Below are 140,000 nucleotides of genomic sequence, written 5' to 3'. Positions count from 1 at the left end.
CTTGACGTTGCAATACTTGTTATATATTAATAAACAAAGACGAAAAGATATTTAGGAAAATGTGATCGTGAATTATATTATAAAGATATATACGCTTGGAATACGCTTAGATTTGTGCTCTCTTAGATAAAGGAAAAAATTTATATTTATGGACTTTTCTTTTTATTATTATTTTTTATTTTATTTTACTTTATATATAATCAATATTAAAAATATCGCTTGATTTAATTCAATTCAATTCTATTATTTCAAGACATGCAAAGTCCTCGATTAGTATATTAATTTTAATTTTCATTACGATACGCTCTCTATTATCTATTTAATCGGACGTTTATAACAATTATCGCACGCGTGATAATATTATTAAAGTAATCATTCCTGGAAACGTTTGATATTCAAAGTGGACAACACTTAGTTCTTCTTCTTTTTTTTTTTTTTTTTTTTTTTTTTTTTTATTTTTTATTTGCAAATAAAACAGTTCTTGAAATGATTCGAATGCGAAGAAGTTTAATATGATATAAAGAAAGATACGCTTTCTTTCGCAGTGTGCTAATTCCGTTCCTATTTACCGAAACTATGACTCTACTTCACGGTTGAGTTTATCGGTATCTTGAGAAATAAATTCCTAATTAATGGTCGTTAGTTCCATATCAGAAAGAATAAAATACTGGTAGATTACGTTCCTGTCGACTCGGGTAAAAAAATACCGTGTCAATTGTTTTATATTTTTTCTTTATGTAAAAACAGACCAGAGAAGCCTGATGAAGTTTAAAGCAAAATTAATGACATAAACGCGCGGAAGATACATATATATATATATATATATATATATATATATATATATATATATATATATATGAATACATATATATATGGATCTATATATATATATATAAATATACACATATATATACACATATATATACAAATACACACACACACACACACACATATTACATACACGTCCAGTACACATTGTATTTAGGAACAGAAATGAAAAAAAGAGAGAAAAAATATCGTTGCTTGTCCAACACTTGTCATAATAATTAGTTATTATCGTTGTTGTCATTTTTGCTCTCATTTTAATGAGAGCAACGAAATTACATATAAGTATTAATATCTATTTGTGTCAAATAGCTTATAATATTATACCGTTACAATGTATGTGTTAGAACTGGGATTGTAACGAACGGATTGACATTGGATATGCCATTTACATCGATCAAAAAACTTTTAAATCTGTCTCTTCGAGCAATAAGAATGGACGAAATAATTAATTAATAAATTAATTCCGTATCACAATCCCAGTCACTCTGAAATATTTGATTACATACCTACAATGTAAACTTTATTGTATCTATATGTATATATATATACGTATGTATGTATTTATATATATATATATACATATACATATACATATGTATAACTATACATAGTTATAATTTTGTACAGCCAATCCAAAGGATAATCGTATGCACGACGATATTACGCGTATTACATTAGATTCGAACATCTGAGAGTAAATCGAAAATCAATGATTTTCTTGCCCTACATCAAAATTAATAAATTAATTTCATTTATCTTCGCGTGCTCGCACATGTTCGAATCTTTGTAGCGCGTGTCGACGCACGGTACAAATTCAGACCTTATGCCTCTAATTAAAATAGTAATGCCACACCGTAAAAATACTCGAAGACATTCTCGCTACTTAATATGCGTAGAATGCCACTCGAAGGAATTATTGTCGTTTCATAAGCATAATAAAGTTTATGAGAACTTTGTAGATTTTTCATTATCATGTTAAACAATATTGTTTTATTATTTGTCTGTCGTCTGTTTTTTCTATGTAAAATTAATGAGAAAAAAAAAAGAAGAAAAAAAAAAAAGAAAAGGACACGATTATAGAGATCATTGTTGGCTAAATATGAAAGAAAAATTATGAAAAGATGTACAAAAGATACGAATAAGAAATCGAGTGGCACTGAATGTATACTATGAAACTGACACTACCTCACCAGACACCTAATATATCTCAACCACAAGACTGATTTTGAATAGTATTCCTATAAAATAAGAGATAAAGAAATAATAATAAAAAAAAAAAAAAAAGAAAAAAAAAAGAAAAAAAAGAAGGAAGCATAAGAAGCGAGAAGTGGAATTATAAATGAAATTTTATTCGTACAAATATGATATAGACAGTTTTTCTAAATAATTTAAGTATCGAAGGTATCGATTATATAATATTAATATTGTCACTGCGTCGCTGCCAAAAAAAAAAAGCAACAACAATAACAACAACAACAACAAAAACAGGAACGAATAACCCATTCCTATTGTGAATATACAGTTCGAAGGAAAAAGATAAAAGAACATCCTTTGTATTATAAATCGTTTATTCGTGATTTATCGCCCTGATTTCCACACATGTAATTAAGTTAGTAAATGTTTCATCGAGTTGACTGGTCTGTCGAACTATTTTTATTATTAAAACTCACTGTTTAATCGTTTCAGAAGCCTAATCATTTCAAGACGCCTTAACCTTAAACGATAGTTATTTTTTTTTTTTTTTATTCTTTTATTTCTTTTTCCTTTTTTTTTCTTTTTTTTCATAATAATTTACAAATTATACTATGTAAATATATTATTAAAAAAATAACGACGATATTCGATCGATGAATCGATTTTATTTTTTTTTCTTTTTTTTTCTTTTTTTTTTTTTTTTTTTTTTTTTTTCAAAAATCATCAATAAGACCATTGTGAGTTTATTATTCCCTGAAGGACCAAAAGAGAAGGAGAATAACGAAAAAAGTCTCGTGGATGACAAAAAGTTTTGATATTTTCACGACTCATCCCAAGTTGCATCTTGCGTCGCTACAGTGCCGCAGGAAAACGAGAAAGGAGACTATCGAAGAATATAAGAGGGGTGGATAGAACGAGAGAGAGAGAGAGAGAGGAAAGACCAGCAGCATAGTTGGATACTGAAAAACCACCCATTCCCTCCCTACTTTTTCTCTCTTCTTCTCTCTCTCTCTCTCTCTCTCTCCCCCTTCCTTCCTCCCTTTCTCTCTCATGTAGGACTAACATACGACTTGCATTCAGCCGCACCACCATTCAATTCATCGAATTTCCAAAATCTAGGATTTCTACGGGCACGCTCGTGCTCGTATAGGTGAAGAGGCTGCTGCAAGCATCACTACATCGTTGAAGAGAGAAATAGGGGAAGAGAAAATGAGAGAGAAAGAGAGAGAGAGAGAGAGAGAGAGAGAGAGAGAGAGCTGACACAGTGACACATTATGCCGTAATGTGGGGGCACGTGGCAGATGTAGCGAGTCGAACCTAACTGGATGCATCGATGTCTCTGAAAGTGCCAATGTAAAACCGGTTCTTTCCTCGGTATAATTTCATTGCATAAATTTCCATTTTTCCGAATATCGGAAAAGATGTTAACGTGAGAATTATCGATAAAACGTTTTCAGAGATATTGTCGATCAAAGCGTTCAACAAAGGGTAAGTCGTAATATATTCAAAAGTAAAAAAGGTACCTTTAAATTCAGCATATCTTCTTTAAGGACGTATATTATTTTCTTAAAAATTGATCATAGGTAAAGAAGTATTTCGCAATTCAATATATTTCTAACGGAAGGAAAGAAAGGGGGGAGGAAAAAAAAAAGTAGGCGGATTTTGGATACGGTATAAGCGATCCGAAGGGATCCACCACTTTTTGTTTGTTACATAGCGGTGCAGGCATATAAGTTTACTCCCACCGCATTGCTTCCTTTGTCAAGAACTGTGCCAACATGTCAAGAATGTCTAGCTGCACGCGGCGAAGGGGACACAATCGTGCGTTTTTCTTTTGGATGCATGCAGGGCAAGAACCGTTTTTGGGGTCAGAATCCATAAAACTCGAGGGTTTTTAGACCACGCACGCAACTACCTGAAGTAGTAGCGACGAAAATGGGTAAATATTTACGAATTCGATCGTGATTACATTTTAATATATGGCTTTTAATAATCGTAGCTGTAAACTATGTCAATAATAATTAATAAACTTCAATGGTAATACATTAAACAGAGATATTTTTTTAATTATTAAATAATGACGAATTTCAATTATCAATATATTTATGTATGTATCTATATAAATATATCTTTAATTTTTCGTTTGTCACAAAAGCTTTAAAAAAAAAATGAATATATACCTACACTTTAGAAATTCTATTTTGAAAACTTCGATAGATTTTAAAGTATCTTTGCGAAAGCAAATAACAATAAAATTAGAAACAGGTGTTCCGTTGAAGTACTCGAAAGGATATACATGCATACATACATACATACATACATATATCTAAGTACTCCCCAGAGATCGAAGGGAGATCTTTAAGTGGCTATAACGAGAGAGAGAAAGAAGAACAGTTTCCACGATGGTAACGAATTTTGGAAAATCCACCGCAACGAGTCCCCCGTAAATTTCTTTCCTCGCGGTGTCCAAAAGAGAAGAAGAAAAATAATGGCGTCGTGTGCACGCCACGCGTCTCTAAAAGCGAAAGGAGAAAAGAAGAGGGAAAGAGGGAGTACCGAGAGGGGTGTAAACTTCCCCTTTTCCGCTTTCGCTTTGGCGTTCCTTGTTTTTTGTCTTTCCAGTAAAAAAAAAAAAAAAAAAAAAAAAAAAGAAAAAAAACTCCTTTATAGAGGGCAAAGCGCGCGTGCTGCCCCGAAGGAAGAAGGATGAAAGGGATCCTGACTGGCACCCTTGATCCTTAGGTGGCCTACCATTGACAATGCGCCAATCCAACGTCGTAAGAAACGCGATACCATTTACGGGTGAAACCCAAAATTACGTGAAATCCTGAAACGTACGATGCGTTTTTGTCCAGGGGAGTTTCTTGCACACTGAACGTAAGCACATTTTTAGAGGAATCTGGTCTCCTTAAGAATCAATTGATCCATCGATCAAACGGTGCGTATGTATGTATGTATATCGTAATAAAAATTCAATATTCGTCTTTGTTAGCTCATTTCATATACGAAATTTTATTGAAACGCATAGACATTATCTTCAAATTATCCATTCGATAGATCGCATGAGCGTAGGATATACAATTCAAGGATTGACAATTTGTATTTATAGAGATAGGTGTTGTGTTATGAAATGGAGACGTTAAAGTTAATGCATTTTAAAGTGCTTTGATACTAAATGAGAGAACATTAAGATACCTGTCGAGCTAACGTAAATTTTCCTTTACCGGCACGTCGTACGAAACGACCGATTCCATTATCGCTTGGCACTACTCTAGTCGGCTTTCTTTTCCACATCTCTAATTTTCGAAAAGGACTATATTTAAATGACTTCCCGTTTTACGGAAGTCGGCTATTCTCGACATATGGTGTGGGGACAAAAAAAAAATTGTCGACGCCCTCTCGAATCAAGCGTGAACGAACCAAGTTTCTCTTTAAAAAAAAAAAAACAAAAAAACAAAAAAAAGTATCTCAATGTTATCGAATTTCATAGAAATAGACCAGTTTGACCGAGTCGTTGAAATTTTTTTTTCCCTGATAATCCGTAATAAGACGAGTGCCTTTTTTTCTTTCTCTTATCTTTTTTTGTTCTTTTTCTTGTTTTTTTTTTTTTTTATCTCATTCTGTTTTAATCCCATTTCTAAGTTTGTTTAAAGTGTATGAAACTCTTCTTTGTAGCGATCGTACATTAATCATAACGATCTTTCGTCGTGACAATAATTGAAAGAAATTTGTGAGGAATGAAAAAAGTCTACTTTTGAAAAGAGAATGAATTTTGACCGATCGCAGGGCCACACATAATATATTTTCAAAACTCGTTTTCCAACTAGAAGCTAAGAAAGAAAAAGGCCCACTAAGGGCCTTCGGTAAGGCCAGCTTCGGAGTCCTAATTATACAGCACACGCCAAATAAATGGGCATCGTTCCTCGAAGCACCGTTGCCTCTCGGAAATCGACGCTCGATTTTGGTGGCGAGAGACCAACCGGAGGACCATATGGCGAATCCTTTTGCCTCTAGTAAAAATTAGTTATAGATAAACTCTCTGTGTCCTTCAAAAATTCTCTTCTTCTACGACAGGTGGTTTTGGGACATTGGATATATCTAACGATTGGTCAAATTAAAAAAAAAAAAAGCGACTGTTTGAAAAAAATTTAAATCGATATCGTTAGATTTGTTTACCAAAAAGTTTTTATCTGTTGCTTATATCAAATTCAATATCAACGTAGATGCTACGCTACTACTTATCGACATCATAATGTAAGATAGACATTAGATACAACCGTATCGCGTTAGACGTTAAGATAGCAGAAGGAACGCATAACAGGACAAAAACATCATTGATATTATCGTGTGGAAGAGAGCTCGTGCCTTCACACGGATCTTTATACTTTTCACCTGCTTTTTTTCTATCTATATAAGAAGAAGACCGCGAGAACTTAGATATATCGAACGAACATCTTACAGCGTGAGCTAATGCTCACGAAAAGTCCACCTTTATGGGTGACAGGTGCCGCGTGCTAGTTAGTATCCTTTCAAGATCCGCCGAAATAGAGCTGCCGAGCGTTAAATTGATTTATCTTCGAGGTGTACCGTATGGGCGACTTCCGTTGCACGACTGCATTCTGATGGGCACGAATTTGTTCATGCCAAAGGAACAATGAAAGCAGATGCGAGACCAAACGACAACGGCAACTAAGAGACGAAGACGACCGAAAGTTAATCTTTTATATGAAAGGATGTTATATATCTCTTGGTGCATTAAGGCATAATCTAATGGTAAGTAATAAAGCAATAATGATATTCTTATCATTTAAAGATCATACGATAAGAATAAATTTCGTTGGAACTCTTTCCAATTCAATATGCCTGACTATTAATTATTAAGTTTTAATAATAACGATATAATGATAAGCATGATCGAAAATAAATTCGGCTACTATGTAATCTATTTTTAACAAGTGCGTTTTATTCATCCTCCCGTTAAACACACTTCTTTGTGTTATCCGTAAGGATCCATCGATTAAACTACATAGCGTCTTGGAAACGGAGATTTTCAAGACTATAGAAATCGAAGAAAGGTCGCACGTAGTTCGCAGGCCTTACCTTAGAGTGTATTATACAAGCGACGACGTAGTTTCGGTAAGCAGTCACGTATCTGCGGAAAGTGCCGTGGGCTTCCGCGGGTCTTGGCGTAAAAGTAAGCCGAGGGCTCGTAAAAAGGAGGATTCGAACACGAAACGAGCCAAGGGGTTCGGTGCTTAGGTGACACTATCGAGCCAAGGGCTTGTCAAACCCCTCGAGGACCACCCCCGTAAAAAAGGAAAGAACTAACTCCTGCACGTTTGCAACACCACGCGCATCGATGTTCTTAAGCCGACTTTCTTCGAAATGTCGTCTCTATTTTCTATCTTTTTCTCTCGATCTATTTCTCTCTTTCTCTGTCAATTCGAAAAATCATATTGGATCAATCGATGAGTATAGATATCGTATATTTTGACTTACGTTATTTTCATACGAAACGGATTAATAAAATATATAAATAATTTGGGCATCGAGAGAAATATCTATTGATTAGTTTCTAAATAAATATATCTTTAATACGGTTGATATATTTATCTTGAAATTAACAATCGAATCTCGTCTGAAATTTGATGAATTTTTTACTAAATAAAATAATCAGGATAATAAAAATATTATTTTCGTATTATAATTTAATCAAATAATTATATATTTTTGTAACCTAAATTTTTCTAAATAATTTATAATAAAATTCTTACGAAAGATTTTACAATGTTTATTGTTATGACAATTTATTCTTCTCGAATTAGATTCTTTGGACCATGAATCTGCAAGCTCGTAGTCTCTTTCATAGGCAAGGGGCCGATACGTCGAGCATTAAACAGATTCCAGGGTACGAGGAGTCGTAAAAAGGGTGTTATTAGGCTGGAAGGAACTGGTCAAAGAGAATGCAAAAGAACTATAAGAACTAAGTAGCTTCAGTCAGAATGTATTTTGAGACAAAGCGTAGTTCAGTTTAAAATATGCAATAACGTATTGCCAGAATGATATTCCACGTAAACCGATCACCCTCGCGAGGATATATTGTATGAAAGTAGTATCGGAGCTTCATATTTCCTGATTTGGGGTGAACATAACTCGACTCGATATCAGTTCCACTTTATCGAAATGGTGTATACATGGATATCTATGTGTGTACCGAAAATATATATATACTTGTTTTTACAATAGATTAAACTAACTAAATAGAATATTATTACATTGATATTATCAATTATAATTTGACGAATATTTTTTTGTTTTTTTATTTTTCTCTTTTTTTTTTTTTTTCTTTCTCATGAACATTTTCTATTATTACAAACGAATAATCTTCTTTCTTATGGAGATATTTAATTCCTCTTGGTTTTATACGTTATCCTTGAAAAAATTGCCAAGAATCGGAATGACGAGATAGAGCCTTGGAAGAAAGGATTCGGACCAGCGGACGGACCAAAGCAGGAACGAACTCACGAACGAACGAACTCACGAACGGACGGGGTAGAGAGTTGCTATAGAAACACTAATTCCGTCTCTGTCGTACTCGCGCTGCGCCGCGGCGATCCCTGCAACTGGGGGAAGAAAAAATAGCGAGGGTGAAAAACCTGGGGGTGACTCAAATAAAAAAACGGATCAATATTAACTCTTTTTTCAGGGGCGGATGGCCCACTGAGTGGGGATACCTCGACCATCCCTCCGCAACCCGCCGTCGTCGTGCTCTTCTTCCTAAACTTTCACGCTGCTGTTTCTCTCTCTCTCTCTCTCTCTCTCTCTCTCTTTCTCTCTCTCTTTTTGTCTCACTTTTACTCTTTCTTTCCTTCCGTCGTTCTCCTTTTATCTTACGGTCCTGTTTAGGGATTCTTTCTTTTTCACCCTTCTCTCGCTCTTACATCCACCCTAGTTCACCTCTTTTTACTTTTCTTTCGAATTCGTAAGCGACGAGCTCCTAGGACGAATATGAAATTAGCTTCAGGAATATTGTCAGCAAGAATAAACGTTCTTTTCTTTTTCATATGTGAAGAATTATTTTTATTCCTGATTTGGACACCTGTTGGAGATGGAATTTGAAGAAAGCATTTGTCCTGAGGGTTTATATGATTATACGATCATATACCTTGGCCTGGTTCCCAATGATACGAAATAGAATATTTTATCATTTTCCTGTCTAAAAATAAAAATAAGACAATGCAAAGGATATGTAGAAAATAGGGGCAATTTAAAGATTCAAACCGATTGGAGATCCCTTCCTATACATTCCAAAGCATGGAACGTGGAATTATCGATGATCGTCGTTGGCCGAGTTTCTCGAAGTCAGCGAGTGCGTCCTTGACTTCCGGCCCTTTTACAACCCTTCTTTGCATTCAGTGGCCTCGAAAGCCTACCCTTTTAACCCTCCGCGTCCTCGCCTCTGTGACCAAAAGAACCCCAAACAAACAGGCATTTCCATGGTTACGCGCAATTACTAGGGTTGACCAACGACTAACTACCCGCCTTTGAGTTTCCACCTTGATCACCGAGGCAATGCAAGAGCGAAAAGATTCAGAGGGTCTTCAAATTGAACAAGAAAAAAAAAACACGAGAAGCGTAGCACGTAACTCGGCCCTTCCTTTTGATCAGAACGAGAGAGAGCCAGCCAATATGCAGTAAATTCGCACGATGCCTGGATTTTGATCTGCATTCGATCCTATGTTCGAGAAAAGCATCCTTTTTATGGTTTATATTTATGAAGATGCTACGATGACACTTGTTAACCATAATCGCCCCCGATATCGCGAGAAAACATGATCTTTTTTTATTTTCCTTGTATAAACACACTGAAATTATTCGATATGCAATAATAACGAGGCGTTTATCAAAAAAGAATTTTCTTATCATTTGCACTCGATATTCAAATCAAATTTTTTTCTGTAAATTCATTTTATTCACTTATAAATAAGTATTCAAAATATATTTGATTGAATTTATGAAATAATATTTTATAAAAGTAAAGATAAAATTAAAGGCAATATATTCGCATTTTTTATTCACAATATACATATTTTAGACATTTTATATATATGAAATATTAAGATTATATGCCACGTGTTATAAGACACATATATACGTATATCTCATTCACGATAGCGGTTGACAATGGGAGTTTGGAAGAAAAAAAATCAATGATATCGATTCTATTGGTACTCAAAGCATTTAAAGGCCGAACTATGCAAGTTCAAGGTCAATCATCACGCTGGATTCAATGGCACCACCGGTTTGGACCATATGTGCCTTTCGAAATTATATTTCATCTGTATTATTTTTTTCGTTTTTCATTTCTTTTTTTCCAATTAACAAATAATTATATTTAATGATATGAATATATTATATATTTGTTGAAAAAATATAATAATTATAAAAGTCAAGATTCGATGAGAGGCACAAGAAAATATGGCCGTACGATAAAATTTCAAATTTCTTTCGACATTGAAGTAACTCGATCATCTCGAAGTAACATTCTCAACGTCAATTTATACTTTACTTCCTTCAAAAGTCTTCAGACTCGTCTCATCCAATTAATATTATCTGACAAAGTTCGAAAAGCTTGTTACCGATCTTCCTACTCAAATTTTATAGTATACGATCTTGGGCAAAACCATTTCTTCACGATTCTCAACTGAACATTGCCGATATTATTTGCAAACGATCGCTATGTCAGGACACACCCTACCCTTGCCTTGCCTCTTTTACGAGGTTTCAAGCTTGGGACTCGAGAAGCGAGAGCAACTCACAATGGAGGAAGGCCTGTACGGAAGATATTTTATCGTTCATGGGTGGAGTACCATGGCGTACCGCACGACCGATTTGCATAATAGTAGCGAATATACTCTGGTGATATACCGACTTGGATGATCGTATAGGTGTACGTAGAATAACAGGCCGGTGTTCGCGCGCGAAAACTCAGAGTGATTTATGCAAGGACTCCGACATCTCGCAGAATCGCAGACAAGACTACGCAAACGAACTTCGGTAAGGCGACACTTTCGTTAGTTGTCTCTCCTTTTCTCTTTTATACGACTAACAATGAGAGAGAGAGAGAGAGAGAGAGAGAGAGAGAGAGAAAAAGAAAGATGGAGAGAAAAAGAGAGTGTTCCTTTCAAGAGTGGACGTTGTTCGAGCATTAGAAATACGATTAATCAAGGATAAGTAAAAGGCATCGAAGGACCGACAAATCGATCATTCTCCTGGCATAATTAACGATATGCAAACGAGTTAAACGAATCACAGTGTACTAACATAATTGGATTCGTTCGTTTGCTGACTCTGGCAATAAGATTAAATCAAGAATCGTGATCGAGCATCTAATAATATTATATTAAATCCTTTCATTTAAATATTTTCATTAACTTTACACGAATTTAATATCTCTTATTATGATTTAATGACTTTGTTATTATACATGAAGTATCTATTTTAACAATCGGAAAGAGTACCATTTTAACAATATCTATTTCTTTTGGAAAAACGCTTGAGCATAACGGAAACTCGTTTCTTTCTCCTTTCGCTATCTTACCGAGTCTCTAGAGCGGAGATAATGAAAAAAGTACGCGAATACGCGTATCTCGCGACTGTAATTGCCGTTCCTGAATTAAATAAAAAAGAAAAAAAAAAGAATCGAGTTGAATAGGCAAAGAAAGAGAGAGAGAGAGAGAGAGAGAGAGAGAGAGAGAGAAAAGGAGAAAAAGAAAGAGAGAGAGAGAAAGAGAGAAAAGAATATAAGAAAAATAAGAAAGAAGAATAAGAAAAAGAGGAGGAGGCCGGTGAAAGGAGCGATTCCAGCGAGACTGCCCCTAGTTCTCTTCTTCTTCCCTTACGGAGGGCATGACGGAGGGTCGAAGTCGTCTCTGCGACGACCACCCGGCATATCATTACCCTCGCTCCCCTCCCTCCAACCCTCTTACCCTTCCACTCAGTGCTTCTCCCTCCGTCTTCGGCTTGGCGGCCTCCTTCTCTCGCACTTTCACCCTTCCATCTTCTCCGGTAGCGACCCTCCGTGCTTCGATTCGCGCTGGCTATATCCTCCCTCGTCGACGTCCACCCCGTCTCACTCCCCCTCCTCATCCTGCCTTTTCACCCTTATCACCACCCCCTGTAAGAATGCTCTACGGTGGGGGCAATATGGCCGCCACCTTGCACGCTGGATACATTACGATCACGTTGCTTAATTACGCAAGATACTTCCAAGGGGATGATATCCTTCCCATTCGTAAGTACGGCGAATCGCGAACTTTCCTCCCTACGGAATGCGATAAAGGACACGTGGAGGAAAGTCTCAGAGAAAATTCTCTGACCTTCGTCCTTTCCGAAAGAAATCCTTTCTTTCCTTCTTTCAACTCTTCTCTCTCTCTCTCTCTCTCTCTTTCTCTCTCTCTCTCTCTCTTTCTCTCTCTCTCTCTCTTTCTCTCTCTCTCTCTCTCTCTTTCTCATTCTCTCTATTCTTTTACATTACTTTTTTTTTTTTTTATTTTAGATACCTAATCTACTTCACGCTTCAATTCGTGAACGAACGTGGATAAAAGAAGATCTCGAAGGGCGTGTCGAAGAGCAGAAACTTTCGTATAAATTTGTGTTAACGATCGACAAAGTTACAAGGGCGTATCGTTTAACGGGAAAGATAAATTATTTATGTACATTGATTACAATTAATTTCATTCGTTTCATTGATAACGCTTAATCGTACTTTATTAAGTCGTTGATTTATTTAATGTCGTTCCAAAAAATTTTTCATATCTATCGTTATATTTTTTCGAAGATAATATGACCAAACAGATTGTATAATAATATTCCGTACTATACTCTCTTTCATCGGTAACAAGCTTTTATGCAGTGAATAATCAATCAACCCTTTAACGACAACCACCGTTATAACGGCAGACTTCTTTTTCTCTCTTCCTCTCTATCCCCCTTTTCGTACCTAGCACCACTCCGACTCAGCTATATAATGTATCTATACTTTTATAGACCAAGTACCCCACGTTGCCAAGTTCGCGCATACGACCTGCATTAATCAACCGCCCACCGAAAAAAAAATCCATATCTCATCAACTATTTAAGCGTCCTCCTCTTCCATCGCCATCAAGCGCTACTGTACTTCGAGAGAAAAAATTAAAAATTAAAATCACAATTTCCCGTCCGTTAGCTACTTCTCTGTTTCTCTACCTCCTTTCTTACTTTCTCTCACTCTCTCACTCTCTCTCTCTCTCTCTCTCTCTCTCTCTCTCTCTCTCTCGCTTGTATCACGAGCCTATCGAAGAAGAATATCACAGTGGAAAATGGAAGGTAGGAGGTAAAGAAAACAAGATGGTAAGAATGGTAAAATAGAAAGAAGAAAAAAAAATAAAGGACGAGGACTGGTCGATGACAAGCTAGGACGAAGAGATACAAAGAGATAGAAAGAGAGAAAGGTGAAAAAAAAAGGAGATAAAAGAAAAGATGCTCAACGTAAATCATAAAAGAAAATGCGCGCATAAAAGAAGTCAAGGTTTGGTCTTCTCGAAACTGAAAAAAGGATATAGCTAGGTAAAACGAAGAAATCCACATTATATAAACAAAGTATAGGCAATAAAGTGAAAATCGTATTATAAGGTAAAATGTATAAGGTCGAGGTAAAACCGGACGTTACAAAATATGACAGGTTTAGTATACTTTTTACTCCAATTATATATAGATGTTGTTCTTAGTTCAAAAACTTTTTCTCCAAGTGTCTAAAGGCCCACTATTTCATTTCAAGGTTTTTTCATGGACATATTTGTAGAACATCTTTTAAAACGTTTACACAATGTTACATTAAAATGAAAGTTAAATAATCAAAAAAAAAGATTCCATAAAAAAAAGAATAAATAACGAAAATTGGCATGGGCAACCTTGAAAAAAATTAATTTTTATGAATGAGAAACGATTTCGTGTTTTCTCACTTTATCTACATAAGTTAACATTCGTTCGAGTTACCTTGCAACCCTCGACGTATTCACGTCGGAATGCAGTGTGGTGCAGTTTAACCTACATACGCGTCTTTAACGAGATTCTTCCAGCGTCATGCACTTTGCCCTGGACATGAGCAGAAACGAGGTATAGAGGAGCGTGCGATCACTGGAAGAGAAAGAATTTCAAATTCGGGTCGATGAACCCTTTTCGGTGAAGGCTTCAAAGTAGAAGGAGCGAGGAACGTAGGGCGAAAGGATTCGTCCCTTCCATCCGCGCGAACCCACACGGATCTGTGCCACGGAGGGGTTGAAAAAAATGTATTGAGTGATCGTGGGTGAGTCACTACTATCGGCTGGGGTGATAGCGCCTGGGGTGAGGCAAGCGGACTTTTTATCTACAGGGATTTGCAGCGAGCCTAGGTCCGGTTGCACCCTCATACCTAACTCTGCCAGCCGTACCATCGACCCAGGAGAAAGGATGGTACAAGAGACAGAACGAAAGAAAGAGAGAGAGAGGGAGAGGGAGAGAAAAAAAGAAATTATTCATGAGATGCGCGCAACTTCTGTCCATAGGCCTTTGCTACTTGTGCTTCGATCACCACTACCGCTACCACTACCATCCATTTGGGAAGGGTTGTTCGAGAGATTTGTTACGGGGATTTCTAAGGTTCATCGATAATTCCACTACCGTACCGGAATCTGCTTGTAAAGGAAATATCCGTAACAATTCTGAAGAAAAGAAAGAGAGAGAGAGAGAGAGAGAGAAAAAGGGAGAAAGAGAGAAAGAAAGAGAGAAAGAGAGAGAGAGAGAAAATTAGTATGCATAATATCAAGTAGAGCAAACCCTGTCCCGTGAGAAAAAGAGGATGATCTATTACGGGTAAAAGAAAATCGTGAGATAATATTAAGCACTCGTGATTATAACAATAGATGAAATTATCAAAAGAATCGAAGAAAGAAGTTTCTATAAAGAAAAGGGAAGAGAAAAATGGAGGATGAAGAAAGGGATGAAGAGTCTACGAAATTTCTGCTGAAACGGTCGGTTCTTAGCGTGCCGACTTTTTTTTTCTACGGAGGCCAATTGCCAGAACGAATAAAATTTGGATGAGTAATGAGGCCGACGATGCCATTTAACATTTTGTAATCAGAGATTCAACGCGGAGGGTGTTCGCGCGACGAAGAAGGGTACGCTGTACGTTCCTTAGGATTGTACTCTCAGCATAAAAAGTGCACCCCCACGGTATTTCATTCGCAACCACTACCACTACCACCACCATCACCAGCACCACCATCATCAACATTATTCTGGTTCTAGGCAGTGTCCTTAATGTCGTACGAGGCAGCCGGTGCGCGCGCGTAAACCCGGTTCGTGCCGGCAGCAGCGCCAAGTAATTTCGCTTAAAAACGTAATTAGTGTGCCTCGAGATGGGGTTGAGGAAAAAAATCGTTAGGGGTAGCCAAGTTTTTTTCATCGCGTGGGGTGCGGACCGAGGTATGGCGATGGGCAAGTAAGGGTGCCTTCGCCCGAAGACTGGGGTCCCACCCTTTGCCTCGCGCGTCGCTTTGCCCGCGTATCTTTCTTTCCTGATCAAATCTTTGGGGTGGACTTCTCGAGTGCGCCAGAGCAACTCGCCCGTAGGATATCGAGCCGTACGTCTTCGATACTGTAAGGAACTTGAAAGGGTAGAGAAAAGGGAGTAAAGAAGAGAGTGCAAAGGGAAAGAGGAAAGAAGGTGGATAGGAAAAGGAAGATGGTAGAGCATGGAGGGTAGAAAGAGAGTTACATGACTAGATTGATAGGCAGAAAAGAAAAGGGAAAAACTTCGCGTGGAGAAAGCAAGGTTCACACTCGTATTCTTGATCATATCGTATATATTCCTATTTTTCTATATTCTTCTCAATTTACGTAGGCCAGATACACGGATAGTACATTCAATAAAATTGCATCGAAGAAAATACCAATATAGTAATATTTGATCTATTCTACCGTAATCAAATTGGAAATGTACGAGTTCCATGTTAAAAAGAGAATTGATAAAAGCAATTAAATTATATTGCAGGGGAAAAAAAATAAGCTGAATAAAATGACAATCATAGGGTATTAAAATTTCTTCCTTCTCGTGAAACTATAGATCCAAAAATAATTTTCACGTGATATGCGTATGATGACGTCGGTCTAACGAAATCTATGAATGAAAAGTGACACCCCTCGATATTGGTTGTGCAACGCCCAAAGCGTTATGCATCACCTTTGTAACGCCCTCGCTGGATCGAGTGCAGATCGATTTGACACAAAAAGCACGATATCCTGTGAAAGCCCCTACATACTTTTTAAAGACCTATACGATGGACCCTTGCGTCATTTTTATACCACTTTGTCTCCGCAACGCGTGTCTACGCTATTAATCGTCGAGACTTTGTACAATTTCGATAAGCCTTTTTCCTTTCGAGTAGGCACTTCGATGATCAAAAGAACGAATCGATTCGATGAAATCAAATTGGACGGGGACACGAGACGATGTCCTGTTAGACGTTTAAATTTACTAAAAAGAAGAAAAGGAAAAAAAAAACAGAAGAAAAAAAAGATAAAGGTAATTTCATATCATTTTCTCACTACTATCTATCTCTTTTTTACTCTACGTTCTCTTTTCTTTCGTACAAAGAAAACGAACGTAAAGAAAAATAAATGTTGGTAAAAGAGAAGTGCCAGAGGCTGCCGCATAAACACCCTGTCAAGTATACGGCACCTGAGGCCACGAATTATAGGTTCATACTCTTACAGTGGATTTACGCAGGTACGAATTTGCGTTACCACCCTCACGCCTTTTCCCTTAGTACCAATATCAACGCAAAAATGTACTTCGGTTCGAACACTAAAATCTGATATTAATGATAACTGAAAAATCTTGACGGTGAATATCGGACCAATATTTTTTTAAAGAATACATTTATATCTATGAAGTATAACTCCGTTCACAAATTTTATAATTATTTTCACATAGAGCAAGCATCAGTTATTTTTTAAAATTCTTCAGAATATAAATTTTTAATGGTTTATAAAGAACTATAAAAAGAGAGAGAGAAAGAGAGAAACTATCACGTAAAGTAAAAATTCCGAATGTTATAAAATGGTTCACCATTAGATGAGAAATGAAGATAAGTGCATACGTGAGCTTTTTCCCTCTGTCTTTTCTTTTTTTCCTTTTACATTTTGATTCGCAAAAGAGAGTAAGCGAAGAAAGAAGAAAAACGAAGAACACGAAACTCTTCTGTTAACGGACGTGGATAGTAAAAGAAAAAACAAAAAAAAAAGAAAAATGAAGAGGAAAATAAAGAAGTAGAAGAAGATAAAGAGTAAAAGAAATAAGAACAACGTGGCGCGAAAGTCTGATTACAAATTTATCAAGAAATAGTTCTTGGAACGTTGGTCTTCTTAGCAAAGGGTCGAACCTTTAAATTCACCTTCGACCTCCGTCGTCGCGGGGAATGCCCATCTTCGAAAGGGCGCGAGTTAGGTGAGAAGGAGGATGGAAAAAGTGATGGTGAGGAAAGAAGAGAGTAAGAGGAAGAGAAAAGAAGCGGTAGGAAAAAAGTAGAGAGTAAGTTTACTTCTGGACTCATTGGCAAGGGCTGATGGAGAAAGGGCCGATGTTGGAAGGACAAGGGAAGGGCCGATTGAAGCAGACAGGATGTTTAATTCAAAGAAACTGGAGACACGCCCCGCTAACTACGGAACGAGCTCGAAGACGTCGACCTTCGAAAGAGAAAAATTCGAAGAAGATACAGCCGCGATTCTCTTTGCCCTCGCAAATCTTGGGTTCTGCTCAGTAATTGGTTTCTCTCTTTCTCTCTCTCTCTCTCTTTCTCTCTCTCTCTCTCTCTCTCTCTCTCTCTCTTTTAAAAGCAGTATATTCATTGAAAAAGAAAAAGAAAGAAAAAGAGAGGATTATCGTACTCTTTTTGCTGAAAAAAATCATTCCGATTAGTTCTCATCGTTTCTTTTATTGTTACTTTCCTTCTCTTTTTTTTTTTTTTTTTTTTTTTATTGTTTTAAGCGAAACGAATCCTTCGTCAAAAAGGAAGCCACGTACATATAATATATCTTTATGTGTTACTTAAAAACATAAACGTTTTTATCGAGATTAGATTACGTTTATACGAGCAAATTTCACTTGACATGGTAGAAGCATAAAATATCGCCATCGCAGAACGTCTACCATTTTGTCTCGAATGCAGCAATTACTGAGGTTGCATTGCATGGTTCGCATGCAGTGCGCATGCCTCGCGAATGAAAGGGTTAAAGGGCTTCCCACCCCTTTGGCCAAGGCGAGGCTTAGAATCGTATGACTTCCATTTCACACGCCTCTTTCTTTCCCTTCACTTCTAATATCTATGTCTTAAGTTTAAGAGAAAGAAAAAGTTTCTTGGAAAAAAAATTTTAGATATCTTCGTTTAATTTCGATCGAAATTTTTAACAATCTTTTCATTTTATATTTTATACGAATTAAATATGTTTAAGAATTTCTTCTTTCTATATTCAAATATCGTTACAATACATTTTCTTTTATATTTACATTTTTATTTTATCATTATACATTTTTTATTTTATAAATTAATTTGATCGCATACAAACTCAAAAGAGAAAAACTTTAATAAGATTCATAAAAGGCGTAACGCATTATGTCGATTTGCGACCGCCGTCTCGAGGCTCTCTCTTTTTATTAGAACAGAAAGTTTTTTTCTTTCGTTTTTTGTTGTTCCTTCGAAACCCTTCCAACCCACGTCACGAGCACGTATACACGCGCGTCCACGTGGCAACCCTTTTTTTCAAACGTAGTTTAGAAGGTAAAAAGTAACCCGGTACGAAACTGTAAGGCACGTGGATCGAAACGCGTCGTTTAGTTTTGTGCACGACGATCGAAACACGTTGGAGAAAAAAAGTAATCGAAAAAATTCGTCGAGACAATAGACCTAGCGCAGCTGGTTAAACGCGGAAGGGTTGCCGATTAGCATAAAAGGGCACGATTACACGATTACGCGACTCAGACGTATGGGTGCCAAAGCGTTTTTTTTCCTTTGGGTGAGGGAGGGGGTGGTAGGGGGTCTACCACTCCGCCTCAAACGAAAAAACATACACGTCTAAAAGCCTATTGCGATTGCGGCTTTTTATACGCTTATATACAAACTCACAACCTCCCACTTTGGTAATGGGACACTGCTTATTTGTATAAGATATCGTGACTGTTTTCTTTCTTAATTTGCATAGGAAAAAAAAAATCTTGTGGAGGCTAATAATAATCGGAGCTAGTGTTAAAGTAGATCCGAGTATTTATAATGCGATAGAAGTCAAGGCAAAAAAGTACTTGCAAAATATTTGTTTTTCTATATGGTAAATAAAAAAAAAAAAAATATTTAGAGCGTTCTTATAGATATTTCTTTTTCTTTTTTTTTTTTTTTGCGATACAAATTAATAGTTAACGCCCATAAAAATATCACAAGTTCGAAAAGCTCGCTTTTTGTGATAAAAAGATAAATCATAGAGGCAGCGTAGCAGAAAGAACGACGTAAATCGAAAAACCGAAAGAGGGTAACCAAAAATTGTCGATAGAGTTATAAAGGTGGGCTCTACCGCCTCCCTGCTGGCCACCCCTCGTACATACATACAACACGTATGTATCCCATGCCGCAAAACAGACACAGGGATGAGCACCCTTGAATCGCAAACAACAATACATTATTTATATCTTACCCTTTACTGTTGGATCAGGCACGCGAATTTCTTTGTGATCGGTACGAATCATCACTTTTTTCTTCAAACAATTTGTAATCACTTCATTCTATGAATTACCTCATGATACTTTTATTAAGTTCGATCATTTATCTAAATAAAAATATATCGTTGAGTTATCGAAAAATTCTATTCGCTAAAGTATCGCGATTGAATTGTTTAAATTATAGTTAGAAAAAAGGTCATGGATTGGCTCAACGAATTTTTCGCACGATCACGACCAACGTCTGACTTTCTAACGCCCTAAATTTTTACGAAAGTAGTAAAGAAAAGTTGACAAAGAAAAAAGAAATATAAGGTCCTCAAAATTACAGACTACAGGGTACTATTCTAATTTTTTAACGGTTACATTGCACCGTCGGCTTCCACGTAGAAAACGAATCGATGATTTTGTTACTCGTTTACTTTCTTTTGCATCATTTCTCTCTCGTATAATTCTTTTTTTCGTTTTTTTTTTTTTTTTTTAATTTTTTTTTTCCTTCTTGATTCGTTTTATATGGTATCCTCCTTGTACCTTCGAAAAAAGTTCCTGATCGACCTAGACGGAAAACGAAAGTGAGAGGTAAAGTGTATGGAATAGGAAGAGAGGAAAAAAAAAACAAAGAAAAAAGAAAAGAAAAGCGAGGACGCGATTCTCCTGTTCGCACACATTCTCAATCCGCGGTAACGCCAGAAAGAAATACGCTCGTTAAATTACAACAGTTACCGAACATGGAGTCTCCCAAATAAAAGCGGGGCAGTAGAGCGAGCAAAGACTCGATGGAAAGAGGGTGAACTTTATATGCATACGAGAGAACATTCAAACGTCAATCAAGTATCGACGCATTTCGAGAGCTCTGTCTCCCGGAATCGAACGTTTTTCCCGAAAAAATTTACGTACTCATTCACGCCACTCGTCGCTGGACGCGCGATGTTAACACCGAATATATATATATATATATATATGTGTGTGTGTGTGTGTGTGTGTGTGTGTGTGTGTGTGCATGTATAGTTGAAAAGTAGAGAGGGAGGAAACACGGGCAGGAAGTCTGTTTGCTTTTTCATCTCTCTTGACTTTATATTCGAGAGCATATTTTTTGCACCAACCGTCACGCATTGTTAACATCAACTTACCATTTTTTTCTTTTCTTCTTAGTAACGTGCACTCGTTTCCTCGTCAATAATGGTAAAAAAGTGAAGCTGAGAATAAGAGAGAGAGAGAGAAAGAGAAAGAGAGAGACATTGGCTGCTCGAGTTTTTCAACTTTTTTCGCATGAAAAATTTTAAGAAAAACGTCTAATCTCGTAAGAGACTAGCAAAGTATGATTCACGGTAAAATAAAATATATCATTCATTTAATAATCTCATTTTTATAAAATAGATTTGCTTACACGATTTTATATATATAAAGGGTTAAAAAAAATTATTCATTATTCGCGATTAGATATACATGCATTTTAAATGCATACGCGCAATTATTTCCATAAGTATTAAAAATGCAACACAAAAAAAAAAAAGAAAAGAATGTTTCAGACGAGAGGGATGATAATTGTTTGACTTTGCGATGACCTTGAAGAATCCTGATGAAGATCGGACTAAGGATTCACAACTTTGATTGTTCTATACAATTTGAATAAGAGATATATAAATAATTTATATGACGCGACAATATATCAAATGTTATACTCTGTCAGCGATAAAGTATACGTTCGGTTTACGATTAAGTGCGCACTTGCATTCTGACTGCCCATATAGCAGCAAACGTATTCACGGACGGTGCTGACGTAGCGAAAGGATTAAATATGAGATAGTTTTATCGATAAGAAAAAAAAAAAAAAAAAAGCGGTACAGTGATTGGCAGAAAATCAATATAATCGTGATATGATTCATAGAGAATCAAACGATTTTGTTATTTTTTAAAATGAAATAGGTAGATATATGAAAATATAGCGAAATAATAAACTATTTAACAAAAGTTACTCATTTCGTTCTTTCTAATTAATTAGCTTCATTTTACGTTGAAATATATTAAAATCAATATTACTCTCAATTCTTAAGCTAAGATCTCCTTGTCATAAACGACGTACAAACGTAGTTATATCAACAGACTAAAAAAAGTAAATGCAAAAAAATATTAGATAAAACGTATGAAAGACTTGTGAATTGTATTACACGGAAATAGAACGGAAAAAAGTAGATATTATTATTCGAGAAAAAAAAAGATACAATACTCTTGTAAAATAAAGAGAATAATGTTAATGTTAAAAAAGAATTCTCGATAAATGTTTATATATAACATTAATGAATGTAATATTAGGAACAAAAAATAATAAATGTTATTATCAATAAATCAAATTGCAAATTCATCTCGTTAAATGATATTAAATGCTTTTCAATTTTTTTTTTTTTTCTTAATACCAAAAGTTCGAAATAATAGAAAATCGTTCATGCGAAGTTAAATTGTAAACAATTCCGATTTTGTCATTAAAGAAAACGATGACATAAGCATTTATTATTAAATTGCCAAATAAATACTTTATCAGACACAATACATAAATCAGAAACTGTAGGTTTATCATTAAATGGATTCATGAGGCTATATATGAATTGTATTAATCATTTAAAAAACATTTTCAGTAATTGGGAAAAAAAATTAAAAAAAAAAAAAAAAAAAAAAAAAAGAAAGAAAAAAAAAGAAATTATAACTTCTATTTTAAAAAGAAAAAAAAATAAGATAAATTAAATTAATAAAAATTTCAAATATATGAAGTAACGAGAACGTACTAATCTTTGCATACATATAAATTAATTTTGACAAACGTACGTCTTTAATTAATTTATATTTTATTATATTAATTTATATATTAATATTTATATGTTATTATTATTAATTTATATATTATTATTTATATATATATTATTATTTATTAACAGCATATTTAAAAAAAATGTTCATAATTTATTGTAACGCGAACTATAATGCAATAGAATGACTGTGAAAAATATTGTTAAATATTGTTAATATTTTATGACATATTAATATATTATTTGTTATACTATATGTAATATATAAATATTTTGTATATTTGTATATTTTTTATGTGTATAAATGTCATATGTTTTTTATATATTTATCTTTCATAAACATCCGTATTCTATTGGTAATGTAAACTCTAGTGAATGCTATGTGCAATTTCATATTATTCCGGTGAGTTTTTGGGAGCGCGAACGCATTACTATCGCTCCGTAGACATTTTACAGAAAGTTAGAAAAGCGATGGTGATGGGTTGAGCTCTGCTCGTCCGTTTCACATTTCCAGCGTTCGTTGAATGGAAGAAAACATATATCAGGTCCGCCTCGCCATGGAGTCTGGCGTTATATCACTTTTGCATTTATAAGGCTGTCACTGTCGGCTCGTACCCGACCATTTGTGAAAGGGGTATTATGTTCTAATAATGGGCGACATGCCGCGTCAAATTCATCCGGTAAAATGGAAACAGGTTGACGTTTATTTTGTTCAGGAAGGCTTGCGCACGATTGGGACTCGCCAAAAGATAAAGCTCATGATCGTGGATTAATCGAATTCGATGGTATACAATGGTTACTGTATATATGTATTCAAGTGTTTTCGATAAGGCATATATTTAAAGTAATATTTCCTTTTACAATTTATTATCCAAATATTAATATTAACATGATTATTAAGATATTCGATAACGAGCTTTATAAAATAATACTTGATGACTAAAAATATATATATATATATATATTAAATATATAATTGTATCAAAAAAAAAAGCATTATCAAAACTCCTCAAAATCCATTTAAAATTTCTATGGAAGATTAAATAATTACGTCTATTATTGATGAAATAAATTAAACTGAATATTCATATATTACACATAATATTACATGCAAGTGAAAGTTATTAATGATTTAATACATGTATTTCTTTTTTTACTTATATATAAAAGATACTAAAATAAATGAAAAATATAAATAAAGTTATATTCTTTCAGATAAATTAAATTAATGAATATGAGTGTCTGATACTTAATGCTGCATTTTGCCTTCAGCAAAACTGGCTTCTATAACAAAGCTTAATGTATTTGATTGCATACCAATCTCGTATGCCATACATATTAATGCAGAAGTTATTAAAAAAAAAAAAAATATCAATACTTTCATCAAAAAACTTTTTCGCAATTAAAAAGAAAAAAAACCCTATCATTCATATTTTTTAATATACAGAATTTTTTCTTATCAATAAAATTTTCAATTCATGAAAAATGAAAATAATGTAAGTACATTCTTTGCAACAAGATTACTTAATACTATTTAGTTTAGACATTAAATAATCGTTATATTTTTTTTCTTGAACTTGCTGTAATTTTTGTAACTTCTTCAATTGTCCTTTACTTATCTCTTTACCTTTTGCATCGTGCGTCGGTAATCCCTAAATTGGAATAATATCATATTATTGATTAAACAGAGAAATACACGATTGTAAATAATTACAACTAATTAACACACTTTTTCGTCAAATTGAGAATACTTGTCCTTCTCTAACTTAAACATCTCCGCCGGTGGAATTCTCCTTTGCGCTTCCTTCAAAACAGCTGCAGCGGCTGCATCAACTTTTCTTTTTTCCCTTTCTAATATTTTGTCCAATTCTGCTTTTTTTTTAGCTTCTCTCTCCTTTAAAAGCTCATCCTTATTTACTAATTTTACTTTGCAATGATCCCCGCTATCATCCTCTAAGCGAACACCGATAGTTGGCAAAATATCGTCTCGTAACTTATCACATTCACGAAGAATACTATCTGCTTTAATAACTTTTGCATGATCCCTTACTTTTTCTCGAAAGTTAGAAAGAATTTCAAGATACGGCATAACGGTTTCTTCCATCTAGATAGAATCATAAATGTAATAAATAATTTTCTCCAATTAATTATAATCACGCGCACGCACATGCACGCATGTGTCACTTACATTTGTGTTTGTTGTCTCATTATCAATTGGAAAACCAATGCTATCATGAAATGAATTTATAGTACCAAAGATAGTGAATATTTTTGTGATGTAAACTGCAACATCTCTAAGTAATAGAGTATTTGGATTTTTATTTTGTTTGATATAAATATTGCAATGAGTTACAATATCTCTGATTGCATCCAAAGCACTTTTTGTATCAATATTATCTATAAACAAACCAAATAAAGTAGTAAATATAGAATAAACAAATCAAAACTTATCTATAATTAATATTATCTACAAACAACCAAATGAAGTAGTAAATATAGCACTTTAGTATTACAAATGTTAGTATCAACATTATTAACAATGTTTTTAAATTATATATAAAACTTACCACACAATGAATTATGAACGGAATCCTTAGAAGCAAAAAATTTCGTATTAAGATCTATTTCCGCGTCAGTCCATTTACTAAAAATATTTGTATTACTTGCATTACCTAAAGATCTGATTCTGCATTTTACATTTAAAAAGAACTCCTACAATACATATAATTATAAATTAACGTTTCTTCGAAAAACATCTTAGAAAATATTATATAAGTTATATTAAATAATTCTTACATTGAGGAACTTCTCATATTGAATAGCCATATTCATAGTATTTTCACTATAGTCTAGAGTATCTTTCCAAGAATGAAGAAGAAATGCAAGTCTTAATTGTCTTGCTGAATATTTTTTTAATGCATCTTGTATAGTAATAAAATTCTTTAAGGATTTGGACATTTTACAACCAGCAATTGTTAAATGACCAGAATGAAGAAAATATTTAACCCAGTGTGAATTATTAAAATGTGCTTCTGACTGAGCAAGTTCATTGTCATGATGAGGAAATTTAAGATCTACACCTCCAGTATGAATATCTAAACTTTCTCCACAAATTTCTGATGCCATGACAGAACACTCTATATGCCAACCTGGTCTACCCTTACCCCAAGGACTATCCCACCAAGGTTCACCTGCCTTTGAACATTTCCAAAGAGCGAAATCAGTTACTGATCTCTTTTCTGACAATTTTTCTATTGACATACTTAAATCCCCTATTAAAAATATAATTAATAATTATGTTATGTTACTTCTTCACAAAAATTTAACATTGTTGTATTACCTTCCCCTTCCTCTAAACTTGATGTATCACCATATGCTTCTGGAACCAGTTTAGCATAATAATGCTTATCATTTTTATCAAAACCTCCCACATCAAAATAAACAGAACCATTGCTTTCATAAGCAAAACCATTATCTATAATTCCTTGAATAAATTTGATAATCTCTGGGACATATTCACTAACTCTTGTTAAAACATTAGGCCTTAATACCTACTTATAGAAATAAAAATAAAATTTAAATACTAACAAAAAAAATATATATATAAATGTTATATTATACATTATCAATAATATCTCACATTTAAAGCATCCATATCTTTATGAAATTCTGATTCCCAGTGTTGTGACAATTTGGTAAATATTGAGTGTTCTTCAACAGTAGCTCCTTTTTGATTATCTAACCAATTGGCTAAAGGATCTCGTGCTTCTTCCAATAATATCTATAAAAATACATATTTCGGTGTATTTGATATGATTGTTTATAAATCTCAAACTCGAAAAAAAAAAGTATAAAAGAAATTATATACCAAATACCTCTTGACATTTCATGATTTCATTTTCATTTTTACTTCTGACAGCTTCTTCCAGATTTTCTATAGCCTTTTCAACTCGATTTAACATATTTTCCAACATACATTTTTTATCAGGATCTGTTGTTATTTTTACTACGTTTTCAAAATTGCACATTACAACTTTTGTATGATCTAATATTTTATCTAAGCTATGATTTTCTTTTATATAATTTTGAAATAAATAATTTTGTCTGGCTCGTTTTATAATTTTGTCATCTATATCAGTTATATTCATTACATACAAGACATCATATCCAAAATAATTTGACAATATTCTTCGTAAAATATCAAATGATATATATGATCTGTAATAATAAAATACAAACACAATTAATATATACATTACTATAATATTACTTTTATAATCTTTTTCATTATATTAAATATTAAATATTTTATTCTATTAATACCTGGCATGACCCATGTGCGAAGCATCATAAACTGTTGGACCACAACTATACCACAAAATTCTATTTCCAAACTGAGGAATAAATTCTTCCTTTTCTCGAGTTAAACTATTATATAGATGTAATTTAGTAGAAGCCTTCCTTTCTGGAGGACTCCAAGATGGTTGTACTCTTTTCGCCATGTATAATCTAGATATAAATTCACAATTATTTTTTCCTATGCAAGTATAAAGGAATAAAATGCAATAATTCAAAATCAGAATAAAACTTATTAATTTCAATATTGTTATATGTTTTTGTAATATAAAAATACCTGTATTATTATATATAATAACTTTTAAAAACACAATTAATGCACTAATAAAATAAAAGTTCAATAAATTTTCGCTTATATTGTCAACGCGTTAAACACGTGCCGTAAAATTTTTTGCAGATGACGTTATACGGGTAGAACTATGCATCATTTCATACCTGTAATAATCGTGAAATAATCTTTAATCTGATAGTAAATTCTTAGTGATTTCTTCATATATTGGTGTTCACGAATAATTTTTTATTATCCAATTCAAAAATTCTCAGGTGCATTTTCAAAATGAAAAAACAAAAGAAAAATTCAAATTAAGCGAGCGCGAATGCAAATAGAATTTATTTATATTTAATATAGTGTATTTGGATCATAGATCCAATGTCCACTTTTATTTTTATATATAAACATACCCATAACTATGATTTTAAATCTTTGATAAATTACTATATTTATATAAATTAAACATAATTCGATAAATATCTAATTAAAAAATATATAATCATATTTATATGAGATATCATTAAAAACTGAAAACAAAACTATATCTTTTATATTAATATATATGTTCTTGGTACAATTTATCTAAATTTTTTATTAGGTTATATTGCATAGTTGGCAATCCTTCATTGAACTATTTGATAAAACTAGAGAAAAAAACTATGAAATGTTAGGAAGAAATATAATAACAAGAAAATTATTCAATCATACTCTGGACAAAATTGTTTTTACTGCTCTTTGGTTAAATTACTGTAGTACAATTATTATAGTTGTAAACTGGTTCAGTAAATTTCGCAAAGGATAACAATACAATGAAATTTATTGCGTTTTTCTAACAATTCACACTTACGCTTGATTATAAATTGACTATAATTTATATCTACAAATTCTGCTCGCAAGACTCTCCAATTACGCTCCAGGCGTTATCTTTTACAAGTACTAGTGATTTTCTGAAAGTCTCTAGGGAATTACCGTACTGCTTAATAAACTACTTTCGATAGCAAAACTATTGGTAATTCTTTATCATTTAATATCAAAACGTGGTCAAATCCGTCAAGATGCAGATTCCACCGATTTTTATGGAATTACCCTTAGATGATCAGGTAAATATGTGATATAAATGAAAATAGGTTCTCCATTTATATGATAAATATTTCATTAGTTACAATTAAATAAACGAAAGATCTTTAATATAACTATTCATAATATTTTAGGTTATAAAGTTTATAATAGGTTATAAAGTTTCTATTTAATATAAATATAAAACATTAAAAAATAATTAAAATAATAGAAATTCATATATATTATATTTTATTGTTATTTTACATCATTAGGCACAGGAATTGCGAGCATATTTTAAAAGTCTTGGAGCTGAGATCAGTGAAGAAAAATCTCCCAAAGGAATAGAGGATGATTTACATAAAATCATTGGAGTTTGTGAAGCTTGTTTTAAAGAAGGAAATGAAAATGAAATTGAAACTGTATTAAATGATATTGTCTCTCTCATGATATTAGTAAGTATTATTAAAATTTATTAAAAAATATTATTCATAATAATTAATAACTTGTATAGTTATATTATATATTTTTAGATACCTACTGAAAGAGCAGAAAATTTAATATTAGCATTTTGTGAGAAGCTTACAAAAGCACCAGGTTATAAATTAGGCTTGGTGTGTTTGAAAGCGTAAGATGTTATAGAATATTTTTTTTATAATTTCATTAGATATTCAAACTTAATTAATTATACATATATATATATATTGTTTTTTTATAGTTTATGGTTATTATTTCAATCTCTTTCCGATGATTCGCCAATGAGATACCATGTCTATTATCATCTAGTTCAAATAGCTCGTAATGTAGACCAAGTGAAAGCAGTTTACGGAGGAATAGATCAATTGAAACAACAATTTGCATCATTTCCACCATCCAATGAACAAATGCAAAAATTATTGCGTTTGTTACATGAAGTACTTCTCAGTTGTAAACAAGGGTAAAAAGATTGTATATAACAATTTTATATATTCTTTTTTTTGATATTTACTTTATCTTTTATTTAAAATTATACAGAGAGCAGGCAGCTGCTGTAATGGTAGAACTTCTTGGAACATATACAGCAGAAAATGCTTCTGCTGCAAGAGAAGATGCCCAACGTTGCATTTTAGCTGCTCTTGCAGATCCAAATACATTTTTACTCGATCCATTATTAGCCTTAAAACCTGTACGGTTTTTAGAAGGAGAACTAATTCATGATTTATTACTTGTATTTGTACAAGAAAAATTACCAGCATATCTACACTTTTATCAACATCATAAAGAATTTGTTGAGCATCAACTTGGTACATACATACATTTTATATTGATATATATGAACAGTATATTTAAATATGAAGTATTTAATAAATTTTCACATAAACATTACATAGGGTTAAATCATGAGCAAAATATGAAAAAAATGAGGTTATTAACATTCATGCAATTGGCAGAAACAAATCCAGAAATGTCATTTGATACCATCCAAGAAGAATTACAAATTAATGAAGATGAAGTAGAAAACTTCATTATTGATGGTAATTATTATATTTAATAAGTAATTATAATTTACTTTTATGTTATTATTTTTCCTGTATAAATATTTTCATTTGAAATTAATCAAATGAATTTTAAATACACAGGGAATATAAAAAGAATTAGTACTGGCTTAGTAAAAATTTATTTTTATTAAGTTATCGAAATATTCTACATGTTTTTTAATCTTTCCTCTTTTTGAACAATCAAATATATTACCAAAAAGATCTATTAATTTATATACTGAAAATATACTTTATACTTTAGTCTTGAAAACGAAACTTGTAAGAGCACGTATGGATCAAGCTGGTCGTAAAGTACTTATTTCAAGTACAATGCATAGAACCTTTGGAAGGCCACAGTGGATGCAATTACGAGACTTACTTGTTGCTTGGAAGGCCAATTTGTCCGCTGTTCAAGATGCTATGAAGTCTGTAGCTGCTGCACAAATGGAACTTGCAACAAAAAAGTAAATTTTCTATTAATTTTTAATAATGGCATTAAATCTAAAAATATTTTTAATATTACAACTGCCATTGTCTCTAGTTAATCACATTAAAATTTATAGAATTGTGCGAAAAATACCATATTAATTATTGTGAAGTATTACTAAGGACACTACTATGTTATTCAGTAAATGTGCACTATACTTTTAAACATGAATTTTCATTATTCATATAAAATTAATGTTTTTATACTTTTTCATTAAAAAATTTTGTATAAAATAATAGTGTAATGATTCATATGAATTTAACATTACATAGTAATATTTTATATGCAATCCATAAATTTCATGTACAACCATAACTATGGTAATAACACTGATTAGTATATTTTTTAATTAAACTTATGAAATGTGTCTAATATCTTCTTTTTCAGTTGCATCATAAAGCGCATTTTTTTATTTTATCGCAATTGCATATTTTATTTATATATTTTAATCATATTTTATTATATTCTAATTAAAAAAGATAATATTGATTTTTTAGGAAAGAGGGCGATGTATAAGTATACTTGGTCTTCACAGTGGTAGTACCTACTATCCTCTACACACATTTTTTGCCATAATTAAGAATTGGCACTTGCCTTATATAGAATAAATGAAAATATTTAAATGAAATATATATTATTATTTTCAGTTATAATTTATTATTACTTTCGGGTTATATATTAAAATTCCAGTTTCTGGTTTTTTTTTTTTTTTTTTTTTTTTCCAGCAGAAAATTGTATACGAAGTATACCACGCCACACTCGTGAGACAATTGAATAAAATAATTTACTAATAATTTGAAAAGAATAAATATTACGTATGTGAAATACAGAGGAAACTATATTATTATTGTGAATATTCGTACTTTTTATTATCACATGGTAATGATACAAAATATCATTTGTACAATTGTATATGCAGCAGATATAATACTTTATTAAAAATTTATAACACAAACAAAAAACCTCAACATATGTAAACTAAATTAATAAAACAATAGATAGCACATACACTCCTTTTAATAGAAAACAAATAATTATTTAACTTATCTAATGTGTGTCATTGCATATTTCAGTACCTTAATAATAAGTGTCTATCTTGTTTCTCTCTGTCACCGTTTAACTGTCATCAATATAAAAGTATTATTTTAACAAAGGTGTATAATTTTTCGAAGGCACTACAGGAGTTTTCATTTTGTATGTAACCATTTACCATTATTGATGCCTTGATATAAATTAAGTTCAGTACAAATGATAGAATGCAGTTCGTCATTGGAATGACTTACATGTGCTTACTTATCATAAAGTTCACTATAAAACATAGCATATAATTTTCATTGCAAGTTATATAACCAAAATATTTTTAAAATTACGAATTTAATAATTTTAATATTTTATGGTATTTAATCTATATAAACTATGTCAATAGTACTAATATTATTATGAGAATGACACATTGCATTGACTTAAATATAAACATTTGATGTTGGTAATAATAAAGATAAAATATGTGTACATATATAAAAATTTGTTTTATATCTTTGAATTCATATGTCCTGCTTACAAACTGCATTTTTCTAATTTATGTCCTATTCCTATTTTAAATTTGTTTTTCTTTTAATAATAATATTAATGCAAAATATTCTTGCAGTTATTATAAATCATATGTTTAATATAAACAAACTATTTATTTAAGATGCACCATGGGTGCACATTCTATTTAGTATTTTCATTGATTAATAAAAATATGTTTATAAAATTTAATGAAAGACATTATATTGAAAAACTTCATAAGAAATAAAGCTTTCTAAATGAGGTGAATGCTTCATATATCATATTATGATAGCAACATTACAATTATTTATCAAATAAATGTAATTGTAAATAATTTTTAACAATGGAACTATGATATCTAATGGTCATACATATATTATTTATTAATTATAATTTTATCAAAGTGAAATTTTTCTATTAGAATGTTTTTATATGTTACAAAAAACATTTTTTCGTAATAAAAAATTCAATTTTAAAGCATAATAAAATTAATAAAAAGATATTGTTTGTAAGAACAGTCTGTATGTATATGTATACATGATATAAGTCTAAAAAGCTGCATTAATTCTTTTTTTACGTAAATTTTATATAGTTCATTATATATGTAAAAAAATCTGCACTATATTTTTACAAAAGTTCAGTCACAAGTTATATATTAATTTACTCACATATAGTATTTAGAATTACTTATTACAATATAGCAATTTCAGTAAAATAATTTATGATTATTTTTTTTTATCTTACACAAGCAATTATTAATTAACATTTATCATTAATTTTATTGAAACATTCTATTCAAATAGTTTGTATTGAATTATGTAATATATGCTGATATCGGTTTTTTTATTCCTTTTTTACTTGTTTTTGTAATATAACATAATGAAAAGAATACTTTATTAAATTTCTATTATTTTAATATTATGATTTCATTTTAAAATAGATTTTTATAATATCGTTATACGAAACATACAGAATGTTTTTGTTAAATAAAAATCTCTTTCTTGAATCGAATATTATGAATAGAAATTATTTCACTTTCATCAATTAATGACAGAAAACTTTGACCATATACTCTTTTTCTTAAACTATTGTAAGAAAAACGTCTACTTTCATCAACATGATTATAACACTCAATAATGCAATCATAATGCAAAAATCTTTAACTTTTCTATATAATATCCTATTAATATTTGTAATATTTATTTTAATGTGGTATCATAAAATCTCAATTCACTTTAAGCCACCTTTTTAATCTCAATGATTTAGTAATCCATTTTACGAATCATCTTAGAAATACGTAACACATATTCAATTTTTTTTTTTTTTTTTATATCCATTAAGTGGAGACACTTTCACAATAATATATTTTCTAAATAATCTAACATATCTTGAAATCCAAGATATTATTGATTTTTTCTTCATAATACATATACGAATATCTAATATCGTTTTATATTTTGAATTTATACACAATTTCTGTATAACATTCATTGAAAAGAAAGCAAAGATTAAGTGAGTACTGTATGACATAATAATCGTCAATTATATATGAATTTTTTTTTTAATTGTATTTGATGATATAATACCACTCCTTTTTTCTTTTTTTTTTTTTCTTTTTGTTTTTTATATTTTTTTTTTCTTTCTTTTTGTTTTCTATTCTTTAATTCTTTGCAAATCAGATCTGAGTAGAAAATCGTGGACGTGGTAAATCTCCAAAGACTGTATCACCATGAACACTCTTAGCTAATGCTTTAATAGAAGCTCGAATATTATGTGGATCAAGTGGATCTCTTGATAGCTAAAAATACATTCAAAATTTTATATAATGATTATATTGTATTTAAAATTTTATATAATGTAAGACAATTTATTAATTGATATATTAAAATTTGAACATAAAATGTTATTTTTTACCTGATCATCATCTTGATCTGGAATTGCTTTTCGAATAAACGCAGGGAAAGTTGGTACGCTAACGGGCAAGGATTTGGCTAATGTGGGATGTCCACCTCTTTGACCTCTATGCATATGGATACCTTCATCTTGGCCCGAATCTGTTAAGGTTTTTACTTATATAATGATATAATAAAAGTCAATAAATAAAATATTTTTAAAAATTGTAATATATAAGAAAGAAAAAAAAATTAATAAAATATTAATAATAGTCACCATCAGTATCTGATTCTTCTTCGGAAGATCGAAGATGATCAGGAGTTAATGTATCTTCCATTCCTTCAAGTGGAAACAAAGCTTCCGTATCAAAACTGTTCGGTTCTTTTACATAGGCATCTCTCTTTTCTATGCTATTATTCTATAAAACATTTATAAAAACTATTTAATGATTTTACACAAATATGAATTACCATATGTATAAGAAATAAATAAATAATTCCTTACAATGTGTACACTAGAAGACATTAAAGTTGGTTCACATTTAATATTAGTTTGAATAACGTATGCTGCATCATTTGTTGTTCTATGTGATTTTATATTTTTTTCATTAGTTCTTGAAGCTGTTATATCTTCTTTAATATCATCAGATGTCTGCTGTGAAGTTTTTGTGTTATTAGTCAATCTTTTTAATTCTTCACCATTGAGTAATAAGCTAAAAATATTAAAATAATGGTTACATGTTACTATTAATAGCTCTGTATGTATGCAATTGAAATATGTAATATTAGTATTTTACCTTGTCAAGAGCCGATATTCATTATGTGCTTTCTCACGAAACTGTTCTAACAATTGATACTGTTCTGCAGTAAAATTACGTATTTTTTCTTCAACATCTGCAGCCTGCCTTTGTACAGCTTCCTCAAGTTGTTGATGAAGACAGCCCAATGCCACTTGTGTAGCACTTAATAATTGTGATACTATATAAATGGAATAGAAATAATGTTTAGCTTTAAAAATATAAATCATTTTGTATAAGCATTAAAATGTAAATTTTAAAGTTTACCAGAAAATTTATTAGGTGGTTGCAAATAATCAAGATCATCAAAAGTACTTCGATCAATTACTATTCTAAAGACATTACTATAATCAATATTAGATTTCATTCGTTTTATTTCTTCTGGTGAGGTCTGTAATAATATAATAAATCATATATATAATAATAATAATTTACGACCATAAGTAAAATAAGAATTATATGTACAAAAGTAATAAATTTATAAAATATAGATTTATATATTTATTCATCATTTTTTCAATCATTTATTGTCGTTATACTTAATTAGGTAAATACAGTTAATAAATTGCATAAGAGATAATATAATATAATAGATAACTCCTCTTATTTCAAAGATAATCTCACTTGATATAATTGTCCTATTTACTTATCAGATACTTCATTTCTAATATTATGTATCATGAAATAATGTGATAAAATACGAAAAAAAATCTATCTATTTATATATATATTTATAGTTTTATTAAAAATAGCGTCAAAAGATAAAAATATTATTTTAATAATTTGTACTATTGCAATCATACAAAAAAAAAAAAAAAAAAAAAAAAAGAAAAAAAATAATAGAATTCAAATACACAGAACATCTTATGAAATATACATGTACTTACAATCATATTAATATTAATGAGAACTAAGGCAGCACCATATTCCCTGTGTACGGCATGAGTATATATTGAACAGTTGAGACAACGATGAATAATCCAAGTTCCAACATTTCTTATTTCCACTAAGCCTTGCTGTTCTTTAGTAATAACTTCTAAATCTTTAATTGTTGCAAGTTCCTGAAATAAAAAAGTATTTGAAGCAAAAGTATATTGAGAAAAGTATATTGAAATAAGTATTTGAAATAAAAGTATATTAAAAAGTATAATATTATATTGATAATACAATAATCAATAATAATTGTCTAATGTTATTAAAAGATTTGTACAATATTACATGTATAAACAAAGGAATAATATAGAAAGCATTATTTAATATTCCATTCGCTTATATATCATTTTTTTTTCTTTTTATTCTTATTAATAAATTTAATGTTAAGAATTAATGTTGAAAAAAAATGGGCAATAGAAATAAATCAAATAATTAATAACGTTACATAAACAATAATATAATACAAATTAAATTATAATAAATCAGAATAATAAAATGCAAACAATGTAAAATCCATGTGGTTGCGATTTAATTGATATCGTAATAACAATATATAAATATGTAAAGGATATAAATTAATTCTACGATAAATCCTACAATGAATCTATGAGAAAATAAAAATGTAATCTCTTACCTCTCGAAAGAAAGCGTCGGCTCTTTCATGATCGGTCAGTTCAATTTCGTCGATTGGAAGTTTTTTTAATTCATTTCCCTTAGATCTTATAGAAATATTCAAGCACTTACAAGTGGCGTGCATCTTATACAAATACCTTTCCGTTTAAAACGGTTAACTTTTCCTTCGGGGAAAAAAAAAAAGGAATTTCCACTGTTTCGATGTATCCCCCTCAAATGCGATGATCAGTGCTAACAAAGAAACTTCTTTACCGAATAAAATATATACTTTTCGTTTATACCTCCTACCGGTTTTCCTTTAATTTTTTACGATTATTCTCATACAATGTCATTCGACGAACGATTCCACTGATTTCTATCGATATTCCGGTATTTGGTTATTGAAAAATTGCCAGTAGTTTACACAGAACAGAGACAGATATATATATATATCTGTATATATATATATATATATATATATATATATATATACGTGTTCGAACAGCGAAACAGTAGGTCAACGCACAGTGTGCGAGTTGCCGGAGCAATGCAAAGCTTTTCACACACGTGCGAGAATACACGATTCGTTCTTCCTCTCTACCCCGCTCTTCCCTAAACTCTTATACATGTGTAGACGACTGACGTATGTACATGTGTGTATAAATGAGTGTCTTCTTTCATGCGTGTTGTTTTCTTAACATTTTCCATACGGGTTTACAGTAAAAGAGCAACGAGAAGAGTGTGGGAGAGAAAGGAGAAAGAGAGAAAGAGTGAGAAAACGGAAAAGAGGGAAGGGAGAGTGAGAGAGGTGGGAGCAAGAGAGAGAGAGAGAGAGAGAGAGAAGGAATTGAGATAGAAAATCAAATGAAGATAAGCTAATTCTATTTCAACAATATTTTCAAATTAAATACAATTTTCATTCTATTTCGAAAGCAACTTTCGTGTTATCCATTTTATTCACCTATCATATCAGTTTTTATGATAGGATTTATTTTAAGAGATATAGTGGCAAGTATATCATAAGATTTGATTTTATCAAAAGTGTTTATCTGTCTGTTTTAGGTAATTCTACTTTGCTTTTATATAAATATCTATTAATCTTTTTCTTCGTTTATTCAAGCATTAATAGTTCTACAAAATGTCTAAAATATAATTAGATTAAGCGATGCAAGAATAATAGGAATACATATCATATGTATTTACAGATCTTTGAAAGAAATACCAAAAGTACTCACTAAAAATATACACTGATTTATGAATACGTATGTACATGCATACATACATACATATGTAGATGCGTACGTGATCGCACTAGCAAAAACATACTCGCTAGTCAATTGATCGATTGTAATACGTGACAGTTTAAATATCCATTAAAAAATAAAATGAGTTATTAAATTTTATTATTTATTCTTAAATATAGTATATTAAATATTGAAACAGTGAGATATATATATATATTTACATATTTATATATTTATATATTTATATATATATATATATATATATATATATATATTTAAAAAATATATATCAACTGTACATATGTCACAATTAAATTATTAAAATTTATTCGAAAAATAATTACCGATATAACCCGCAATTTGAAGCATTATTTAAATTTTACTCGTTTCAGCTTCGCTCAAACTAATTTATCAAATTTTTCACTACTTATACATTTTCACAAATTTCAAACTGTATAATCTATACGATGTGTATTTATAAAAGGAAAATGCACAGATTTTGAAACAACTTTTATTTATATAACAAGACTATACAATATATTGTTGAGACTTTTATATATTTACACATAACATGTATAAGACAACATATATAATATTGTCATGAACAATTTTACGAAATATTATTACTACTTATTTACTTCATACTTATATACAAATTTGTGAATCGAGCAAAAGTTTGGTAACATATGAATTACATGGAATGTTTATATAAATGACATCAGTAGTTGATCCAATTGATTTCTTCTCATCATAAATTAAACATTTCAGTCTTTTTTTTAAAATATTCATCGAATCTTATTGCTGCATATCTGAAAAAGTTGTATGATTAATTATAAAGATTTCTCAAAAAAAAACAAAAAAAAAAAAAAAAAAAAAAAAGTCTATTTGTATCTTGAACAATAAATCTTGCTTCATCTTCTTGACAATTGTAAAAATATTTTCATTCATAGTAAATAAATACAATAGAAATAGTAAATGTTTAGTAATTTCACTTACCCCAAAAAGTCAAAATCAATATATGAATTTTGGCTTTGTATAAGAGCCCAACAACCCCAAAAGAAGTGTGTTAAAAGAACAAATTTATTCACTTGATTATACAATCGGTTAATTTCACTTTCAAGTACATTATTCATGTTATAATATGATTGTAAATATATTTTTATCCATGCTTTTTGTAAACTTTCCTCAGGATATAATGTATAGTCAGGAGAATCAATACCTAGAAATATAAATTAAATTGTTTCTATCTTATTTTTATGTAAATAAATACAAAGTGCATTAAAATATGCTTTAATTACCTGCAAACTCTACAAAATGGTTGGCTATGTCAAAGGCTTGATAGTTATATGCAGTATATTCATAATCAATGAAAGTTACACTATGTTCCTTTTGATTATAAATTACATTTGCCAATAAAAGATCATTATGTGAATATACTACAGAATTACTTAAATTTGACAACTGTTCTTTTAAAAACTGATATTCTTTTTCCAATATGTCATAAGGCTTTATTAATTTTATAAATCTGAATAATGATTTAAATTATCTAACATTATTATATGTATATCAAAAAAAAATATATATATATATATATAAATAATATCATAATATTAATTACCTTAATTGTTTACAAGGATCAGAAAATTTTTTGGGCATAAGCTCCATAAATTTTTCAGTTTTATTCCAAATAATTGGGTCCTTAGATATTTCACAATGATTAGGTTCGAGTAAATGCATCTCTGCCATTCGTTTAGCTACTAGTCTATAAATTTCTGGTTGTCTAACAGTTTCAGTGGTAAGTATATCACCTTCAAGAAATTGATAGGCAAAACCATTATTAAATGTTGCATAAATGGAATGTGTAAAACCAGCTTTATGTAATATCTGTAATATATTATTTATATTTTTATTTTATAAATATAATTATATATAACTAACAAAAACATTTCATAATTGCAAAATTATATTTTTTACCTACTTTAATACTTCTTGTTTCATCTTTCCGATTAATAAGTAAATCCGTTTTATGCCCATAAATTCTAATTAAAACCATATTATTATAATTATCTGGAAACCATACTCCTACAAGTTTATTGGTTATTCCATGAGTAAACAACTGTAAAATATTAAATCAAATTTATAAAAATTATACATTACTTTTATGATATAATAATTATGTCAATAAATTAACAGATAATATAAAAATTCAATTTTAAAGATATTATAAAATCGATATGATATAAGCAAATAAAATAATAACACATATTTTTAAATTACATAATGATATTTTACCTTGTTGATATTACCTTGAATTGTAGTTGATCCAATGGCCAAGATGGTCTTATTCGCTTTATGATTTCTATGGCTCCCTTTTCGATTTCATTTTGATCTACTGTGATATCGAGATGTAATTCTTTACAGTTTTCTTCCATCATTAATGTGGATTAAGTTTCTAATAGGTCAAAGTTCAGATATGTAAATAGAACAAAAAAGACCAAAAAAAAGAATAAAAAATTATGTAAAAAATAAAAAATATAAATACTACAATATAATTTTTTATTATTTCAAATTATATATATAAATATAAAAAACTTAAAATAAATCAAATATATATCAAATATATATAAGTTCCCTTCTAAATGCTGTAATAAAACTAGTATGTCTCTAAAAGTAGTATGTTCTCTATGCACACTAATGTATCTACTGATAACAGTAAGTGACAACATAATCAGTAAGGTAGAACTATAGCAATATAAGAACCTTGAATTCATTGACAATTGTATTCGTTAATCATTCAATTTAAGGAATAAGTAACAATTTTAAAGAATAGACATTTGACATTGAAATATTATAAATAATTCCTTATTAAAAATTAAAAAGATATCTTATTAATTAATAAGATAAATATACACAAGTATTTTTAATTAATTAATTAATTAATTAAGATAAAATTACCAATTAATAGATATATGCCTTATTGGCAAATAACAGACTAAAATTGTTTCGAAATGAAATATAATTATATTTTTTTGTAACATCGTATATTTTTTAAATAGTTTTTCGGGCCTTGACAGCTGTCGCTGATTATACACATATTGTGGAAAAAAAGAACTGTTCAATATAATTAATATAATTAACATCAATATCAATATCAATTTTATTTTTTATTTTAATTCTTTAATTTTTATTTACTACTATAAAATAATTATAATGTTTATTTGATAAGTCATGATATACATTACATTTATTACATTTGAATATATTCGATCGATAAAAGATCTACTTTATAAAAGACTTAAATAATATATACTTAGATCAATATTGTAAAAAAATTACCTTGATTTTTCATGTATACCGATACATTATTTTATAAGATTTTTCAAAGTTAGTTGATATTTCAATACAATATAGTATGACATTTGATAAAGTAGTATATGACAGTCTTATGAAATAGTTGTCATTGATCAAAGAGGAGAATGATCTGAACTACGACGAAATCTACAAAAACAATCTCGAAGTGAAAATCGTTGTATATCAATATTAACTACAACTTTCTACTAACTTCATAGTGGATGGTTCGAGCTTTGAATAAAATTAGGCATTTGTAAATTTGGTAAAGTTAATTCCTTTTTTTATGTGAAATGAAATTGATTGTACATAAAATATTTGTACATTTGATGAATATATATATAGAGAATTGTTATAAGAAATATAATTGTCAAATAGAGAATCTGATAAATTCTTTAACAATTTAATATATTCAAAATATACACGTGGTCCTTTGTTACATTGTTTCCCGCCTAAACTAATGGCATAGCTGATAAGAAGTTCTTATAAAAAATACGTACTATAATATTTAAATGTATAGATATGAAGATTCATTTAACTTAAATAAGTTGTATTTAATATTGTAGATTTCTAATAATGAAGTTAAGAAAAAGACTATTACAAAAAATCCTTTTTTATCTATTGTTTCTCTGAACAAAGCTTTGTTAATAAATTGTATTTATATGTGTAACATTAAATTGTTAAAATGTCAAAAAAGCTTCCTATAAGTCAAAGTACAGGAGTTCCAAAGTTGACAACATTTTTTAAACGATTGGAAAACCAGGATAATCTAACCTCTAGGTATTCATTTAATCATTAAAAATATTACATTTTAAAATATTAAAGTGTAAATAATCCTTGTGTAATTTTATTTCCAGTACACCTATTGAACAAAATATTACAAAAAGTTCAAATGTGAAATATGATATTTCAATTGATTCTGACGATGATAGCGATAGTTTTATTTCTTCAAATATAAAAAAAGAGCTTAAAGTGATAGATAATATAAATCTTGTAAGAATTAATTTTATATTATTTTATATTTTTTTTATATTAATTTTATATTAATTATTCTTTTTTATTATATCATAAAATTTGATATAATGTCATTTTGATATATAGGAAAGCTCAAATGATTTATCAAATCAAAATACATTTAAAGCACAATCTCAAGAAAGTAATTCTTCAATTGTACAGTATGTGGAAGATTCTGTAGAAGAAAAAGAAAGGTTGGAAAATATTCAAAAATCAACTACTTCTGATATAAAAGATTCATGTAAGAAAAAAATTTTCTTTGAACAATTATCAGAAAGTGAGGACGAATGTAAAAAATTAAAAATATGTTTACGTTTAAATAATGGGTTAAAACAAACAGAAGATAAAAAAGAAAGCCCAGAAATACAAGAAAATCCCATTAGTAATACAGATACATCACTATTACCTGTTTATAACAAGACTGCTACAATGTCACCTGAAATAAATAAACATAATTCATTTGATAGCTATAATATTCCTGAGGAAATGAAACATAATACAAATGAAAATTTAATCATGGAAAATGTTGTAAACCAAGACATTAAAGACTATAAGAAAAGAAATATTAAAAAAGCTACAAATATTATCATATCTGATTCCGACAATGATAATTCTGATTCAAAAGAAACTGTTCAGATGACACCAAGAAAGAAATGGATAGGTCCTGACTATAAATTGAATTTGAAGCCTTTAGGTATAGATAAACAATTAATTTCTTGGATTCAATCAATAAAAGAAAAGCCAATTATGTCATCTTTGCCCGTAAGTAATTATCAAAGATACATAATATTATAATTATTTTATTAATGTCCGTATAAAGATTAAACCAGTAAATAATATTCATTTCAATTTTAGGGAACAGAAAATGAATTGGAAGATAGACGTCAGGGTCTACAAGATCTACAAATAGAAATTCTGGAAAAATTTTTTGTGGCTATAAGTGAAATTCCATTGCCTATATTAGAAAAATTTCCTAAATTTAATGCAGACGCATTTCATAAATTAAAAATATTTAATCAGCATGTTAAAGCAAAATTACGTTTGGTAAATAAAAAGCTAGAAAATATGCAAAAAGTGGAGAAAGAATTAAAATCTACAATTGATAATCAACTCTTAAATGAACCAGAATGTCATAGTCCTGTTTTTAAGCAACATAAAATAGTCAAAAGTAGTCCAATAAACTTGCACAATTCAAAGGATAGTAGTATGAATCTTAGTCTTAATTCTTCTAGCAAAGAAATAGTAAGTCCTAATGAAACTTTAGATGGATTATCATTAAGCATTACTAGATCTTCTCTAAGTCCGTGCCAAACAGATGATACTGAAAAAGTAAATGTGAAAACCTCTGTCAATACTAATTCACCTGTAGTTAGTACAAATACTAATACAGCTACAATGAGAAAAAGTACTTTTCAATTAAAAAGACCTGTCAGAGCTACAATATGCACAGAAGTTACAAAAAAAATAGGCGAATTATGGGAGAAAGAACAGCAACAATCAAGACTATTAAAAATAAAATCTGATTCTGAATGTGATAATGTTAGCTTTAAGACAGAGCAAAATGAACTTGTATATCAAAATAAAAAAGTTGATTATGATTATTCGAAAGGAAAAGAATTTCAACAAGATGCACAACCTACGTTTAATCAAATGGATGATTGGATTAATAATAGTAAAGATTTTGGTAAGATACTATTCTATTTAATTAACAATAATCACTATTCATTTGTAAACATTGTTACAGAGGATGATGTAATGGAAAATAAGAACAAAAGTATTACTGAAACATTTAAAAAAGAGTATAAGCCTTCTATATCTTTAAATGATAGTTCTAATTTAGATTTAAGTTTAAGTATGAAAGGTAAATTGTATAATTTATTTTATAATTTATTTTATAATTTATTTTGGTTTTTTGAAGCATTTATGTTTTATGTGTACGAAAAATTTATATTTACATTTTTAGCAACGAGTAGCCCAGAAAAAAAGAAGAGTACTACTACAAATAATAAAATAAATATAAATTTAAATACATCCGTTTCTGAAGGAATCTTTACAGGAAATTATAAAAATGATGGCATTAGCGGAGAATTCGATGGTTTAAATTATCCTCATTCTCGTGAAATGTTAAAAGTATATACAAATATATATTCTTATATTAACTTTTAATTAAATTAATATGTACAGAAGTATAAAAATATATTTAAAATTAACTTACAAATTGATTGTTATTGTTATTGAATTGTTAAAATATTTGTAGTTAGAAAAATTAATATATTATTTGTTTATACAGAGAATCATTGTTTCAGATCTTCAGGCAGAAGTTTGGTTTATACTCTTTCAGGCCTAATCAATTGCAAGCGATTAATGCAGCGCTCCTTGGATTTGACTGTTTTGTTTTGATGCCTACAGGTGGAGGAAAATCACTTTGTTATCAAATGCCAGCTCTTCTTGTACCAGGAGTTACAATTGTTATATCTCCTTTAAAAAGTCTTATTCTTGATCAAGTACAGAAATTGACTTCACTTGATGTAAGTTATATAATTTTATTAGAGTTTTGTTTGTATAGTAAATTTTGAATAAATAAATTAATCATAATGCTCGTGATAATTTATTATCATTCAGATTCCTGCAGCACACATGTCTGGCAATATAACTGAAAATCAATCAGCTGGAATATATAGAGAATTATCAAAGAAAGAACCGGGCTTAAAATTATTATATGTAACACCTGAAAAAATATCTGCTTCCCAAAAATTAAGCAGCATTTTAACAACTTTATTTCAAAGAAATTTATTAGCACGATTTGTTATCGATGAAGCACATTGTGTAAGTCAATGGGGACATGATTTTAGACCAGATTATAAGAAATTAAAATGTCTTAGAGAAAATTATCCTACAGTATCAACAATTGCTTTAACAGCTACAGCTACTCCAAGAGTTAGAACAGATATATTGTATCAATTGGGTATGACAAAACCAAAATGGTATGATATAAGACATTTGTATATTATTTATTATTATTAATTATCATAACAATGTATATATTAAGACATAAATAATTTTATTTTCAGGTTTATGTCAAGTTTCAACAGACCGAATTTACGATATAGTATAATTGCAAAGAAAGGCAAAAATTGTTCTGATGAAGTTATAGCTATGATAAAGACAAAATTCAAAAATCAATGTGGCATTGTTTATTGTTTATCGCGTAAAGATTGTGACGATTACGCTTTACAAATGAGAAAAAATAATATTCAAGCTCAAAGTTATCATGCTGGATTGACAGATAATCAGAGGAGTGATATTCAAGGACGTTGGATTTCAGAAGAAGTACATAGAAATACATCACGTATATAATATAAGTTAATGCTATTCATTTATTTATGTTTAATAATATTATTTTAGATGAGGATTGTCTGTGCAACTATAGCATTTGGTATGGGTATTGATAAGCCTAATGTACGCTTTGTAATACATGCTGCTTTACCAAAGTCAATAGAAGGTTATTATCAAGAAAGTGGACGTGCTGGTCGTGACGGAGAAAATGCTGAATGTATATTATTTTATAATTATGCTGATATGCATAGAATCAGAAAAATGATTGAAATAGATAATTCGAATCCAGACGTTATAAAAACACATATGGATAATTTATTTAAGATGGTATCCTTTTGTGAAAATAAAACCGATTGTCGTAGAGCATTACAACTTAATTATTTCGGTGAAATTTTTAATCGGGAAAAATGTATTGAAAATAAATCATCTGCATGCGATAATTGTAGGTGTAAGGTAAGAGACACTATATATTGTAATTATGATTGCATATATAAGGTGAAAACCTGTAATCGAAATTATTTTGTATATGTACTTTTCAGGCGGAGTTTACTATGTTGGATGCAACAAATCATGCACGGCAAATTATGAAAGCAGTACGAGAAATTAATCAGAGAAAGAATTCTAAATTAACTTTAGTATTTCTTACGGATATTTTTAAGGGAAGCGATTTAAAAAAAATAAGAGAATCAGGTAGAAATAATTAGGAATAAATAATTTTTATAATTTGTATTTAATAAATTAAAAAAATTTTGTTGTTAAACTAATATTTATTATTTTGTAGGTCTTACAAATCATCCATTGTATGGTCAAGGTAAATCGTGGAACAGAGGTGATATAGAACGTCTTTTACATGAAATGGTACTTAAAGAATATTTAAGAGAGGAAATGTATATAAACAATGAAATCGCGTGTGCATATTTAAAAATTGGTCACAAAGCGACAGAATTAATGACCAAAAAAGACACAAAGGTAATAAATAATTTTAAATCGCATTATTAAAAATAAAATATAAATATTGCCGTATTTATATTTTAGGTGATTATTCCAATACGTGCTGCAAATAGTAGTTCAAATGCAGTAGCAACTGTTTCTACAGTTACAACTAAAGTTAACAAAGTTCTACAAGAGTTGCAAGAACGTTGTTATTCAGAATTAATAGGAATTATTAGAGGAATAGCGGGTGCACTCGATGTATCTGCATCATCAATCATGAATATGATAGCTATAAGAGCAATGAGTCAACAATTACCTGATAGTGAAGAAGCCATGTTAAAAATTCCCCACGTCACAAAGGCGAATTTTGACAAATATGGCAAAGCTTTATTAGATATTACACAAAAATATGCAGCAGAAAAATATGGTAATAGTAAATTGAACTATATAAGTTCATGTATTTAATATATAAATGAACGATTAAGTAACTAAGTAAAACTTTATAATTTGCTTTAAATTATCAGTTTTATTGAGTGAAGCTGATGAGAATTCAGCTGACAGTACTGATGAAGATACAAGTTCATGGAATACTGCTACAAATTCCTCTTATTCTGGAAGTACAAGAGGTAGATATGGAAGTACACAAGGAAGAAAACGTAAAGGTTATAATAATTATCGTTCAAGCACTAAAAAAGCTAGATATACAAATTCAAGGTGATTTATTTATTTACTTGTTAGGAGAAATATTAATTTTGCAATATAAATGATTTATTATATTGTCAAATATTTTTTAATATAATTTTAGCACACAAAAAGGAAAAGCAGCTTCGAAACGTAAAACTGCTGCAGCAAAGCCTACTCTAGGACTTGTAAGTTTTTCAAAGAAGAAATAATATCTTATTGTCAGTGACACAGAATAGTGATATTATTATTATTTTTATAAATTATATATGTAATTATCTGTATCAACTTTTGTATTTGTAAGACATTGTATGACTATTTTGTATTAATGTTATGATACAGTGTATCAGTGAATTTTTCAAATTGGCGTTTTAGCCATATTATATGTATTTCAATGAAAACTGTTTAATTATATAGATACTCAATAAAATTTTTTAGCGGACTAAGTTATCTGCTATTGTAAATGTGTTTCTGTAAAAACTTTACAAAATTTTAACGTTTAAGTGATAGTATAATTATTTTAGTTACTCAGCATGTAAATGATGACTGTCATAGTATCCGCAATTTAATTGGCTATTATAACTGTACTCACGATGTGTGTGTATGTGTATGTGTGTTATACTAATGGTATGTATTAAAAAATATTTATATGATAAAATTTATATAATATAATGAAATCTATATTTATTTCAAGTAAGTAATGACAATGAAATAAAAAATAAATAATATCAAAGGATCTGTAAAATGTTAGAAAATATAATTTTTTTAATATAAAAAATAAAGAGTTAATTTATAAATTATAACTTGTTTACAAATTAATAAAGTATATTTAATAGTGCATTATCTTTTCTTATATATATATATATATATACATATATATTTTTTTGTTTATTATTTTGTATTTTACACTATTATAGAGATATAATTTATCTATTTATTTAAAAACATATCTTCTATCATAAATTAACTCTATTATACTGAAAAACATATTGAATTGTAAAAACATTTGTATATATGCATCTACGTATGTGATGACATTTGTACATACCTATATATCAACAGTTGCATCAGACTATAATATGTACGTGTGATGTTACCTTGATCGTCACAGATGTGAAGTAACTTTGTGTATTACGAATAAGATAATTTTAATTATTCGGCCTAATATTAATAAGGACATAGTATGGTATACTGATGCCATTGATAAGTAATACAAAACATGTCACTTTGCCTTAAGATATAAATAAATATTAAAACGATGGCTGGTTCTATAGAAGAGGTTAGAAATTCCTTGTCTACAAACAAAGGTAACTTTAATGTTTTTCTTTTTTTTCTTAGATTTCTTTCTAGCGATTTTAATGTGATCTTTTCACAACGGATTTAAATTGTTTTATTTCATATACTAATTTATGAATTAATTTATGATAAGTTCCTTTACTTAATAAGTTTGTGTATGTCTGTATATACGTGAAACTTTACATTTGTATACGTCATCTATATGTATATTGAAGATTTTTTTCGTCGTTTTTTTATAATTTATTATTTTTTAATATCATGAACAATTTTATGTATAAAATCATTTATTAGGATTTCCCGCCATACGGACGACAGTATCTTACGAAGAAATTGCTACGAAACTTTTAAACGAAAAATTTTTATTAACAGCTTTGGAATTACATGCAGAATTATGCGAAGCAGGAAGAGAATTGTCAATTCTCAAAGAATACTTTTCTAATCCATGTAATTTCGAAAATCAAAATATCAAACCAGAACCATATACACCTATGCGTAAGTATATTTTTCAGGTATTATAATGTGATTTCTTTATATTTATGTCTATTTATTACCTATTTTTTTTGAATAAATTAAAGTATTAAATATATTTTTTAATAATATTTAAAATAATATATATGTAAATAATATGAATAGAAGAAATTTGAAAATTATCATTTTATATATATATATGTATATATTTGAAACAAAATACTAGCTAGGTCTTCTAGTCAAGCTACTTTGGATTCGCTTGATATGACAAGGTACTCAGAAGATGGTACTGGAATTGATGAAAGAGTTGCAATTTTGGAATTTGAACTTAGAAATGCAAGAGAAAGTATTTCTGCTCTACGTGCAAATCTTACTGTTGTAACAGGTTTGTTTTTCTTTTTCAAACGTTTCTTTGCATTTTTATAATATAATAAAATTTCTTTATTTTAATATTTCAGAATTTGATAGTGCAACACCTGATAAACGTTCGGATAAGCAAGTTATTAATGATAATCCTATAAAACCTCACGAACAAAGAGCTTTAAATTTTTTAGTTCATGAATATTTGCTTACACATTCTTATAAATTAACATCAATAACATTTAGTGATGAAAATGAAAATCAAGAACTTGAAGATTGGCAGGATGTTGGCTTGAACATTCCAAAACCTTCTGGATTATTACAGATTTATAGAGAATACATGAGAGCTAATGGTCATGACAAACCACCTTCTGTAAATATTTCTGTTCAAACTGAATTTGGAAATACTGAAGTAGAAAGAAAGGAGAATGAGTTGAAAGAAATGGTTTGTATTTTGTATGTGCAACTTATAATTTTTCAATTTTTAAATTATTTTTTTTATTATAGATAGAGCAAATAGAACAATTAAAACAGCAAACTGCATTATTAGAAAAAGAAAAAATGGATCTCCAGCATTATATTGATACTACCAATGAAAATTTGGTACAAGATAATAAGGTAAAACGAAATGTTATTATCTGTTAGTGTTGCTTTTTAAAAACTTAATTTTTATAAATCTATATGTATGTTCAATTTAGCAACGTAGTAATGGTACCAACCAATCTATAAATTCGAATTCTACAACACCAGATAAATTCGAAATTCTTGAGTCTCCTCCACGCGATGCTTCAAACGCAACTCAAGATCCAGAAGAAGATGATAGTGTTTCTGTAGTAGTGAGCTTAGGTGAAACTGATCCAGGAGATAAAGAATGGACAAGAATACAGTTACCAAGGACTGATGTTACAGAAGGTTCAACTATTTTATCAAATGCACCATCCAGGTATACAGATATATAAATTAATGCATAATTAAATAAAAGATATATAAAAAATAATATTTGCATGTATATATATATAAAAATATATATATATATGTATATATATATATATATATATATATATATATATATATATATATATATGTTTCAGACTTTTACCAATAAAATTTAAATTAGAAGTTATTGGTCTTTGTTTGGTGAATATTTCAAGTTCCATAATATCAGTAGCAGAAGAACCATTTAAATATGGAGTTTCTCGCGATACACTTGTTAAAATTTTGGCACAAACATTACCTCGAATAGTACCTAATATTATATTGAACAAACGAGAAGAAGTTATACCTTTAATATTAAGCACAGTTCGTTTACATTCCGATTCTGGAGAGAGAGAAAAATTACTACAACTTCTTTTTAATTTAAAAAAAAGACCACAAGAAGAAGAACGACAAATGATATTAGCTGGTTAGTATTTATTCTTAAAAATGTAATTATTTAATTAGAACAAGGGAATATTTATACATATATATTTATTTCATTCATTAGGTTTGGTGGCAATGGCAAAACTTGAAGATGAATCTATTGGAGGAGAAGAAATTTTAACTCTTTGTTGGGAACAAAGTCAACATAAGTATCCAGAAAGAAGATTATTAGCTGTTGAATGTTGTTCTGCATTGGCTCCATACACGTCAGTTTCTATTAGAAATTCCTTGATGCTGTCTATGTTACAACAAATGCTTTTAGAAGATAAAGATCCTTCAGTCAGAGCTAGTGTGGTCAGAAGTTTGGCTCTACTTGTAGCATTAATGGATGATCCAGATAAATATTTTCAGGTAGTATTCTATATCATTTCTAGATGCTATATATATGTATATCTATTAATATTCTTTTGTGTATTTGTAGTGTGAAGAACTTGCCCTAACAGCCTTGAATGATTCTTCTTCTATAGTAGTAAATACAGCATCTTCTATATTTTTACCGATCTTAGCACAATGGGCATTATCTTTAAAAAGATTAAGATCACATCTTTTGCCACGTTTAATTTCTAAAGTAAAAAATCATATAAAACCAGCGAATCCTCAAAATTCACCTGTTAAAGAAAATATCGACGAAGAGAGAATAGAATCATTAATTGGCGTTTTACAATATTTACTTCCTCATACTATTGTATGTGTTGCTGATACTGATACTGTTAGAACTTCTGTAGAACCTTCAATTTCTCAAGAATTACGTAAGTAAATTATAAAAAATACAAATGTAAACATTATAATAGATCTTTTTATATTAACAAAAACTAATTTTTCATTTTAGCTGCAGAGTTTTTGAGCATATGTCATTGTGATATAATCAATCCAAAAGTATTTTATGACGGCGACACAGACGTAGGTGCACTTTTAAATACATTTTTTTCAAATACCTGGGAGAATGATTTATGGCCAGAATTAGAATGGTTCACTAATAAATTGTAAGTATTATAAAATTTATATTTTTGTACTAACTTACTTTTTATACAAAATTATAATGCTTACTTTCAGAATTATAGATATTCTTGAAATAGTAAAATCTACAGAAATAATACAAGAGAGTGTTTTAAATTCATTGCTCACGTATATACAATCGTTGTGCAATGGTTTTGGAAGATATATTACTCAGACAAGGGTAATTCCTAAAGTTTATAGTACTATATAATAGTACTTGAATACGGTAGTATCGTAAATTTTATTTATAGAATTTTTTTTTGTACTGCAGATTCAACCAATATTCCTGCCAGAAATAACGGAATTAGAAAAACAATTGTCAACATTATCAATGGATAATAAAAATCTCAGTTTGACATTGATTCCAGCTTATTTAATTATGCTAAGCACCTTAAATGGCGTTGAAGTCTCAAAATCTATAAAACAATTTTTAGTTGTTCTGTCTATGAGCGGTATCAATATTACAAGTCTTCAGATTGCGATTATAAAATTATGTGCTAAAGAAGAAATGCAAGAGCATGTACTAACAGGCTTATGGGATGGTAATTTATATAATTCTTATTAACTTATTACTGTAATGTTATTTTTTTTTAACTATTTATTATGGCTATATATATTGCAGGTGTGGTGCATCAAAGATCTAGTGTAAGATGTGCAGTTGCAACATTATTTGGTTCTATCATAGCTCACACTTCAGATCGACTGATAAGTGGAAGAATAGTTCCAGCTATTGTAACATTAGCCAGCGATCCAGATATGTAAGCAATATCTTTACTTAAAAAAAAAAAAAAAAAAAAATTTAAGTAATATTTTTATTTTTAGAACTGTGAAAGCAGCAGTCATACCTCCTTTAGGTCGTCTTATCACCGAATGTAAAGTTAGAGAAGCACGTGATAAAGCACGGTTAACTTTAGAAACTATTGCTAGAGAATCGCAAAATATTTTGTCTGTATTAGCTACACCTCTTGTTTCAACTTTAGCTTATATCGCTCCAAGTTGTCCTCAAAGTTATATAGAGGATGGTAAGATTTTTAATGTTATACTCTTCGTTTGTGCTCTTCGTGCAACTTTTTTTTATAATTCTATTTGTAACAACAAAATTTTATGTTAATTTAATTATATTGCAAAAACTTGCAACTGATTATAACAGTTAATTTTTATTTAAATTTACAGTGATTGCCACACAATTGACTGGAATAACTGCAACAGCGATGCAACAGAATCGTAAAGTAGATCTTTGCAATGCTTTGGTTGAAGCTTACTCAGTTCTAGTTTATTGTCCGCTAAGCAATCAATGTATCTCTGGAATTATATTACCTGGCTTAAGGCATTTGGAAACTTTGATTAATCAAAATTTGCCGCAACAAAGGGAAACTGTAAAATCTTTATTACGAGAAGCGGAATCTCATCAGGATATTGTTAAGCCAATCGAAAGGTAATGAATTTTTAATAATGTATTTCTGTATATTAGTAGAAATATTTATGTGGCTTTTCTATGATTTTAGATCAAGCTCAATGAGTTCTGGACTTTCCTTATCAATGGCGACAGTAAATGTAGGACAGGGCGTAGAGGATATGCGACAAAGAATGAGCAAGATATTTCAACAAAGACCTGGTTCCTCGACAGTGACGAGTATTTTCAAGAAAAAATAGTTATATCGTTTATAATATTTTTCTATTCTTCGCGCAATGTATATAATTTCGTTTTTTTTAATTTTTTTTTTATATATATATATATGAATCTCATTATTTGATTTTTTTTAACTTTATCCAGATTTTCTCTTTTTTTTTTCAGTCAATCGTATAGAATAAATATTACGTATAAATACATGCATAATTTTATGCTCGCACAAATTGATAAAATTTAATATTTAAAGAAATTATAAAGTAGAATATTATTTTTAATAAGAGATTATGTTTACTGTGATTTTCTCATAAATATTATTGAAATTGTGGTGTGCCTTTTAAAATGTAATTGTAATGCATGAGAACAAATAGATAATAATGTACGTGCGAGAATAGATTTTCGTATTGCGAGTTCGTAAACAATACGTAAGTGATTCAGTTTTCATTTGTTTTCTGTTCTTTCATTTTTTTTTTATATATTTATGACGAATTCAGATATGTTTTTTTTTATATAAATGCTGATTAGAAATACCTAAAAATTCGTTTCTTTTTTCACTATAGAACTTTTTTCAATATATACTTTTTATGCTTGCGTATAATTTTTACATCTTTTTTTCTATATTTGTTGAGAATAATATCATTTTGAGCCTGTATATATTAAATATGAGGCAACAGTATTAATACACTATATCCATTGCATAACACAATCGTGATTATCATTATGTATAATGCATTTGCTCAAAAAGTCAATAATTAAGATTTATCATTAATATTGTTTTCAATACATGAAAATATGTAATCTCAGAATTGAGTTGTAAATGTTATTATAGTTAATATTTATTTAAAATAATATTTAAAGTTATAATATAGTAATACTTTACCGAATTACATCGGTGATCTAAAAAATTAGTTGTGATAATCAGGTTCTATCAATAACTCTTTCAGAATCTCTGAGAGTGTATATATATATATATATATATATATATATATATATATACATTTCATTATTTTCTTAACAATTGGAACTCTATGATATCTAGAATTTTATGTGATAGTTTAGAGATCTATATTCTTTATATATATATATATTTTTTCAGTCTTGTTTCGTACTTAAAATAAATTCATAATGTAAATAAATAATTTTTGCCAATTTATAGGCGAAGACAAAATATATCTAGACTACTTATCAAGATAATTCATACCTTGTAAGAATATTTTATTGTATCTATATGTACAAGTATATATTTTGTGTATATACATTACACGCATCGCGTACGTGACACACACACACACGTCACCGCATATATATATATTCACATATATGCGTATATACAATATACAATAAGTAACATTTTATTGTATTTCACGACCAATGTATCATTATATTATATATGTGTGTATATTAAATATTAAATACTGTAGTATGTATTGTTATCGAGCAAAGAATAAATTTTATAACATATTTATTCTAAATGCATGTTCAACTTCTAGGTACTCATAATTAGTATACTTTAATTTACTAGAAACTCGATCAAGTGACCGAGCAGATCTTTGTGATTAATTTCCACAAACATAAAATAATTGAGCACTCATTCAATAATTTTCGCATTTTACAAACCCTGAGCAATCTAAAGCGATTATAGGACTAAATAATGTTTCCTATGGACGATACGTCCGACTTATCTTCCAGTCTCACAGCAAGGATTCTGCATGCCTTTATATAACAAAAGTTTTAACATGTATTGCATACTTAATTTTGTTTCCGAGTGTGAAACCTCATAAAGGTGAAAAATTCATTGTAATACCTATTTAACTAATACAATAAGGCCTATTCTAAATGATTTCTACTTTTAATTGTTGAAATGAATTGTCGATCGAACAAAAAAATACTTTAAGACAATACAAAGACAATAATTATTAAATTATATTGTTAAATTGTGTCATTTTTTTTATAAGTAAAATCTATTCGATTTGATATATTTTATTTCATAGCGTCATTATAACGGAATTTAAATAAAAAAAAAAAATGATTATTCAAATTGTTAATAAACATAACAAATATTGAACTGCTTTAATGTTTTTCAAATTCGAATATTTTATTCGAATTAATTTATATATATATATATATATATATATATATATATATATATATATATATATATATCTGTATTTTATTTTCATACGGCTTAGAAAAAGATTTCCGCCCATTTTTTTAATAACAATTCATAATCCGATTAGATCAGTAGTATGCTTATTATCCAAGCTCAATTTATCAATCACCATAGAATTTTTTGAAGACGTTATTATTTCATTGAAGATATAGATGTTATTTAAAAAATCTGCTAAGCATATATTTAGAGAGGAAATAGTCTCAACGACCGCATAAGAAATTACCTAGTTATACAGGGCTAGAACAAATTTGGCTGAGAAGTGGCCTATTGGAGTCACGTTGCTCCCTAATTCTTCGAGGAATACGAGACGCGGCCAAGACACACTCTCAAATGGTCTTCTTTTTCCTTGTCTCAGAATTCCCAGTGAATAGATGCGAAAATTCTGCTCGTGTAGCTAATACACCAAGCGCGGCCTCTGTAAAAAATTATTATGACAATTACATATAATTACAATTTAACTGTTATGAATATAATGAAATATTTGTGACAAAATTGACGAGAATTTGTACCAACTGTTGCAAATTTATATAAATCATTGTAATTTACCGTAAGTTACTACGTTGTCACCAGGTTTATTGCAAGCTTGTTGGAAAATTTTATCAACATCCTCCGATTGTAAGTGCAATGACAACCTCAAAGCTTTTCTAAGTTCTGCTAGATTAACACACTCCAATGTTTTAGAACCGCAAACCTAAATGAAAATATAATTAAGAATATTTATATATTTAGAAAGAAGTATTTCGTTATTTTTTTTTTTTACTTCTACTATTTATAGATTAATGAAAAACATCAAAATATGTATATGCATGTATTCAATATATACTTACATCTAACGCGATTTCAACCATATCCAATTCACAATTAGCATTTGTCGTTGCCAGTATCGTGAATATATATTCTTCAAGATCTATCGTGCCCTTGCCATTCTAAAAATGAAAATATACGTAGCGAATATATATCATTGGGAAGAAAATAAAATTGAAACAATAGGATCAGCTTTTTTTATAATAAACATACTCGATCGTGAATTCGAAAGAGTTGCTGAGTAGTCGGTTCTTTTTCATCGAGTCTAAGAATCCGTGCGAATTCTTGCAAATTTACTTCCTCGCCGAATTTTTCTGCTTTTTTCCCTAGAAGCTCTTCTTCGGTTTTCGATGCTGCCAAACTATTAACAAGCGACGCTTAATTTGTAGAAGTGTTTGCCAATTAGAGATATAAATATAGTGTAATATTACGATTAATATTGAAAGACTAACCCAAGTTTATTTCGAAGTTTGTGAGCTTCTATTATGGTGGATGCATGAGGTATATGTAACTGATGAGCCTTGCTGATAATTCGACAATCATCATAAGTATAATCTGATACAGGGATTTTTAATGCTCTAAAAACCAAGGAAAAATTGCTAATCAAAATAATATCGCAAGAGAGCAAGTCTTTTACATATGAATATTGATTTATTAATTAGGATTTAATAGTATAAGTATTACTTACTCTGCCATAACACGGCGGACGTTATTCGCATAAAGTTTGGGATCTGTTTTCTCTGCTTCGCTTGGCTTATAGACAGGAAGGAATTCAATTTCGCAACTACTATTCAGCTGGGTTAACGTGAGCCATAATAATTTTAAACTGTAATCAATTGATTAAAATCATGATTCGAATCGAATTAAGTTGTTAGTTTTTAATAGTACCCAAATTTTTATTTTTCAACGATAAAAAATATTTATACCAATATTGAATATTTTTCATCGTAAATTTGTTAATATTCTACTTACGCTCCAGGACCTTCCCATGTCCATGTAACTGTATCTAATTTATTAGGATACCTTATACACACTGGTTGTACAGGTACGCCTGGGTAAAAAGCACCTGACTTAAAAGTTATCAGACACGAACGATTTGTGCAGGTACCCTCTGGGAAAATCATTACCTGACAACAAAATTAATGTTTTCTTTATGTAGTCATTTAAATCTACATTTAATAACTTATCTATAATAAATACAAATTACCTGTGGCCAATCTTCTTTCGAAGTAGCACGTTCGATTATTTCCTTTATCGTCTTCTGTCGTGAATTAGGATCTTCTCTCCATACATAGACCGGTTGCGTGTAATTGATGAGCTCTGAACCCGAAGGAAGAATATGTTAAATCGAAGAGCTCGAATGAAACAGATTTCTTATGATTGCGAGAAATTATAATCATGTATCATCCAAGCTTCGTTCGATTAATAAATGAATTTTTATTCGAACGCAATTATTTTCAGACAGTTAAACGAAGATGCATGAGTTTACATGTGCATGTACTTAAATACATAATTAACATGAATGTAATATAAATTATTATTAAAAAAAAAAAGGTACATTAGAAATCGTAACTTTTTCTTTTATATGGCGAATGGGATACATATCGACGAACATTTTTGGATCGCAATCTTAGTAAAAGTTTGAAAATAAAAAGTATAATTATTAAATTGTATATTAGATTATTCTTTTCTTTTTTTTCTTTTTTTTTTTTTTTGTTATAATTAGAAAAACTTGTTTTTCATCAATCACTTGTTTTCTTATATTTGTTGTTTTTGGAGAATTGTGAAATATATTCAGCATTCACATACTTCCGGTAAACGGATTCAATCCTGACTCTCGTCTTACGATGATTGAAGGAAATCCAGTTACGTAGACGATACCACCGTCGATGAACGTTGAATGCGGTGCGACCACCAGAATCGGTGCCTCTGCTCTTGAAGCTTGTTTGCCGCGTACGATGATTCTCATTCCTCCTGCCTGGTATGTCAGTCGTCCCAGAAAGCACAACCAGGGAACTATTTTGCTGCAGGTTGTAATCCACACAATGCTATACTTATTTAAATTTCATTCGACGAGGACTCGATTCGAATTTAATCAATTTAATTGCTTCAAACAAAATTTTACTTCTTTTTTATTTTTTATTTTTTTTTTTTTTTTATCAACAATCGAATTGCACTTTCTCGTCATTAAAGTTAAATTCGTGTCTCTTTCTCGATCATTTTTAGAAAATTAATATGCATTATAAAAATAAGATAAGAAAAAAGAAAGAAATATCCATCGCAAGTTTTGTATGTAGAAAAAGTCGACGAAGTAATTTGTAGAGTTCAGTGATCTTCCTAGACAGGAAGATCTTAATGACGTTATGATCTTCTTCTTTTTCTTTCAATGTGGCAACATGAAACAGGAAAGTAAGAGGAAAGATAAAGCCAGTAGTCTATAATGAATAGATATAGCCGAATAGAATAATCCCTCTGGCTAATATAAATTTAAGATATAAATTTTGTCAGTTCATAAGCTGATGTGTGTAATTACTTAATGTTATCTAATTTTAAAATATTTATTTTACACCTATGGCGCAATCCATTGAAATTGTTAATAATTATATTAATTGTATTGTTAGTTAAAATATATGTTCCCAGATATATAATCCCATCCACCATATGTATATACATGCGTGCATATATTTATATATAAAAGATAGACAAATATTTAATTATTTAACATTACATTTATACTTATCCAAAGATCGCATATTTTTTTTTTTTAGAATGAATTTAAATAGATTCATTAACTTTTCTTTATATTTTATGAACGAACCGATTTCAATATTTATTTATTTGTAATTTAAAATAAAAATTAAAAAGCTGGAAAAATTGTTCACACAGAACAATGATTTATTTCCTTTATTTATTCATTTATTAATGGGAAATAATTTTTGGATAATTTTTTCGTGTGTTGCAAAAAATGGTTCGAACAGATGTTCAACCATTGTACGTTTTCACCATTGGTGAATAAAAAGGAAAAAAAAAACGATGAGATTATGAGAATTGTGACCTACTTCCGAAGAATGGAATGCGGCCCGTCTCTCCTTTGGCGACTATGCTCGGTCCACCAAGGTAAACGACCGGAAGTGCATCGAAGAAGCTCGAGTGTGGTGCAAGGGCTAGCACTGGAGCATCCTTTGTTTCCGCTTTTTGACCTTTCACCTTCAGCTGATGAAATCCGCCACAGACGAATAATGCTCGCATCATCCAGCAGATCACGATGCGCATGTCTCTGTTTCGTCACACGTTTCATATATGTGATGATAATTTTATTCGATGTTAGAAAAGCATACTCGAGTCTTTTTAACGGCTTTCGATGAAAGAGAAAGGGAGGCAAACAGAATGCAACTAAGTACCTACTTTCGTTTCTATGTAATATTGGTAAATTCACATGCGAACATTACTCCTTTGAGCTAAGCGTTTTCTATTTCGTTGCATTAATAAATATTGTTTTAATTAAATTTAATTGAACCGATTTTTCCAAAATCTTTGACTTCCATCATGTCAAGTAACATGTATCGCTAAGAAATTCGATAATAAGAATTACATGACACATTTGGATTTAACGATCTAATATTTATTAATTATTATTTTTCTATATCTACAACGAACAAAGACAATTATTAAAATTATTACTAGTATTTATCGCTTCGGAATTATCTTGAACTTGAACTTACGCATTCCCATCGAAGCCTCTAGACTAGGTATAGATATTTTTATTATTTCAGAAGGTGTTCCAAGTCGGAAATTCATTACCATCGGTAATATATACTCTAATAGAAAATTTATATAGCGAGTGCGAACGATAAGAAGGTCAAGGATATTTATAATACAAACCAAACGTACTAATAATTCATTTGTTCTTTTTTCTTTCTTTTGAAAACAAATTAAATTGAAATCAAGGGAAATCAATTTAAATGAATGAATATCGGTATTATTAGCATTTCAACTGAAGATTTTTTTTTTCTAATTAAAACAATTGACTTTTCACAGGAAAGACCGTCCTTCTTTTCGCATTTCAATATAATAGTTCGCATTGAAAATTTAACAGATGTCTCAAGCGTGTACTTTGGATGTCATTTATAGAACGTGGAGTCATAACAGGTGTACGAAGGTGAAAGCTGTTCGATATGAGATAGAAAATCTGTATTTCGAATTGTTATTTACATATTATTGTGCAATATCCGATTTGATTTCATGCAAGCTTTTTTAAATTTTACATTAATTTTATAGATTTAGTAATCATTTAAAAGCGATTAAATGTAAAATGTAATTTATTAGTATCTGAAATTTAACACATAATAAATGTGTTAAATTGAGTGTGTGATCCCAATTGGCGTCTTAAATGGTTAACGATTTGTGAGATATAATGAAAAATTCATGTAAAAGCGAGCCGGATGATATATAACATAGCAGAAATTTCTAGTCTCGCAAATGTTTTGTTGATGCATCAACGATCTATTTAGAATATTAAACATATTGAAATAATACTTCTATTAAATGAATATAATAAAAGTCAATTATATATCTTAATCTTAAATATACGCTTAGTTATAATCATTTTCTAACTTTCGTATTAGTTGTTTAATTTTTTTCAAATTTCACCTAATACATCTTGAAACAATTTTAAATATTGTACTATCAATATTTATAAATAACTTAATTAATTCTGATAATTTCTTTGATCATAGTAACAATATCATTAATAAATTTAGAACTTAATTTAATTAGCATACTATTTATCACTATATTATTTTATTTACCTACCTACTAAACTAATGTTATTATCACTATAATGGTTTCTCAATAGGTAATCTTTCAGGACGAAGTGACATTTTATAAAAATATAATTTACTCAGTTATTACTTTATATTAATGTAGATGTGACTAAATACATAGTTGAATGCATCAAAACATTGATTGTGTTACTAATGCTGTGAATTTTGCAGGATACAGATTAATTACAATGTAAAGCGAATAGAATTACAAAATTATTGCGTTAGGAAATTTAATCCAACTAATTTGTTCTTTATTATCGACTACTGTCATGTTAGCGCTTTCACTATAGCATCATCATCATCGAATAAATACGTTGCCGCTATACGAGTAATCAAAAAACACGTATGCACTTTACCGCGAACCAAACGTATACTTTATCGTTGATAGAGTATGGCATTTGATACTTTGTCACGTTATATAAATAATTTGTTTCAACATTCAAATTTCATGGAACTAAAATATAGCTAAAGCTATAAATGTATGTGAAAGGCATAGATTGGATATAGCGACTGTGCGATGATGAGCGACTACAGTCATCATTGATAACGAAAGAGTTAACATGGAAGAAGCAAGTGGTGATATGCCATGCAGGATCAGCCAAGAGGGAAGGTATAAAGGTTCATTTATATAGAATCGTGCCGTGGTCATACCGTATCCCGGTTATGCATTGGACTCGAATTGGTTACTATAGTTTTGTATATAATAGTTTATATATCATTCATGTCATATCCATCGTCATCCGTGGCCCTGATAATCTCCGGTTACATTTGATAGCCTCCAATATTTCTCTTATTTCCTAGTTTCACCATGGAGAGATACGGTTACAACACTGAGATAATTGTGTAAACGTGTTTAAAAGTATTTTATTAGTCTATGACTTTAAATCGGAGACATTCACGGACGGTCTTCGTCAATCGTATATAAATATTCGGAATGATCATGACACGATTATATATGAATGCATGAATGTTCGGACAATGTTTCGGACACGAAACAATGGCGTCATCATTTCGGACACGGAACATGGCCACAAATAGATTTTTATTCGTGGAATCTTCGAGAATATAATAATCTTTTTTAATAAAAATAATTTTTCTTTGTGTCAACAATAAAGAACTCTCTCAAGCTGTACAAACAAGCTGAATTATTTAAATATAATTTCAATAATATTTATCTTGAGAGTTTAAAGTTATCAATGTTTCTATCTATGAGAATTCTATGAGAATTCTATGAGAATTCTATTCGTCTTTTATGTATAAATAAAAGATAACGAAATGCATAATAATAATATTTAGAAAAGTCTATTTTGAGAAAAATATAAACATTTTTTTTAATTTTGTCAAGACTTACCGTCTCCATCCTTTAAGAGGCGCTTGACGTAAATCTTCTTCAGAAAGTCCATAGAGACCCAAACAAGCTAAAAGCCAGGCCATTATTACTAAAACAGTAATCGCAGCTAGCCTTAATGGTAACAGAGCTACCGTCAAGAATGCCGTCTGTAAAACGAAATGTTTACATGTCAGATCGAATTTATGTATTGAGATATAGATTATATCATTAATTTAAAATAAAATAAAATAATTATTTGTGACTTCGTCTTCGACGGACTTTCTTTTTGTCGATTTAACCGATTTTTTTTTCTCTTTAGAGAAAAAAACAGATCTTATATCTTATAGATAAAATGTTTTACCATCTGTTGAAATGATAAGATGGATGCAGTAGAAGAAGAAGAAGAAGAAGAAGAAGAAGAAGACGAAGCGAAAGAGATAGAGAGAGTTAAAGAGAGAGAACGAGTACCGTTTGATCGTTCCGTTAGCCTGGCTTGCGTTGCAAGTTATCGTTTCACGTGTATTTCTCTCACTCGATCTTTCAAGATCGAGGTTACGGCCGAAAGATTATTTTTGATGCACCGAGGATGCTTTCGTGGACTCAACGGTACAAGGTTGCATTCGCTACTGTCTTTATTCTTCGTTCGCTTCTTCGGCATCTTTTTGTGTCACGAAAAATTTATATGAAAGAAAGTAGTACAGGTTTTTTTTTTTCTGAATCATCATGTGAACCAAGGTCATTTTTTTAAGTAGTACTTCCGTGTTGTAAAACGAGTTTTCAAATTTATAGTCTATTATTAATTAAGATGTCGAATTTGATTATATGGATCCATGTGGATTTTGATATCCGAAATGTGTGATACACGTGATAAAAAAGAATATAACGGTAGTTCGTAAGAAACTGTGTCGAAGCCTTTAGAATTCATGTTAGAACTTTTTCCTCATTAAAAATTTTAATGATACCTTCTTCCTCTTCTTTCATCTTCTTTCTTATTGTTATCTCTTTATTAAAGATAATTTCTTATTGTAATCTCTTTATTAAAGATAATTTCTTTGAAAAACATATTATCGTGATTATGATTTCTTCGATTAGTTAAATTCTATTCAACTTCTAACAGATATATTAGAACATTGAAAGTATTCGAAGAAAGTAGGTATATAACTGCAGTAGATAATCTCGTTCTAAAACACGCGTCATTCATAGCAATTACTTTCGTTCGAATTCTAGGCAGGCTATAATTTATTGTAAAGAATTTTATCACTTTATTTGATCACGTACCAATTAAATATTATAGATATAGTTTATTAAAACTACAAGTTTGATGGATTTTCTTTTCTTTTATGTTTTTATTTAATATGAAATTTGTCTATTATGTCTTACGTTTGATTAAATTTATCGAAATGAGGAACTATCGTTCTATTAATAAGTTCATCGTAATTGACATAAAATTTACTATTAAGAACAAAATGGAAATTGATCTGGATTCGAATGTTCAAAAGATATAAAAACATTTGTAAATAATGATTCAATGATATTACGAAATTTCTTTAATCATCTACATGATAATGAGATTGCTAATATTAGCATTCAAAGTAAGGTGCAGGCGAGTTTTCTGATGAACATTTTTAATGAGCCTTACAATGTCGTTTACCTACTTATTCAAGGACTCATAAAGTATGTTGTTAACCTTCCTATTATGTCACATAGACACAACAAGAAGAAACAGACAAATTGTTATGTTACATCAAACATTATATTTCTTGTTTCAACCTATCTAATCCTAACGGAATACTTTTCTCGTAATTTGCTCGGATGTCGAGTCTTAAGATCAACCTCACGCGTACTGTGATCATGACCAAGAATTGTGTCAAGGTGTTCCAGAAAGATGAGAAGAGACTATTTCTGACAAAAGGAGTTCATATTATAAAATTTTTCGAAAGCAATATCATTATTAATAATTTATTATATCGAGAGAGAGAGAGAGAGAGAGAGAGAGAGAGAGAGAGAGAGAGAGAGAGAGAGAGAGAGAAAGAGACATATAAGAATATCTTATAAAGATAAGTAAGCAAAGGGCAAGAATGACGTAGGCGAAGGGTCAACTTTCTGTCATTCATTCTTTTTATTTTTTCTTTTTTTGTTATTCACACGGAACACATTTCACCGAAGTAGATCCTTGTATTTTGTGACCTACATCTGGCAAGGCAAAGTTAGTCAAAGAAGTGGGAGACGTTCAACTTTTTCTTCTTCTTTTTTTTTTTTTCTCTCTTTTATCCTAGGGAACAACGAAAGAAAGAACTTCATTTTGATTACTTTGTGCATTATATTTTATCTTTCATTCTTGTCAATAAATGTATCTCGTTTGATCTTATTAAATTAATTAGATGCATCTTTGTTTTATGTAAATAAGAATAATACTGTATAACGAGTATTGTATATAATTCCATTATAAATATATGTTAAACTTCTTATACTACTGATTACTATATTACAAGTGTCTTTTTTTTTATAGAAATAAATAATCTTAAGATTAAGAAATAATAATTAAACGAACGTAGAGTTTTATTTGTCGTGGATTTTTAAATTGTTTTTAATATCATCGTCTGTATATTCCGTATATTACAAACGGACAAAGGCTTTATTCTAAAGCATATTTTTAAAACGTTGTCAGAGGAAAAAAAAGAACATGCGCTACATAAGGTTTATATTGCATGTCGGGATATTTGCAGTGAGAGCTGGGAAGTGTCGAAGAATAAAGATAAAAGGCGTCGACGGTCCGTCTTTATAGCTTTTCTTGCTTTACGAGTTTAACTTTCCGATTCATTTATGGTAGCTTTTTCTTTGTGAGTATAACATTTCGAAATTTCAAATCGCCATTAGGATAGATTACTGTACGAGTAATATAGTCGATGTTTGAATATAATTTATTTTATATAGGACAACAAAATTTACATATATATTTATATATAAGTAGGTAAATATGTCTTCGTGTGTATGTGAGTTTTGGAGGACTTTGGTAAAGAAAGAAATTATTTTTCTTTAAGTCGAATCTTATTTGATATGACCTACTTTTTTTTTCTCTTCATTTGCTAATGATGTTTGAGCCTCTTTTTAAACACTTGAAACATTTATGAAATTTTACACGTGTATTCTCATTAGCATTTATTTTAATAAATTTTATATGCTTAGTTGCATAAATATATATACATATATATATTTTTTTTTTAATATAAAAGAATAGATGGATAAAAAGAATGAAATGACTTGTAGATTTATGAAGTGGATTTTTTTTTATTTTTTTGGATAGAATACATATCAATATCTATAATATTAATTTGTTCGATTGTATATGTATGCAACATGTATTGAAGTATTGCAAAAATATATTATAAATTTCATTTAATAGTTTTATCCTCAATTTGCCTAGATTCTTAATGAATAATAATTATTTTCCGTTGATCGACTTTCGCTCGCTTTATATCCGAGACTCGCATTGAAAATCGCTTTCACTGATTAGCGACATAGAATCGAGAAGTATCATCCGGCGCGAAGCGGTTTGAAATTATAATTTTCTAGTTGAGAAATGTATTACGCTTAATAATGTTTTACGAAAGACGTTTTATTCTCCACTTACCATCCTTTCTATTGCAGATTTAAATATAATGGAGATCTAAATATATACTGTACTTCGAATATTTGTCAATGAGAAAAATCGTGAGAAAAGTTTTTCGATACGAAAAGAATAAAAAATTTGAATTCTTAAGAAAATATTAATGTTCATTTGATAGCAACAATATTAAATATTTATTTGAATTCAATTATATTTTTCATTTAACTTTTACGTTAATATAATCAATCAGGTAATACTGACTACTAAAAGTAATATGAATGTATTATAGTTATAGACACGTGTCCGAATAATAGTCTTATGTATGAAGAAATTAAATAATTTTTTTAATTAATTTAAATTAGTACAGATTCAATAAATGAAGTGAAATTATTGATAAGAATTTAATGATAAGCTTATAAATTATCAATTAACTAATCGTTAACGAGATGTTTACAAATTGTTCATTTCCTCATTATTCCGTTATACAGATAAGCACGTATATAGTGAATACAATGTATAATCATATAACCAATATTTGTTTAAACTTATCAAACGTGGTAGTCAGTCACGCACTAATTTTTATGTAAAAACAAAAAAAGAAAAAGAAAAATAAATAAAGAAAAAAGAATAATATCCGTGAATGTAACTGTAAAGAAAAGGTTCGCATTACATACGACAATATGACATGTACCACAACTTTCTCCGTCTGTCTCTCTTTCTCTTTGCCTTTTTTTTCATGTGCACACACATGAAAGTATACATCGCGCTCGCACACATAATTGTTAAAGAGATTTCTTTCTCCAAGATGTTCCGAGGTTTCGAATACCAATATCATTCATCGATACCTTTGCTATCCCCCTTCTTCCGATTTAATCATCTCTCGACTTTTCGAATCTTAAAAAAATTACTATGAAATATGAAGTTCTTAATGATAATTTGTTATTATAGTATAAGACTTTACATTGCATGGTGTACGTATTTAATTCGTCATGAATCGAAATTAATTTTATAGAAAAATGAATTATAATGATTTGATCTATAATATATTGATAAAACAATATCATCAAGTATTCAAATTTTAATTCATTTCGTTTTATTATTTTTTTTCGTCATATAAATTAGTTGTAACATTTTGTTTTCCTTTTTCTCGATCGATAGTTCAACGATCGATATTTCCTCTCCCCCTCCCCTCTCTCTATTGAAAAAAACACAATTTATTGTTACATAATGAAACCGCATTGGTTATTGGCTTACAAACAACTGTGTTGACCTTTTAAAAGGTATATTTCCGTTCTAGTAAGCAGATATAATAAGGACTAAGACATTATTCAGATAGATTATTTTTTTTCTTTTTTTCTCTTTCATGCGTACGTAAATTATCTTTAATAAGTATAAGTAATAAAAAATTATATACATTGTAATATTTTTGTTTTGAAACGTTAGATATTTTTTCCATTAGTATTTTTTAAAAATACTTTCTGAACATCAGAAATAATAATTTAAACGTCGTTATTATATATTAACGTCATAAAGAAGATATTTTTTTAAGGAATCTTATTATTTATTATAATAATCAATACTTATGACGTGAATAGTTCTATTTAAATACATCTTAAGGTACAATGTTAAAAATGATTTAGGAATTTTTTCCAAAGGACTATCCTATTTTAATACGTGAACGAAAAAATTAAAATGTTTTTTTAAATGCAAACAAAATGTATTTGCAGATGACTATAACAAAATATGTTTTGTACTGTATAAAGGCAACTATATATTATACGGAAATTATAATGTTTGGAAGACTTTCTATGATCGACAAGGTGCAACGTTTGTACGAGTGAAAGCAGCGATTTGAAGAGAGGTATTTAATTCGTCTATATGTCACTCTTTTATCTGATTTTCAGTCAATATTAAAATTGTAAAAGAATATCGATATTAGATCGGATAATATAATCAGGTCATTACATCAAAAGATATCTATTTCTTTTTTTTCTTTCCTCAGTAAAATTATAATTTTCTTTTCTCTTTCCTTTCTTCAACATACAACCTACATATTAAATCGTTGAATGTCATGAGCGCTCTACTTCTTTCTATATAGCCGCTGGCAGACGGTTAAGAATGTTGATATTAGCATTAAAGTATTACAACGAGAAAAGTTGGCTGATTTCATGATGACGATCTTTCAGCTATCCTTAGTTCGACAAGCATCAGGTGAAAGTGACGACTGACAGCGTCGTTGAATATATAAAATTATGTTTTAGAATCGATCATGAATCATTCCGACAACGAACAGTTGATGTCCTTATCAAGGTGAATATTATTTCGTTCTCTTGCGAAAGAATTGTTTAAAATATAGAATTCAACTAGGGTCTATAATTGTTATCGAGACGTGATCTTATTTAGTGATTCTATATATATTTATATATATGTTTATATATATATATATATATATATATATATCATATACATATCTATATCTATGTCTATATATATACCAAACTAGAATTTAAAAAGTAACTAGAAAAACGAAAAGCCATGTCCTAAAGAATATAATAATTATTATAATAAAAATATAATAATAATTGCCGGTAATTATTTACGAAGGGATACACAGTATATAATTTACAAGGGGAGAGGTTAAGACCTGATTCTTAAACTCACCCCTCATGACTCGCCCGACTACGGACAGACGTGCGAGCATCGATCCCAAGGGAGGGTTTCCGCGTGTGAAAGGAGTGTATACGTAGAAGGGCTCACGAAAGAAAAAGAGAGATAGATAGATAGATAGATAGAAAGAGAGAGAGAGAGAGAGAGAGAGAGAGAGAAATACTGACCTTGAGTTTATCGTAGGTCGTGTCGAGTTCAAGTCGATGAACGAAAGGATTGAGGAGATCGGCGCTGAGGGTTGCAGCATCCACCTCTTCGTGCTTCTTTCCTACCCTCCCGTTAATTTCCTCCATTTTTCTTTTTCCACGTGAACCTTACTTTTCCCGAATGTGGAGAGCTAACGTTTCGTTTCTTTTTGTCCAGTACGCGTCCTTAAATATTGTCTGATACGACGAGGGGAAACGACGACGCTCGTCACTCTTCGTCAATAACGATTCTCGTCGGCGAAGAAACAGACTGAGAGGTAACGTAGCTCGTAGGAAGTGGGAGAAGGTCGAAAAAAGATTAAAACGGAGAAAGACGGGATATATATATATACATATATATATATATATATATATATATATATGTATATATATATATATATAAAGAGAGAGAGGGAGAGAAAGAGAGAGAGAAAATAGAGAGAAAGAGAGAAAGAGAGAAAGAGAGAAAGAGGAACAAAGGAGAAAGGGAGAAAGATAGATATAGAAAAAGAGAGACGAAGAGAGAATGAAAAGTCGATGATCAGTCACGACGAAGCATCGCTACACACGCGTAAGGGTTGTCGGTCTACAACGTACTGTGCCTTGCCACCCGTTTAATATCGTGAAGCGAACGACCAATCGTCGTGCACGTTTCCTCGTCCGATTACTAGCGAATCCCGACGAATCTTCCCGAAGCATCGTGTGCGCGCGCATGTCGGTGTAAGAGAAATGCTTTCGCTCGTTTTCGGTAGGTATCCTTTTGGAACACGAAAACATACGAATGAGATCTTTGGATGCGCCATTTTTCTTCTAATAATAAGGGTGAATTTACACGATTTCCAATTTACGCTTATGTTCAACGAGAATAAGAATAAAGATTTTGATGGTATATTAGGAACATAACGCGGGATTATTTCTTTTTTCAATGATTATATTACTAAGATAAGAGTTTAGACTTTTTTCCCTTTCCTTATATTTTTTTTCTTTTTTTTTTTCATATGAATGAGAATATGATATATAGTAAGGGAGGAAGATAGGAATTGTAAGTTTTTTTCGATGATATCTTTTCAGGATATGGGGATAATGGTCCCTTTATCAGAATGCGAAGAATTAGAAATAATATATACCTATCGTTATACAATGACGATATAACTAATACAATATAGACTCGCATATACCTATGCACGTTAAAGATCAATAGTGCTCTCGAGAAGGAATCGTGCGCATCGTTCTTCTGAATTTGTCCTTGACATATTGTTTTAGTGAATCCAAAATTACTACTCAAAATCGCACGTGAAAATAGAATAAAAATTTATTTGACAGTTACTGAGAAGCATAATATTATTTCGAATAAATTTACGAAATTTTAAGTGAAATACCTTGCATTTTCAAGTATAACGTTACATTAACGATGTATATTATACAGCGTGAAAAGACAGACATAGTGAAAAATTATTTGTAGCAACATTTGTTATCTTACATTATGCAACGTTATTTTTATCAGTTTTTTTCTTTATGTAGAAATTTTCACATATGTATAGAAATATGGTATTAGCATCTTTTTTTTTCTTTTTTTTTATCTTCTCGTTTGATTGTCGGTAAATTATTTATAATGATGTGTATAAATTATATCGGTAAATTATTTATAATAATATGTATAAATAAAATTTATAAAATACAAAAATTTATCTTTGTATATATATTTTACATAACAATAGTTCGTTTTCTGTTTCGAATGAACGAAATAGAATTACTTCCTTGATCGATAAAACATATAAAATTATCTTGATACTATTTGTGAAAAGTTTCGAAACACAGAAATGTATTTATACTTTAGTATGATCATAATTCTTTTTATTGTGCATCGATTCTATCGATTTAAGAAATTCATTAATAACTAAATTACATCAAAATGTTATGTATGTTAAATTTGTTGGATCACAATAATTCTAGGAATTGAAAATGATGTAATTTGTGAGCTTTCGTACATTAGCTGGTTCATTAGTAACGTCTTAACTATTATGACTCACAGTATACACGATGCACTTCAATACTGCATTGTTCGAAAAAGATACTCTACTGTATCAAACACAAAATATAATTGGCCATAATGACATTATTCATTTAATTCTTATAATAAATTATATTTTTCCATTAAAATCACACCGTCATCACAATTATTATGAATCGTTAAAAGGAATTCTTTTTAAAAGTCAATTCACATATTCCAGTTTGATCTTCGTTTCGTCTTCGTTTCGATTGTTCAGCCAGAGTGATTTTGACATTATTGCATGTAATTTAAATGTACCGTTCACACATTTCCGTTCAATCTCAGTTCAGTCATCGATGCGTAATACATCGATGCAAAATCCGAGATCATCATTAATAACGTTTCTCTTTTTAAATGATTGACGAAATTCTAATAATATCTATTATCTGTAGATCCAAGAGATTTTTGATTGCTTCAACTATTTCTATCTTTTATACTCTTGACGTTTATAGAGTAGCATTTTTAGACATATCAATTTTATACCGTTATCAATATCACACGCGCAATTATTATCATTCGTTTAAATTGATATTTCAGTTGTCATTTTAATAAAATTATCTTTCGGTTAGTTATAATACCAGGCTATTTTGTGAAATACATCTTTGAAATCGAAATTTTCTTCTCTAAATCTTGTAAATCATTTTCTACACATTGAATCAATTATAGCATTCTCTTTATGCAGAAATTTTTTTCACGTGTTCACTATGAGTTTTTGCCTTTTCGATAATAAAAAAAAAAAAAAAAAAAAAAAAAAACACACACATATAACGAAAATGTTTTCTATTTTTCGACGTGTTTAAAATTTTGACGTGTCCAAAAAATGCTACGATTATTTTGATCATAACAAAATCTTATTAAAATGTTACCTGAAATAATATATTTTATCAAATGAAAAAAAGTATTTACGTGTGTGAAATTGTTATTAATGGTACAAAATAGCGATGTTTTGCTAACAAGCAGACAAAACATTGCAATTTATTAAAATTCCTTCAGTTATTTAAAAAAAATTTCGTTGACTACGATTTTTATTACCGTAATTGACCACCGTAACCGAGCGAAACGTAGACGAAACATTGAATGAACTGAAATGTGTGAATTAATGTTTTTTAACTTGTAACCTTTGGCCGGAGATAAAGGAAATATTCTATCACTTCGTCCATTTTCACCTTTTATGTTTTCAACGTACACAACGTAAAATCTACATAAATTGAATCTACATATAGTGAATATAAATTATTAAAATTGAATTGTGACAAAACTGAGATGGAATGGAAAAATAACGGAGACTGAACTGAAATGTGTGAATCGACCTTTAAGAATACAATGGCATATATACCGTTTAGTCTGCTTTTGTATCAATCACAGACGGTACAGTCAATAATTACCGAACTAACAATCGATATGTATGTGGAGTGAATAAACTTGTTCGTTTGAAATTCTCTCGATAACGAGTAAATCGAACGTTTTAATAAAAATGTGAGTTGCGTATACTTTTCGTTTTATATATATGTATATATATATATTTAAAAAAAAGAAAAATATTAATTATAAAAGTAAGCTTCACGTAAGGATCCTCTCACGTATGCAATATATTTCAATTGCAGTTCCATCAGTATCGGTCGATTAGCGAAGTTGTCGACTTAACCTCTAAACAGTATGACGAAAGAATTGCATAAAAGTCTTATAAATTATTTTACGCATTTAAAGAAATTAGACGAAAAATGGTTGGAATTATTCACAGCTGCGGAAAGACCGTTGCAAGCTTTAAAAAATCAATGCGAACAATTACATTTTGTCTCCAGGTATATTTCTTCATATTTCTGTCGTTTACATATTATCAGATATAGAAAAATATTTAACCGGACTTCCGTAGTAGAAAACTACGGTTTCTGTAGTGTGGAGTTAATTCAGTAATATTTTTCAAGATGTCGCTTTTTTTTTACAGTGAAGATGTAGATAACGAAGAAATCTGTATGATCGATTACGCGCGAGAAAAACTTATTTTTAAAATTTTCATCGGAATAGAAAACGAAATTTCCCTTTTACAAGATATATTACAGCGTTTAAATGACGCCACTCAGGTAATCATTCAAAAAATATCTCCTAAAAATTTATCGACGGACGATTGAACGCTGTTTGTGAAATAGTTGGAAGATAAATGATATATATCTTTTCTTTTTTCAGGATTTAAAAAATCGACTAACAAATTTGGAAAAATCTCGGAGTAATGTTTCGTTACACGACGAAGATATGAAAGATATTGTAAATGGAACACCTTATAGACCAAAATTAAATTTACTTTTAGAATGGGCTATCGAAGGCTTTCAATATTATCACGAGTTGTATCCTTTGAAATAATGTTTTTTTAACAGATTATTATTATAATTTAGAATCATAAATATTTAGACAATATTTTATATGTGAAAAGAAGAATCATTTTTTTAAAAGGATTTTTATTTTATGCAGATCGTTACGTTATCATTTCTTATTCCCAAATTATAGATATCTTTCTATTAATAAAAGCATGAAAGCGATGAATTATAAAAATGAAGAATCAATTGATAACTTTGCAGATTCTTTTGTAGAAGATCGTTACAAAAGAATCAAATTAAATAGTAAGACTTTCAATATAATTTTATCTAATAATCTAACATTTATATTATAAGATTAATTCATGACATATATTTCAGGGATATTAGCTTTTACTCAATTTTTAATAATGGAAAAGGTTCAATAAATACTATTAAACAATTTCTACCACATCTTTGTCTCCTATCTATTTTTTAATTCCTTTCTAAGAAGATTTTATGAAATAATCGAAATTACTATAAATGGCGCCATAGATCCGATGGTTATTCAAAGCATTTCTCAAATTAGCCTCTACAAAATAGATCGTCCTAACAAAATATAATTTACGATTTTTATATAAAAATACAAATTGTTTTATATATTTGTTAAGAGAAATGTTAATTTTAATTTTTACAATAATATAAATAGATTTTCATGTTTACATACAAAGAGATTGATCGCTCAAAAGTATTACATTAATTTCCTTTGCTTTAGAATTGCATAAAATCGTTAGTTTTTTTTTTAGGATTTTGTCAATAAGCTCAATGAAAGGGTGTCACGTTCTCTAATGATCGACCAATCAGCTTACGGATACGAATTAGACATATTTTTGATCGAAATGTCTTTCGGAAGCGTCGGGGCGCCGGCGCCTGCTATTGATTCCGGTGTATATCGTAATTTCAAAAGTTACCATCGTGGTAGAGGGTGCCACAGTAGCCAACTCCTCCTTGTACTGGAAGGAGACCCTCGCGCTTTTCTTCGTTTCACCCTAACAGGTCAGTGGTGAGCTTGCGACGATACTTTTCGTCGGAATACCAATTGATCCATTTTTTTTTTTACATTGATCATTTGTTTTCGCAACATGAGAGTATGTTGCATCGTTAAATATTTTTAAGCAATGTATTATAGTGAGAACACTTTTCAATAGAACAAAGGCATGATTTTATCGAATGAAAAATTTATAGAGTCGTAGACAGACCGGTTAAAAAGGATTAAAATCAATGAAACATAGTAAATATAAATGTGAAACAATTTACTGATTGCTTCTTACGTTAATGACGTCAGTGGTGTACCGATACTAAAACTTTTATCACCTGTAAAGGATTGGCGCCCCGGAAATTGCGAGCGGTCTATCAAAAATTTTATTTTTTTCAAAAATGTTACATAAACATATGTTCGCGCAAAGAGCAATAGTTCTACGATCCATATTCTGATTATTTGATAAGCATTTATTTGATATATTTCAACCTTTAAGTAAAAAATTCGCTCTTCTCCATACGAGTGTCAACATATGGTATGTTTAAAATTAAATAATGTTTCTAAATGTTTCTGTTAATATAAATTTTATTGCCATTCTTTGATTTATTTTTACACCTTATCGTGATACTTTATTATATATAATATATACATACTTATACTACATATATACTTGTATATATATATATACATATATGTAGAAAGTTCAAAATTAAATAAAACAAAAATTTAATCGTACAGTATTATTTCGTATATTTTTAACGAAAAAAGTGATAATTTTTCTTTGATAATATCTACACAAAAGAACCTGTCAGTAATTTTCATTAGTAAGACGTAACATATATATATATATATATATATATATATATATATATATATATGTGATATATGTGTTTTCTTCGCTTTGTAATAATACATATATATACATATATATACATATGTATATAATGCTTTAGGGCATATCTTATTAATCTTTCATGTTTGCGTCGCTTGACAAGAATAAAATTCAAAAAATAGCTTCGTATATTTCACGCATTGATATAATTATTAATATTTTTATAATTTTATTTCCAAAAAATTTAGCAAATAGAATTATTAAATTTGATTAGTCCATTAATAATTTCTCGCAAGAATTTGTGCATTTTTATAAATTGAAATAAAATTCTAGCATAAAAAAGAAATAAGAGAAAAAGAAAGTAGAGTATAATATTATATACATTTTTTTTTCACAAAAATTAAATAAAAAATCATATACATTATTTTGATCAATCAAAATATTTTAATTAATTTGTTCATGATAGGATGGAGTACATAGGTATACATGGAATATCCGATTGATCCTCATAATAAACAATAACTCTAAAGGAATAATAGGATATATCGAAAGAAATCAAAGAAGACTGAAGAGAAAAAAAAATGGCAAACACGGCGCATTTAGTCCGTCGTCAAAGTTCCCGAGATTTAAAGCCACAAAAGAGCGTCGATAAATTGGAAATGAAAGAGATGAGAGGTAGATTAGTCGTGGACAATCGTAAAAATATTACCAGTGTCAATTACGGAGCTACGAACGCAGCCTTTGATGATTCCAGTCCAAATAAAAAGGTACATAAATTTCCTTTATCTAATTTACGAATATTTTATCGCATTTAAATATGTATTTAACGATTATTTTATGTATATTAAACATGTATATGTTAATTCTTTTATATTATACATATTCGTTATTCGATCCATTAATTATAGAGTAAACCGATGAACGAAGGTGAAAATAGTAAATTAGGGAGTAACGAAGGTAAAGGAATTTTTCGACCAGAAGCTGGCGAGGATGAACGTGAAAATTGGGATAGCAAACTCACGTTTCTTTTGGCTACTGTCGGTTATGCCGTTGGCCTCGGAAATGTATGGAGATTTCCTTATTTGGCACAAAAAAATGGTGGAGGTACGTTCATCGAATAATTTCATATTATCATTATATTGTATCGATTTTAATAGGAAATATACAGATAGAACATTTATATTTATATCTCTTTTCTCGAAGAAAATTTTATACAACGAGGACAAGTGTTTCAATTAGCTATGATCTAGGTCATATCGAGAGGCATATATTTTATATGAATATTTATTAGAGAAACGTGGTAGTATTTAACATCATATATATATATATATATATATATATATATATATATATATATATATTCAATGAATATAATAAATATTTTAATCTGTTTATTTATTTATAGGAGCATTTCTGATACCCTATTTTGTTATGCTGGCGATCGAGGGTATTCCTATATTTTACCTTGAATTGGCTATCGGCCAAAGATTAAGAAAAGGAGCCATCGGTGTTTGGAATCAGGTGATTTAAAAATACAATATTATAATGTTTACTCGAACAGTCAACAGGTGTCAAAAGAAATTCTATTCATTTGGTAATATTATCTATTTGACATAAGTTGACTTATACGAGTTTTTTATAAAGGTTTCGCCATACATGGGTGGTATAGGTGTTAGCAGTGCTGTCGTATCTTTCAACGTGGCCCTTTATTACAATACTATTATCGCTTGGTGCCTCTTTTATTTTGTTCAGGTAAGTCACGATGTTATTTCGCATTTTGTTTGCGTTTTTAAATCAAACAAAATCATTTCTTTTTAAAGAGTTTTCAATCACAATTACCATGGGCCGAATGTCCGAATAGATATTTTCAAAATGGATCTTATGCACCGGAACTAGAATGTTTGGTAAGTATCACGCATATCTATCGAAGAAATCACAGATTTCTATGAAGTCTGTGGGTATAATTTTTATAGGAATGAGAAAATTAGATCTTAATATATGTCAATCTATAGCAAAGCAGCCCAACTCAATATTTTTGGTATCGGACGACTCTGATGATCTCTAAAGATATTAATACCCCGGAAGTATTTAATTGGAAGATTGCACTGGCTCTAGTTATTGCTTGGATTTTGGTTTATATGTGTATGATCAAGGGAATCGCATCGTCAGGCAAGGTATTCAATTAAAATCTTTTGATTCACTTTATACAATGTGTATATATATATATACATAATTCATTTATATATATTATCAAATAAACTTGTTTTACTTATCTTTTTGTTGTGTTTAACAGGTCGTTTACGTGACTGCTACGTTTCCATATATCGTGTTAATTATTTTCTTCTTCCGAGGCGTCACTTTACCGGGAATGTCAGATGGATTACGGCATCTTTTTACACCAAAGGTACATTAAAGTATACTATAACTTTTGATAATATCGACATGTTAAAAAATAATAATGAAATTTTTATCCATTTTTGTCAGTGGTGGACACTTACAGATCCAGTAGTATGGTTAGAAGCTGGTACTCAAATATTCTTTTCTCTTGGCTTGGCATTTGGAGGTTTGATAGCCTTTTCTTCCTATAATCCAGTAAATAATAATTGTTATCGTGACGCGATCATGGTTAGCTTTACGAATTGCTTCACATCTATGTTTGCCGGAATTGTTGTTTTCTCGATTATAGGTAATAATTAAATGAAGTTTATATGATCGATAAACGTTTCACAAATGTACATTTGTACAATGTACGTTTTCCTATTATAATAACAGGATTTAAAGCGACTATGGTTTACGAAGAATGTTTGACAGAACGAAATACATTGTTAATTAATATTTTCGGTACCGAAGACAAAATACCCGATGTCATACCCGATGCAAATACGTTACTTAATGTTACTACCGGAAATGGTTCTTTGGACAATTTAATTATGCCAAAATTGCCGGTATGCGATCTAGAAAAGGAATTAGATAATGTGAGTATTATATTTATTTATTTCAAATATTATATTCTGTCCTGTCACGTATTTATACGTTATATTTCTTTATACAGTCAGCATCAGGTACTGGTTTAGCATTTATTATCTTCACAGAAGCCATTAATCAATTCCCTGGTGCCCAATTTTGGTCGATTTTATTTTTCTTAATGTTATTTACCTTGGGTATCGATTCTCAATTTGGTACACTAGAAGGCGTCGTTACGAGTATTGTTGATTTGAAGCTTTTTCCCAATTTACGAAAAGAAATCTTAACAGGTTCGTTGTATTGTTAAAAATGACGTACGATCAGCGCAAGATTTCATTATTAATGAAATAATATTTTGAAGCGATTTAACATTTTTCAATCTTTATTAGGTGCAATTTGTTTGGTGTGTTGTATAATTTCAATGGCTTTCGCTCATGGTGCTGGCAGCTATGTCTTCGTACTTTTTGACAATTTCAGTGGAAACTTTCCTTTATTGATCATCGCATTTTTCGAATGCATTGGAGTATCTTATGTGTATGGATTAAAAAGGTACCTATATTAAGTTATTACAAATCATTTGTTATATTATAATAAGGATAATAAGGATAATTCATTGCGCTTAGATTTGCCGATGACATAGAGTTAATGACGGGTAATCGTCCTGGACTTTATTGGTTGATTTGTTGGAAATATCTCAGTCCTTTGGCGATGTTAAGTATCTTGATTGCTTCATTCGTCGAAATTATTATGGAAGGGAGTGGTTATCCAGCATGGGTATCAAGTTTAGGTACAACGGAAAAACATGAATGGCCAATATGGGCTCTCATCCTTATTGGTATTCTTATTCTTGCATCCGTTCTTTGGATACCTGCAGTTGCCATTTGCAGGTAATATTTAATATCTACGATATATATCAATTAATTATCTTCTAAAATTTAATTGATTTTTTATTCGACTTGTATATTATAGATGTTTTGGTATTCTCATAATTGATGACAATGAAAAAGCCTGGTTCCCGGCAGCAGATTTGAAAGAATTTCATGGAATCGTACCCCATGAAGTTACTGCTGCTGAAACTTTATTATTCTGCATAAGAACCGATGGTACAGAAGGACTATGTTGTCCAACAGGTGGTCCTAGCGATGATGACGAGGATCTCTCCTAGGAATGGTCTTATTTATTCTATATTGATATTCGTTTAATTGCTTTTTAACTCGAGAAACAGATGTTTCTTTTAAAGAAATAATTGACATAATTAGTATTTACGTTTGATTGATTCAATGATATCAGAGTCTTTATTGATTTATTTTCATTATTAATCATATTTAATTATAGGATTCATCGAGTCAATTAATCTGAAAATAATATGAATTCATGAATTACGTGAGATATAACATTTATCTGATATATGAAAATTGATGAGGATTTATGAGGACATTATTATATTGTTACTGTTTTTCGTGATTTTAAACAACATCATGTGTCAATATTAGTCAAGAGAAATACTGAAATCTGTTCAAAGTTTTGGAAGTTTACAAACATATTAGATATTAGGTAAGGAAATATACAGTACTAATATTATTAGAAGCTAAAAATGGATACAAATCGTCGTTTTGCTGTATTCGTAAACATATACAGATAAATGAATGAAAATTTGAATTTCATGAAAAAATATCGCGACTGTATTTTTCGTACGTCGAATATATTGCTATTACGCTTAGCATTGTCTTCGACGTGTAACTTTCTATTTACATATTAGGAAAATAACGTATTATACTCGAAATGCGATGCAATTTATAAGTTTTTTTTTTAAATATTTTATTCTCTCATACGATATTTATTATTGCTTGTATCAGACAATGTCTCTTAATGATACAGTATTCTATATTCTAAATTATCGATAAAAACTTGTTAAATACTATAATATTTTCATGTGTTTCCGTCTAGCAAACGTCAATACTGTCATATACTAAGGTTGCTTTATATTTTTTAAAAGCATCGTATTTCGAAAAAAGAACGTTCGAAATTAATCGAAAATACAGATGCTAGTGGGAAAAAACATAAACATATTAGTATGTACTGATCTGTCGTTTTTAGAAAATCCATTATATATTTAAATATATTAAAAAAGGTAAACCCCGGAAATTTGTGGCATATCGACAATAAGAATACATCTTATCAATAATATCAGCGATTGCACTTTAATTGTTTAGCAATTGCAATTAATGTGAGATTTAAGATTAGAATAGGAGCCGTCCATTCAATAAGTCAGAAATGGGACGTCTCTCAAGTTATATTTCTTCGTTTTTTCTTTTTGTTTTCGTAAAATTTTAAACAACGCTACTTAGCCGATTCTTTATTCTGCCTGTCCCGACTATTTCTAGTAAATTTTTATATAAAGTTTTAACGATACTATTTAACGTTCTTATATTAAGGAAATATTAATCTTGTTAAATGTGTGAAGTAAGTTTTATTATTCGTATATCAGATAAAAAAATTTACATGTTCTCTTATTATAAGGAGAGGAAAATCAAAAGGTACAAATTACTGTCGTTTACTTTTGAAACGATGGTTAGAATTATCTACGTTCTTCAATGATCGCGATACGTGCTTACTCTGAGTTTATAATAAAAACACGATATAATAAACTTATCGTTTATAATAAAAGATAAGAAAAAGTTTCATTAATATTAAGTCTGGATGGCAGAAAGAATTGATCGGCAGAATTGGTAGCTTTATCGCGTTGAAAGTATATCAATAGTGATAGAAATGAAAATGGAAACAACTGGCATATCGTGATGATACATATAAATCTGCTCTATGTACTTATGATAAAATTTATTCATTATTTTAACGTGATTCGTCAGTTGTAATTTTAAGGCTTAAGGACAATACAAAATTATGTAAATGCCTCGTTTCGAGGGATTTATAATGACAATAACAAAATTCAATCGAATTATAATCGATGAAAATGTGACGACAATACATAAACATAACGTGACATTAACGTCAAAATAATTTTGACCGTAGTTTCGTTACGTATGTTGCATGTTATTTTTAATACAATATTCAATATTAGAAATGTTAAAAATATAAAGACTGTTCCAATTGAGATTATATAGAGCGAAAAAGAAACATATAGCAACGATTTCTTTTTTTTTCTTTTTCTATTTTTTTTTTTTTTTTTTTTTTTATTAATCAAGATAGAGAAAAAACTCATTGAGTTTAATTATTTTAGCATGTTTTTTTAATTATTATATTAAAAAACAAAAGAGAAAGCTACATGCTATAAGCTATTGAGTAAAACAATTAGTTAATCAATGCACGTGCAATCTTTTTCAGATAGTAGAACAAAATTAATAGAGTTTGTTATAACACGAAATATATATATATATATATATATATATATATTTATATATTTATATAATTAATAGGAAATTTACATTTATTATGATTATGTTTTCCTTCATACAATGTATTCTAAAATAGCTCATGTTTGCTTTATTACTAAGGTGCTAAACTATAATATAAGGACGATTAAATAAAAATTAATAACAATAATTCTATATATACATACGTATAGTTATTAACATATACTTGTTAAGAGATCCATAAGAATCTGTTGATTGCTTTGACAATAATTCCGTTGCCTTGAATGGTATAGCAATTTACGTATATACATATATATTTATATTGAGTTTATCCTGATTGATATAATGTAAATAATTATTGATATTGGCTATAAGAATTTTATCGACAATAAGGTATCTATATATCGACGCATGAACATTTTTAACAAGAAAAGATTCATGTCCCTGAAATTCTAATTATGATATATGTATTTATATCGAATTTTTTCTTCATACTATTTATGTATTTGTTAGATTAGAGAATACAATATCAATCATATATTTGCACTAAACGTACAAATATTACGGACAATAAAAGGTCTCATATCGTTTTAATTTCTCATATCACTAACAATAGGAAAATATGTTATGGAAAGATTAACATCAATAAATAAAAATGAGATTACGTATATGAAATCATATCATGTTTTACGAATGAATATGATAAAGAAAAATTTTACGAATTAAAATACGTTTAATTTTTTATCTTAAATGTATACGTTCTCGATTATTATTTTGAAGAAAACACATTCTACTGTAATCCACGTATCTGTAAAATTTCAATTAAGCGTGAAATTAAGCGTGAAATTAAGGGTGAAATTAAACACGAAATAAAGTGACTGTAAATTAGTTTATTGTGCTACGAAGCATTTATATCATAATTGATATCGTGTGATTGAAATTTTATTATTAATATATTATACGAGATACGATTAATATAAGACGTAGCTTGTGCAATAATTAATAGGATATATTATTAAAGCGGATGGTAGTTATCATTATGATTATATTAATTATATATATATATATATATATATATATATATATATATATAAACACATAACTTACACGTTAATATTGGATATACGTAAAATTGTACATATATATATTGTTGTCAGTTAAATGTTGAAATAAATACCGTGCCGATAAAATATCGTTCTACTTTTTTAAAAGACTATAAATGTAGCAGAGAACTTCCTTAACAACCGATGGTTAGATTTGATATTAGTTCACAAATACGACACCTCATTCAATTTCTCTTCTAGTCAGTTTTAGTCTTTTGTGGACGAAATGAGTGAAAACCTCGTGTGAGTCGTTGTGGTTATGATTTTATCAAGAACTGTTTATATTTTTTACGATGTATACAAACTTTAAATTTTTTATAATATTATGAATTATTTATACCAGCTATTTAGAATTTCTTTTATACTTTCAAACAAGCATATCTTTATTTTTCAAGCATAGTATAAATTTGTATAATTTAAACTTATTCTTCTTGATTTAATTTTTTTTTTTTAAATAAAATAGTGTATCGAATAGACTGAGGATTTTTTTTTAAAATATTTTTTTTTTTTTTTAGTTCTGATATTAAATAATTAATTACAATTCCTCATAGAATTATAATTTAATACATAATTCACATTTGTTAAATTGTTTTTATTTGCTTGTTCAAACTTTTGTTCAACAATCAAACAAATTTTTATTTATTTAATTAATAATAGTGACCATATAAGTTAATAGTAGTTCGAAGATTATATGTTTAGATCATTATCTATACGCTGTATAACTATTCGTAATATGAGTATATTTACTCAATGTTTAAATCCCATTACGGGTACTGCAACTTGGGAAGAGAAAGATCAAGATTATGATTATCATCAAGAAGTGGCAAGATCGGCATTTGCTGATATGTTGCACGATCATGAAAGAGTTGGTATTTCAAATATAAATATTAAAATTTGATATAAGATGATAAAAAAAAAAAAAAAATGATTTTTTTTTATTTGTTGATATAGAATCAAAAGTATTATATTGCTCTTGAGGCTGCCATTAAAAACAAACATGATGCTGGACAAGAAGCTAATGTACTTGATATAGGTACTGGCACAGGTTTATTGTCTATGATGGCAGCAAAATGTGGAGCAGATAGTATAACAGCATGCGAGGTATTTTATTATATATTATATGTTTAAATAAGAAATTATTATTCTTGAAATATTGTAAAATATCTATGATGTTTAATTTTTTTCTAATTTTTAGGCATTCAGTCCAATGGCTATGTGTGCTGTAACGATTATAAAAGAAAATGGCTTTGCTGATAAAATAAAATTAATACATAAACGTTCCACGGAAATGACAGCAGGTAAAAATGGTGATATGCCAAAAAGAGCAAATATATTGGTGACAGAAGTATTCGATACCGAACTTATTGGAGAAGGAGCATTATCCACCTTTCATCATGCTCATGAAACATTACTTGAAGTACTATTAACAATTTTTTTTCTTTTAAATTAATAAATATTTCATTTACTTACATATATTTACAAATAATTTTCTTCTAGAAAGATAGTATAGTCATACCAAATAGTGGTACTATGTGGGCACAAGTTGTTGAAAGCAAATCTGTTTGTGCATGGAATAGAATAGAATCGATCAGTGATACTGGGACACAAAAAATTCTTATAAATGCTCCATTATGTATAAAATCATGTTCTGGGGCTGCAGCTGTACACGATATTCAATTGTCACGCCTTCCTCGTGACGAATTCAAACCATTATTACCACCACAACCTATGTTTAGGTAAAAATATATATTTGTCTGCATTTGTGTTTATATAAAATATTTACATAATTTGTATTTTAGATTCGACTGGTCTGGAAATACACCTTTGAAATATAATGATAGAATGTGTTTAGATGTTTCACCAATTGACAATGGTACCGCTCATGCAATCTTCTTATGGTGGGATTTAAATATGGATACAGAAAAGAAGGTAGTAATTATAATAATATATATTATTTAAAATAATTATATTATAAATAAGATTCTTACTAATAGATATTTCATAGGTTTTGTTAAGCTGCGCACCTGTATGGGAACATCCTGAGATTAAAAAGTTGCCACATAATAATGTAAATTTTAATGAATTAGCAGATGTAATACCATGGAGAGATCATTGGATGCAAACTATTTATTATCTTCCATCAGAAGTACAAATAAGTGTTAATAACAATGTTAGCCTTGTTGGTTATCATGACGAATATTCTTTTTGGTTTGATATAAAAAATGGTCCAATGTAAGGTTTATTTTTTTTTATTGCAATTTTTTTTCCATCTTGTTACACATACTTTCCATATTATCCATTATTTTACTTCTTATTATATTTCTAACGTTTTAACTCTGTTTAATTTTTAGAATAGATATACCGAATTATGATAGACCAATATGTAGTTGCTGTACACACATTGCTTACTCCAGAACACGTATAGGTCAATTAAATGACAAAGAACGGAATAACAAATATATAGAAGCATTGTCTAAGAAGGTTAAACCAAATACTACTTGTCTCTGTTTCTCAGATGGATGTTTCTTAGGCTTAGCTGCTGCACAGCTAGGTGCAAAAAAAGTGTATCTATTAGAAACAAATTTTTTGTCTCAAAAAACTATTGAAATGTTTATAAAGACAAATAACCTTGAAGACAAAGTAGAAATTATAAGTACGGATAAGTTGCCACCAGCTAGTATGATAGATTTAATTTTTGGTGAGCCATATTTCATCAGTTCTATTGTACCATGGGAAAATCTTCGTTTTTGGTATCTTGCTTCACAATATTCATCACAAGTTCAAAAATTACCTATAGCAGCTACAATAAAAGCTGTTGTTGTTGAATTTAAAGATCTACATAAAATTCGAGCACCTCTTGGTGTGTGTGAAGGTTTTGATTTATCTAGTTTTGATAAGCTTGTTCAGGTAAGGCACTCTGTTGTAAAAGTTCAAAATGTCTTATTAATTTTTATAAAATTTCATAGGAATCCAGTGACAAAAGTGATAGTCCTGTAGATGCACAACCTCTTTGGGAATATCCAGCTCGAGCTTTGACATTGCCTTTCACTGTTAAAACATTTGACCTATCTACAAATGTTCATGATCAAAAACGTATTCAAATATCGGATGACGTTCCTATTTTGCAGTAAGACTTTTGTTAATATATGTATATTTAAGATATTATTTTTGATGAATTTTTTCTAAATAATTTTTTGTTTATATTTAGGAGTGGCTTATGCAATGGAGTTGCATTATGGGTGGATTGGCAATTAGATTCTGAGATAAATGTATCTTGTGGCCCCACTCAAGAAATAGTACCTGGTAAAAGAATATCATGGGACAGATTTACTAGGCAAGGTGTACATATCTTTCGAAACATTAAGAATGTTTCATGTACAGACATATTGTCGTGGTCCTTTGTTTTTGTACCACAACATGGAACTGTGGAGTTTCAATTTAAGATAAATACAAGAAAAGAAAATAAGAATGATTAACATTAATGGTGATTATCTTAACTGAAAATATTAAATAAAAAAAATAAATGTTACTTTATACTATTTTTATACTCATTCGTTGTAAAAACTTATTTTAATAATTTATTTTATGCATTACTCTGCTAGGATTCCTCCGGTAACATTCGCAATTGTTTAGCTAATCGTCTGCCTATAAGTTTAGGGTAAGTCTTCTGCTTGATTAAAAACTCTTTACTCTGATGTGTTACTGCCCCATTTTCAAGTTGAAATCTAAAATGCATTCTGTTTTATAATTATACTGCAATATATTATAGTAAAGTATAATATATAATATAGAAAAATACAAAGAAATTGATGAAAAAAAAAAAAACTAATTACCTGCAGAGGTAATGTAAAGGCCCAAGCATAATATTTCTTAACTGGTGATTTCCTTCTAAAATTGAAAGTGCCAATGCACCTGTTTCAAGAGTGGATAAGCACCCTTCGGTTGGTTGTGTTCGAATGACATACTCGCTTGCTGGTACTCCTACTAGTTTATAGGCTCGAAGTAAATATAATGCTGGACTTGCATGATATATGGCCTATAGCGTAAATTCTATTTTGCACATTTGTTCTAACATTTTTATGTACATACAATGTTAGGTAATATTATACCTTTGCCTGTGGCCAAGTACCATCCAATAATACTAAATTATATGGCCTTTGTCCATTTGTACCTACTGGATCCAATTTATTCAGAGCCATAGCACCGGGTGATGGATACAATAAAATTGTATCTTTGTCATTTAAAATTTCTGCTAAACCTTCGTGTTTAGGCAACGGAAACTTTTTCCCTCTATAAATTGAAATATTAATTTCAATTTGTGTTTCTTTACTTTACAATTATTAACCTACCTAAAAGTCATACACTTTCCATCTTCTAAACCAAGTGCTAGCATTGGAGCTGTACGTAAACAACGTTTCACTTCTGCTGGATGCTGTAAAATGATAATCCTAGATTCAGGACGTAATCGTTGTTTTGGAAGTCCAGGACACCAACATACTGCTACCGGTCTTCTATAGGAAAAAAATATAATGATTAATAAAACTGAATTTTTTTAATGATCTCTTTTATAGCTACAGAATTTTTTCAATAATATTGTTTAAAATACTTCAATGTAAAAACATATATATATATATATATATATATATATATATATATATACCTAACCTAATATATATATATATATATAATATATATAACCTAATATATATAAACCTAACCTAATATGATAATTTAATTATGAATGATATGATATATATATATAAAAAAAAAATAATACAATCAAGTCACAAACATAACCTAAGAATTTACAAAATGACATACTTGCATTGTATACATTTGTCTCTTGCTTCAGGAGGATCTGCAGATATCTTTGATAACTCTTCCCATACGATATCTTCGTTTGTCATGACAAAAATTTGTAGATTTTTACAAATAAATTAATATTTAACAGCTGCGTACGCATAATAGCACGTATTGCACGAGTACCAACTAATGTGGCTATTGGAAGTTACTATTACTATAGATAGATATATTTCGAGATTACTTCGATATATTTATCGTTTCGAAAAGATCATTCTTAAAAGTATCGTGTACTGATTAAAAAATTTATTAATTATTCAAATCACATAATTTCCTTTTTTAGATACGTACGTACCAGTACACACGTATATATTATCGATAAGAACAAAAAGAAAAAGAAAAAAGAAATGATCGATTTCACATAGGTTTTTATTTTCTTTTCTTTTCTTCGTAAATAAATGGAAAAAATTTGATTTCGGGTTAATAATTAAATGAATTATCGATTAACGATAAATGAAATTTATAATGAATGAATCGATATAATATTTGAAGGAAATGTGGATTTTTATTTTCGAGAACGTTCTAAACCGCGATAGTGGCAAAGGTTCGAGATGATGAAGAGAATACGAAGGAGGTAGAAAATAAAAAGGTGAAAAAGAAAATCGGATAGTGAGGCAAGAGGAGGTATCGGAAGGAGAGCTACAGTGCCTACATAGCAAAAAAGGAATGACGCCGGTATTTTTAATGGGAAGCCGAAGGCGAGTTGAATAGAACGAGCTTTTGGGGTGGGTACCGACACTCAGTTTCTTTGATCAATAATGAAACTTTTCTCTGTCTCTCTCTTTCTCCCGTTCTTTCCTATCCACCTCCCTTGGTTGCCATCCACCCTCCTCTCTTGTAACCCTGCTTTTCCTTTCTCTGTCTGTCTTTCTTTCTTTCTTTCTTTCTTTCTTTCTTTCTTTCTTTCTTTCTTTCTTTCTCTGCTTCCATCGTTCTCTATCTTATCTTATACATTTTTAACCCTTATTTCAGTCCCTCGCGAGGACGTCGTACGCCTCTACAAGGGTTCAAAGCGAGAGCCAAGTTTTAACAAGCCTCAGGCTTCGTGCCCCTGGCCCCTGGATGTCTCCTTTAAATAATCCACCGGACGATCCATTCGTACGAAGGTAGCGTTTTTCTGCGAAAGGCTTAATAGTCTTCAACCTTCTAAAGTAGCCTAGAGTGGTTTCAAAGAATTTCGAATCTTCGACTACAAATATACTGAGGTTCTATCAAGGCCGTCATCTTTCATGGAATTCTTTTTTTTTTTCTTTCTTTCTTTTCTCTTTTTTTTTTTCTGTTTCAAGACATCATAGGTTAAGTCAGAAATTTGTGTTTTAAAAGATATACCTTATCGAGATCACGAAGTATTACGGCATTTTATAATATTCGCATTAAATTCTTCTTTTAGGATCGTTCAAGCATCATTGAAAAATTCTTTCGATCTCCGTCTCAATTATCAAGATAAAATTTCTTTGGTAAAAGTTATGCGGACGATTCTCCAAAAAATTCTATCACCGTCCTTTATGAAAAATTCCAGGTAATTTATAATTCATTGAGAATAATCTTTGAAATGACAGCTTCATCATTATCCTTTCGAGGTCAAACTTTCTTGTCTTTCTGTGAATGCACTGACGAAGAATCTATTTCGCTTTATATTCGTTTATCCGTACATTCAATGAAGAAAAGTAAGATTTTTCTTTTTGTTTCTTTTTTTTTTTTTATTTATTTATTTATTTATTTTTTCTTTTCTTTTCCTTTCTTTCTTTTTTTTCTTTTTTTTTTTCTTTTTCTTTAGTGCCTGACCTATCATAGACATAATTTTTATTTGTAGAATTACAGACAAAGTCCTTGCATAGATATCTCGTTCTTTCTCGTAACGTCCTCCATTCGTGTCTCTCGCCTCTTTACAAAGAAAGAGAGGAGGTCGTTTTTTTTACTTGGGGGAATCGTGAAAGTCAAGAGAAGATTCGAGTGTGTAGGATATAGTGAGGAACGAGGGAACACGATTTATTAGAGAAAGACAAGGAAAAGAGGAATAAAACGAAAAGAGGGAAGAAAAAGAGGATGGACCGCACAAAGAAAAAAACGTAGGCGGGAGGCCGAGGTGTACATGGAGAAAAAAAGAGAGAGAGAGAGATAAAGAGAGAGAGAGAGAGAGAGATAAAGAGAGAGAGAGAGAGAGAGAGAGAGAGAGAGAGAGAGAGAGAGAGAGAGAGAGAGGTGCGGAATAATGCTTAACAAGCCGACTTGAAAGGACGGCCGCCATGTTGAGTCAATACTTGAAAGTCTTTGCTCATTAAGAATATTTTACATCTGGCTCCTCCGGCAGCACCGCCGAGTCTCTAATTCCTCTTTCCCTTCCACTGTTCGTTCCGAAGCCGCGCTCGCTTCGCTCATCTTCGAAGAGAGAAGAAGCTTTCTTTTGCTTCCTCTTTCTCTGTCCCCTTTGCCCTCACTCCCGCCTTTACGTTCGAGGTCCGTCCCCCTGGTGCCTGGTTGCATACCGGGGGTGGTTGGACCCTCGAAGATGGAAGTTATTTACGCGCCACTCGGAACACCCTCCACCATCGCGAACTTTCTCTCTCTCTCTCTCTTTTTCTCTCCCTCTTTTTCTCTTTTTCTCCTGGTTTCCCTTTGCATAACCCCTCTCATCGGTTGCCATCCCCTCTGTTGCCGTCACTGCCGGCGGCCTTGGCTGGCCATCATGTCCGCCATTGCCTTCCTTTTCTGACCCTTTAAGAACGACGGAAAGAATTCCTTCGACTTCACCAACGGGCCAACCCTCCGTCCGCCCTTTGCAGTCTTTCTCTCTTTTCCTCTCTCATTCTCTCCCTTTATCTTCCTCCTTTCGTTCTCCTACCATCGCGTAATCACCGTTCCATTTCGCGGCGTTTTTCCTAATTCCTACCCAATTCCGCTTTTAGCATTTCAATTTATGCCCGCGGACCGATCCGTCGGACGTGCCTACCCTCCGGTAACGACGGATTATTATCGAAGACGTACCGCTTCGAATGGAAATTTACTTGGGAATCGGGAAGAGGGATGAAATTGTTCTTTTACGCGTTCGATAGAAAAATCGGTATCGGCGTTGTTATTGTTCTTTTAACTTTCTTTCCATGGATAATAATTTATTCGATCTCGAGATATAAACATAATCGCATTTACTTATATACGTAGGTATAAGTACTCTATAGTTCTATTGAAGAATTTTTTATCTCTCTCTCTCTCTCTCTCTTTTTTTGTTATAATTTCGTTTGCTTGTCACGTTGCCGTTAGATCGGCTCACAAAACGATAAGACTGTCGTTACCCCTCGTTGCGTTATAGGGGTATGGTTATAAAAATAAGTCACGTGTGCACATCGGTACTGCGTTTCTCGCGTTTCTCAATTGTATCAACTTTAACCCTTTCATTGTTTCGCTTTTTTTTCTATCGATCCTTTCTTGGCATTTCACCGGCTCCATTCGCAAACCCTTTCTCGCGCGTTTCGTGTTAGGAACGGGCGAGGAGATTCGAAGTTTGTCCGTGCGAACAATCGCGTGCACGAACGGTATGTTAGCGTACATAATAAGCTGTGCAGAAAGCGAGCAAACGAGAATGAGAAAGAAAAGGAGTGAGAGAGAGAGAGAGAGAGAGAGAGAGAGAGAGAGAGAGAGAGAAAGAGAGACAGAATGAAACAAAAACTGGTCTCGCGAGGTAAAACAATAGGGGGTTCCTTCGGAAGGGCAGACAGAGAGAAAGAGAGAGAAGAGTACCGTACAACCCCGTAGAGTCGTAGAGCTATGGCACGACGTGTGTGAAATTCAAGAACCTGTAGCGCGAAGAAGAACAAAACGTTGCTGCCAGCTGCACGGTGCATACGTTATTAATGTGTCGTTTTGTCCTTCCTCATCGACATCTTTACTCGAGAAAGAAAGAAATAAAAAGAGAGAAAGAGAGAGTACCAAAGATCATAATTCCAATGAGACGGTGCAACGCGTTAATATACCGAGACTCTTCGCCTCCTTCTTTTCGGCCGAGTCTCTTTACCCCACATTTTCTTTGGTACCTTTCATTCCCTATCCTTTCTCACTCTTCTTTCTCTTCTTCCCCATCGACCGAGAAACAGGTTCCTCTTTATTCGGCCCGCTTATTATGCAACTTATTGTTTTCGCCGAGACACAAGGGTCTCTCCGAGTGGTCCTGAATCAGGCGAAAAAAAAACGAGTCTTCGAGTGACTCGTTCTACGGCTTTGCGTTCTCATACTTCCATTTCTCATAACGAATTATCATAGCGTTAGATTTTTGTCATTTCGACGGACCGCTCTTTTTTAACCGGTAGATGACATTGTGATATTTGGATTAGAAAGGATCCTTTACGAAGGATATATAGAGGAGTAGATAAAAGATTTTTTATTGTATAGACTTGAAGATCATATTCCATGCAAGATGTCTCTTTTGAAATTTTTTACTTTTCTCAAATGCTTCTCCGACAATATTCCCATGGATCGATTAAGATGATAAATGTGACATTTCTTTTTTCTGTTTTTTTTTTCTTTCTTTTTTTTTTTAACAACCAATTATCTAATGAGCGTATAAGATTCCTTGATTCATTGCTGGAATGATGCAGCACCAATGGATGGCAGATGTCCAGAAGCAAACGAAAAAGATTTTATTTTTCTTTTTTACTTTTTTCTTTTTTTTTTTTTTTTTTTAGCAAGAACTCCCGTGGACCCGTCCAGGTGTCCATTGTGGGTCCGAGCTACGATTCTCAACCCTTAATCCTTAACCCTTTGGCCGCACGCATCCGCCTGCAGACGCCCATTTACCGATTCTGAAACAATACCGACCGGACCGCACCCCGGATGCGCACGTTTATTAAGTAATGTCCCCCTTTGCTTTTCGTTTCGCAGCTGGCCGAGCAAAAAAAGCACTGTTGCTTTTGTCTATCATTTCTCGCGGTCCAACGATGCTTTCCTAACGATTTCTAATTCAATCGTTAGGAAAGTCGTAAGATCGAATGTCCGCGACATCGAACGTTGAGATTTTTCTGTTATCTAATTAAAAGGCCAAACAATTTTTATTGTCTTTCTAAGATATCGACAAATATGTTTTCAGGCACACGTCACGACAATTCATTCAATAATACAACAATATAATTTTATTTTAAATATCATACAGTCGGTGATCTTTTCTGTGTGAATGTTTAAAAAATTTTTAAATATTATAATAAGAAATTGGCTCAATTAAATTTAATATACTTTAATAATACTACTTATAATTGAATAGAATTAAACGGATTGATGAAAAAAATTTTACAATCATGATTATGATTCTAAATATTTAATATTACATTGTAACGATAAGTTACTCATAATATCAGATAGCTAAGATAAACTTCAAAAAACTTATTGATTTTAAAAATCATAAAAATGAAATGAATTATGTGAGTGTAATTATTGTCTATGGAAAAAAATCAATTAATACGAACGTAACAATTATACGTGAAAATAAAAGACTCATAATAATCATCATTATTTCTATTGATTTAATATAATTGATCTTCGTTTTTTCGTTGTTATCATCATCATCTCCTATTATTTATATCTTCAAGTATGGTGCACTATATGAAAATTGTTTTCTAAAATCGATTTCTCGAATTACCGATAATATTTAAGCAACGTACGTCGTACGATTCAAAGACGAGTCACAAGGGGTTAAGCGAAACCTGACCAGATCCGTGGCTCACCCCACTACGTGGCCGGCAAAAGGGTGGCCCTTGGCACTAGAACCCGTCCTTCGTTCATGCAAAATGCAAGAGGCCAGTTTCGAAACGGCCGGCCATCAAATATCCACGCTGTTACTATTTCCGAATAAAAATTCTTTCGCGATGCGTCCGAATGATTTCTGCTTGTCACGTTAAATTTGATATAACGTTTTTTCCGAGAAGTTTCGAAGTGACGATACGGGAAAAATATTGATCGTGATCGATGTGACAGAATCACGAATGATGTTACAATGTTTAGATCGAAAAATCATAAAAACCAATTGAAATTGAAAGTGTCATTGAAAATTAAAAGGAGAGATGATAGTGTTGCCGAATTGACTTGTTTTCAAAATGTTAAGCTTTTTCAGAGTGACAATTGAAAATACGATTGTGGAATTGTATGTTTTTAGATTATTATACATGTAGTATTTGATTATAAATTTTTGTGATAGTACGGTGAAAGATGGACGAAAAAAAGAAATGTTATAATGATATCTAATACTGAGTAAATATAATATTATAACAGTCGGTAGAGCGAACAAATGTATATAAGTTGAAATTCATTTCGAAGATTATAATTTTGGGAAATTTAATCATTTTTGATCATTTTGATTTAATTCCATTAACGACAGATTTTTCTCAACGCATCGCCTTGAATGGTTGACCTTAATCTCAGGAGGATCAATTAGTCACTGATTAATCCTCGCGCAGCGTTCTCTCGTCCGTTTCCTCTTCGATTGTCTGTGAAATTATCGCACGTAATTCAGTTCTCGTAATGGTCTGGACGGGTTTCCACTCCGTCAACTTTTATAAAGTTGCCGACTTTTCTCGTTTGTGCGTAATTACTATTAATTAAGTAAAGATACAATTAAAATCTTTTCAACTCAATTCGTACGATCGAACGCTGTATTATTATAATCATTATTATTATTTTTTTTTCTTTTCTTTTTCTTATTTTTTTTCTTCAAATTGATTCAGCGTAAAGCTTTATCACATAATTAATAATTACGTAATTATCAATATAAAAATGTATCCATTAAGACGCATTGGAAATCAGGTACGAATATTTCAAGAATTGTAATAAAAATGTGTAAAATAAGAGGAGGAGGTGAACTTAGCGAAAGAGGGTGTGGTTGCTTAAAATGTCGGACCTTAGAGTACGTGCGACCATATTCCGCTTGCCTGCTCCCTTCGTAAAGTTGATGGTGGAGGAGGTAAACCCCACCCACCCCTTTGTATGTAGAAGGTACGGAGCCATTGATTTTGAATATGTAATCCGAGGCATTTTATTATTCCATCGTACTTTGATCGGGGTAGGGGTTTGGTGTTCCTCCGCCGCATCGGACGGGGGGTGGTTCGATCACCATACTACCGCCATCGACCTTCGTTTCTCGTCCGTGAACAGAGAGTGGGGTGAGCAAGCGAGCAAGCAAGCGGGAAAGAGAAAGATAGATAGATAGATAGATAGATAGAGAGAGAGAGAAAGAGAGAGAGAGAGAGAGAGAGAGAGAGAGAGAAACAGAGAGGAAAAGAGAAAAAGAGAGAGGGAGAGAGAGAACAGAGTTGATTCTCCTCGGCAACTACCACCGTCGGAACCGACGCCACCACTACCACCACCACTACCACCCTCCAGTTCTTGACGCGTGATTGAATATTTTTTCGCTGTGCGCGATTGGTTCGTCGTAGTCGTGGCAGGCAGAACGAACGAGTCTAGAGGGGTAGTACAGCGTGACGGAGGAGAAGAAGGAGGAGGAGGAAGTGGAGGTGGAGGAGGTGGAGGTGGGTGGGGTGGGGTTTGGAGCCACCTGTCAAGCAAAAGAATCGCCATGGTAACCAGGAAACCAGGCACCGTCGCCATCGGCTGAAGGGGCTGCTCGTTCGACGGGGGTTGTCGACCGGATCTTTCAGAGATACTCACGGAGCTTACATTGAATTTTAAGAAAGTTTCTACCATCGGAATAAGATCGGCATAATCGGGTGTCCAAGAACTCCGAGACCCCATTCGAAAAGAGGATTTGCTAAGATGTCGAACGAGACTTCTTTCTAATACTCTATGTAAACTATTTCGTTTAATGAAGAAGAAATTGGATTTTGAGTAATGTTTACGATACGGAACAGCGATTTTCAATGTTATCGGAGATTTGTATACAAGTATGTTTTGATTTTTCTACAATCAAAGATAGTTTACGTTGTCATTGATGCGATCTTGTTATTTATTTTCTTATATTAATTTAATTAGATCTTCTGTAACATTGAATCAGTCTTTATTCATTCGTCGCAATAAGAAGATGGATTGATTTAATGTGGTCTATTAATTCTACGATATATTTGAAACATTTCGCTGAGTCTGAATTATCTCTTTGTACATAACAATCTCTTTTCTACAGAAACGTCGGATTCGCTTTGTTACCGAAGTATCTTTCTTTATTCCGATGTCATCATTTCTTCTTCGTAAAGGTCGTCACAAAGTTTCCGCGAGTCTCATTTCATCGACGCGTTTCCAGAAGATACAAGAGGGTCAAATAAAGATTACGTAATACGTTCAATAATATTTCTTTGAAGAAAAGGATCTTTTCCTTACTCTTTCAAAGGAAAGGTATGTTCACAGAGAATATCTTTAAAATCGTTGTTTTTAATTTTGATGAAATTTTACAAGTTGATAGAACATATGATATGATAATAAAAGACACGTGTTTTCTTTTTTTCTCATCTGCAATAATTTTGATACGAAGAGACGAAAATCATAATTAAACATGTAACATTTTTCACCTATAACATAATACACATCGTTTGTTCCTATTTAAAGAGATATTAAATATAAAAATTCATGAGAAATTAATCGTATAGAATTGATATGTATCATTTGACATGTTGACATTGATTTCAATGGAATTAACCGACGGAAGATTATTTTTTCAAAACGATATATCAAGTAACTCATATGCCTAGAATTCACAATCTTGCTTGTAAGAGTAGTACGCGGAAAGAATTTGCACCCTTAAGGGGTTCTGAAAACGCAGGAAGGCGGAAAGGAAAGGAAAGGAAGGATGGGAAGCCACGGGTGAGGGTGGGTGAATGGAGGTCCCTGTAATGATCTTACGGCCGTGGTAACTTTTTTAATCAGCGCCCGGTTTAATTATACGGTCGATGAGGAAGGTGCTCACTCCCTCCTTCCTTCTCTGGAACTCCTCCAGGCTCGTGCTCGAATCCCTCCCGGACGGCTGGTCGGTCGGTCGGTCGGCTAGCCAGCCAGCCAGCCGCCCTCTTCGTTCCGCCACAGCCTCCATCTTCGAGCTTTCCTCATCAACCCCTCTCAGGGAAGACCCGGCCAGTCGTTCTTAACTAGGTACCGACTCGCAAACAAGATTTGACTTATTGCGCCCGAGCGATTTCTCCTTCGTTCTCTGCTTATTCCCGAGGAAATCCCAGGGAAGCTGCCTCGGGAAATTTTCAAATGTTTTTAATTGGACGGTGTGGTATCAACGCCAAGAAATCACGATGATTGCGGCTCCCACGTGAGCTCTTATATATTATCGTAAATGGTAATTGTCAATTTTTTTTATTTTTTATTTATTTATTTCTTTTGATTAAATTGCTTTTGATTATTCCAGCGAATATCAATAGATATTTTATTCGTTAATTGTATTGTTCCGATTTTTATCCCAATTATGTTTCGATATTTTTCATATATTTTCTATTTATACTTCTGACAAATATTAAAATTTAACGAACAAATTAATTTTCTATTTTATATTACTAAATTTATATTACTCTGAGATTTGTGGATTTATAATTAAGTATATACGTATGTTTATATATATATATTTTTTTTTTTATAGTTCCCTACGTGCGCTTAGTTCATATGATATGCAATATTCAGTGAATTATTGCGAATATAAAGCATCGTTTTTTGGCCGTCGAGCAATGGAGCTTACACCGTATAACTTGGCGCACATTGAGCAGGGGTGGTTAGAGTGGGGGATTAGAGGGTGGGCTCTCCTCTAGCGATACAATTCGAGCCTCCCTTTTGCGCAATGGCGTCTGCCATATTTCTTTACGAATCTTTTATTTTTCCTTAGAGATTTTTCTTATATTATTATATTTATCGAAGATATCTAATTAATATATATACATATATTAATTTACTTTTTCAATTGGATATAAATTAGGATAAAAAGTAGGATATAGGAAAAATCGAAGTGTTTCATTTTTTAAATTTAATCTTTTATACCAATAAATATAGATATTTTAATTAAAACTTAGCGACGATTTTCAAACATTCCTTTGACTTTAATTTAAGTGGCTCGTGACAAAGTCACATTTTCTTAAAGGGTTGTATTCAATACCGAATAGTAATCGATTCCTACCTGCTCGAATTTGACCTGAACGCGTGCTCGGTACCTGTTATGCGAGGAACAGAATTGAGATCGATTATATTAAGCATAAAATCGATGGTGTGAAAGTAATAGAGGGTATCGATACCTGTTGCGTGGAAGCACGATCTGTTACCTGGCACGATGCTCCCTTTTCCGTAGTGACAGGTAATTTGATTCGCTGCATCGGGCTATCGAATATATAAATCATTGGCACAAGTGATATTTTGATCGTTTAGATAATAATTGATTATTAGATGTGATAATAATAATAATAATAATTTGATATTCTCAATGTATTATATTTTTAAAGAATACAAAGTCTATCAAAAAGTTGAGCCTAATAATTTCATAATGAATTTCGTTTAATATCTTAATTTAAATATTAAAATTACTCCCATGAAATATTCTAATATATATTTAAATAATTTCAATACCCTTTTATTTACGAATTTAAGAAATTTATTTGATAATATAAAACTATATTACGAATATATGATATATGTAAATGTAGGAGTAATTCAAAAATATTGGAAATTTCTAATGGTAAGTTTGAATCATTTGAAATTTGACAATTTTACGTCGTTAATGTCTCCTTTTTTTCGCGCATTGTCAACTATATTATCGAGATGGCCGTTGCAAATGGTTTTAAAAAAAAGTTTTAATGACGTCGAGTTCGTTTTCATTTTATTATTTCTTTTTTACGATAGTCGATAGGCACCATTGTCAAGTTTTATTCTATGTCGATGGCGATAGGAAGTTACGAAGGATTTTCATGGTAAACGGTACAAAATCGCTTCGTCGACTTTCTACAGCTTCCCTTCGTTCGGTGACAACGACGAGAGTTAATTACGGCATAATTAACGTGTAAGGTAATCCGCGGCTTACGTTTCGTCCGAACAAGAGAGGCAGAAAGAGAGAGAAAGAGAGAGAGAGAGAGAGAGAGAGAGAGAGAGAGGGAGGGGGAGAGAGAGAGAGAGAGAAAGAGCAATGGAAGGGAAAGTTGAAGGGATCGCAATTAGTGCGCCGTCTTGGAAGATCGATCTTCTTTAGGGGAAGTTTGTTCGTTCGAACAGGACATTCTCGAAGAACTTTGAAAGGCTTGATGCACTTTATTACGAGCCATATTATTCCTGATTGAGTCTTTAGTAATTTACAAGATCGCCAGGGTTTAAAAGATGCATAAATTTCTTTTCTCTAAAAATATTTTTGCGAGGATATTAAAATATTACGTCAAATGTCTTTAATAAAATATACTTATAATTATTTTTAATAAACAAAAAAAAATATATATATATAATAATAATATTCGTGTTCCGTTAATATTAATGATAAGAGAAAAATATTGTCGACTCGACTTATGAATTGGTTTGAGTTCATTGTTTGATAATTATTCTTAAATTTCTTCATTAAGTACCTTTCTTTAAATTATATTATTTCATTTGATTTTTAGAAGCAAAAAACGATTTAATTATTTATACAAATCGTATTACATTAATTAAGAAATAGACTTGAGAATATTTTTTGTTTCGATTTCACATTTATTCAAACAAATAAATTGTTTATCTAATGAAAATACAGATTATTTTTTATATGTAATTATATAATTATATAAAATGTTTTACATTTTATATAAAAAAAAAAAAAAAAATGATAACATGATATTTCATTAAAATATATATAATAGCTCTCTTTAGAGTTCCTCTAGAGAGAATTATCGACCGCATAGGAGAAAATGTTGCAGCCTTTAATGGTTAGATGGCTGTACATGCTTTCGACCGAATTGCACTCTGCAATTCACTAGAGCATATTGTTAACGCAGCGCTCAACGTTACCGACGATTTAAGGGTGACGTAGTAGATCCCTGTTCCACCCTTTTCAGTGGCTCTCAGTTAGTGTACTTTTAATTTTAACGTTTGGAAATAGCTCACGTATTTCGGAGGAAACATTAAGTCGCTTCGAAGCGATTTATACGTGTGATAAAGCAGCCCTTTTCGTACCAATAATCGTCAATAGTGATTAAATTGCTTCTATAAATTTAAATTAAGTATCTTGAGGGCCTAATTGCATTCTTTGATAGTATTTTAAGTAGATATTCCAAGAAATTATGCTCTTAATTACACACCGTAACGATTTACGTTTATAACGAATAATTTTCAGCGTGATATAACATGATAACGAGTTTGAGTATTCAAGATTGAGATTTTATTTTATTATTCCTTTAACGGGGATAGAAGATATTGAAAAAGTCATAACAAATACGATCAAACGATACGTTTAATGGAATTTTATATGAAGTTATGGATACAATTGTAATATTAAAGCGTTCTGTACCAACGAGGATCATGTCTCGTCAATTTTGAATCTAAAGAATCGCTTTTGCTACGGCTACATATTCTCTAGCTGTAAAAACAGTTATTATTTTTCCGACGATTGTTCGTCACAAGCAGATGTCTAACGAAAGACCTTTTTCTCTTTCTAGCTTATACTCTCTCTATTTCTCTCCCTCTCTCTTTCTCTCTCTCTCTCTCTTTCTCTCTCTCTCTCTCTCTCTTTTTCTTTCTCTTTCTTTCTCTCTCGATCCTTCAAATTTGCATATACAGGAACGAATCGCAGCATCCGGACTGACGGCAGGTAGCGATGTTACGTACGACGGTGTGCGTACGGTGAAAATGAAGTGGCCCAAGGCATTAATAACTGTACAAAAGGGCCTTAAGACCGGGGTGGGAAACGTGGAACATGTTGCATAAATTAAATCAAAACGAGTTTCGCGAGGCAACGGCTTTAGAGGGTCGTTCGAATCACTGTTCTCGTTCTATGTAGTACTTTGAGAAGACTAAAATGACACGAGTGCTCTCGATGACCTTGCGATTTATTTTATTCTTTCTTTTTTTTTCTCTTTGTTTTTTTTCACATAAATTTCACTTCATTTAAACGTTCCGCGTATTCTTTTTTTTGGTTATTTTTAAAATCGTTAAAATTAAGATCAAGAAACTCGCGGATAAATTAATGAATGACTTTGTGATTTCTTAATGTTGTTATCTTCGTTAAATAGATATCAGATAAAGATTAAAACGAAGAACTTGCATCGACAGAACGATGAAAGTGTGAAAAACGTATCTACCAATTCTAAGGGATGTAAAGACGTTAGAATATCTTCACTTTTCTCCCTTCTCTTGGTCTTACGTCTGTCTTAAACGAGATAGAAATGTCCCATCCCCTTAGACCGATAATCCTTATAAATTGGCGCGATAAATCCTCATCAGGTTTATTAAATTAATGCGAGCTCCTATTGAAGACACAGCGATTTCTTAAACATCAAGGCTGATCCTGTATCATCGATTGGATTCCGCTATTTTCCAGAACGTTTGAGCATAGAATCTCTTTTATAAACGAATTTTCTCGTAACTTTCTCCTTTAACGAGATTATATATAACGATCTAACGATAGTTTTTAGGAAGGATTATATTTTTTAATTTTTTATTTATAAGAAAATATAATTACTTTTGATATCGTTATCAGTCGAGAAACATAATGATAAGGTAAATAAATTTTAATGTTAAAGAATTAAATTTAATGTTAAAGGTTCATTGTCAACGAGATGATATGATATTTTCTTAATTTGCTCGTTTCGCAAAGGAGTTGGTAGAAAGTTTTAGTAGTGGTTGACATTATTGAATTAAGGAAAGCGGGATCTCCTTAGAAAATAAATTCTGTATAGAGTAAAACAAATAAAGCAATTCTATCGGGATCCTCGAGTCGTTGCAGTAACTCATCTTGCAACTTTCACCCTACTTGCCTCGGCCAGAGCTGGCAGACAGTTTTGTTTCTTTTTCCTGGACGGAAAGCAATTGTTTCGACCTGGCAGTTTAAAGAGAGAAAGAATAAAGGATGGAGAATCGTTGAGAGCGAAAGGTTGGGGAGACAGAGACAGAGTGAGAGAAAGAATGAGAGAAAGAGAGAGAGAAAAAGAGAGTAAGGGGAAGGGGGAGAGAAATTATAAATGCGCGACTGGCAGCGACACCCCATTACTCGGTTGGGTCCTCTGCTTTTCGGCGCCATTGCATCGAAAATGCTCGCACGACCGAAAACAAAAGAAGAACTCGCGGCAGACTCCCTTTTACGAGCTTCTCTTTCTTTTCAGTTCGCATTAATGCACGAAGCAAATATAGGAAAGGTAGCATCATGAAATCTACCGGGACTTTTGTAACTCAGGTTTTGTTCTGTTTTTTTTTTTCTTTTTTTTTTTTACCTCTTTTCTTTTCTTTTCTTTTCTTTTCTTTTCTTTTCTTTTTTTTGCTTTTCCTTTTATATGTTATGCGAGAGAAATTTCAGAAAGAAAATAAAAAATATATAATCAACGTTATTAATAATTAAACTTTTTGTTAATTGTCATAGATATATACACTAAGTACGTATATTCTTTATAAGGATTATCCTTATTTTCTTTACAAAAGAAAGGATGGATTACCTCTCTCTCTCTTTCTCTCTCTCTCTCTCTCTCTCTCTCTTTCTCTCTCTCTTTTTCATCTTCTATAGAATCTCTTTTTTTCTCGTCCAGTTCTGCTTTATAAATTTGCGTCCATGTTGGTCCGGGGTTGAGCGCGCACTCCGACGCGCATCGATCCGAGGCCTTGCGATGCCTGCCGGTCTTTTTGGATTCTCGGCATATGTTTCCCTTCGAACCTGCCGACGAAAGTCATACTCAACCTCCTGTTAGGTTCGTCCTCATCTCTGAAACGAGGAAACATCTTCATATCTGTATGAACTATCCTATAGGGTAACATTTTCTCATCGCTTTATATATATCTAGATTTAAATCTTACGAAATAACTTTGGGAAGCATTTCATTCCTTGCCAATTATCATTTTATAAGTTCTTCTTTTTTTTTTCTCTCTCTCTCTCTTTTTGATTATAATTATTTAAAATTTTTCAACATTTACCGAACGATATCTAACAATAATAATTTGTACGAAAGTTTATTCACTTTTATTTTTATGATTTTTTTTTTATTCGAAACTTTCAATGAATTATTTTTTCCCTTTTGAATTTATTCAAAACGATAATATTTCAATTCGTTTTAAAATTATTTTTCTCTTTTTCATATAATTTAAATATAATAATAGATTTTATTAATGATCGACAATGATTCCGAAGTTCACGTTATTAATATAACCGTTGAAGTTATCGATGATACGTGTCTCTGATAAAACGTAGGTGGAGAAGAAATCTCCCATTCTATGGGACTGGTTTCTCGTATTTCCTGCCTCTTTCTTGCATCCACCCGCGATCAATAGCGTGTATTCTTGACGCGCACACATTGTATCCAGAGTGAGAGAGCGAGGGTGAGAGAGTGCTAGTGGGAGAGGGTGAGATAGAGAGAGAGAGAGAGAGAGAGAAAGAAAGAAAGAAAGAAAAAGAGAGAGAGAAAGAGAGAGAGAGAGAGAGACATGGAGAGAGAAAGAGCGAGAAGGAGAGATGCAAGTACGCGCGCGCGCGCACGCACACGCGTACATACACTTAGAGACATACACATATACGAGAACGTTCATTGCTGTAGCGAAGGAGTCGACGGAAGTACGGAATATGCGAACAGCGCGACGACTCGCATAAGCTTCAATCTTCGTCTTCCATCGCGAAATAGGAAAAAGGGAGAAAAGAGAGGGAAGGACAAAGAAAGGGATGGAAGGTCGGAGTGACTGAGAGAAAAAGAGATAGAGAGAGAGAGAGAGAGAGAGAGAGAGAGAGAAAAGATCGCTGGGGTGGATCCATAGAACAACTTTTATCCGACTGGCACGGAACCGAAAAGCTTTTTCTAGCTTTCGAACTTTTACACACTCGTGCTTTCTACCAGCGAGGAAAAAAAAACATCGTATAGCTACTGCTTCAAGACGAATACATTTAGTTTTTCCATCAAGGAATATGTAAGATTAAGATTGAATTTATATTGTCTCTCTGCCATGTGTAATGAAAGTTCATTTAGGCGAACGAATTAGTATTTAATCGTTCGAGAATTTAAAGAAAATTTTAACGTTGCCCATAACGGGACAATCTTCCCTCGGTGAATTTCTACGAGTTCATTATTTCGTCAGGAAAAGTAATTCGTTCGCCAATCAGACTGTCTTTTACATTATCCGCTGGCATAACGATCTCGAAGCTTTCTCGATTCGCCTATATTCTTATCTCTCTTTCGCTCTCTTTCTCTCTCTCTCTCTCTCTCTTTCTTTCTCTCTGTCTCTTTTTCTTTGCTACTTCTTCATCTTCTTCTTCTTCCTCCTCCTCCTCCTTCTCTACAAGCAACTTTTTGCATCCTCCTTTCCCGTCCTCGGATGTCAGTGATGAATGGGTCCTGGCGAACCTCCAGGAGCTGAGGAAGGAAAAAAGATAGGTATTCCGGTCCGTGCAAGAATTACTCGAAGACGAAGACGTCGCGAACTATACGAGGGTGTGAAAGAAGAAACGACAACACGAACGCCGCGAAGTCTGAGACAGACGCCTAGCGATAAGACTGGGAAGCCTGTCCTTGACGTTGTCTTTCTCATGATTGATCGAACCTAACGTAGTTCGAGCAAATGATCGTTAATGATATCCATCGAGCGAGAAACCGATCTATTATTAACAACATCATACTTTTTTTTCGAAGCTTTCATTACGCTAAAAATATAAAGAAATATATATATATATATATATATATATATATATATGTATGTGCGTAAGAACGAACGGAACGTAGAATACGATCATCTTAAATATTTCAGATTTAATACATCGAATTCGTCACGCGTAAATTCGTCATTCTTGATTTTATATCCGAGACATCCATCGAAGACCAGGTAATCGAGTGAATGTACCGTCCTGTGTTTGCTCTAAACGTGGGAAAAAGTCAGCCCTTTTTCTCCTTTCTCCCTTTTCTTTTCCTTTCGCACCTTTCGTTCTAGCCGAAGATCCCATAAATTAGCATATGCATGCATGCATTCATCGTCGATAGAAAAAGATTTCGACGCTACTACTATCCAAAGATGAAGGGTTGTTTTTCTTCCGGTGAAAAAAGTTTCAAGGATCTCCCGAAAAGACAAAGAAAAGGGTGAGAGAAGAAATGATAGGTTAGCGAAGACTGGAAAGGAGCAAGGGAAACTCACCATTTAGATTTTCCATTTTCAAGAACTTTAGAAATCCTTTAGAAATACGATAACACTTGTAGATGAAAATAATCCATAATGATTATATCCTAGGTACAGTTTATTTATTAAGAATTCGTGCAAATTTTTATTTTCCTTTTTTTATTTACTTTTTTTTTTTTTTATTTTTTTTTTCACAGTAGGATACTAACTATCATTGATATTATCAAAGTTTATTAATTTTAGCTTTTCACAGATCGTAGATGGTTACTTTTCGAAGATGTTACCTATTTCGTAACACGTGTCATCCATAGGTAATAAATCAGAATCGAGTAGAATATTTTTACGACAAAAGATCCCAGAGAATTTTACCCTCGTCCTTGGGAGACTCGTGGTTTTCAATGGCGGTACGGTGGTACAATGGCTCTATGGTACAAATATACCTTAAAAGGCAATTAATCAAAACCAGAGGTGAAGGTTGGAGGTCGAGAGTCGTTTGACAGTTCGATATACGATTGGGAATTATTATGGTCTATCTTTCAAAAGAGAGTCCTTATGGTTTGTCAAAACGTAGCTTTTATTTATACATCGACATCCATAGAACTCATATATTTATAATAGCATTTTGGCAGATGATATAAATGGATCAACGATTGGTCGAACTTCCGTGTTGTCTCAATTAATTTCATCGTTCTATCTTTTTATTTTTTTTGCATCATTTCACTTTCTTCTGCTCTCTCTTTCTCTCTCTTTCTCTCTCTCTTTTTCTCTCTTTTTCTTCAACTCTCTCAATTAAGTACATCGGTGGTTGTGCGCCAATGCGCTCGTTTAACCTTCCATTTTTCCAACACCTCGCCCTCTATTTATTTTCTTAGTAAATTACTTGAGGACGGTCCGGGACATGACGAAGGGGTGGTTGGCAGGGTGAATTGTCGACACGGGGCGAGAGAGAGAGAGAGAGAGAGAGAGAGAAAGAACGAGAGAGAGAGAGAGATAGATAGATAGATAGATAGATAGAGAGAGAGAAAGAGAGAGAGAGAGAGAGAGAGAGAGAAAGAGAGAGAGTGAAATGAGAGAGAGAGAGAGAGAGAGAGAGAGTGAAATGAGAGAAAGACGAAAAGAGATGGTAGCGACGAGACAGAGAGGAAGAGAGTTTAAAGACGCCTACACCCACCTGTTGAGACGCTCTCATAATTAATTCCATTTCACACCGCCACGCGCTCGCTTTCCTGGATCCAGGATAGACAAAAAGAAAGAGAGAACAAAGGAACGAAAAATGCGGTCTTTCTCGTGGATCATAAAATAATGACTTCCAAGACATACAGTTTGTTTCTTTCTTTTTCTTTTTTTTGTTTTTGTTTTTTTTTTTTTTTTGGTTTTTTTTTCTTCTTTTTTTATTACCTCTGTTCATCGATGCCACTCTCATTTTACATTCACTTAACTCTAATAAATAATGTCAAGAACGTATATTTGGTTTTATTCTTTGAAGAAATCTTTGGTTTAAGAAATTTTGGAAAAATCCATTTGTGGAGAATCGAAGAAATATAGAATAGAATTCTCTTAGATAGAACTTTCTTTTGCATCTATAACGTAGCGCGTTTCAATCTTTCTTCAAGTTTGGAAAGCCGCGGGGCCGTCTGCTACTTCGGGTAGTTCCATTTCAATTTCATTCCGTCCCTCCTCTACCCCCTCTAATCCCCCCCTCCTACCCCATCCACCCTTCATCCGTCCCCACCTCTGCCGACCCCCGCCCCCGCACTCTCCGCGACGCCATCATTCGAGCTCGAAGCTCGCAGAAGAGCGAAGGAGTATCTACATTATGCTGATACGAACGAACCATTCCTTCTACCACCAGCTTCTTCTTCTCTATGGTACACCCTCGTATTCCTCTCGCCGTACTTACCCTTCTGACTTCTCTTATCCATCCTCCCAACCTCTCTTCTATACCGAGAATATCCCATTTACCTTTCCGTTTTTTCTCACCTCTCAGATCCCCGAGTTGATTTTCTCTCTTTCAAGGACAAAGAAACGACTTTAGGATAATTATTATATTTAAACGGAGTTTGCGCGTATGTGTCTCTTCTTTCTCTTTCCCTCTCTCTCTCTCTCTCTCTCTCTCTCTTTCTCTCTCTCTCTCTTTCTCTCATATTGTCTCATATATATATATATATATATATATATATATATATATATATATATAAAATTATCAAAGTTTCTTTAAAGGATCTTTAAAAAGTTCGTCTAGAAAAATGGCACAACTGAAAACTGACGTTCAACGTTATATACTGAATATGTTTCCTACGTTTCTTCGAGAAATACAAATATTATCCATAATCAATGCCACGGGACGTCGAGACGTAACACGTCGAAATCTAGAGTCAACCAAGCTGACGCGCGAAATGGGAAAGGAGAAAGAGGGGGAAAAAAAAAGAAGAAGAAGAAATAAATAAAGAAAGAATGCGTAAGATAGACAGTGAGAGAGAAAAAGAGAGAGAGAGAGAGAGAGAGAGAGAGAGAGAGAGAGAAAGAGAGAATAGACATAGAGGGTGAGAAAGAAAAGAGGAAAAGCGTATTCCGCGAAGGGTTCCTCTTCCAACGTTGCTTCCACCTTCCACCGCTTTTTTTCCGGGAGAATTCACGCGAAATATCGATTCGCCATGGCAGCGTGGAGCATATAAATAAGAAGAGTTTTCCTGCGTGCACACGCGTCACTGGCCACGCCACATCCTGGCGGCCCCTCCAGTTGCCTCCTCGTTTCTATCTATCTCTGTCTCTCTCTTTCACTCTCTCTCTCTCTCTCTCTCTCTCTCTCTCTCTCTCTCTCTTTCTATTTCTCTTTTTCTTTCTCTCTGACCGTGTTTCTATCTCTATCCTCTTTCTTTCCCTCTCGACATTTGCGTCACGCTGGGTATGAGAGAAAGAAAGATAGAGAAAGAAGGGGAGAGTTGGTACGCTCGGTGGGGGTGGCTTGGGGGATGAACGGGCCGTGCGACAGAGAATGCGAAAGAGACGGGCCAGAAGGACGGAGATTATCCTGCGGAACTTTTCGACCGCCGGGGGAGAATCTACTGCCTGCGAACGAAACATCTCCCTCAAAAAGCACCCTCCTCCTCGAACTCCTAGTCCTTCTCCTCCTCCTCCTCCTCCTCCTCCTGCTCTTCCCCCACGTCCCCCTTTCCCTCCTTCTCCACCTCCTCTCTTCCTCCTCTTCCTCCTCCTCCTCTTGCTCCACTCTCCTCGTGTCCACCGTCCTACCCCGCACGTTCACCTCTCTCGTATCGATTCATCCGCGATCTCGGCACCGCCGCCGGATATACCTCCGCGCGTTGGGGGACAAAAAGGAGAATTATGACGCTGTCGGAGGAAGAGTGGAGGAAAACCGAAGAGAGAAGCTCGAAGAGAGAAATGAAAGATATTTCGTTATTTCTTACAACATACCAGTATGTGACTTGATATATGTATATATATATACATGTATATTTATGTATAAGTATATATGTATATATGTATATATGTATATAGGGATCATTCTTCAAAATTTTTTTTTTCATATTCTCGTTAAAAAAAATGACTCGCGTGTATTTCTAATGCTTAAGAAACGTATAAGAAAGTAACATGGAATCGTTGAATTATCGCTCATTCGCACGAATCAGATGGAAGTTTACAAGACGCAGAGTATTGTCCTTAATGAATTCTCCAATTCAAATTAAAAGTTCGAGATTGTCCGCAGTCGACGAATGCGACACTCGATTCCGTAACAATGCAAAGTTTGGCTCCTTCTGTACTCTGTTTCTCTCTCTCTCTCTCTTTTTTACTTATTCGTTCTTAATCTTGCTATCTCTGTTTCCACTTCAGTGAGAAAAGGAGAAGATAAAGAAAAGAAAAAAAAGGAAGAGAATGGAGCGAGTTATCGGCTACCTTCTTCACGATACGATTCGTAGAGTTTTCGTATATTACTCGTTGTAAGAGGAAACTTCTTTTTCTTAATCGACATCAAGTTGTTCCTCTAACAAGGAGTAGGTCTCTTTTGATTGCATTTCGATTTACATGCTTCGCTAATTACAAACTTATTCATTAGATAAACTTTTCTTCATTTTCTTTTTTTTCTTCTTTTACTTCGAAGAAAAAGTCGCTTTTTTCGGGGACGTTAAACTCTTGATTATTTTCTCGTAAGATTAAGTATATCGTATATAGTTATAACGAAATACAAGGTATATATTTTCATAGACGCATCAAATCGTCGACATTTTATCATTAGACAAACGATGCTCGTTTATTCACTTAACTGGGAAGAGTTCGGGAAGGAGACAGAAGGGGCTTTCTTCGTAATTATTTTTCTTTAGAAAATGGCTAAGTGCTAAAATCGTTCGAAACGTAAAGTTGCATATCTTTTGTTATGCAGAACTCTCACCGTTATCGAAAGAATAATATTTTTGTGCGAATGAAAAGGTACAAGAGGACAATTCTTTTTTTTCTCTTATCCTATACACTGTATTTTTTCTCTTTTTTGTCTTATAACGATATTGTCGTTGAATTTTGTTCGTTAAAGGACGAGACGATGAGGAGTGACGAAAAAGTTTGAAGTAGAGCGTATTTTTTGGAAAGACAAAGTAGAGAGCGTCGAAAACGGACGGTTGATTTTTTTTTCCATTGAAATAAAGAAAAGATAGAAAGGAAAGAGAACAGAAAAGGAAAAAATGAAAGAAAAAAAAAAAGAGAAAAAGAAAGAAAGAAAGAAAGAGAGAGAGAAAGAAAAGAAGGAAAAGAAAGGAGAAAGCACGCTTTTACCCTGATTCCGTGGCCAAGTTCGTAGGTAATTTTCCACGGGAAATCTAGCGGGCTACATCATTACCTACTAGATGCAGCCTTTGGGTTTGCGTTTATGCGAGAGAGGGGAAAAAAGAGTGTATGTGCGAGAGAGTAAAGTAGAGAGATAGTAGAGGAGCGATGAAAAAAGAGAAGAGGAGAAGGAGTGATGAGGGGATGGGGTGGGGTGAGGTGGGGTAGGGGGAGGCCTGGCTCCCTCCTCCTCCTTCTCCTCCTCCTAGCTTTTTTCTCCCCGTCTCGCTCCATGCGAAAAGCGAAAGAACGTCGTTAGTTCGCGCACTTCGTGTAGGGTTGCCTTCGAGCCCTCTCTCCTCTCCCTTCTCCACCCCTCTTCTCAGTCGAGCACCCCTCCATAGACGTCGCAAAAGCTAAAGGGTAGGGGGTGGTTGGCGGTGGGCGTTGGTTACCGAGGGCTCCTCGTCGACCTCTACTCTATCTTTTTCTTTCTCTCTCTCTCTTTCTCTCTCTTTCTGTTTCTCCCTTTTTCTCTTCCCCTTCTTTTTCCATCTACCCCAAGCCATCCCTCCTACCACCCTCGAACACGCGTTGGTAGGGCCGCGAGGATTGTATATTCGAGATAAACCATCCTCCCCGTCGTCGGCAATGTCACGCGTGCACCGACCATTTTCCTGAAATATAATGTAACTGGGAACGATGATAAAATATGGCGCGGCCGTACGAATTACACGTATCCCTGCATCTAATAAGGACACGGACCTTTTCATCCCTTTCCTTCTTCCTTCCCACCCCACCACACCCCACCCCACCCCCTTGTATTCTTCCATCTTCATTCTTATCAACGTGCTATTTCACCGTACATCACCAGAGAAACTTTTTCTTATGGATTTTATTTTTTCTTTTCTTTTTCTTCCTTTTTTTTTTCTTTCTTTCATTTCATTCATTAATGGTTTTCTTTCTTTCTTTTCCTTTCTTTTTTCTTTTTTTTTTCTTTTTCTTTTTCTTTCCCCCCCCCCCCTTCGAAAAAATAAAGGATGAGAGACAGAGAAAGAAAAAAGTTGAGATTGATGGAAAGGATGTATTAAAACTTACGAGAATGAACGTTAATATTTTTTGCAATGGTTTCTTTATTATTCGTACGTTATTAAAACTCACTTTATCACCGAAGAATTGTCACTCACAGGATTTTCCTATAATGTTATCATACGTATGGTTTTATATTACATTCATACGTTATACGGAATTATGATATTTATAAAATATTCGAAATTCACAACGTCCAATTTAATTTCACCTGTTCTTTTCGATTTTAATTAAATAATCCACAAAAAAAAAAAAAGAAAAAGAAAAACCTTATTGAGTTCACTTAATTTTTAAAAGCACTGAAATAAAGTCACTTTATGTTCACTGGTACTTTAACAGAGTTACCGAATAAATTATTTTCAGCGTTATTTCGAGTATATCTCGTCTCGGTAGGACATCAGAAGTAATCAGAAATTCGGGACGCGTGTCGTGCGAATTTCATGTTGGAAGATCGACGAGATGTGCGGAAGCAATGTACCGAGCGGTCAGTCGTTTTGCGAGCTACTGACCACTTGCAGTTGCATCCAATGCATGAGGTGCATTCACACACGCGCGCGTGCACGATCGTCGGTCCGTCGGGGTGGGGCCAAATCGCACGCGAACACCTTTCTGGAATTGGATTTTTATGTATGGTCGAACGTGTCTCTTCAAGCCGACCGATTATTATTCTTTCGCACGTTTCGAACTTCAAAAAAAAAAAAAAAAAAAAAAAAGAAAAAAGAAAAAAACAATATTTTAAAATTAAAGACACGTCGTGTTTTTTCTTTTTTTTTGCCTTTTCTTTCTTTTTTATTTTCTATGCACTCGATCCATTTAAAATTTCTTTCTTGTTCGATTAAAGGTTTTCCGTGATATCGAAAGGCACACGTTTCTTTCTTTCTTTTTTCTTTTTTTTTCTTTTTTGGTGATCGAAGCTCGGTGACAGTTTCCTAACAACTAATGGAACTCACCCCTTTAGCTGGCGAAGTAATTCTTCCCTCTCCCTCTCTCTCTCTCTCTCTCTCTCTCTCTCTCTCTCTCTCTCTCTTTCTCATTCTCATCCACAACCCCGCTTTTCGAACCGTGCTTCGAACAAAGGCTCCGAATAAATACAAATAGCGCTTTCGAACAATGGCCATCGAGGTCTCCGCCTATAACGTTGTCTATCTCGTTGGGTCCTCGATCTGGTTCTTTCCGTGTTACTTTTTTACTCGATATCGATTTTCTCAGGGAGACGGGACTGTGTATATCAAGGTAGGCCTATGAACCGAAAGGAATACCTGCCGCGAATGGGTCTTCGCGGTATAATTGGCTTTTACCAACGACGTATCACGGCATCGTCTATCCGTTTCTGTCTCGCTGATTAGCATAGTCGTTTCAAGATCTTTTTTGTCACGCGCATAATTCTAAAGTTCGCGCTTCGAAAGGGTTCAGAGTAAAGGTTTAAGGTTATATGTATGTATATAATGTGTACATAGATATACATGATGCTTGTGACGCATTGTATTCAAAATTTAATATCAATTTCTTCTACAATTTCGTCGAGGTTAACGAGATCACGAGCGTGACCATCTTTCCTTCTCTCTTTCTCTCTTTCTCTCTCTCTCTCTCTCTCTCTCTCTCGCATACTATTGTTTTTCTCTAGAGCGAGCATTTTTTTTTTTTTATTTTTCTCTTTTATGCAAATCGGATACGGGTATGGGATTACGGTAGCAGGGTAGCAGGCTGCGCTTTTGCCAGTCAGCCCTGGTTTTGAATAATTCTTTTGCGACCCATTCGAACGGTGTTAGTTGGGTGAGTGAAATTCGAACGGTCGTGTAAGGGCGATGAAAACGAAGAAGAGTAAGGCTGATGAAAAGCGATATTTACTTTCGTTTGTGGTCTCGATGGTGCCAAGCGTTACGTATATTATCTTAACAATTGATTTTTCCCCATTTAGATTTCATTTTATAAGTGAACGTCTCATTAACAGTTGAGCCATCTTATCATTGAAAGTGAATATCTTAGGTGTACTTTCTTTCGAAAGAGAAGCAAAGATTGTAAGAATAAAAGGGAAGAAGACCGTGCTTCCGAGAAGGAATCGACTCTAAGGTTTCTCATCAATGATTTCCTACATAAATTTCTTGTCGGTAGTGGTTTGTCGGTATCGAAGCCGAAGGGTTTTAATACGAGGTCAATGGTTCTCGAGTAAGACTCGAAACTCGGACGAACGATGGGTCTGTTGACCTCTAAGATTTTTCTTTTTTTCTTTTTTTTTACTCGAGGGGCTGAAATTGGACCACCCTGTCATTAGCATACAAAAGATTCGCTCTCTCGGTGGAGTGCGCCTTGCGGTGGTTAACGACAGTCATTACCAGAGGCTGCCAGCTCGTAAACTTTTCTCGCGGTCCTTCAAAATTCGTCCCTTCCTCTTGCAAGCGTACTTCCGCATTCACCTTGCTCGTTTTAACATTTATTTGTACTCGGTATTGCCTTGCTCCTTGGGGCATGCGAAAAGCGGGCGGTCCTAAAATTGTAAGTAATTGTACGCTCGTCGTTTAACCGCATACTACTGTTACCCGTTTAAAACGAAATCTCCTTCGAGAATGCGAGCGATATTATAAGTCCTTAACCATACGAAGAATAAAAGATTTGTAACACGTGGACTTAGTTCTATATTCCCGATCGTTTCTCTTTACAAACGAACAAGTTACGATCGAATAATATTGAAAAGGGAGTTCGGTGAAATACCTACGTTAGGTCGTACCTATAGAACGTGTAACATTGATGATTGTCCAATCCTTCAAAAGTCGAGCTTCAAAGAGAACGAGTTTTTTCGCTGTGAACTTGGAAACGCTCTGGCGATCCAATAGTACGACACAAGGCAACGCAACGCACTCTTTCATATCCGCTTCCGTTCTCACAGAACGGCCAACGCAAAAAAAAAAAATGAAAAAAAAAGAAAAAGAAAAAGAAAAAGAAGAGAGAGAAGACAAAGATATATCCGTCAGCGTTTTCGAGCTTCGTACGGTCCGTCGACAATGAACGTGCTAAGCAAGACGAGGTGGTACGGCCGTCTTGAGAAAAGTCTCGCCAGGAAATGCTATCGCCTTGACGAAGAAGGAAACGTCTATCCTTTTTTTGCGTCTCGCGTTCCTTTTTGTCGTCGGCGGGTGAAAGGGTAGCTAGATGACAAGAGAGAAAGAGAAAGAGAGAGAGTGAGAGAGAGAGAGAGAGAGAGAGAGAGAGGGAAAGAGAGAAAGAAAAAGAAAGGGAGAGAGAACGGGAGCGAAGAACGTGGCAAAGAAGAAGAAGGAGGAGAGGATGAAGGTCGTCAACGACGTGTGGGAAACTGGCCCACGGTATGCAAATCCAAGGAGTTGTGAAGCGGGCGAAGGGCTAAGGGTAAAGAGAAAGAGAATGAGAGAGATGGAGAGAGAAAGAGAGAGAAAGAGACAGAGAGAGAGAAAGAAAGAGAGAGAGAAAAAGAGAGAGAGAGAGAGAAACTCAATGCAAAAAACGCCAACATTCACATTGGCATTGTGCTCGGCTCCCATTATGGGGCCAGTGGCACCGATCTTATGTAAATCGAGCTGGAGATCAAAGACTCGTTCCTCACGGATGCTTGCCCTGCAGATGCACGCTGTCTTCCGTAATTTCCAATTCCGACCTTTCTTCTTCGTTTAACCGAGTCGTTTGCATGCACGCTCGCGCATTGGTCATATCTCTTTTCTCTACGATTCTTCTTCTTCTTCTTCTTCTTTCTTTTATCTTTTTCTAATTTTTTTTTTTTTTTTTTTTTTTTTTTTAATTTTTCACTCCTCGTAAGAAAAATTTATTTTTTATTTATGACATAAGTATAATAGAAAAAAAAAAGATACAAAGTAATGTTTATAATGAGTATGACAATAGTAATTTAGTTTAAGCATATCATATCGCCATAGTTTAATTGGACGTCCATTTTTGATTCTAAGCGTTTATCAAGTTGTTCTATAACTTTCGCTTGAATTAGGTCGACGTCTTCCATTGGACAATAATCATCTTCGGCAGATCTATAAATAAAATGGAACGGTTTTGTTAATTTTTCAGATCTTCGATAAAGATTTTTAGATCAAGGAAAAAAAAAAGAAGAAACAAGCGTTGAGTTTATTTATTTCTTTTTTTATCATTTTTTTTCTTTGCAAAAAAAAAATAATTCTTAATTTCTTATTTAATATTACGATCTTTAAATGAATCTGTTGTGAATAAGAATTAAAATTGTCGTAGCGACGAAGACCTTAGTACAGCTCGTTAAAATAAACCATTCGTGCTTTTACATTGTTTTTACTTTCACTTTTTTGTCTCTCGTCTCGTTTAATCGGTCCTTGGCAAAATTGCGAGAGAAACTTGGAGCTGTCCAGAGGCGACATCCGGCGGCGTTTCCGCGTCTCTCCCGGAAGCTGGAGTGTTAAAAGGGCGAGGGATTCGAAGTGGGCCGAGTGGGTGAATCGATTTTTTTTTTCTACCGCCGCCGGAAGTCCGAATAGAATTTCCCTAATCTCGACGCGAGATGGCACCCAAGTATCAATTCAAGATTATTTTCAAACTTATTATTACTTGATTTCACTTTTCGAACATAATCGTTTTGTTCCGACTTTAATAAAATATATATATATATATATTTTAGTTCTACTGCGATGATGAAAAATTTTTAAATAGATATAAACATCAAATTATGTTTGACTAATTAGATATATTTTTTTAATTTTTTAATATCTATAAAAAGAATAGATAAAGATTAACTATAATCAATTGTACAAAAAGGAAAACTGTGTAATAACGAGTATATATATATATATATATATATATGTATTATTATATAAAGAAACTATATTTATTTTGAGATACTAAACGTGTCTTCTTCGAGATATTCAAATCATTAAGAAGTATCTAGATTCGTTTAGAGAAAGTATAATTAACATTTACAAAAGCGATTCAGAGAAGAGAGACATCTGTTGAGCAATTCCGTAAGGTTTAAGATCTGATTTTGTTCACCCCTATGAAAGCCTCACCCTTCCTACGGAGAAGGTGGGGCTTGATGGTAGTCTAACGTCTATGTACCCACCCTTCGGACGGCCCTTTTATACCTACCACTTGCGTAACCTCCCTTTTTCTCTCTTTTTAACCCTCCCAGATTCTTCTTTCGTACCATCTGCGACGTCGAAATCTACGTAGAAAGTATGGTGCGAGGAATTCAATTTGGCACTCTTTAAAAATATTCGACGGTCGGACTTTTTAAGGGATCTTTCGAAAAGTACTTCTAATCGAGATAAAGAATTTCCTTGCATTGGCATAAACGAATAAAATCCATTGTTTTTATTCTTCACGAAGGCTGAAGATCGATATTTTGTTTTATTCTTATGAACGTACGAATGTTATCTCACCTGGCTACAGTAACGATTGTAGGTTCCACTGGTAAAGCGGATAAAAATAATGCGAATGTCCCGCTTATTAGACGTTCGAGATCGGTCGGATTGGTAACGTGATCCGGTAGATCGGTGTCATCTCTAGTGCAACCAGCTTCATGTATGAGTCTCCAATCGATATCCTTCTCCTTGTATACGGTTGTTAATTCACAGACAATAGTTTCTACAGCTTCATATCTGTAATGAAAGATAACAAAATGTAATGTAATTAAATAAATAGAATAAACTTCATTATATTTAAGTGAATATAATTAAGCGTACTTAAATTTGTGCTTTTTTTTTTTAATAATATAGCGATATCGTACAATGCCAGCTTGGAAACGTCATCATTGTGTCATTAATATAGTGGCTTATACAATATAAGGGGGAACAGAAGGAGATAGATAGAGAGAGAAAGAAAGAGAGAGAGAGAGAGAGAGAGAGAGAGAGAGAGAGAGAGAAAGAACGATGTAAAGTTTATAATGCTTGAACGATAACACAAGACTGCAAAAGTCTCGTGAAGCATTTCCTGAAAGCACGCGACCAAATTTAACACAAACACGAAACCAGTTCCGGGTGCTTGTAATTTGTATCGTTCCTCTTCCCTCTCTCCCAACGTTATCACTTTCTCTTTTCCTCTTTCAGTCTCTCTTTTACGTACTTATACCACCCTCCGCTTTTATCTTTATCTGATTACAACTTTTCCATGTTCTCTCTGCAGCTGTGGGTATACTTCCGTGCATTTATATTGCCCCACTAACAAGAAAAATATTCATAGTAATGATCGAGTTATGTTATTTGGTAGCCATAAATAATATAATATATATATATATATAAGTTATTAAAAAAGTCGTTAAATAAGATTAATTTCAATGGGAATATATAAGATTCGAAGACTGACTAGTGAAACTAATTCGATCAATTAAAGAAAAAAAATTTTTTGACGATCTTGTGACATTTATCAACACCGATATAATTGAAATAATTGGATTCGAAATACTCGAAATATCGAATTAAGGAAAAAAAAGAACCAGGTGCCATCGTAGAAGCACAGCGGTCTTCACTCGCTAACGCGTTAACTGTTTATAAAAGGACCGACCGACCATCGTTGTCTCTCTTTGCCCTCTTTTCCTTCGCTGAATATTAATTATTCTCTTCGGAGAGAGAGAGCACCTGCCTTCGACTTCGGACTGGACGTATGGATATGCCTACGTGTATATTGTATGTATATGGATCACGACTCACGATTCTCACCACAGATTATTCTAACAGTTGTGCAACGAACTTAGTAACGATCGCTCTTAGGGATAGGAAACCGGTCTCGGCTCTTATTTGACCTGTTATTTTTGAGACGTTCCGTGCCGTTTGCTACCCATGCACCTTGTCGCAGGAAAAATAACTACTCATTTTTGAAGATCCTTTTTAGGAAATCAAAATCGTTTATATCGGCTCGTTATGGGGCTCCAATTATATCTGATAGTTATACCTGAAATAACGATACTTGGAAATTCCTTATTTAACGAATTGATCAAAATTAGGTTGAGTCATCGATAATAATTGAAGATCATATTGAAAAATATTTTTCTCATTGTTCATGTGTTTTTAATACAAATTAAATATTAGCCCATAGAAAGATAGGAAGATACCAAACGGTTAAAATTTTTTTGCCCTTTTGCCTGAAAGGCAGATGTCACGGTGGAATCTCTTTAATGCATTTGCCTTAACAAATCTCGACATCGTAATTCATAATTTTCGTACTCTAACCGGTTCTGTCGTTCTCTTTCAACTTTTTCTTTTCTTTTTTTGTTTATTTATATTTTTTTTTTGGTACGTTATTAAACAACGAATACCGAGTAGAAAAATGTATATATTCTATAGACTCATGCATAAGCATTCGTAAGAAAGAAAGAGAGAGGGGAAAAGAAAGAGAGACAAAGAGAGAGAATTAGATGAGAGAAAGAGAGACAAAGTTGGTCCATGTCGTTCGGCGAATGAATTACGAACAATGGCGGGCCACGTTGAAAAAATAAAGGAAGGAGAACGGCAGGAAAGAGGAGGGGGCCCTCATTAGGAAGGGCGCCCCCTGTGTATTTGTCGATAAGGGGACCTATATGCAAATGGCGTCCCTCGTTGAGAGACGGAAGAAAAAGTTTCTCTCCCTTTCCTTTCCTCCGACAATCCGTCTGTCTCTCTCTCTCTCTCTCTCTCTCTCTCTCTCTCTCTCTCTCTCACTTTCTCTTTTTTTCTCTTGGCGCAGGAATAATACTCTACGACGGCGTGGTAACGTAGAAAAAGGAGGGTATAATGTATCGTAATCAGATGATCAATTATTGAGAGCGCGGCAAAAAAACAACGAGGGTTGACATACGACTGACAGGATAGGAACGTATCCGGATATGCTAGGGGAGCACCTTCCATTTCTCTCACGATTTGCTTAAGGGGGTTCTCGTTGCTTCGAATTTTCGTTTGAATTTAGCTTTGAGAAATTTTTGTTTCGATCGAATGATTAATATTGAATCTATCGAATTTTTTTTCTTTTTCTTTTTTTTTCCTTTTTTTTTTTTAACTACGAATATTATTTTTTTTTCACCTAAACAGTCGAAGCCAGGTATTTGTAAAAGAACGAAATGTTTTAGAATTCAAATGATTTATTGTATTATGGATGAATTTAAAAAAGGTAAGGTAATAATATCTTGCGGTTTGTTAGCTTTACGGCTCTCACCCAGGAATCGTTTAAAGCGATGCGAAGTTCTACTGACGAAAAAGTAAACACCCGTTGTATGAAAAGGTTCGAACGAAGCATTAACAAGATATTCCTGTATTGAAAACGTATCGTTTTCTCTCATCCACTATGCTAGGTCTTCTTTTATATCGTAACTGTGCATACTTCTCGATATATACACGATGACAATGCAAGGACAATGCACCGATATCGAGTTACTAATTTAAAGTAAAGGGTGCTCGTTGGAACGAGACGATAGATACAATGGGAGTTAGACTTTTGAAATTTTAACGATACCACATTTCGTTATCATACATAATTTATATGAACATAACGAAAATATTTCTTATATCTCGTGAGAATGTAACTCTTCCATGAATTTTTCTTGATATAGAATATACTTTATTCGATATCACGTCGAAACTTTATTTTTAGAAAATGTATCAAATATTATGATAATTAATAGATAGTCTTTTTTAATTTTAATAATAACAAAAATCATAATGAAAATGACGTTAATGATGTGAATTTATAAGAAGTCTTCGTTTAGTTGGTTATATATAAAGATAAAAATAATTAGTTGATGAATCTTCTTGAAAGTATTCATTTGAAGTGTTTTTTCCTGTAATTTTCTATCATTATGATCATTTAGAGCAGTAAATATAGGAGCGGTTAATGAGAATCGTTTAAAACTGGTAATGGCCAATGATGGGTATACCTTGTTCATCCGAAAAATATGGCCACTAAAATACGGACATTTTTCACGAGAGTCAGATACACCGATCAATTCGTATCGATAATCGAAAAATATAAAGAACGTCGAGTTGGGTCGGGTATCGGTCGATGTACCTGCTCCTTGGCACGTGGCATTGAAAACACGACGATTTGCCACGTACAAGTTGCAGGTAGTCCGGATGTGTTTGGGGTTGCAGCAGGTATGGTATATGGGCGCGATATACTGAAGGGTTGCCAAAGCCAATCAATAGATATTCATCCCTCATCGAACGTACGATAGCATTATTGATACACGATGCATTCAGTCGTATCCTGAAGCATGCAGGTTGCACTGTTGCCATCGATACACCGTATCAACATCGAGGAAATTCCATTAATAAATTATCATTAACGAAGGGGCATTCCATTTTCCACATATATTTTATTATCGATTATTTAAAATGTTTTTTTTTTTTTTTTTTTTTTTTAACAAGGAAGAGTAATATCAGCTATAATTACAGAGAATAGATAAAAGAAGAAAAGGATTGGAATATATTGATAATGAATTATATTCGTGCATAAATGACTGATATCGAGCTTATCGATTAATTAACGTTCGTATCTACCAAAAAGGAGTGTGTTCGGTTTGAGAAAAGTTGTAATGCATGGATACAAAATGTCGATTTAGATAGTGAAAGGAAAGAGAGGGAAAAAAAGTGTGCACTACAGGGTTACCTATGCACGTCCCACTGAGCGAAAATTTGCATGCGCGTTCCGGACTTAATTAGGTTACACGCGAAACGGGTTGAAGTTCACACGCTTCATTAGACATTCCGAAGGGTTGCCACGTTTTGATGTACGCCTTTACCTTTTCTGCCCTTTCTTCCTCTCTTTTTCTTCACTTTGCATTTCGCTGCGTCCTACATACCCTCTCACGCTCCACTTTTGCCTCTCCTCTGCTTGGATGATCTACTCGAAGGATATAATCGTTTTTTTTTTTTTTTTTTTTAATTTAACGTTATATCTTTTCATATATCACTTTTATGTCGAACTTTGATTATTGACTTCTACAAATATACATTTTACTACGTTGCTTTATTTATCTATATAATAATTTCATTTTTAAATCTCTTAATGATAAAGTTATTTCGATATAAAATCAACGTCAACTCTTTTCATAAGTTGTAACTCTTGAAAAAGTTCCATTGGTAGTATTTTAATAACTCGAGCAGACTTCTCGTTTCGTTAACAAGTCGTAATTATCAACGATTGATCGTTTTTGCTCTGCTCACGATAACTTTGCTTCCTTTTTTTTTTCTTTTTCTTTTTCTTTTCTTTCTTTTCTTTTTTATTCTTTTCTTTTCTTTTCTTTTTCCCTCGATTTTGTCGATAAGTCGACCGTAGAAACTGTTAATAATGTATTATGCTTTTAAACCGTCGACTCTCGAACTCTTCGATCGTCGCTGTAAAGGGAGGCAAAAGAAGAATTCAGATGATGGTCGTTTTGTTCGTTTTAGAATTTCGTTGAGTGTCGTGATCGAAAGCTGATAGGGAAAGAAAAAAAGAAAGAAAATGAGGAACGTCCATTAAAAAGGTAATTAGTAAGAAGGATCTGAAAATTCTATGGCATATCGAGAATAAATTAATGTAATTATCTCTTGAGAATCGATGGCACTTTGTAAAACCAAAATGAATGATTAGAGTGAATTCTCAATCCACAAACTTTATTTTCATTCGATTAAAAAAATTGAAATTTCGAGTGATATTTCTCTTTCGTTTTTCACGTCAATTTGAAAAGTTTATATACCTATTTGATAATAATTGTTAAAAATAATTTTAAGTAAACGAATCGTCAATGTACAGCTTATTAACGTACCAATTAACTCACCTTCTTCTCACTGCGTTTTTTAAACTCGTTTTCTAAACGAACACTATTAATCTCTGCGGGTGGTTTGGCTTTAATATGCTAAATACTTTGCCAGTTAACCCCTGAGATACGCATACATAAACGGGACCGTGTAAACGATGCTTCTTACGAATAATTATTATCGATTAATAACTTGAAATATTTAAATGGTTAAATATCTGAACACAATTTTTTATTATCACGATCTTAGATTCGATTAAATTCATACAAAAGGGACGAGCCGTTCATTCGGAATAAAATAAAAAGGTATAACCGTTGTCATTATTTTGTTCTATTGTGTTCTATTTTTTTGAAGATTCGACTCCGCCTTTGGCACATTCGAATGTCGAATTGGAACGCTCTTCTTTCGCAGATCATCCGATGGCAACGTGATCTCGCAAGAATTAACGAGCTCTCGTACGAATAGAGATGGGCGCATTCGTATGAACGCGTACGTGAGACAAGACAGAGTAGAGAAAAGAAGGGGCAAGAGAGAGAGAGAGAGAGAGAGAGAGAAAGAGTGAGATAGAAAGAGTAGAATTCGTTCGAAGGGTCTCGTCTTTCGTTCTTCTTTCGTAGATATAGTATTCCGTTTAGATTCTCAGGCACGGGCGTGAGTAAGTATGTAAATGAAATAACGAGGGAGCTCAGGGACGTGGTTAAATCGTGCTCATGTCTCGCAAACTTGCTTTTCGACGATTATAAATCAAGTCGAACAAACTAATGCAAAGTAATATTGTCGGTTTGATATTTTATAATTATCAGATGATGGATTTATTCTTATATAGAATATGTATATATATATATTTTTTTTTTCCTCTAACTTTTTCTGAAAAAATAATATTTGTTATATATTTTTTTCGAAATGAGAAATAATCTGTAAGAAAAACAATTGTAGGGATCGACGATGGGTGGAGCGTAACTTTTTGAATGACGGCACTGGTTAGAGAGTAGAGAGGAGCCCTTGAAGGGACCCATTACGCGTGAGCCGAACAAGAAAGGAGAAAAAACGACACATTGTGATGGTATGTATGCGTATGGGGTCGTACCACGTACCGTGGGACTAGAACAAAGGGTCGCGATAAAAACTGGGCATGAATCCAGGCCTTTGCAGTCGCCAACGAGAAGGAGAAGGAAAAGGAGGGAGAAGTGGGTCAGCGGGGGCCTTGTACTCTTTCAAACCTGCTTCTACAGCTTCAGTCAACAACGTGCGTATTCGCTACACGTTCGTTCATTCGCAGCTCCGTTTATTTTTATCTATCATCAAATGTTAAATCTGCGAATTAATCGGAAAACGTCCGAGTGTTTAATATACTTCAAAGACAATTAGGCGACTTTTATTTAACAAGTGTTCTCGAATTCGTGTTCATCGTGAAAATGATAGTACACTCAGTATTTTTTTTATTTCAAATATTTCTATTATTTGTCGACGGTTAATGGACAAGCGAACGTTTGAAAAGGACTGCTTTGTTCCGAACATTGTCCCAAAATGTGGTCCATTTCCGTCCTCGAGTTTTAATTCTCGTCTTAATATAAATATTTTTTTTTTGCTCTCTTGAAAAGTACAAAGCTCGGTTCGAGACAATCGAAGAACGTATGTTGAATGATATAAAGGAAATTTTTTTGCGCGCCTTCTGCACTCACGGACATGGTCCAAGGACACAAGCCATTTCGAAAGGAAAAGCGGAGTGGTTCGTGGAGTGGCGGATATTTAAGAACCGGAATTATCCCACCCCTCCGCACTCTTCTTATATTTATGCGCGTTTCGACCTATCAGCCTTCTACCTTGCTTTCGGAGCAAGCAGTTTTTAAGCGAGCGCCGGTCGATTCACTCCTTTTACGTGCGGGGTATTCGAAGCTTCTTACAAAATCGATTTTCGCATTTAAAGAAGACCGCGGTGTCATCTTCAAAGTTACGAGGCTGCCTGAGGATTTAACTGTAAAGGCAAAGGAAGAAAATTTTGAGTTTGTTCGGCTTTCGGGACGAGTCCTGGGATCGAGCCGATATCAAGGACTATTTTATTGGCGAGGGTGTTTTAAAGATGGCCGTTTCTATAGCAATGGCCGGTGATATTGTGGGGATCTGGAGCATTGGGGCATCGACGAACAAAACCTTCTTTTGCATACGGTTGGCATAGGGTTGGCATAGGATTCACTCGTATGTCCATTTAAAATGGAGAAAACGATGATAACGTTAGACTCATTGAACGAGTGGACGTAATATCTTCGTAATTACGAATTGGACAATTCGTTCTTCGAACTTTGATATGGTACAAATACAGAAACAAAGGAAGAAGAAAAGCCTATGGCGCAAATGGATTTCAAGCCACAGGGTGCTTTTGAAAACGATGAAAAAGCTTCTTCTTGCGTCGTTCTCAGCTTCCGTCGTTTTTATCCCTTCACTTTCCATCCAACTCCCCAACCTCCACCATACACACCCTATCCTCCTCCGCCCACAGATCTTATGCTTCTTACTTTACCGAAGAACCTGCACCCTCGCCCTATCCATCTTAATATTATTATTTCATTCCGCGCGGCCGTTTTTCAGAATCTCCTTCCTCCCTTCCACCTACAACATTGGCCCTTTCCTCTTTCGACCTAATCGTGCGAGCGCGAATCTTCCTTCCCTTTTGCACTAAGAATTATCTTTCGTCCTTTTCTTTTCTCTCGCCGCCCACGTTCACCTCCTCGTCCTCTTCTGTCACTGGCACCCTCTACTTTCCACAGCACCATCACTTACGGATCAATAGGGTATGGAAGATAAACGCACCTAGATGGAGGTCGTTGGAGGGGATGCGACTGAGCAGGGAGAAATAAAGAGATAAAAAAAAAAGTGAGATAAAGCAAGGAGGAAACATGAAAGAGAAAGAAAATGTCAGAACGGTAGATATGTTATATTTTCGCGATACGAGGTTTTTCTTTCGTATATTCGTTAAATTTTCTTTTTCTTTCTTTTTTTTTTTTTAACTCTAGTGTTATCATAGAGATTTCAATGTTAAAATGAGGATACGTAAAATATATTTGAAGCATATTTTTCGTCACTATCCAAAGTGTCTCGTGCAGAAACGAAGGGGAAGACGGAGACACATTCACCGTCGCTTCTTTTATCGAAGGATGAGATGGAAGGCGGTCTTTCTTTCTTCCTCTTTCTCTCTTTCTCTCTCTCTCTCTCTCTCTTTCTCTCTTTCTTTTTCTTTCTCTCTCTCTTTCTCTTGGAAGGGGGAAATCGTTAGGAAAGCGACATGCAAATTCGTTTGAAAGTTTCGTGCACCTTTTCCCACTTCCACTACCCTCTGGGCACGAAAAAAGCGGGACAAGGGTAGGCTGTGAGTTTTCATAAGAGATAGAGAAGTAGAGAGAAAAAAAAAAGAATAAAAGAAAAAAAGAAAGAAAAGAAAAAAAAAGGGAAGAAGAGAAAACGGAAGAAGGAAGAACAAAGGTCATTGCAAATATTTCCCGCTCTTATCTATTGACCTTTTATCTGTCCGATATCGTAGCACAAAACTCGAAAATTAAAAATTAACAATAGGATAGTTGAAGAATGATTTTACGTAGATTTCAAGTACGGTCGCTCCTTCAATCTCTGGGGAAATTTCGAGCTTTCTATTCGAATTCTCTTTTAGTCAAGATCAAAGTAAAAAATTTTGTCTGAACTTCTGACGTTGTTACGATCATGAATAAAATACTCGAATGAAATGATTCTTTTTTTTTACGTCGAAAATGTTTTTAAAAAATTTGTAAGCTCGTTCGAGCGTAATTTTGCGAAAAAGTTTTTTGTTTTTTTTTTGTTTTTTTTTTTAACTCGTTGCTTCGATAATAATAACAAAAAATGATACGAAATTTTAAGATTCTCTTTCACTCGACACAGATTCAACGAGTGTTAAATATTTTCATTACCGAACGGAAGTATTATTATCGCGTTCGCGTCCTGCTCGTTAACGTTCGGAGGAAGAATTTCAAAAATTCAATGCAATAGGTTTCCCGTTCTGTAGATAACTGAAATTTCTATTTTTGCTCGTAGATATCTCGTTGGAATATTTTCGCGATCGTGTAATGCTTTTAAAACGTGGATTTGTAAAAATCTCTTCGAAAATGGGGTAGGCAAAGTAGAAAAGAAATAAAAAAGGGACGTGTAGGAGAGTGAAAAAAAATGTCGATTCGGTTGGTTTCGAATCACTGCAATCGCTTCCCTTTTAGCTCTTCTTTCCTTCTTTTTTTTTTTTTTTATCGTCCGCGTGCCGTCGACGTAGGGGCGAATGGCAATATACGAACAGAGCGAAGCCAAGCCCGTTTAATATCGCAGATCGAGGCACAAATGAATATTCATTAAACACATTTTTCCGATTTTAATTACATCCCCTAAGCGGATCTGGCCTGGGCTTACGCAGCGTTTCCCCCACTACTTTTTCCTTCTTCCTGCGTTTTCCTCCTCTCCTCTTCGCGTAGCCCTCCTCATCGGAAGAGATTTCTCTTTCTACTTTCTACTTTCTCTTTCTTCGTATCCTCGTCGTCCGCACTCTGCGTGCTCTTTAATGAAATCCCCGCGGACGCCATTATTAATATCACCGGTCTTATCTTTGAACGCAATAAAGAATTACTTTGTTATTAATTCCAATGTCCGTCTCTCCTTTTCCCTATCATCGAATAAAATTGGAATGCCAGAGGATCGGATCGAAAGACTCGTCTCGATTCGATGAGATACTTCTCGGTTAAGCCTACGATATCTGTCTCAATTGAATTTAAAGACAGCCGAGAGAACTATTGCGGTGGAAGGGTGTCATTTCGATGACGGATACAAATTTTACATCCACCCCTTAATAGACCGTAAAAAACAATTATTTTAATCGACAGTTATCCTTCATTTTAATCTTGATCCGGTATAAAGTATAAAAAAATAATACGAATCAAATCGATAGATATTTTTCCTTGAATTTGGATTATTTACGATGAACTACTTAAAAATTTTTTTATCTCCTCTATAAGCTATCTACGAACCTATCTACCACCTCCCGCATATATCCGAATTTTTCTTTGTATCGTGTCTGGCCTGCTTGGCCTCACCCCTGCGCACACATATGACGTGATGGCGAATGGCGAATCGTGCACGCATGCGCTCGATATGATATTTCCTTTCTCGCGACGTACGTCTCATCCCCTCGACACCAGCAGCCCCCACCCACCTGGTTCTGGAAGACGATGGGTGGTTTGGCGATGGTGGTAGAGTAGCGGGCACGGCTCGACAAAGTAAGGGTGTTGCCAAGGGCAACGCTAACGAGCTCCATGAGCGACGTCAGACAGGGCAACACACTCCCATAGCACTATCGCCTCCTCCCTTCCTTCTGCCGAGCGTCACGACAAACCCTCCTTCTCTCTCTCTCTCTCTCTCTCTCTCTCTCTCTCTTTCTCTCTCATTTTTTTTCTCTTCGTTCTCCACCTCCTACAAACTTGCTTATGTATAAATACATCCCCTTACGCCGTTAGCAACCTCGATATGCGATGTCGCGATGTCGAGAAGTTCTCGGACTACCCTTACGAAGAGAGAACCTCTAGATGTAGAAAGCTACAAATATAGTGCCCTTCTCCATCTCTCCTCTCTCTGTCCACGTGATTCTATATTCCTTCGATTCGAACTCACCTTTCATCTTCCTTCATTTATTTCCATTTACTATCTAATCCATCACGCTTACTCCATTCATCATACAATATATATATATATATATATATATATATATATATATATATATATATATACATACATATATAATATATACATACATGCATATATATACATACATATATATGTATACATATTATTTTCTCGTTTGTTTATTTTTTTTTTTAAATTTAAGAACAAAAGAAAATTTTGTTCATTAATACGTTATAGATTGGACGTAGTATTATATAGAGAGATAGATTAATGTTAGAAATAAAGAAGTTTCTATTTTATAAGACGTTTAAAAAGTTTTGTCTTTTCAGAAAGAGGTGTACGGTACGACAAGGGATCATTCGGTGCGGAGGGTGAATCACCGGGAGTTTATTGGCCACGACGCTCTGTGGCGGAGGAGGATTCGTCGGGGCGGGAAAGCAATTACGTAATCAAGTAATTAGTCCCTGACCTCGGGTAACAGGTTCCGCCTTGCTATTCAACCGACTTGACTTCCTCTCGAGACTCTTTCGATTTTTCTTTCTTTCTTTTCTTTTTTTTTCTTTTTTTTCTTTTTTTCTTTTTTTTTTTTTTTTTTTTTTTTTTACCTTGGTATGGATCTTCCAAAGGGAATCTAAGAATGACGATCTTGGTTATGTTTAATCATTATTGTTAATTAGAACGATAAATAGCTTTTTTTCTCATTTTACATTTTGTCTTTTGATCTCTCGCTGAATGTACTTCGATCAATTACATTATTTTTTCTCTTTCAAATTGGACAAAAGAAAAAAAAAGAAAAATAAAACCAAAAAGAAAAAAGAAAAAAGAAAATAAGAAATTGGAAACACATGTATGTAGATCTTTCGTCGAATATTTGTTACGAAGTTCCTTTAACGTGGCTGCGTATAATTTTTTCAACCTGTAGATGACATCACCAGGATTTTATTTTTTGCCCTTGGAAAACCAGGAGCACGCGGGTACGAGGGTGGAATTACGATTGGGGTTTGGAGCAAGAGCAAGGTAGAAAGAGGAGGTGAAGGGTAGGTATTGCGAAGGGTAGATATGGGTGAACCTTACTTATTGTCATATTTTAATATAACGACGGTGTAACAACGCTTCCATGGTTCGTAACGTTTATTTCAATGCCAGACGCTTCTTCATTTTCTCTCTCTCTCTCTCTCTCTCTCTTTTTCTCTATCTACCTATCTATATATCTATCCATCTATCTATCTCTTTTTTTCATCCTTTCATCTCTATAAAATCAAAGTAGATGTAATGTAATCTATGTTAGACAATGTTAAAGTTGTGATATTTTCTAGATTGATATAGCGCATTAAAAAGAAACAGTGAAAAATATTTCTTCAAAAGTGAGTTTACTTTTTCAGTTGAGTCCAATCTTTGAAATTTTCATATTTTACCATACGATCAAAATGAATTTTAAACTTCAATAAGTATATAAATAAGTACGTATAATATATACGCGTATGTATAAGCGTTTATAATTAGTTTTTTCTTTTTTTTCTGTATTTCTAATCATTGTAAATATAATTACATTGTAAATATAATTGTGGCTACGACTTAGATAAGAAGAAAAATTATAAGATATTAGAAGAAAATGAGGTACGGTTTCTGTTTCTGATAGTTATTGTTGGGAATAAATTATCCGCCGGCTTTTCGATGCTTTTTGAAGAACGTGCAGCACCCACCGACGACTTGCACCTGGAAGAAATGAAGAGGATTGAAAGAACGGAGATACCCTCGCAGTCAAGGAGGAATGATCAACGAGGAGGACGAATCACTAGGCGGTGGAGTATTCTTTCTCGATCATTGTAGATGGCACAAAGCATCGTCCTCTTTTTCTTTCTTCTTACTTTCGTTCTCTTTCTCTCTCTTTTTCTTTCTTACTCTTTCTTACTCTTCCATTCTCTGTTTCATTCTCTTCTGTATCAGTTTTCCCTCTCGCCATCTCCACCCTGTTGGATAATACCGGCCTGGAAATAATAATGCCTCCGCGCAAAGCACAATGCGACATTTTCTCTTGTTAAATTATCTCTGTGTCGCACTTTTTTGAGTCCCTTTTTCGTTCCAGCCGATTCATCATTCTCGTCTTATCCAGTCTTCATCTTCTCCCCGTCTTTTCTTTATCATTTTTCTTCATCGTTATTAGAAGCGGCTCATATTTCATATGTAGATCATAATTGTTTTTACTTCTGCTAAATCCTCATATGTATATATATGTATAGAATGTATGTGTATAGGTATATATGTATTGAAAGAAAAACAATAAAAAAAATAAAATATAATGAATTCGTATTACGAAATTTATGGTAAATAAAAATAACAGTAGGTATAATGCGTTCGAAATGTTATTGTTCGACGAAGTAAGCGTAGTGCTTTTAAAATTCAATTCCTATAATGCGGAAGGAATACCTATCTACCATTGATGGTACTCATAGCAGCGGTAACGGTAACACCCACAAGTCCAAACTCTAAGTTCCTTCTGTTTAACCGATGGGTAGGGTGACTGATACAGTCTATACCGCAAACGCGTCCAAACAAACTCAGACTGAGAGATTTAAGGAGTCTCACGTTTTGAGGGATTTGGAAAACAGCTTCCATCCCTCGTTAAGTCCAATTGAAATCCTTTGAAAAAATTTCGGCTAGAATGAAAATATATCGTCGAATTCGAAGGGATCGAAAGACTCTAATGTTTACGATTTCTTTTGGCTCTGTAAATTTAGAACATCAAATTTTTTCGATATATCTTCTCAATTATATTTTACGATATATTATATTTAATTCAAGAAAAATCAATATCTATAATTAAAATATTATGTGATAGACGACGCCAATGCTCCAAAGGGAAACTATTATCTCTACAGCAAGCATGATATCACGGGAACGAATATGTAAAAAATAAAATGGAACAGAAACGCATGGAATTCAAAAAGAAAGGAACATTTGAACGAATTCGTGATCGTTATCGAGTTTTCGATATTTTTACAAAGAGAGGTTTAAACTCGTGTGAGGAAACACGTACTACGGCTTGTCGTAAAATAATCCCCTATACCGGCTTATTGATCAGATCACAAGTCGTTGGAGCACACCAACCCTCCCCTTTAGTCCACCCCTCTCTTCCGCCGTTGCCGCCGCCTCCTTGCCACAGGGAACAGGGCATTTTTATTCGTGCAGTTTCACCCCCGTCGTTCCTTCCACTTCGGCTTTTCCTACCCCTCCTGTCTCTCGCTTGGCGACACGGGGGTGGTAAAGTCGTGGGAGCGCCATTTTTTATTTTACCTACGTCGAGCTACAGTCGCATGGAGATTCATTAATAACAAGCTGCCGCGGTTCCTACGAGGATTAGAGACAGACTGGAGAATGAGGAGTGACGGAGTGATAGAAAGAGAGAAATGTCTGTTCAAATCAATTTTCCGACGAATATCGGAGGAAAAAGAGAAGTAATTCGCACGGTACACCGAAGTCGACTTTGTGAAATATCAAAACGTTCTTCCATGCCTGTGTAAATAACGATAGGAATGCAAAAGTGATATGAGAAATTCTTATTCCTCTATAAGAGAAAGAATGCAAAATAGATATATAACAACGTGCGACTAACGTAAATAAATCATCCTCGAAATTTATATCCCGACGTTGTTATTTCTAATATCAAAATGGCGACTAGGAAGAGCAAGTGCGAATCGTCGAATATGATTTAAAGAAATTCAGTAGTAGGAGTTTTTATTATGCGCTAACATATATTACTCTCTCTCTCTCTCTCTCTCTCTTTCTCTCTCTCTTCACCCTCCCATCTTCCTCTTTTCATCTTTTTCGCTCCACCTCCCCCGCCGGCACTTTTATTCGAGCGGTCCTCAAGGTTGGTCCTCGTTCAGTGATGCCCGGAGGGTGAGTTCCTGCTCCTGCGACGAAGAAAGAGAAGTTTTGGTCTTCCATCGGAGACGGGAAAAACGAGAGCCTGAGGAGGATGAAGCATAGCTGGTGGGGGTCGGTTAAATAAGGAACAGAAATAAATAGGAAGGGAAGAAAAGAGCTCGTTAGAGGGTCTCCGCGAGTTTCTGAGTACCCAACTACCCTCCGACCGAACCCTCCTCTATCTTTCTCTCTCTTTCTATATATATATATATATTTCTCTCTCTCTTCCTCTCTCTCTCTTTCTATATATATATATATTTCTCTCTTTCTCTTCCTCTCTCTCTCTTTCTATATATATCTTTCTCTCTCTCTCTCTCTCTCTTTCTCTCGTTCTCTTCCTTCCCCCGCGTCATCTCTTCATCCTCTTTTCTAACCTCGCTCTCTTTTCATCCTTCTACGATCTCGACACCCTCTCGCGTCCCGATTTCAAGCAATATTTTCGTCGTTCCTTTTTATACTTTCCTTTTCGCTTTTTTCCACGACCGAATTTCTAAAAAATGAATTCATTCCGAAGTACGCAGTAGAATGATCTCTCTTTCTCTTCCTCTTTCTCTTTCTCTTTTCTGTCTGTATAAACTAAAGATATACATGGAAAAAATTATACAATGATTTTGTACTCTTTAATATAATGTAACTTTAATTAACGTATACCAATAAACCGAGCTCATTTGTTCTTCGTTCGTGTTAAAATTTTTTTGTAGCAATTTAGAACAATTGATAAGGAGTTTATCAATTTAAAAAAGTTCCTGGAAGATTTCGTTTCTATGAAAAATGTTAATAACAATAAGCCGGGTACTTGACGAAAAAAGCTTTTGACGATGGGCCATTAATCGTTTTGAAATGCTTAAAATTTTAACGAGTTAATTTCTCCCTTGTATATTCACCCACGGTCTTGTAAGAGGACAGCAACTAACCCTTTTATCAAATAAGAGAGGGTGGGAAGAAGGAAGGAAGGAAGGAAGGAAGGAAGGAAGGAAGGAAGGAAGGAAGGAAGGAAGGAAGATGGTCGTCGCAACGAAGGGTCGGTCAGATTTTGCGAAGGGCTTTTCGTTGGTGAGTTTAACGGGCTTTTGCTAGCCGACGTGTATCAAGGGTTGAGGGAGGAAGGTGGCGGATGGAGGTGGTTTAGCGAGTTACGAGCAATTGCCCACCTCCATTCTGCGCCATTGCTTCCTTCTTTAACCGGCCAGTCACCTTCTCCCGTCGAGAAGCAAACCTTCCCTTAGTTTCGAGGAGGCTGCGAGGGTTGCGGTTGATAGAAACTGATGAAAATTGCGTGATTAACCGAGACCATCTCCCTGGCTCATCAACACGCTCCTGCGACCACAAGGATTGGCATGCCTTCGGGTTATTTAGTGACGGACAATCCCGAAGGACCATAGAAACGTTCTCTCTTCTCTCCTCTTACTTCAACTCGATACTCAAGAGAGAGAGAGAGAGAGAGAGGGAAAGAGAAAGATTTCTCTTGAAAACCAGTCCAATATCCCAATCAGTTTCAATGGACCAAACGACCTGTTTTCTGTTGTATCTTCGTCCATGCTTACTACCGGACGAGCAAATATATTGAAAGATCGCGTTTACTATGAGGTTTGGGGATTCTCATTGAAACGAAAAGACCGAAAAAGATTGTGACTTTCCTTACTTTGTTTTTTAATTTTTTTCGTTTCATTCATTTCTCTTCTGGACATTGATGTTTTATTTTATATATTTTCTATTTTTTTTTTTTTTATTTATTTATTTATTTATTTATTTATTTATTTTTTTTTTGTTATTTTGTTATTAAAAATAACATTGAAATTTTCGATATCTTTTAGTTGGCAGGACGTTTTCTTGAGAAGTCGTAAACGTTATCGGGTAGACGTTGGTAAGGGTACGTTAATAGTCTCCGTTGGCCCGAACTATAGGTCTTCGTCTTTTTATCCCCTTTATTCCACTTAAATCTTCACTGGATCGAATTATCCGACAGTCGCAAAATTACGCGAGCAGAATCAGCGCGAGGAGAGAAACCGAGCGAAAAGCTTAATACGGATAATACGCGGTCGATTGGTTCAATTAAACGAGACCGAACGAATTCGCACGTTTAGTCGTCTATAATTCTTGTAAGAATTTCGATATAAGAGAGAGACAGAGAGAGAGAGAGAGAGAGAGAGAGAGAGAGAGAGAGAGAGAGAGAGAGAGAGAGAGAGAGAGAGAGAGTACTCGCGCAAAAAGCGTACACTTTGCACAAATTTTTTGTTGGTAAATTTAGTAATATTTTTATTAGGGTATACGCGTAGTATACTCACAGGACGAAAATCGTTAGTATCTCGGAGTTTTTTTTCTTCTTCTTTTTTTTTTTCATATTTCTCAGCCGCCTTTCCTGCTTCAAGATACGGCGTAATAGTCCCGTTGCTATCTGGCATTGTAATCGGAGGGTGGCAGCATGGCTTCCTGCCGGCGTCCCAGAAAAATTCACGTGGCATCGATATTTGATGATACCGATGGGTGGAGGGTACGTACATTCGACGATGGTTAAGAAAAGAGTGTGGGGGGGGCGGAACGGTGGGGCAGGATAACGATCATATTTATTTTCTTCTTGGTTCTTTTTACTTCGCATGAAAAGTTCAAGCTGACGTTTTTGTTTAAAAATCTACTATTTAATAATTAATGCGTTCTCAAAAAAGAGAGGATAAAAGTTAAATAAAGAATATCAAAATGTTTTAAGTGGCATATCTTCTGAACGATTATAACATCGTGGAGGTTGTAAAAATAAATGGTATGGATATAAAATTTGAAATCGGTGTAGTATAGTAGTATATATAGATATAGATATACATATACCCTCTTAACTAAGCGTTACGAGAAGCTTTTCAGTTAACCACGAAACACGTGGCGCCTCGGCCTTGAAGTTTCAGCCCTCCTCGTTCTCGGTAACGGTGGGGTAATGTAATCGGAGTCGCCTAAGTACATTAACTCAGAGGCACGACGGGATATCCCGTTCCTTCGTGGACCACTCTAATTGTCCCTAGCGAGTAACTATATATAACCATGGTATCGCCCTTTACCTTTCTTTTTTCTCACTTCTTATGTACACAACATTAATTTACGATCCGTCATTCAATTAATAAAAGAGCAAATATCCTGCTAAATATCGTATTACTTTGAAAACTTTAATGAAACGAAAGTGCATATATATAATCGTCAATGAAAATTTTTCATATCGAGATCTTTGGAAAAAATTTTGGAGACGAAATACGATGAAAAGAAAAAAAAAAAGAAAAGAAAAATTATTATTTTCGGCGTGCGATATAGATACAAACGCGTTTACCGAAGACAAGTGTTCCGAGCTTTCAGTCAGTATTTAACTTTGAGCGAATGGTCAAAGGAGTTAACGATGTGGTTAGACGATGACGCGACAAGGTGACCGTCCATTGAAATATAAAGAAAAGCATCACGGATAGAAGGAGATTCTTCTGACGTGAGCCGAACCATGAATTGGGTTCAATATTCCGGAATTTCGAAGAATGGCCGTATGGCTTCTGGATCGGCTTAAGAGCAGACCATCTGGAAGATCGTGTCTTCCAAAAGGAGCGGTCACCCTTACGCGTACCTTGTTAATACGTCTAAACCTATGATGATGTAAACGTCCAGAACGGACTTCACGAAGCGTAAGATCGTACGGTCCTTTGACCGTACATAAATAATACCAATCGAACTGGGTAAATCTTCTAAATGATACTTTATTAGGCAAAGAAACGATGAATTTTCAAATTTAATTAATAAGAATGAAGAAGAATAGAGGAATCGATGATTAAGGATATATAAATCTCGATAATGATCGAATTTGAAAATTGCGTAATCATTGTTCGAAAAGAAGGAACTCGATGAAGGTAGAAAGAAAAAAAAAAAGGTACGTTCGAAGAAGCGATTGGTCGAGAGAAAGGCCCGGTGTCGGTTGCGCGATTTCGCCTGCGGGCGACATGTGGAGTGGACAGCAGGTGATCTCGATAACGTGCAAGTACGCCTGAACTGTGCTTGTATATGGTACATGTATACATAGAAGCACGTACCACGGTAATTCTCATACACCTAATGGCACCCACGTGAAACGGCTCTATCATAGATTCGGAAATTCAGAGAATAACGAGAAAGGAAGAGGAAGATCGATTAGTTACCCTATCGATTTCGTGTCTCACCAAGCCGGACGTAGCTGGACGGGGCCGGTCTCGAGACGACTCGACACTGTTTACGAAGCGTCGCTTCACCGACGACGAGTTAATGGCTTCGAAACATTAACTTAATTGCTCGTCGCGTCATACCTGTGTACTCGCGTTTCCTTTTACGACCAACTCGTGTCTCTTCCTGTTTTTTTTTCTTCTTCTTTCTTTTTCTTCTTTCTTTCTCTTCTTTCTTTTTTCTTTCTATCTCCTTTCTTTCGATTACATCGATAACATAATGTAAGCTACATCCTAAAGGAAAACGATTATTCTTTGTCTTACTCCTTTGAATATTTCTCAGGTTGAATTATTTTTATTATCCTTCGAATACATAAGTTAATACCTTTTACTTGAAATATATATGCCTCTAACAAAACACAAATATGTATCTATCTTTGATATTACGCTAAGCCGATCTCTTTTTGAAGAGCTGTCAGGTGTAAAAGAAAGAAAGAGAGAGAATTCTCGAGTTCATGGAAATAGGAGTGCTATCGAGAAGAGAAAAGCGGCAGGAGAGAGAGAGAGAGAGAGAGAGAGAGAGAGAGAAGTGGTAGAACGGAGAAGGAGGGTCGAAGAGGGTCCTTGGCTTTCGCGAGTATTATCTTGTCAGCGCAGATAACGACACCTTGGCGTCGTTCTATAGCTCTCATCAATTATAAATCCCAGTCAGCTCTCACCGCTGATCGCGATATTCCAATCCTACTCCGTAATCGCAGATGGAAACGTCTCGTTATCTCGCCTGTTCACTATTGCAACGAATGGCTACTGTGAAAAATTTCTTTGTGAAAGTGAAGGGAAGATAGAAAGACATCTTCCTTTCATCGAATCTCATCCATGCATTTGTATTAAAACGACAATTTTCAAATTTTTATCCTTTAAAAAAAGAAAAATCTCTGTTAATTTTTAAACTTCATTGCGAAAACTTTGAATTTGTGATTATAATTACGTATTGATATAGAAGACGTATCAGTGATACCAATGCGGTCACGTTGTATGCCGGAATACCTACGTTACGGCGTAAGCATTATGTAAATCCAGGAGCTGTCAACCCTTCTCCGGTTCTGCGAGCCCGGCTTTCGCTCGAGTATATTTCGTTGCCTGACTTCAGGCGCTAATGAAAATTCAACGCTTATTTTTACAGTCTCACTGTAGAAAGAAATCTTTATCTTCTTTAACATCACAACGACCATGGGATATTTGATTTTTTTTTTCTTTTTTGCTTTTCTTACTTGATATTGTTTTATATCGTATTAGAAGTTAATTTTATGAAAACTGAAATAGAAATTAGTTTTCTTTTTATTAAACTAATTTATAATATAATCGTGAAGTTTTGTTTCAAGTAACCAGATATTTTTAAAAATCTGATGAGATTTCGGATTCGAAAAAAAAATTTTGCGGTGAGAAAAGGTGAATGTTAGAAGGGTAAGTTTTACCTAAGGTTACGAACAATTGCCGCTAGGATCGCCATCATCGAAAAAAGTTACCCTTCAGAAAAGTATTCTACTGCATCGATGCGATCGAGTTTCTAGGGGGTTGAACTGTTTTATCGACATTACGGCGTTCTCATAAGGGTGAGAGGTATCCTTTATAGTCTTACCACCAGATCGATCTGGCGTGTCTTGGAACATAGAAAATATAAGTCTACTCTTCCGTATAGAAACTTTGCGAAGAGAAAAATTGTATTGACAAGAAAGCAAAAAAGAAAAAAAAAGAAAAAGAAAAGCGATTGGTACATGTCTACATCTTTTTAAGAGGTACAAAATTAAATTTTAATTACGTTTGAAAAAAAATCGAGGTACCTTCGGTCTTCACTCGGCACGCTCGACTTTTCCCTTCGGCTTTTCCCTTCGCCGTGATTAAACTTTATGAGACGTCATTAGCCTCTTCAACGCCTTCTCTTGACTTTCCCTTTTCCGTTATACCAATGTAAAGGAATTATATACTTTAATAACGAGATCTTGATTTTCTCTTCGATATCTCACGAGGAATGCAATTTTTATTCAGATATTTGACGATAAATATCATTCGTTTATTCGATATTCCTCATTTGATATGAACGTATCCATAATAATTTTTAATTTTCATTTAAAGAAACGTGATAAAAGCGTTCTCACGAAAATCATATATATTGCGCGATTTTGAAAATCAAAGACTTTGCGCAAGTGCAAACGCAAGCGCATCCTTTCAGATATTTTCTTTCTTTCTTTTTTTTTCCTTTTTTTGTTTTTTTTTTTTTTTTTTTTTTTATAGGTACATAGGCACGTAAAGGTAACGTAACGTAAACTCTCTTTCTTACGGTCGCTGCTAGGGATATATGAATAAAGGGGGGGGAGAGCCGAAATATCTCAAGCGTGTAATAAAGTACCGAGAAAAATGTCGAAACTCGAAACCGAGACGAAGCTGCGAGGTGTATAATGTACGAGTATCATACGTCACAATCAACTGCACGCGGCGCCAAACGCTTATTTCTCCGATAGCGCCGGCGCCCTATGAAATTACAGCAACGTTGACTTACTACGCTCGCGAAAGGACAATCTGACGCAGGTTAAACTCGGTTACAACCGTGCCGCCACGCTTTAGAGATTATTTTCTCGCGTGTACACGCTCGAAATGTTATACTCACGGATGTCAGTTACAGTTTAATAGATGTAATATATTTGCCCCGTAGCATCTCGCAAATTCTTTGAAAATTCATTTTTCGAAACAGCTCTTTCTCGTTTTTTTGAATTAGATTCTTTTCGTCGAAATTGACGAGGATTAACGTTATTCCCCGACATAAATGGAATTAAAATGCGTGAAGGAATAACGACCGGTCCAGCGAGTTTGTTTGCAACGATTAGAATAATATCGGAACTATGGTTTTATCTTGGTAAACTATCGAATATATCAAATACCATATGCTAATAATTCATGGATGGGTCGGTATAAAAAATAGGATGCAGGGCCTCGGTTAGAATAAACGTATCCTATCCTGCGTATTATCCTCGCAAGGACGAGTAAGGGCAGGATCGTATTATGGTACGCGTTTCTTTTCTCTTATATACATATTATTCTCTGAACATCTAAGAGAGAAAGAGAGAAAGGAGATGAAAAGGAGAGAGGATGAGGAAAGGGAAGGGAGGGGAGGGGTGGGGAGGGGAGGGGGGAACACGTCAGGTAGACATTTTAAGCGGCTCTGAGAAAAACGAGAGCTAAAGAGGAGAGATAGGGTCGCGTTGCCTTTCCACGCGTATCGCGAGCCGAGAAACATCTCCGCGATATTATGGCTGTCCGATCGAATCGATCGTCGGCTCGTTTAACCGGATTTTCGATATATAAAAGCAAACTCCCGATGGAAAGGGGTAAAATAAACGGTATCGTGTGGCTGCTAAATCTCAAATCGTAAACTTATTTTTCGTAACGAAGACGTCAGAATGAAATACTTAAAGGATATCGCACGATATTCAACAATTTTTTTTCTTTTTTTTTTCTTTTTTATTTTTTCTTTTTTTTCCCCCCTTAAATAACGAATGATCATTTATTTATCTTCGAGGATTATAAAATCAATGATTAATATCGAATGATTATTTATTATTTCGAAATAATAACGAAAAAAATAAATTCTATGCTGTATTAGTACTATTTGTTTATTTAAATTTAAGTTAGTAATATTTTGTAGGATGTTTCAAAGGTTATAGCATATCGAAAGATACGAAACGAAATTTAGACGGAGTACCGAGAATGTTTCGTTCTGTGTCGGCATACGCATGGGATTAAAAATCCAATTTGCTTTTCAGAAAGAAAAAGAAGAAAAAGAAAAAAAGCAACGAACGAGGTCAGTGGTGTAGGAATGGCCACTGGCTTTGAACGACGCGTTCGTTGATTGATCCAGACCCGGCTTCAGAACCCATCAATTGGTCGAATTCATCCCTCTCGAGTAGGCGGGGTGGACGCATTTCTGCTTCCACCCTCCGCGTACGAGGGTGCGTTTGTCATCAAACGGCTCGGCCATGCTTGAAATTTTGGCCGATACAGCCATAGAATATCGATATTCCCTGCTGGCATTCCTGGATTCCTTAAGGATGACATCAAAGTACAGGCTATTGCTAAAAATTGTATCCCATAATGTTTCCATTCGTAATGAATAATATATATCATTATTATTTTTATCTTTCATTAACGATATATCTTTATTAAGAAATATACAATGTCTTAATTTCATTTCAACATCCATCACAGCGTCATTGAAATTTTTTGATTTAATTCATCGATCGAGACATTTTTTCTAGCGTTACTCTTTCGTCCTATATATATATACACACACACACACACACACACATATATATAGCTTTTCGTTGGCTTACGATCAGAAGGGAGACTCCCGTGAAATTGGGCTTGTGCGGTGTCGAAGGAAGGAAATAATGCGGGAGTACGATGAAGTCTACCGAAAGAGAATCGAGTCTTGAGTACGTTGCTCGCGCTGATACGTTCTGCCACGAAACGAGGCGAGACTTCGTTCCTTGAGCTTGACGCTCCGTGGCTTAGAGCTCTCTTAACTTACCATTCCACTCGAGAAATAAATCTTCGGCCTCGAGCTCTACATCACCGCTTGGCAAGCAATTTAGGCCCCGGCGATAACTCATACGTTCATCGATAGTCTCTCGTCTCATACAAACATATATCTTATCGCGACTGAAAGAGAAAGTTATACAAGAACGGGTAAAGAGAAACTACGTAAATTGAATTTCGAGAATGTCTACTAATAGATAGGGGGGGGGGGGATCGATAAACAAGTAACTATTGCTACAATAGATAAATAAAAATTTAACCAATCGAGGATATATAATGAATAATTTTATTATGACGATAGTAGTTTCTTTTCGCGATTAATTAAAATTTTTTATGCCTCGAGAGTAAGATTTTTTTCTACTACCGGAAAAGGAATCGTACGTTACGTAAGCATATCCTTCGTTCTTACATAAGAAAAACCGATGGTACATCGTAGTTGTACGTCTTTGCATATAATTAGAATACCATTGAACCGACCCCCATTGGAGGCCTTTTCATCGTGAAAAAGCAGGATGGAATCGGTATGGCAGGATTGCTAGCATCCGAGACGAAGGGACGTCTCCTTTTCGTCTTTTCTCTCTCTCTCTCTCTTTCTCTCTCTCTCTCTCTCTCTCTCTTTTTCTTTTCTTTTCTTTTTTTTTCGATCCACGCATAAAAAGAGGTCTCTCCTTCTCCAAGGAAAAGGGTTGAGGGCTCCTTCCTGGTTTTACAGATACACATTCACAGTGACATGTAGGATCCTGTACGAAGGGTCCAGGGCTGTATCGTTGGACGTTTATTAAAATCCATTGTTATGAATTATTTTATCTATTGAGAATATCTTGTACTTGCACAATCCTGCAAAAGCCGATGATTCATCTAGTATCATGTAATCTGTTTTAAAAAAAATTTTCCGCAAGTTCAAACTTATGATATATGATGATATTCGCACATTGACGAAAACTTAATCTTTTTACTTATT

At 32.7% G+C, this 140,000-nt stretch overlaps 12 protein-coding genes and 1 long non-coding RNA gene across 33 annotated transcripts in view; 7 read left to right on the top strand and 6 right to left on the bottom strand.

Moving 5' to 3' along the window:
* Positions 1-23,641: 23,641 nt before the first annotated feature.
* Positions 23,642-27,634, bottom strand: CysRS (cysteine--tRNA ligase, cytoplasmic). Of its 2 annotated transcripts, none has more exons than XM_035867778.2 (10): positions 27,397-27,634; positions 26,929-27,114; positions 26,481-26,823; positions 26,246-26,386; positions 25,946-26,156; positions 25,402-25,877; positions 25,173-25,317; positions 24,794-25,002; positions 24,335-24,709; positions 23,642-24,257 (listed from the first exon to the last, which is right to left on the bottom strand). In XM_035867778.2, the coding sequence occupies exons 2-10, from the start codon at positions 27,105-27,107 to the stop codon at positions 24,126-24,128; spliced, it is 2,211 nt and encodes a 736-aa protein (XP_035723671.2). In that variant the 5' UTR covers positions 27,108-27,114; positions 27,397-27,634; the 3' UTR covers positions 23,642-24,125. The 2 variants fall into 2 exon arrangements, with proteins under 2 accessions (XP_035723671.2, XP_035723662.2); XM_035867769.2 differs by lacking the exon at positions 27,397-27,634 and adding an exon at positions 27,239-27,396.
* Positions 27,635-28,194: 560 nt separating this feature from the next.
* eIF3m (eukaryotic translation initiation factor 3 subunit M) lies at positions 28,195-31,300 on the top strand. Its single transcript, XM_035865855.2, has 8 exons — positions 28,195-28,332; positions 28,564-28,743; positions 28,822-28,916; positions 29,007-29,225; positions 29,303-29,571; positions 29,659-29,802; positions 30,068-30,269; positions 30,790-31,300. The coding sequence occupies exons 1-8, from the start codon at positions 28,288-28,290 to the stop codon at positions 30,806-30,808; spliced, it is 1,173 nt and encodes a 390-aa protein (XP_035721748.1). The 5' UTR covers positions 28,195-28,287; the 3' UTR covers positions 30,809-31,300.
* A 140-nt stretch (positions 31,301-31,440) lies between these two features.
* PRAS40 (Proline-rich Akt substrate 40 kDa) lies at positions 31,441-36,805 on the bottom strand. Of its 2 annotated transcripts, none has more exons than XM_035865825.2 (8): positions 36,100-36,805; positions 35,420-35,593; positions 34,800-34,923; positions 34,533-34,713; positions 34,241-34,448; positions 34,013-34,154; positions 33,758-33,912; positions 31,441-33,641 (listed from the first exon to the last, which is right to left on the bottom strand). In XM_035865825.2, the coding sequence occupies exons 1-8, from the start codon at positions 36,220-36,222 to the stop codon at positions 33,519-33,521; spliced, it is 1,230 nt and encodes a 409-aa protein (XP_035721718.2). In that variant the 5' UTR covers positions 36,223-36,805; the 3' UTR covers positions 31,441-33,518. The 2 variants fall into 2 exon arrangements, with proteins under 2 accessions (XP_035721718.2, XP_035721729.2); XM_035865836.2 differs by having other exon boundaries at positions 33,758-33,897.
* Positions 36,806-37,818: 1,013 nt separating this feature from the next.
* eas (ethanolamine kinase 1) lies at positions 37,819-40,815 on the bottom strand. Of its 4 annotated transcripts, none has more exons than XM_035874468.2 (7): positions 40,658-40,815; positions 39,628-39,773; positions 39,300-39,437; positions 38,940-39,205; positions 38,620-38,846; positions 38,318-38,540; positions 37,819-38,130 (listed from the first exon to the last, which is right to left on the bottom strand). In XM_035874468.2, exons 2-7 carry the CDS (start codon positions 39,754-39,756, stop codon positions 38,070-38,072), a joined length of 1,044 nt encoding a protein of 347 aa, XP_035730361.1. In that variant the 5' UTR covers positions 39,757-39,773; positions 40,658-40,815; the 3' UTR covers positions 37,819-38,069. The 4 variants fall into 4 exon arrangements, with proteins under 4 accessions (XP_035730361.1, XP_035730365.1, XP_035730353.1 ...); XM_035874472.2 differs by lacking the exon at positions 40,658-40,815 and adding an exon at positions 40,277-40,393; XM_035874460.2 differs by lacking the exon at positions 40,658-40,815 and having other exon boundaries at positions 39,628-40,012.
* Blm (Bloom syndrome helicase) lies at positions 40,786-47,248 on the top strand. 2 transcript variants are annotated; one of them, XM_085655479.1, is made up of 16 exons: positions 40,786-40,934; positions 41,236-41,449; positions 41,527-41,662; positions 41,771-42,445; positions 42,539-43,367; positions 43,428-43,544; positions 43,647-43,813; positions 43,990-44,211; positions 44,306-44,667; positions 44,755-45,013; positions 45,089-45,472; positions 45,559-45,709; positions 45,801-45,988; positions 46,055-46,379; positions 46,477-46,666; positions 46,758-47,248. In XM_085655479.1, the coding sequence occupies exons 2-16, from the start codon at positions 41,355-41,357 to the stop codon at positions 46,843-46,845; spliced, it is 4,188 nt and encodes a 1,395-aa protein (XP_085511605.1). In that variant the 5' UTR covers positions 40,786-40,934; positions 41,236-41,354; the 3' UTR covers positions 46,846-47,248. The 2 variants fall into 2 exon arrangements, with proteins under 2 accessions (XP_085511605.1, XP_035730274.1); XM_035874381.2 differs by lacking the exon at positions 40,786-40,934 and having other exon boundaries at positions 41,090-41,449.
* A 441-nt stretch (positions 47,249-47,689) lies between these two features.
* On the top strand, positions 47,690-54,573 carry LOC118445242 (RAB11-binding protein RELCH homolog). Of its 3 annotated transcripts, none has more exons than XM_085655480.1 (16): positions 47,690-47,940; positions 48,299-48,421; positions 48,624-48,782; positions 48,856-49,202; positions 49,265-49,375; positions 49,456-49,700; positions 49,849-50,159; positions 50,241-50,527; positions 50,598-50,925; positions 51,006-51,159; positions 51,230-51,353; positions 51,444-51,714; positions 51,795-51,930; positions 51,995-52,194; positions 52,346-52,607; positions 52,678-54,573. In XM_085655480.1, the coding sequence occupies exons 1-16, from the start codon at positions 47,892-47,894 to the stop codon at positions 52,823-52,825; spliced, it is 3,255 nt and encodes a 1,084-aa protein (XP_085511606.1). In that variant the 5' UTR covers positions 47,690-47,891; the 3' UTR covers positions 52,826-54,573. The 3 variants fall into 3 exon arrangements, with proteins under 3 accessions (XP_085511606.1, XP_035730293.1, XP_035730302.1); XM_035874400.2 differs by having other exon boundaries at positions 48,221-48,421; XM_035874409.2 differs by lacking the exon at positions 47,690-47,940 and having other exon boundaries at positions 48,294-48,421; positions 48,628-48,782.
* LPCAT (lysophosphatidylcholine acyltransferase) lies at positions 54,381-68,858 on the bottom strand. 4 transcript variants are annotated; one of them, XR_014981891.1, is made up of 12 exons: positions 68,368-68,858; positions 61,948-62,093; positions 58,833-59,050; positions 56,981-57,093; positions 56,746-56,900; positions 56,462-56,599; positions 56,226-56,351; positions 55,987-56,134; positions 55,797-55,895; positions 55,516-55,660; positions 55,193-55,384; positions 54,381-54,512 (listed from the first exon to the last, which is right to left on the bottom strand). XR_014981891.1 is itself a non-coding variant. In XM_035874446.2 (11 exons), the coding sequence occupies exons 1-11, from the start codon at positions 68,491-68,493 to the stop codon at positions 55,296-55,298; spliced, it is 1,500 nt and encodes a 499-aa protein (XP_035730339.1). In that variant the 5' UTR covers positions 68,494-68,858; the 3' UTR covers positions 54,945-55,295. The 4 variants fall into 4 exon arrangements, 3 of the variants coding, with proteins under 3 accessions (XP_035730339.1, XP_085511607.1, XP_035730330.1); XM_035874446.2 differs by lacking the exons at positions 54,381-54,512; positions 58,833-59,050 and adding an exon at positions 57,583-57,797 and having other exon boundaries at positions 54,945-55,384; XM_085655481.1 differs by lacking the exons at positions 54,381-54,512; positions 68,368-68,858 and adding an exon at positions 57,583-57,797 and having other exon boundaries at positions 54,945-55,384; positions 61,948-62,086.
* A 123-nt stretch (positions 68,859-68,981) lies between these two features.
* On the top strand, positions 68,982-73,189 carry LOC118445284 (uncharacterized). 2 transcript variants are annotated; one of them, XM_035874500.2, is made up of 6 exons: positions 68,982-69,133; positions 72,040-72,237; positions 72,381-72,516; positions 72,620-72,777; positions 72,938-73,050; positions 73,126-73,189. In XM_035874500.2, exons 2-6 carry the CDS (start codon positions 72,092-72,094, stop codon positions 73,170-73,172), a joined length of 600 nt encoding a protein of 199 aa, XP_035730393.1. In that variant the 5' UTR covers positions 68,982-69,133; positions 72,040-72,091; the 3' UTR covers positions 73,173-73,189. The 2 variants fall into 2 exon arrangements, with proteins under 2 accessions (XP_035730393.1, XP_035730386.1); XM_035874493.2 differs by lacking the exon at positions 68,982-69,133 and adding an exon at positions 71,455-71,911.
* Positions 73,190-73,724: 535 nt separating this feature from the next.
* Positions 73,725-80,697, top strand: LOC118445251 (sodium-dependent neutral amino acid transporter B(0)AT3). Of its 3 annotated transcripts, none has more exons than XM_085664676.1 (14): positions 73,725-73,779; positions 75,061-75,361; positions 75,503-75,698; positions 76,000-76,115; positions 76,239-76,346; positions 76,415-76,498; positions 76,607-76,768; positions 76,888-76,998; positions 77,079-77,280; positions 77,445-77,569; positions 77,647-77,848; positions 77,948-78,107; positions 78,182-78,445; positions 78,528-80,697. In XM_085664676.1, exons 2-14 carry the CDS (start codon positions 75,176-75,178, stop codon positions 78,721-78,723), a joined length of 2,112 nt encoding a protein of 703 aa, XP_085520802.1. In that variant the 5' UTR covers positions 73,725-73,779; positions 75,061-75,175; the 3' UTR covers positions 78,724-80,697. The 3 variants fall into 3 exon arrangements, with proteins under 3 accessions (XP_085520802.1, XP_085520801.1, XP_035730315.1); XM_085664675.1 differs by having other exon boundaries at positions 77,367-77,569; XM_035874422.2 differs by lacking the exon at positions 73,725-73,779 and adding an exon at positions 74,200-74,297 and having other exon boundaries at positions 77,367-77,569.
* A 1,557-nt stretch (positions 80,698-82,254) lies between these two features.
* Positions 82,255-85,508, top strand: Art7 (arginine methyltransferase 7). 3 transcript variants are annotated; one of them, XM_035866477.2, is made up of 10 exons: positions 82,255-82,327; positions 82,732-82,897; positions 82,984-83,133; positions 83,228-83,449; positions 83,530-83,768; positions 83,832-83,961; positions 84,038-84,264; positions 84,384-84,939; positions 84,999-85,159; positions 85,241-85,508. In XM_035866477.2, exons 2-10 carry the CDS (start codon positions 82,766-82,768, stop codon positions 85,506-85,508), a joined length of 2,085 nt encoding a protein of 694 aa, XP_035722370.1. In that variant the 5' UTR covers positions 82,255-82,327; positions 82,732-82,765. The 3 variants fall into 3 exon arrangements, with proteins under 3 accessions (XP_035722370.1, XP_035722360.1, XP_035722341.1); XM_035866467.2 differs by having other exon boundaries at positions 82,719-82,897; XM_035866448.2 differs by lacking the exon at positions 82,255-82,327 and having other exon boundaries at positions 82,524-82,897.
* A 2-nt stretch (positions 85,509-85,510) lies between these two features.
* Positions 85,511-87,049, bottom strand: Dtwd2 (DTW domain containing 2). Of its 3 annotated transcripts, none has more exons than XM_085665004.1 (5): positions 86,854-87,049; positions 86,382-86,543; positions 86,142-86,322; positions 85,866-86,068; positions 85,511-85,769 (listed from the first exon to the last, which is right to left on the bottom strand). In XM_085665004.1, the coding sequence occupies exons 1-5, from the start codon at positions 86,937-86,939 to the stop codon at positions 85,631-85,633; spliced, it is 771 nt and encodes a 256-aa protein (XP_085521130.1). In that variant the 5' UTR covers positions 86,940-87,049; the 3' UTR covers positions 85,511-85,630. The 3 variants fall into 3 exon arrangements, with proteins under 3 accessions (XP_085521130.1, XP_035722385.1, XP_085521132.1); XM_035866492.2 differs by having other exon boundaries at positions 85,511-85,757; positions 86,854-87,044; XM_085665006.1 differs by having other exon boundaries at positions 86,858-87,001.
* Positions 86,997-92,089, top strand: LOC118441538 (uncharacterized). Of its 2 annotated transcripts, none has more exons than XR_004838147.2 (4): positions 86,997-87,617; positions 87,865-87,998; positions 88,283-88,411; positions 91,569-92,089. It is a non-coding gene; the product is annotated as an uncharacterized LOC118441538 (long non-coding RNA). The 2 variants fall into 2 exon arrangements; XR_004838146.2 differs by lacking the exon at positions 91,569-92,089 and adding an exon at positions 88,706-88,961.
* Positions 92,090-113,760: 21,671 nt separating this feature from the next.
* Positions 113,761-140,000, bottom strand: part of MESR6 (misexpression suppressor of ras 6) — a 450,575-nt gene continuing 424,335 nt past the window's right edge. For both annotated transcript variants that reach the window (XM_035866000.2, XM_035866007.2), the window contains exons 7-8: positions 115,359-115,577; positions 113,761-113,987 (exon numbers count right to left, since the gene is read on the bottom strand). In XM_035866000.2, coding sequence (XP_035721893.1) covers positions 113,852-113,987; positions 115,359-115,577 — 355 coding nt within the window. In that variant the 3' untranslated portion in view covers positions 113,761-113,851. The remainder of the gene's footprint in view (positions 113,988-115,358; positions 115,578-140,000) is intronic.

The sequence above is a fragment of the Vespa mandarinia genome, chromosome 2, assembly GCF_050613455.1.
Source record: "Vespa mandarinia isolate Hongniang chromosome 2, ASM5061345v1, whole genome shotgun sequence".
Classification (NCBI taxonomy): Eukaryota; Metazoa; Arthropoda; class Insecta; order Hymenoptera; family Vespidae; genus Vespa; species Vespa mandarinia.
This window is presented reverse-complemented; position numbering and strand designations above follow the sequence as displayed.

Coding starts and splice junctions, on each gene's coding strand:
- CysRS (XM_035867778.2), bottom strand. CDS start 27,107: ATGGCGAAAAGAGTACAACCATCTTGGAGTCCTCCAGAAAGGAAGGCT. Junction 26,387..26,480: donor AAATCATGAAATGTCAAGAG/GTATTTGGTATA, acceptor GTATTTTTATAG/ATATTATTGGAAGAAGCACG. Junction 25,878..25,945: donor AAGTTTAGAGGAAGGGGAAG/GTAATACAACAA, acceptor TATTTTTAATAG/GGGATTTAAGTATGTCAATA.
- eIF3m (XM_035865855.2), top strand. CDS start 28,288: ATGCAGATTCCACCGATTTTTATGGAATTACCCTTAGATGATCAG. Junction 28,744..28,821: donor TTGTCTCTCTCATGATATTA/GTAAGTATTATT, acceptor ATATATTTTTAG/ATACCTACTGAAAGAGCAGA. Junction 29,803..30,067: donor AGAAAACTTCATTATTGATG/GTAATTATTATA, acceptor TTTATACTTTAG/TCTTGAAAACGAAACTTGTA.
- PRAS40 (XM_035865825.2), bottom strand. CDS start 36,222: ATGCACGCCACTTGTAAGTGCTTGAATATTTCTATAAGATCTAAGGGA. Junction 34,924..35,419: donor TCATTAATATTAATATGATT/GTAAGTACATGT, acceptor ATATTATTACAG/ACCTCACCAGAAGAAATAAA. Junction 34,714..34,799: donor ACCACCTAATAAATTTTCTG/GTAAACTTTAAA, acceptor CCATTTATATAG/TATCACAATTATTAAGTGCT.
- eas (XM_035874468.2), bottom strand. CDS start 39,756: ATGATGGAAGAAAACTGTAAAGAATTACATCTCGATATCACAGTAGAT. Junction 39,438..39,627: donor TGGATCAACTACAATTCAAG/GTAATATCAACA, acceptor AATATTTTACAG/TTGTTTACTCATGGAATAAC. Junction 38,847..38,939: donor GATCCTTGTAAACAATTAAG/GTAATTAATATT, acceptor ATCATTATTCAG/ATTTATAAAATTAATAAAGC.
- Blm (XM_085655479.1), top strand. CDS start 41,355: ATGTCAAAAAAGCTTCCTATAAGTCAAAGTACAGGAGTTCCAAAGTTG. Junction 43,814..43,989: donor ATTCTCGTGAAATGTTAAAA/GTATATACAAAT, acceptor TCATTGTTTCAG/ATCTTCAGGCAGAAGTTTGG. Junction 45,473..45,558: donor GCGATAATTGTAGGTGTAAG/GTAAGAGACACT, acceptor TGTACTTTTCAG/GCGGAGTTTACTATGTTGGA.
- LOC118445242 (XM_035874400.2), top strand. CDS start 47,892: ATGGCTGGTTCTATAGAAGAGGTTAGAAATTCCTTGTCTACAAACAAA. Junction 49,376..49,455: donor ATTTGGTACAAGATAATAAG/GTAAAACGAAAT, acceptor TGTTCAATTTAG/CAACGTAGTAATGGTACCAA. Junction 52,195..52,345: donor TCAAAGTTATATAGAGGATG/GTAAGATTTTTA, acceptor TTAAATTTACAG/TGATTGCCACACAATTGACT.
- LPCAT (XM_035874437.2), bottom strand. CDS start 68,493: ATGGAGGAAATTAACGGGAGGGTAGGAAAGAAGCACGAAGAGGTGGAT. Junction 57,094..58,832: donor CCGCATTCCATTCTTCGGAA/GTAGGTCACAAT, acceptor CTTCGGGTTCAG/AGCTCATCAATTACACGCAA. Junction 55,661..55,796: donor TGGTTGAAATCGCGTTAGAT/GTAAGTATATAT, acceptor ATTTTCATTTAG/GTTTGCGGTTCTAAAACATT.
- LOC118445284 (XM_035874500.2), top strand. CDS start 72,092: ATGACGAAAGAATTGCATAAAAGTCTTATAAATTATTTTACGCATTTA. Junction 72,238..72,380: donor CAATTACATTTTGTCTCCAG/GTATATTTCTTC, acceptor TTTTTTTTACAG/TGAAGATGTAGATAACGAAG. Junction 72,778..72,937: donor TTTCAATATTATCACGAGTT/GTATCCTTTGAA, acceptor CCCAAATTATAG/ATATCTTTCTATTAATAAAA.
- LOC118445251 (XM_085664675.1), top strand. CDS start 75,176: ATGGCAAACACGGCGCATTTAGTCCGTCGTCAAAGTTCCCGAGATTTA. Junction 76,499..76,606: donor CACCGGAACTAGAATGTTTG/GTAAGTATCACG, acceptor GTCAATCTATAG/CAAAGCAGCCCAACTCAATA. Junction 77,281..77,366: donor TGTTGTTTTCTCGATTATAG/GTAATAATTAAA, acceptor TTATAATAACAG/GATTTAAAGCGACTATGGTT.
- Art7 (XM_035866467.2), top strand. CDS start 82,724: ATGTTTAGATCATTATCTATACGCTGTATAACTATTCGTAATATGAGT. Junction 83,134..83,227: donor ATAGTATAACAGCATGCGAG/GTATTTTATTAT, acceptor TCTAATTTTTAG/GCATTCAGTCCAATGGCTAT. Junction 83,769..83,831: donor CCACCACAACCTATGTTTAG/GTAAAAATATAT, acceptor TTTGTATTTTAG/ATTCGACTGGTCTGGAAATA.
- Dtwd2 (XM_085665004.1), bottom strand. CDS start 86,939: ATGACAAACGAAGATATCGTATGGGAAGAGTTATCAAAGATATCTGCA. Junction 86,323..86,381: donor GGAAAGTGTATGACTTTTAG/GTAGGTTAATAA, acceptor TTCAATTTATAG/AGGGAAAAAGTTTCCGTTGC. Junction 86,069..86,141: donor GTACTTGGCCACAGGCAAAG/GTATAATATTAC, acceptor TTTACGCTATAG/GCCATATATCATGCAAGTCC.